The sequence below is a fragment of the Myxocyprinus asiaticus genome, chromosome 13, assembly GCF_019703515.2.
Source record: "Myxocyprinus asiaticus isolate MX2 ecotype Aquarium Trade chromosome 13, UBuf_Myxa_2, whole genome shotgun sequence".
NCBI classification, from domain to species: domain Eukaryota; kingdom Metazoa; phylum Chordata; class Actinopteri; order Cypriniformes; family Catostomidae; genus Myxocyprinus; species Myxocyprinus asiaticus.
In genome coordinates, this window is record NC_059356.1 from 43416779 (window position 1) to 43560957 (window position 144179).

The following is a 144179-nucleotide window of genomic DNA, read 5'->3' on the forward strand; positions in this document are numbered from 1 at the left end:
AACCTGTAACTAAAGTTTAAGCCTTATCACTATCAATTATTTCCCTACTATACATTTAAAAAGCAGAGGATGCAATCGTTCCTTGTCTACAGTAAATTCTTGGTGCAGGTGGTTTTAGATCAATCTTTGCAAGTGACACTAAGAACAAAAAAGGAATAATAGTGCATAAAAATAAATAGAAAAATTATTACGTGTGACTTTAAAGCTCATTACCCTTCTTGCTATGTGGTTTAGTTCAGCAAAGAAAGAAAAAAAGGGCACCTGTTTGAACCATTGAATGAATCATAAAAATGATATTTTCAATATGGTTTTTGTGTTTCTATAACTGATTACAGCATAACTGTGATCAACAAACTTGGGGGGGGGGGAAGAAAAAAAGATTCTTCATGGAATGAAAAACCTCATTAAAATGTGTATTATTGTTTTTTTTTTTTTTTTTTTTTTAAACCAAGCAGGCAGGAAATACAGAAGAAAGACTGATAATGCACTTAAGTTACTACTGGATATAGCTGTTAAATTAAAGGTCATCTCCATCATAATAAGCACATGCTTTGTCATTAGCCGACCCCATATGTGGTTAAAACTAGTTACTTAATTACCAGTCTCACTCTTAACTTTTAAAGTTATTGTGCACCCAAAAATGAAAATTTTCTTAACATAAAAGTGGATGGTGACTTCAGCTGGCAAGCCCCAAAACGTCAAGCACCATAAATGTGGTTCCTGTACGAAAGAAGTCATGTTTTAATTCATAGTTTTATTTAAATTCTCAAAATTGTCAACTTGAGAACTTTTTCTAGATATTTCAACCGAAACAAACTGGTAAGACTCTGTCAGCACACATAATGCAGTATGGACTACTTTTATAGCACTTATTTTGCCCTTGTTGGAGCTTGTCAGAAGTAATCACCATTTCCTCCTCTAATATGGAAAAGAGTGTGTTTCGAACAACAACAGGAGTAGTAGACATAAACCATTTTTGTTTTTGGGTGAACTATCCTTTTAAGATATAACATTCAGTATTTTGTACAGGCACAGCCTTCCTTAGCATCTAGCTGATAAGCCAGGCTTTGCTAAGGCTGGACTAGTAGCTGGCGTTGTTTTATTCACTCCTCAAATAAGCAGCTGGTGAATTTAGCCTGAACGTTCCCTCCCTCCCGATCAAAATCCCTGAGCTTCTGGTTTCATTCCCATTCTTAGCAAGTCAGAAGCCAATCAGAGACAGCAAAAAGGGTGATTTCACATTAACTCCCTTACACAGAGACACAGGAAGTGGAGCCAATCCAGACCACAAACATTCAAGCCTTTTGCCCTCTAACAGCAGGTCGGCCCACGAGTTCCCCAGAAACCCTCCAGTAGATTTGACCTAGAGTAGAAAACATGAAATAAAGGAAAAGATGTGTTAAAAAAGGGCATTTAGAGTCTCTAAAAGTTCCTCTTAAAGGGAAAGTTCACCCAAAAATGACCATTCATCATTTACTCACTCTAAATGCCATCCCAGATGTGTATGACGTTCTTCTGCACAACACAAATGAAGATTTATTGAAGAATATTTCGGCTCTGTTGGTCCTCACAATGGGAGTAAATGGTGACCAGATCTTTGAAGGTCCAAAAGAGACATAAAGGCAGTATAAACATAATCCACAAGACTCCAGTAGTTAATTTCACATCTTCTGAAACAATATGATAGGTGTTGGTGAGAAAGACCAATATTTAAGTATTTGTTTTTACTATAAATCTAGACTTTCACTTCCACATTCTGGAGTGGAAGTGACTTTCACTTTAAGCCACCTACTGGTCGGGGCTGGTCAAAGGGGGAGTTTGATAGTAAAAAAAGGACTTTTTATACTGATCTGTTTCTCACCCACACCTATCATATTGCTTTAAAAGACATGGATTTAACCACTGGAGTCATATGGATTACTGTTATCCTGCAATCATGTGCTTTTTGGAGCTTCAAAATTCTGGCCACCATTCACTTGCATTGTATGGACCAACAGAGTTGAAATACTCTTCTAAAAATCTTTATTTGTGTTCTATAGAAGAAATTAAGTCATACACATCTGGGATGGCATGAGGGTGAGTTAATGATGTGACAACTATCCCTTTAAGTTTTCTTCTTTTAAGCAGTCTTTAAAGAAAGTCAAGCAAGCAACTTAAATGTTAACATGTATGCTGTTAAAGTATAGTGGCCATTCTTTCAAACAGTGTGTATTTTAACATTTATCCTGGTGCAGTGTCATGCCCCCCAGACTTCCACTGTAACGGCATTACTGTAAAAAAAAATATTTGTTTTCTCCAAATTATTTTCTGTGGTCATTAACATGTATTGAACCCAGAACATCTCTTAACAAGCACCTTTTTTTTTTTTTTTTTTTTTTTTTTTAACTTTCTGATGTTTTCCTTTACCAGTGACGTCCTGCTCACCTAATAGTTGCATCCTATGTCAGCAGGTGTGGAATCTACACGCCATAGCAAGCAGTAAGTCTCTCCTTCAGCTGTGGAGGAAACTGTTCTGAGAACTGCTGCCAGTTATCCTCCCCTACCTGATCCTTGAAGCCGTGCAGAATCTACACAGGAAATGGACAAACAGTTGAAATGTGGAGCCAGGTTTTCCCAGTGAATTCGTGTCAACTTAAACACATAACCCAACACTTTAGGCAAATAGGATGTTGCATTTGAAATTCAATATATGCTTGTTTTAGACACCATGCCAGCTTCTATAGCTATTTTCATGGTGAATTCAGGTTAAATATAGTAATAGGTAAAAACTGTTAAAAATGTTTAAAATCAATTAAGAAAAACTCGATTCTGGACTTTGTTAAAAAAAACCTTTTTTTATGGGTGTCAGTAAAATAAAATTTTCCTCAGGAGTAAAAATATCAGTCTAATAAAATGTTTGAAAAATGAAAATTGTACATTGCATGATCTGTTGAAAAAGCTGTACATCTGAGAAATGACACAAGGGGGAACTACCATTACTGATACATTTATAAAGTGGCCAAATATCATCCGATTACTATTTATAAATAATTGGCTACATAATATCAAAGATTACATGCACTGCAACAGTACTGCCAACTAGAGATAGACCCATATATTTTGGTATTACCGATTAATCGGAGCCGATAGTTGCTTTTTGAATCTCTTATCTGCAAAAATCTAGGAGTTTTTTTTATTATTCCTGTGTTACACTGTGGTGAAATTTTAAGTTGGTCATCATTGACAATATTCATCCATACTTTTAGTCTCACTTCAATGCCAACTAGAGGCAGACCGATATATCTGTTTAACCGATTAATCGGTGCCGATAGTTGCTTTTTGGAACTATTGGTTATCTGCAAAAATCTATGAAAACTTTTAAATTAGCCATCATTGACAATTCATCCATATTTTTAGTCTCACTTCAATGCCAACTTGAGGTAGACCGATATATCTGTTTTACCGATTAATCGGTGCTGATAGTTGCTTTTTGGAACTATCGGTTATTGGCAAAAATCTATGAGAATAGTTTTTTTATTATTCCTGTTACACTGGTGAAACTTTTAAATCGGTCATCACTGACAATATTCATCCATATTTTTAGTCTCACTTCAAAAGCATCATTTGATTAATGAAGTGTTCTAAATTGAAGCGAGGGCATGCAAATAAAAATGAGACTATATAGAAATGTGTTCCATCAGCACATACACTACATTGCATCTCCAACTTTACATCTTGTAAATAATAATTAACTTTATTCCTCATTAATAGGCTACATAATATCAAAGACAATCACTTGAACTGCAACAGTACTGCAAGCTAGAGGTAGGCCGATATATCAGTTTTACAGATTAATCGGTGCCAATAGTTGCTTTTTGGAACCATCTGTTATCAGCAAAAATCTGACAATAGTTTAATTTTTTTTATTATTATTATTCCTCTGCATTACACTGTGGTGAAACTTTTAAATCAGTCATCATTGACAATATTCATCAATATTTGTATTCTCACTTCAATGCATAATTAAAATGCAAATAAAAATGAGACTATAGAAATGTGCTCCGTCAGCACATCCAGTACATTGCGTCCCCAACTTAATATCTTGTAAATAATAATTAACTTTATTCCTCATTAAACCTCACCTGGTGAAATATACAGGCAATAAAAGCTTAATTTGGTAAATAGCTTACTTAACCAGAGAGCACTGTAACAGAGGAAAGCCTCCCTAACAGTCCCCAGTGTGTTTCGGGCTGTTTGTAGTATAAAGTTCCACGCTATGAACCAAATCTTACTATTTTTCTGCTTATTATTGGGGTTTGGGTTGCACAAACTGCATCTGGAACTTTATTAATTTTGGACTCTTGCAGTGTCTTTGTCTGTGCCCACCACAGTAACAAATTACTAAAAACATTCTAGAAATCATTTTTAAAAACTATCGGCCGATTAATCGGTTATCGGCCTTTTCCACCAACTTAGTTATCAGTATTGGAAAAATCCACTATCGGTCAACCTCAACTGCAAACAAATCCATGAAATCAAAGTTGATAATTGATAAAAGACTGCTTGTACCTTGTAAAACATGTCTCTTAAATCATCTTTAGGAGTAACCCAGGAGGCCACAGCATCACAGAAAAAGATAAAGTCCTGAATTGAGAACACACACACATAGATACACTAAAACCAAAATGCATAAAACATTTAGTCCAATGGTCTAAATGTATAAAGTATATGGAACACTGGCATTTTAGAATAATATCACGAATGGACATTGCATTATCAGCAGACAGTTCACATTATGAACCTAGGTTGAGTTAATAAAACTCTTCTTAAACAATCAAGAAATATAGAATCAGATTTCGTCCCTTTATAATCTCACCTGCACCACTCCTCCAGGATTTATCCCGATCATCATGCAAATGCCCCTGAAGGCAGAGTCCTTCTCTTCATTGTCTCGAATGTTTCTAAGTGACGTGCACCTATGTCGAAAACAGACCCGTTCAGTTCAGAGATGAGGAACATGCTGTAGTTTTTTCATTTTCATACCAAGAGAACCAGGTCACATATAAGAGGCATTCAACGGTTTAGTAAGTGTCTCACCAAGGACGAATAAATTGCGGCAACATTGGCGCAACTTCCTGTGGACACACATAGCCCAGGCGACCAATCGTAATGGCTGTCCGACAAGCACATAAAAGGGGATTAGTGTCTCTCTCAAATGAAGTTATGAGCTAAAAAGTAGCTGCATTTCAAACCACACAAATCAGAACTAAATATTTCACTGGCATTTCAGATTTTGAATGTCTGTTTTAGAGTTCATTATACATTTAGTGTGGATACAGGAGGAGTACTATATACAATCACTGCATTAACAGCATTTACCTGTGTTCTCCAGCAGGGTCTTGGGTGTATTAGGCCGGTTGATGATCTCTACAAGGTTATTGAGAACCAAGGCCACAAATGGCTGCATGTCCGTACCTGAAAATCACCAGACAAATCAATACAAATGACAGGAGGGAAATCCTTAGCATGCGGTCCACTCCTTCAACATTTATTTCTGCAGGTTGAAGAGTCAAAGTTTAAGACAACTTTGAAAGCAACCTACAAACTTCTTAACCACATGTATCCCAAAATGGTGTACACTTGGTTGTCTAATGCAATGACACCATACATTACATACATTAAATGTCCAAATACCTTTTGGGATCAGAGCTATAAATTGCCCAGAAATAATAGCAATTTATCAACCCAAACCATCTCTGTTTTTTCAATTTAATAACCAATACAATAAGGGTTTGATTAAATTGTGTATATACTGTATAAAAAGCATGTGGTTACTTCATTGAAAATACTGTACACAAGTGGGAATGTGTGTAAACACTCACCCATCTGTATAGCGATCTCTCCAATGGCCCATGTGGCATTGTTGCAAACGGATATAAACTCTGGGTTGAGATTGAGTCCAAGGACAGGCATGAATTCAGCTGGAGAGGGTAAACGGACACCAATGACAAACTGACCAGCACAACACACACACAAGCAACAGCTGGAATCAGAAACAGACTCTCCATGTGTTGGCTTTACTCAGTATGTGAGAGTCAGAAACCATGACTCACAGATGCAGGGCTTCACATGAGGGAAGCAGGCCTTAGTCAGGTCTCCCAGGAGTGCAAAGGAACTCTGTCTCACTTCTGGCATGGTGTCCTTTAATTAGAAAACAACAAAATAAGGCATTACATTTTGATCACACAGTGCACAATTCTAATTTGCTATTCAATCAAATCCAAACTTTAGGACAGGCTGTCCACACCATTCTTTTGCGAGATGATTGTTAGAGAAGGGCAATCCATTTCTGATTTACATCGATTGCTTTAGTAATTACAAGTATCTGTATGACAGTATTTCACGCCAGTAAATTATGATCTGATAGTTGAAAAGACAAAATAAAATAATGTGATTTCATCAATTTTAACTACATATGGATGTGGTTTATATAATTTTTGTAAGAATCATTTTTTTTTTTTGGGCCAGTGCTGGCTCTTTAGACAACAAAAAGCTAAATGAATCTGTCAGATGTGTCCAAAAATGGATTTAGGCCATGTTTGTTTTTAACACCATGTCAGCTATTATCGCTATTTTGATGGTAAAATGGAGTAATTTTTAAGTTGAGTACTCCCTCTCTCTCTCACACACACACACACACACACACACACACAAAACACACGAATAATCGATTCCTTGAAATTAAGAATGTATTCAACCTTCAACCTTTGAACCTGTTTTCCTGCACTATGCATAAAAAAAAAAAAAAAGACATCTAGATTCAGAAATGACAAAAACATGTTTGCACACACATAGAAACATTCATTACAAGTCTTCTGAAACAATCAAATTTAAATCACATTAAACATTGACAGAATTTTCATTTTGATTGAACTATTCCTAACAACATCATGCATCCAAAGTGCCAACCAATGCATTGATTTAGCTGAGAGAAGCAGTTTCACTGTTGCACACAGCAGGCACAAGCACAAAGGAAAATCAAACTGCAATAAACGAGTAGTGTTTTTACTAGTCGAATATATATACAGTTGTGCTCAAAGGTTTGCATACCATGGCAGAAATTGTGAAATTTTGGCATTGATTTTGAAAATATGACTGATCATGCAAAAATACTGTCTTTTAAGGATAGTGATCATATGAAGCCATTTATTATCACATAGTTGTTTGGCTCCTTTTTAAATCATCATAACAGAAATCACCCAAATGGCCCTGATCAAAAGTTTACATACCCTTGAATGTCTGACCTTGTTACAGACACACAAGGTCACACACACAGGTTTAAATGGCAATTAAAGATTAATTTCCCACACCTGTGGCTTTTTAAATTGCAATTAGTGTCTGTGTATAAATAGTCAATGAGTTTGTTAGCTCTCACGTGGATGCACTGAGCAGGCTAGATACTGAGCCATGGGAAGCAGAAAAGAACTGACAAAAGACCTGCATAACAAGGTAATGGAACTTTATAAAGATGGAAAAGGATATAAAAAGATATCCAAAGCCTTGAAAATGCCAGTCAGCACTGTTCAATCACTTAAGAAGTGGAAAATTCGGGGATCTCTTGATACCAAGCCAAGGTCAGGTAGACCAAGAAAGATCTCCGCCACAACTGCCAGAAGAACTGTTCGGGTTACAAAGAAAAACCCACAGGTAACCTCAGGAGAAATACAGGCTGCTCTGGAAAAAGACGGTGTGGTTGTTTCAAGGAGCACAATACGACGATACTTGAACAAAAATGAGCTGCATGGTCGAGTTGCCAGAAAGAAGCCTTTACTGCGCCAATGCCACAAAAAAGCCCGGTCACAATATGCCTGACAACACCTTGACACGCCTCACAGCTTCTGGCACACTGTCATTTGGAGTGACGAGACCAAAATATAGCTTCATGGTCACAACCATAAGCGCTATGTTTGGAGAGGGGTCAACAAGGCCTATAGTGAAAAGAACACCATCCCCACTGTGAAGCACGTTGGTGGCTCACTGATGTTTTGGGGGGGGGGGTGAGCTCTAAAGGCACGGGGAATCTTGTGAAAATTGATGGCAAGATGAATGCAGCATGTTATCAGAAAATACTGGCAGACAATTTGCATTCTTCTGCACAAAAGCTGTGCATGGGACGCTCTTGGACCTTCCAGGATGACAATGACCCTAAGCACAAGGCCAAGTTGACCCTCCAGTGGTTACAGCAGAAAAAGGTGAAGGTTCTGGAGTGGCCATCACAGTCTCCTGACCTTAATATCATCGAGCCACACTGGGGAGATCTCAAATGTGCGGTTCATGCAAGACGACCAAAGACTTTGCATGACCTGGAGGCATTTTGCCAAGACGAATGGGCAGCTATACCACCTGCAAGAATTTGGGGCCTCATAGACAACTATTACAAAAGACTGCACACTGTCATTGATGCTAAAGGGGGCAATACACAGTATTAAGAACCAAGGGTATGCAGACTTTTGAACAGGGGTCATTTCATTTTTTTCTTTGTTGCCATGTTTTGTTTTATGATTGTGCCATTCTGTTATAACCTACAGTTGAATATGAATCCCATAAGAAATAAATGTGTTTTGCCTGCTCACTCATGTTTTCTTAAAAAATGGTACATATATTACCAATTCTCCAAGGGTATGCAAACTTTTAAGCACAACTATATATATGCACACACCGATCAGCCACAACATTAAAACCACCTGCCTAATATTGTGTAGGTCCCCCTCGTGCTACCAAAACAGCACCAACCACATCTCAGAATAGCATTCTGAGACGCTTTTCTCCTCACCACAATTGTACAGAGTGGTTATCCGAGTTACCGTAGTCAGTTCAAACCAGTCTGGCCATTCTCTGTTGACCTCTCTCATCAACAAGGCATTTCCATCCGCAGAACTGCCCCTCACTGGATGTTTTTTGTTTTTGGCACCATTCTGAGTAAATTCTAGAAAATGTTGTGTGTGAAAATCCCAGGAGATCAGCAGTTACAGAAATACTCAAATCAGCCCATCTGGCTCCACGTGAAAAGCGCGACTACATCTCATTCTGCGTTTTGATGATAGTTAAGACTTGACGTGCTTTTGCGGTAAATAATTTGTGTCTTACAGTGGCTTCAAAGTACTTGATTTCTGTCACAAGTCTCATTTTGGCTTGTTTAGAACAACAAATAGCATTAGGAGGTCCTCTCCTCATCACTTGATCATTGACACAGAATCGCTGTTGTTTGTCTGTCCAAGGCAAATTTCTCTTTGGGGATAATAAAGTGTATTTCATTTCATTCATTCATTTCAATAGGTAAAAACTAAAAACTCATGTTTAAAATCAATTTTTATAAAACTCCACAAATGATTCTGCACTGATTTAGTAAAACTTTTCGATTTGGGCTGCATGAACAAAACCATTGACAACCACAAACACACACCTCACCTTCCCAACAAATCTCTTCATACCTGCATACACTGGAAGAGCAGGGTCATGATGTTGCTGCGGGCGACCAGTTGTTCTAAGTGACCCCCGAGACCCTCAGCCAGACCGCTGAGCAGATCAAGAGCCACAATCATGAAGTCTTTATCAGGGGACTCGTACTGGTCAGGCTGCTGGTTATACATCTACAGCAACAAGAAAGCTCAAATTAAGCTTAAAGAGTTATATGATGTTTTACCAATTTATTATACATTAACATATCTGACTGACCATGGCTTGGGCAAGGTTCTTCTGGACCAGAGTGACACAGCGTTGGTATACAGGTTCACAGTAGGGCAAGAAGCCGCTTTGCAGAGCTGTGGCCACTGAAGACAGACACTGCAAAAAGAAAGTGGTAAAAATTAAAAGATATCCTAAAATTAACGCATGTTTTAATGATTTGTTTCCACACAAAACAACAACAACATGCCAGTAATCCAAAATCCATAAGAGCCCAGGTTTTACCTCCAACAAGGGGAATAGATCTTTGTCTTCATCTTTCAAATCATTCCATTTCTGAATAAGTGGGGGCATGAGCTTTTGGATGTATTCCTGTACAGAAAGTAAGACATTTTATTAAAGCTGAAAACATTCAGTATTAGGAACTTTCAGGAAATTTCATTACGATTGTTCGATATTAACAATCAACTAATTGTTTATATGGACTAAAGCATATGATACCACATAGTATCTGCACACAGCATAGTATTAAACATTAATAATAATATTTGAAAAATTTGACTGCCATTTTCCCTTAATTTTAGTCTGCTGCATTTTAATGAATTTGTTTAGTTTTAACAAATGTATTATTAACCTCCTGAGACCTAAGCGTGACTGCTGTGTGCATTTCCCATATTCCTTTTTGATTTGTAACTAGCAGCACCTAATAAAAAAAGCAAAAAAATAATTATTATTATACATTATATATATATAATGTATGTATATGTATATATATATATATGTATATGTATATATATATATATATATATAATGTATGTATGTATGTATATATATATATATATATATATATATATATATATATATATATATATATATATATATATATATATATACATATATATATTATATATATATATATATATATATATATATATATATAAAATAATTTTCTAGAGCAAATAGTTTTCTTAAAAATTGTTGTCCATAAGTTGTGAAATTTTAAATACCAAGCAATAGAAAGTCAGACTTTTTTTTATTTTTTTTTATCTAATTGTTAATGTTTCCTGGAGTGCAGGTTTGGAAGCACTTTTATTGGGTGGATTAAGTTACTTTAACCAACCAGTAGCGGCAGTGCAAACTAATGGATTAATTTCAGATTATTTTTCTCTTGGTAGGGGAACCCTGCAAGGCTGTCCTCTCTCCCCTTTATTGTTCTGTCTTGCCCTGGAACCATTAGCAGCCACAATAAGAAAAAAGGATGATTTGGCATTGTAGCAGGAGGTGTGGTGCATAAACTTCTACTCTACCCAGATGATATATTATTTTTTTGTCTCTGACCCTAAAAGATCTATTCTTGGCCTCCATATAATTATTAATTCTTACTCCAAATTTTCAGGATATAGGGTGTATTTGTCTAAATCAGAAGCTCTTGCTCTGACAGCATATTGCCCTACTACAGCTTTCCAACCTGGTGCCTTTCAATGACCCAAGCAAGGCATTAGGTATTTAGGCATTTTTTTTCCAGCAAATTTGTGAGATTTATTTAGTTAGTTAATTTTGACCATTAATGAAAGTTCTCATGTGATGTGAATAGGTGGGCTTCAATACATTTGTCTATGACAGGGAAAATCAATGTTACAAAAATGAATTGTATCCCTAAATTCAATTATATACTACAGTCTCTCCCTTTGTTTTAAACAATTTGATAGAATATCTAAGTCTTTTATTTGGAATGGTAAAGGACCTCGGTTGCATTTCAGTAAGTAACAGACCAATTGACAAAGGAGGCTTAGGCCTCCCCAGATTTTGTTTTATTACTATGCTTTTAATCTTAGACAACTGACCCATTGTTCTCTTCCACCTGAGAGCCCCCCTCCCTGGTACTACATTGAACAAGCGGTCCTTGCCCCAATCTCACCATTGCAAAGTCTTTCTATTAAATTGCCTAGAGAAGCAAAAATGCATCCTATTATTTCACATTTACCTTCAGTATGGACAAAGGATTCTCACATGTTCAGTTCTGACACTTACCTAAATGTTTCCTCAAGTATATGGCTGAACCCCAAATTGTGCATTAACAAGTCCCGCTTTTGCTGGAAAGAATGGATTGCTACACTTGGTGACCTTTATAAAAACGGAGCTTTGAGATCATTTGAAAATATAACAGCAATTTGGGATATCTAGGTCTCAATATTTCAGGTACTTAGTTGCACCATATACTTTGTACTATTTTTAGTGTTAGTACACAGCCCCATAAAGCTGCAGACATCCTCTGTATGGTGCTCGCAGCCTTTGGAAAGGGGCCTGAAGCATCAGTGTATTATTCTTCATTGATTCAGAGTCCTGGTAATGGGGCCTTAACTGCTCTTAAGAGGTTATGGGAAAGAGATTTGAACTTGGAATTGGAGGATGGGGAGTGGGAAAGTTAATATTTTTTTAAATCCTATGTCTAGGGATGCAAGGGTACGCCTCATTCAGTTTAAGATTTTGCATCGTTTCTACTAGACTCCCTCTAGATTGTTTAGGTTTGGTCTAAAAGACACACCTACCTGCTGGCGATGTCAGTTGGCGGATGGAGACACAGCTCATGCTCTGTGGTTCTGCGCTAAGATTCAAGAGTCCAGAATTTTATTTGTGAGGTTTTAGATAGTCTGGGGCAGACATAAATTTGAGTATGTACATTGAGTGATGGGGCAGTCATTTAAGTAGGAGACAAATATACAAAAAGCTGGGCCCAAACTAGTGTAATGATTGGCAGACAGATAATTCTTAGAGGATGGAAGTCAATTGGCACTGCCTCATTTCAAGAATGGTTCACCAAATTGATTAGGGTGGCGGTATTTGTAAAGATATCATGTAAACAGCTTGGCAAAATAGACATGTATAGTAAGAAACGGGACAGGTATTTGGCCTTTCTGGAGGGCTCTCAGTGAGAATCATGTGGAGAGAAACAGAATTCTGGTGGTAATTGTAAATTCTATTCTTTGAGGAATTCTCTCTTTTCTCAGTTTGTTGATTTATGTATATTTTTTATGTTCTCAAATATTTTCTTTTGTTTGTTTGCTTATATGTGTGTATGGTGTAATTTAAGCTTTGACCACAGGGATATCTGTTGAGGGACAGGGTGGGGTTGGAGAGGGGTATGGGGATATAAAGTTGGAAGTTAAGTTGATTCTGTGTGTACATGTTCTGTTTATTCCATACTTCACATAAGAATCAATAAAAATGTTAATAGCAAAATGTTTCCTGGAGTGTTGGTTATTCATGTTTTTGAGACATTACAGTTGATTTTCTGTAAAGCTACTTTGCAACAATGTGTATTAAGAAAAGCAAAAACAAAAAAAACTGCAAATAATTATTTGACATTGTTACAATGTTTTTGCCAAACATGTTGAGTGGTCCAAATATCATCCGCAGCCTGATACTGAATTTTTGGGTGGACTTTAGGAGTGAATTCAATTCGCTGCATAGGAAAGCTATAGGATGGTCTCTTGCTCCCTATTTATTAAATGACTTAACCTACAATGTGCTGTCTGTCTGCACTGGTCTCAGAACAGTCCAAATACACCTTATTTTCATCCTAACTCCATATAAAGCCTATGAAAGCAACCCTTTTCAGCTTTTGGATGAACCCCTTGATTCTCAATGTGATAATGCTCAGTAAATGCGGGATTTCTAAGTAAAAATAGTGCTAAAGTACAGATTAGTGTACATTGTGTTTAACAGTGTGCCGTTTCTGACTGTAATCTATAATCTTTTGACTCAAACAGGTTTCAATGTAAAATCTTAATTAGTTGAAGTCAGAAGTTTACATACACCTTAGCCAAATACATTTAAACTCAGTTTTTCACAATTCCTGACATTTAATTTTATAAAACATTCCCTCTCTTAGGTCAGTTAGGATCACTACTTTATTTTAAGAATGTGAAATGTCAGAATAATAGTAGAGAGAATTATTTATTTCAGCTTTTATTTCTTTCATCACATTCCCAGTGGGTCAGAAGTTTACATACACTTTGTTAGTATTTGGTAGCATTGCCTTTAAATTGCTTAACTTGGGTCAAATGTTTTGGGTAACCTGACACAAGCTTCTCACAATAAGTTGCTGGAATTTTGGCCCGTTCCTCCAGACAGAACTGGTGTAACCGAGTCAGGTTTGTAGGTCTCCTTGCTCGAAAATGCTTTTTCAGTTCTGCCCACAAATTTTCTATAGGATTGAGGTCAGGGCTTTGTGATGGCCACTCCAATACCTTGACTTTGTTGTCCTTAAGCCATTTTGCCACAACTTTGGAGGTATGCTTGGGGTCATTGTCCATTTGGAAGACTCATTTTCAACTGAGCTTTAACTTCCTGGCTGATGTCTTGAGATGTTGCTTGAATATATCCACATAATTTTCCTTCCTCATGATGCCATCTATTTTGTGAAGTGCACCAGTCCCTCCTGCAGCAAAGCACCCCCACAACATCATGCTGCCACGCTTCACAGTTGGGATGGTGTTTTTGGCTTGCAAGCCTCACCCTTTTTCCTCCAAACATAACAATGGTCATTATGGCCAAACAGTTCAATTTTTGTTTCATTAGACCAGAGGACATTTCTCCAAAAAGTAAGATCTTTGTCCCCATGTGCACTTGCAAACTGTAGTCTGGCCTTTTTATGGTGGTTCTGGAGCAGTGGCTTCTTCCTTGCTGAACAGCCTTTCAGGTTATATTGATATAGGACTCGTTTTACTGTGGATATAGATACTTGTCTACCTGTTTCCTCCAGCATCTTCACAAGGTCCTTTGCTGTTGTTCTGGGATTGATTTGCACTTTTCGCAAAAAACTACGTTCATCTCTACGAAACAGAATGAGTCTCCTTCCTGAGTGGTATGATGGCTGCATGGTCCCATGGAGTTTATATTTGCGTACTATTGTTTGTACAGATGAACATTGTACCTTCAGGCATTTGGAAATTGCTCCCAAGGATGAACCAGATTTGTGGAAGTCCACAATTATTTTTCCGAGGTCTTGGCTGATTTCATTTGATTTTCCCAAGATGTCAAGCAAAGAGGCACTGAGTTTGAAGGTAGGCCTTAAAATACATCCATAGTACACCTCCTATCAGAAGCTAATTGGCTAATTGCCTAAATGCTTGACATAATTTTCTGGAATTTTCCAAGCTGCTTAATGGCACAGTTAACTTACTGTATGTAAACTTCTGACCCACTGGAATTGTGATATAGTCAATTAAAAGTGAAACAATCTGTCTGCACAATGTAGATGGCCTAAATGACTTGCCAAATCTATAGTTTGCTAATATTAAATCTGTGGAGTGGTTAAAAAATGAATTTTAATGACATCAACCTAAGTGTATGTAAACTTCTGATTTCAACTGTAGGTTTCTTACCAGATGTAGTTTTGCTAGCATTTCTCCCAAAGACAAACTCTGCTGTGAACGTTTCCATGTCATTTTGTCACATGACTCCGTACGTTGAAAGTTTAACCCTTTACTGACAGCCCAGTCTTCTGAACTGAATCAGTCAGTTTAAATGAAATGATATTGTGTGTTGTGTATAGCGAAGCCAAAATACAATGTCCACGCATGTGTACGACGAGGCTAATATGAGGTTAATATTACTGTTAACACTTAATTTAATCACCACTAATTATTTGTACATAAAATAAAATGACTAAAATTGTGGATCAATATTTCAGACATTACTTTTGACTTTAAACTTAAGGCAAATAATAGCACATCTTTTGAGAATTGTGCATAACATAGCACTACACTAGGGCAGGGAAAAACCTATATTCTGATTAAAAGCAATCTTCGTTAAGATGATCCCAATATCGATTCTTAAAACCCCAAGATTGATCTTTAACACTTTTAAAATTTTGGTTTAATTTTGGTTGTGTGGATTATCTGTTAAATAAACAGCAATCAAACTGCATAGTTTGGGCCTTCTAGTTAAATTATAAAATTATTATTTCTGTAATGTACCAAGTAAGGAGGTTTCATGTTAATTGACAGTACTAGCTTAGAATTGCTTTCATATGTTAAAAAAAAAAAAAAAGGGACATTTTAACTGAAATATACCCAAATCGAATCAAAATATCGAAATCTGAACGAGAGCTTGTGAATTGAAATCGAATCATATCAGGACATTTGTATCTTATCCAGTCCTACACTACACCGGTAGATTTAATTATTAACAATTCATTGTTTTTCAATTTAACAGTTGTGAATTAATCGACAATCATTTTGTTAAAGTTGGCACTTGTGTCAGAGCCATGTTGCCATCCCTTGGATGGGGGACTTACTGGCTGGTTAAGATGATGCCCAACAGAGTCTGCAAGCGTTCCGATGGCATCATAGAGAATCAACAAGTTCTTGTGCTGGTACTTGCCAAAGGCAAACACCAGTGTGTCCAGAATGAAGCTCAAGTAGGGAACCAGTTCTGTGCAGGCCTCTTCTTCTAGAGTCGCAAATGCACTGAGGGAAAGATTTAAATAGGATTAACATCAAGCATACTTGCGAAACGTCTCTAAATCAAAAATCTATATTTCAAATAAACAAAAGATTTGATTATAGGAACTACACTGGTCAAACATACCTGCAGGCGGCCTCTTGCACCCTCTTATTGCTGTCAAGGATGCGTTTGAGCAGCTCAGTCATCAGGGGTTTGAGGTAGGAGTCAGACGGCTGGCTGACCACCCAGTGTGCATAACGGCTCAGAGTCCAGCAGGCGATGGAGCGCACCAGAGCTTTCTTATCACACAGACCCTGGATAAGGTGAGGAACCAAATCAGGCAGGTACTGCACCATATCCTGCATACAGCCTGTGGAGAAGACAGCACGTGAATTGGGATTCAGCACCTCTACCAGTCCTATATATTATGCCGGTTTAGAATAAGTTGAAATGTTGGAAATGGAATGAGCTTACTGAATACACCATGTACTGCCAACAAGGGATGCACCGATACCACATTTTCTCTCCCGATCTGATAACCTGAACTCTCGGTATCAGCTGATACCAATCCTGATCTGATACCAGTGCTGTTTTTTTTTCTTATTAAGTTCAGAAACATCAATACCTCACTGTGTGGAACTGATTGGGGGTACTTTTATATGAAAAGAAACAAAAACCTCAAACACATCATTTCATAATAAATGTGTAGTCCATTAAAAGGAATACTCCTGGTTCAATACAAGTTAAGCTCAGTCGACAGCATTTGTGGAATATGATTGATTACCACATAAATTATTTCCGACTCGTCCCTCCTTTTCTTTAAAAAAAGCAAAAATCTGGGTTGCAGTGAGGCACTTACAATGGAAGTGAATGGGGGCCAATCTGTAAACATTAAAATGCTCAATGTTTCAAAAGTATAGCCAAAAGACAAACAAAGTGTGTAAAAAATTAGCGATAAAATTACTTACTAACCTTTTCTGTGCAAAGTTACAGCCAATTTTACAACTTGGTTGCTATGATGATTTAATGTCAACAACCCCTAAAGTGACTGTAAAAATTACAGTTTAAATAAATTAACAGCTTAAATAATACATGAGTTTTCACAGAAGAATTAATGTAAAGTGCTTTTAGCAAATTATAAGCTTCTACCTTTAAATCCTCCAAAAATTGACCCCATTCACTTCCATTGTAAGTGCCTCACAGTAACGTCAATTTTTGCTTTAATGAAAGAAAAGGACGAGTCTAAATTAAGTTTTGTGGTAATCAATATAATGCCACAAATGCTGATTGAGTTTAACTTGTATTGAACCCAGAATATCCCTTTCAGAAAAACTAACTAGTCTACTGGATAATTCAGCAGCTGAATTATCCAGTAATTCCAGTGAAAGTCTTCAGTAGAAGAGAAGCCAGTTTTCTTTGCACTTCTTTTTCCAACTTGTATCTGGACTTATATGGTGAACAAAAGAAATCCGAATCCTTTAAAGTTAACTTTTCATTCATACCATTTTTTTTTTTTTTTTGGAACACTCCAGGAATTCTTTTAAAGGAAAAGTTCACCCAAACATGAAAATTCTCTCATCATTTACTCGCCCTCATGCCATCCCAATGTATGAATTTCTGTTTTCTGCTGAACGCAAATGAAGATTTTTAGAAGAATATTTCAGCTCTGTAGGTTCATACAATGCAAGTGAATGGGTGCCAAAATGTTGATGCTCCAAAAAGCACATAAAAGCAGTATAAAAGTAATCCATAAGACTCAAGTGGTTAAATCCATGTTTTCTGAAGTGATATGATAGCTGTGGGTGAGAAACAGATCAATAATTAAGTCCTTTTTTGCTTGAAATTCTTCTCCCTGCCAAGTAGGGGGCGGTATGCATGAAGAATGTGAATCACCAAAAACACAAGAATGTGAAAGTGATCCATTTCTCACCCACATCTATCACATCACTTCTGAAGACATTGATTTAGCCACTGGAGTCTTATGGATTACTTTTATGCTGACTTGTGTGATTTTTGGAGCTTCAATTTTGGCACCCATTCACTTGCATTGTATAGACTAAAAGATGAGAAATTCTTCTAAAAATCTTCATTTGTGTTCAGCAGATGAAAGAAAGTCCTATGCCTCTGGGATGGCATGAGGGTGAGTAAATGATGAGTGTTTTAATTTCTGGGTGAACTATCCCTTCAAGTGTCTGTATGTAGCTTAGTCCATAGTGGTTTAATACATTTCTTATTCAAAATCTGGTGAAATGCTCCACCGCTGAAAACGGATCGGTGCATCCCCACTGTCAACATTTTAATTTTTTTTGGAAAACAGTAGGTGAAACAGCAGCCATTATTTCCCAACTGTAGTATGCTACAAAAGTCAATAGTCATGCTACAAAAATTTGAATCTCTCAAAAAATATGTAAATAAAGCAGCATTAATGACCAATGTGCTCACGAGAAAAAACAAAAAACAAATAGTAACTTCCAGGTAAATTGGGAAAACTGGGGTTCTTTAATAAAAAAGAAAAAAAAGAAAAAAAAAAAAACGATGCACATCTAGAAAAAAAACAAAAAAATGGAAAAAAGTTATTGCAGCTGATATTACCTCTGCTTTCTTCCTTAAAGATCATGCAACAGAAGGTCAAGCCCAGTGCATTGCAAGACAGTATTCCACACAGTAAGCTCTATTCTATACTGTACATTTCAGCAACTGTATTAACACATCCAGGTTTTATATGCCTACAGAATGTTTGCATATGCTGCACAATGTACATACTATATATTGCAGCAATAGTACATTAGTATGGTTGTATACTTTATAATCACCACAGCACAGTACAAACATTTTGTATTTAGTAGAAGTACGCAAATTCAGGTTAACCAAAAAACGTTCAAAATGACAACATTTACAGCCCCATACCTTCAGCAATGGCTCCCAGCACCAAAATGCCAGATTCTTTCACGATCCAGTCCGGGTGGAAGAGCAGATCCTTCAGCAGAGGAAGCAGATGAGGCAACAACTCATCACGAAACACATTGGCCAACACATCAAGGGCAGCAGCTGAACACTTGCCTACAGAGATGCAGCATGAGAAACAGAAGAACTTGAAATGTTAGAGCTTAATTTCTCAGATACCTCCCATTCCTCACAGACACTTGTGCTGTGGATCAGACAGTATGAATATTGAACATCACTGGCATTCATGATATAAGATGTAATCATCTCCACAGACTTCAACAAGGGGTTAATAATGGGGGCCTGGGTAGCTCAGTGGTAAAAGACGCTGGCTACCACCCCTGGAGTTCACTAGTTTGAATCCAGGGCGTGCTGAGTGACTCCAACCAGGTCTCCTAAGCAACCAAATTGGCCCGGTTGCTAGGGAGGGTAGAGTCACATGGGGTAACCTCCTTGTGGTCGCTATAATGTGGTTCGTTCTCGGTGGGGCACATGGTGAGATGAGCGTGGATGCCGCGGTGAATGGCGTGAAGCCTCCACACGCGCTATGTCTCCGTGGCAATGCGCTCGACAAGCCACGTGATAAGATGCGCGGGTTGATGGTCTCAGACGTGGAGGCAACTGTGAATTGTCCTCCGCCACCCGGATTGAGGCGAATCACTACGCAGCCACGAGGACTTAAAAGTACATTGGGAATTGGGCATTCCAAATTGGGAGAAAAAAACAACAACAAGGGGTTAATTAGCAAAAAACTTTGACACCTGGCCCAAGTATCACCAAGATTAGTGGTCGACCGATAAGGGTTTTTCAATGGGCGATGTCAATACCAATATCTAGCGAGAAGGATATCCGACATAAATGCAGATAGCAATAATACGATTTAACTACAGCTAAACGAACACTTATTTTCTACCATTTTTACTCAAATTCACTTAAAGTAGAACTAACAAAAGACTTCTAGTATTAAATAAAAAAAATATATATACTGGTTGATTTTGGACATGACACAAGGGAAAGTTAACACTAGCTGATGCAGACAATTGCAAAATGGTCAAATATCCATGGAGGGGTGACAATCATACCGTCTCACCGCAATTCACTCTGATTCACTGTCAAGTGGAGCTCGCCAAAATACCAACAGGAGTACCTCATGAACAGAAACAATTGTAAAAGAGTGATTTAGGATGCGATTCATGGGTGAACTTTACCTTTTGAAAGTGTGTGACTGCATATTTATCCCCTCAAAGCTTGCCATAGAACACGCGTCCATTTGCAGATTTCAAAAAGTAACAATTTAAACACACTGTCGTGCCTTCACTTTCTGATTTCATTAATCATTTTAGTGTGGTAAAATGCTTAGCGACAGAATCACTATGGACTACAATCAGTGTTTATGATACTGTGCAGCTGAGGGTGATGAAGACATTCAGATATGCTTGACATCTTTCAAGAAGCAGCTCATTGGTGATTTGACGAGAACACGTGAGCACGCCTCTGTGACAGAATGATTTTTTCAAGCAAGTCTGATGAGGTTTTGAAGTTTCTGAAGCCATTAACTCAGCAGGGAGTAGGGTTGCAAAATTCCGGGAATTTTCAAAGTTGGAAACTTTCCATGGGAATTAACAGGAATATATGGGATTAACTGGAAATTTGCAAAATTGCAAGTTATCCTGTAACAGGGAACTTAAATGTAGTTGAAAAAAAAAAAAAACATCTTGCAGCATAATCTTGATTAAAACAACCAGATTTAATGCAAATTCAGTTGAATATCTACCCTGCGCATTCCTCAATCACATGCACACAGCACACTACTTACTGCAGGCTACTTACTACAGCAGGACTGTTGAAGCCACACTACTGCATTTGAGCCCAAGGACTACATCCAGTCAAGTAAGTTTTGATGATATTACTAGGGTAAATATATTTGATCTATGTTATTAAAGTTTAACTAGCAAATACTAAATCAAAATGTGTTTATACAGTAGCTAGCTAGCCAGTAAATCAGATATGCTAAATGTAAGCTAGCTAACACCATTTCATTGACAATTTAAAAGGCTAGTGCTAGCTAGCTCAACTGTGATTCTGTTTCTTCTGCTAGCCAGTTTTCTGTTATCATACAAGAATGTAGGTTATAGTTTGATTTAGCATGCTGATTGAGGGGTGTTCATCTATTCATCTAGCCTATTTCTATTCATTTGTCCAGCATCAATTGTAAAATATTTTTACCATTCCGGAATATTCCAATTGTTTAGCTAACTATTTATATATCTGTGCATGGCATTGCATTAGTGTTTTCTAATCTTATTCTACAGAACAATGCCACGTGCGCCATCTGATGTGTGGATACATTTCACCTCAGCCAATGTAGAAGGAAAGGCTGTGTACATTTGCAAATACTGTGCAAAGACCTATGTTAAGAAAGCCACAAAGATGCATCAGCATATAGCCAAGTGCCCAAAGTTTTTTCCAATATTTCCAAAATTCCCCAGCTTAACTTCCCATGGAAAGTTTCTGGAAATGTTCTGCCCCTTTGCAACCCTAGCAGGGAGTCCCGACGGTCAAAAGTGATCCCGCTGGCAGACGCTAATGCGTAATCTGTCTCTCATCTACTGGCCGGCAATTAAGCTCACACCTGAAAAACACTGGAAAAATCAGCTAGTGTGGCGCCGGGTTAATCAAGATATCTAATGAGGACACACGCCCTCTTAGGTGCTGTTAAGACCGAACATTGCACTGCGTCTCGCAGATTTTTCAGTGTCTTACGCAGTAGCGCAATGTTTTTTTTGACACCATGTCAAGTTAAAAAAATAATGTTAAACTTTAAAATCTTGTCACAACACAGCTGCGTTCTGTTCTATTCGTTGCGCTGCGTCTAGCTTTTAGCACAAGAATGCGTTCCGTTGGCACACCAAATGTTTTTGCATCCACCTACACAGTTTTTCACTGTATTTGTGTAAACATGCATTAGACAGACATCTTTGATCATTGCGCTGCATCTCGCGGCTCACGCGGGAGCAGAGCGTTTTTTCAGATGATGTGTCAAGTTAACGAGAACTTGAACTAAAGGACGACGGATAGTGGATTTTGCCGATACTGATAACTAAGGTGGTGGGGAAAAGGCTGATAATCGATTAATCAGTTTTTTTCAAATAGATCTAAATAATAATTACGAATATAATATTCCTTCCTTAGTATGAACGGCACAGACATTGAAGCTGCACAATGAATAAAATCCCAAAAGCAGTTTATTGTGCAACCAAAATCCCAATAATAACCAGAGAAATGAAGATTTGGTGCATAACGTGTTTTTTTTTTACATTAAACAAGACCGAAATACACTGGGGAATCTTATTCTGAAATTACAGAGATCTGGCTCTGTTACACTGATCTATAAGTGAGTATTTACCAAATGAAGCTTTTTATAGCCTATAGATTCACCAGCTGAAGAGATTTGAATGTACAGTATATATTTCACCAGATGAGGTTTAAAGGAATAAAAAAAATCATAATAAATCGGCAACTTACAGCATATATTTTTTTTCCGATAAACGATATTTCCAAAAAGCAACTATCGGTAAAATCTCAATATTGGTCTACCTCTAACTTGAACTGTACAAGCATGTTTAGAGACACCTGCATCTAGTATTTTATAGCACAAGAATGCATTCTATCTAAACGGCCCGTTTGGCAATATTTTTATCATCAAAATATGTAATAGCACTTACGTAGATTCCAGTCTGACAGACTGTCGTCATCATCATCATCTCCACTGTCCTCTCCTTCCTCCCCTCATCTCCCTCATGATGAAGGGTAACCGTACGAGACTTGTGAAAGCGTGGCTTGATGTCCTGCTCGTTGTCTGGCACAGCCTCGTCCTCCTCCACGTCTCCCTGGATCATGAACAGAAGGTCAAACACAAGGTCAGAGATGGGCTTTTCTGGACAGTATGTACAGTCTGAGCATCAGGCTTTGGGTCAGACAGTATGAATACATGAAAATCATAGAGAAGTCTCAATATTAAAGATATCGTCACCCCCAAAAGTCAGCCTTGTAGAAACAAAAAACATATGAAGTGAAGAAACCATCAATTTACTAACCTTTAGCAAAATGATGTCAATCTCCGAGTATTTCATCCCATTCACCAGAACAGGAACCAGCCTAAGGGAGAAAGAGTCATGTGATCTAGTTTAAAATCTCTTAAAGGAATAGTTCATCCAAAAATGTCTCATTTATTCATTCACTCATATGTATGAATTTCTTTCTTCTGCAAAACACAAAGATTTTTAGAAGAATATCTCAGCTCTGTAGGTTCATACAATGCAAGTGAAAGGTCCAAAAATTACAGTTAGGAGGCAAAAAACTAATCCATACAACTCCATTGGTTAAATCAATTGTCTTCAGAAGCGATATGATAGGTGTGGGTGAGAAAAATATCAAAATTTAAGTCCATTCTTAGCATAAATCTCAACCTTTGTCCAGTTTTTACTATAAATCTCCAATTTAACATTTTTCTTTGTTTTTTGGTGATTCAAATTAATCGTGCATATCACATCCTACTGGTTGAGGCTGGAAAAAGGTTGAGATTTATGGTAAAAAAGGAATTAAATATTGATCTGTTTCTCATCCACACCTATCATATGGATTCTGAAGACATGGATTAAACCACTGGAGTTGTATGTGCTTTTCAGTGCATAGAATACGGATTACGTCTATGTTTTATTCTTTTTTTGTGATTTTTGGTGCTGCAAAGGTCTGATCATCATTCACTTGCATTGTATGGACCTACAGAGCTGAGATATTCTTCTAAAAATCTTAGTCTGAATTCTGTAGAAGAGAGTCATACACATCTGGGATGGCATGAGGGTGAAAAAATGAGAATTTTCACTTTTGGGTGATTTATTCCTTTAAGGGATTGTTCACCCAAGGTAGGTAGTGCTTTTTATGGAGTACCCGAAAAGCTACATGTTGAAAAGCTTCTAAAGTGACAAAGCACTCACTTCCCATTCACACAATTGTTTTTGAGCAACTCAGACGACTAGAATATTATATGAGCTATAATATTATTTATTCATATTTATTAACATTATTATGAATAATTACGGCAAAAGTTGGCTTACTGTGCAAGGTGTCCAGACAGAGCGTCTTTACAGATGGGTTGCTCAGCCAATGTAAGCCAGAACTCACAGGCCTCCAGGGCCACGTTATCATCCGGGTCCTGTGTGCGCTGTAGCATGTACTGCAGAAACAGAACTGACAGCATCAGTGGCTCTGACTAGTCAAGACACAGGCAAGACAAAGTGATCGGGGCGGGTCATCTCACCTCTACGATGCTCTGCATATGTGGGATGAGCCGGTCGATTCGCACCTCCAGCAGCATGACCAGAGCCCTGCAGACGTTCTTCCTCACCTCAGAGTCTTCATCTGTAGCCAGCACAAACAGACTCTGAAAAACAGAGAAGGTTTAGAATGATGATATCAAATGATTGTTAAATTCATTATATTAAGAGTGCAAGACTAAAAGTACCTCAATAAAGAGGTCAATGTTGTCCATCAGGGCTTGGGCTCTTCCAATGATAAACTGGTTCACACAGGCAATAGCATGAGATCTATAGATCCATATGAAGATATTTTAAACAGATTCTCATTTATCAACATTTTGATCAGCTTAAATAAAAAACAAATAAAAAACCTTTTGCAGGATCTCACAAGATATTCATTCCAGTTATTAAAAGACAATATAAAATTACTTTCACAGTGCATTAAACCTCCGTAACGTGCATTTCTGAGTGAAATACAGTAGGGAGGGATTTGATTTGGGCGAATTACGTCAGGCTATGACATTATTGGTTAAAGGGATAGTTCACCAAAAAAATTATAATTATCTCATCATTTACTCACCCTTATGCCGTCCCAAACTCGTATGACTTTTCTTTCTTTTGCAGAACATAAAAGAAGATTTTTGAAGGAAATACTGTATAATGTGTTTCTAAACTATGTAAATCAAATGGGCTCCAAAACTTGAAAGCTCCAAAACAGGACATAAAGGCAGCATAAAAGTAATCCATGTCTTTTGAACCGATACGATCGGTTTTGGGGGAGAAGACAAATGTAACTCCTTTTCCACGGTTCAAATCATGATCACACCAGGGAGATTGTGGATGTCAAGATTTATAGTGAAAAAGGGGTTTTATTTTGACCAGTTTCTCATCCAAAACCAATTGTGTGGCTTCAGAAGTCATGGATTAAACCACTTGAGACGTATGGATTACTTTCATGCTGCCTTCATGTCCTTTTCGGGGCTTTCAAGTTTTGGTCCCCATTAATTTACATTGTATCAATATAAACATCACAGCTCTATGAAAATCTGTTCATTTGTGTTCCTCAGAACAGAGAAAGTCATACGAGTTTGAGACGGCAGAAGGGTGAGTAAATGCTCCCTTTAATATCATGTTTCCCGCCCACACAGACCGTTACATCAGCTAAATGTTGAGGCTGAAAAAAGTTATATACATTTTGGGGAAATGCATTAAGAGAAAGTCACAAGTATATTTTGATGAAAGATGACAAAAAACACCTTTACTTTAGAATACTGAACCACAGCAGAGGTCAATCGATAGTGGATTTTGACGATACCGTTAACTAAGGTGTTGAAAGAGACAGATTAATCGGGCGACAGTTTTTAAAATCGATTTATTGAATGTTAAAAAGATATATTATTCTTTCCTTACTGTGACAGGCATAGACATGGAGGATACGAGAACACATTTGTTGTGCTAATAAAATAATCAGATTTTTTTTATTTTTTGGATTTGGTGGATAACATGGGATTTTTAATTATAAACAAGCCCGAAACACACTTGTCAATTGTCTTTTTTTATAGCCTTTTGCATTAACAATCGGAAATTAGTCCATAAAAAGTAACGGTGAGTCTTGCAATGCTCTATTTGCAAATATTCACCAAATTAGGCTTTTTGTAGCCTATATGTTCAACAGATTAAAGGTGTTTGCCACTGAGGAACATGGAGAAAGAATGAATGAATTTCGGCAACTATCATCAGGTTTTTTGCCAATAACCGATAGTTCCAAAAAGCAACTATCGGCACAGATTAATCAGTGAAACCGATATATACAGTATCAGCCGACCTCTAGTGTGCAGTATAAACAGTAACACTAAAAAACTCTATGGGATACATTATATTTTATTGTCTTTTTAAGGGATAGTTAAACCAAAAATAAAAATTCTCTCATCATTTTCTCACCCTCATGCCATCCCAGATGTGTATATACTTTATTTATTCTGCAGGACACAAAGATTTTTAGAAGAATATTTCAGCTGTGTAGGTCCATACAATGCAAGTGAATGGTGATCAGACCTTTGTTGCTCCAAAAATCACAACAAAAAAAAAAAGAACAAAACATAGAAGTAATCCGTATGACTCCAGTGGTTAAATCCATGTCTTCAGAAGCAAAATAACAGGTGTGGGTGTGAAACAGAACAATATTTAAGTACTTTTTTTTTTTTAACTCTAAATCTCCACTTTCACTTTTACATCTGAAAGTGAAAGTTAAAGTGGAGATTTAGGGTAAAAAAGGACTTACAATTATGTTCTGTTTCTCACCCAAAACTATTATATCTCTTCTGAAGATATGGATTTAATCATATCATATGGATTACTTTTATGTTTCCTTTATGTGAATTTTGGAGCTACAAAAGGTCTGATCACCATTCACTTGCATTGTATGGACCTACACAGCTGAGACATTTTCTAAAAATCTTTGTGTTCTGCTGAAGAAAGTCATACACATCTGGGATAGCATGAGGGTGAGTAAATTATGAGAATTTTCATTTTTGGGTGAACTATACCTTTAACACAAATTAAATATTCATCCTGAGATTCTGACCTGATCTTGGGGCTGCAGTGTTTGAAGAACTGCAGGAATTTGGGAATCATGATGTTGAGGGGTCGATTCAGAGCATCACTGTCCAGCAGCTCAGACGAGTCCTCACAGATCTTCTGCAAAGCTCCAAATGAACCCTGTGTGTGAAAGAAACTGTGAATGAGAGCAACTGAGACACAAACAGGACACTTATCTGCATGTATAGCTTAATTTCTACACAAACGCACTGAGAAATTAGGGAAATGTAAAAGTGAGAGCAGCAGGAGAATAAAGTGGGTTTAAAAAGTAGGCAAGAGACCTCGCAGGTGTTGTAGTCCTCAGAGTTGAGCATGTTGCAGAGCTGAGGCAGTAACTCCGGCCATGTCTGCAGCTCGCCTTTGGTGGAAATCGTTGTGATAAGGATGCCTGAAAAAACACAAAGAAACAGGAAGAATCGCATTTCAGCACACGATAATACGATTACCTTATTCAGATAAAAAGATTGCCACTTTTGCATGGCAAATGCAATACAAGATTGCATATTTCCAGACCTATCAATCAGACTCACCGATAGTAGCTCGGATGAGCGGGGAAGGGTCTCCGATGTTGTTTAAACATTCCTGCTTGATGAAGTGTGCAACAGCGGGAGGGAAGTTCTGATAGTGGACCTTCACATTATTCTTCAGTATCAAACCGCTGAGAGATCGAGTCGGCTCATCTGCACCGAGTGAGGGAAGTAAGCAGTCACATAAGTCATGTATAATGAATATGTTACTGTCTGAAATGGCAAATGGATGAAGAGACGCCAGAGAGGCACAACCTACATTTACGTGTACCCACCTTCAGTTTTCAGCCTTGTCAGGACGAAGATGAGATAGTTGTTGAAGTCAGGAAATTGGTTCAGCTCCTCTAGTTTCTGAAAGTATAAAGAGAATTCAACTAATATACCCAGGCTACACATTAAGATATAATAGTAATAATAGTAACTATACAACAGGGTTCCCCAATTAGTTGTTTTTCTCAGTATTAGTAGCCTGTTTTATTTATTCAAACAATTATGAACATTTTGTTTGTATACAGAAAAACAAAACTACACAACTTTGCCTGTTGAAAAAAAGTAAAATAATAAAAACTGAATGAAATAATGAAAAATGAAAAACTTTAATGAACAATCTGGATCTCCATGAGCCAGTGATTTCTTATTTTTAATATTAGGCCTATGCATCGTATTTTGTACTGTACTATACATGTTATTCTTAATGTGCACTATTGTGCACTACTGTGTATTTGTATCACAGAACCTTGTGTTATATTATCCAGGCATTATAAAAAGAGTAGTTGGGTTCGGGAGTCCGTTTACTTGTAGCAAAATACATGTTCAAATATAAACAGGATGATATTTATGCAACATGCATCAACACCATGGAAAGAACATAATGAAACAGTTATGCCAAAATAGGTAAATAAATGCCTTAACAGCGTTCATCTATAGCATTCACAGCCGGGCAGGGCAGGAGACTGGGAAAATGTTTGTAGAACAGCAACAATGCCGCCTACTGTACGAGGGTGAAATTGTGTTTGGTTTTTATTTTTCACGGACTCTGTGTGTGTTTCGTCGGAGGTTCATCTCGCAAAATTGTCACAGATTTGGTGTGAACAGGCCTTTGGCGCGGGCCAAACAGTTGTCTCTCACGGGCCGGATCTGGCCCGCGGGCCGCCCACTGAGGAACCCTGCTATACAACAACTGACACTAATGAAATAAAACTGATGCCAAAATATAGATTCCTAGCATCTATCAATTCCTTCCCTTTTCCCCACTGACTGTTTCTCTTATCAAGACTACTCCTTTACATATATGATGCTCACATGGTCAAGATTTTTTCTGGATATTTAATCTGTGAAAGTATTAGATATGGGTATATCTTAAACTCTGGAAGTTTTTAATTGTAACTATTTGTCATAAGAATTGTTTATGTTGCTTCGTTGCAAGATCTACAAAACGGTAAACTGGGATGATGAAATTTAGTTGAGTGCATCACCAGTCTGTGTGTGAATTTGTGTCAACAGAGCAGCACCATTCACCAATGCGTTGGCGCTGCGCATACTATATATTTACTTATTAAACACAGCCTTTTGTGATTCACAGAGCTATCACATGTCTTCAAGTGGCTTTGAATAAAATGCACATGGAGTCATATGGACTACTTAAATGGTGTTTTTTTGGTTCTTTTATGTAATTTTTGGAGCTTGACAGTAATCAACATGACTAACACACAATATCGGATTTGGATCGGGCTCGTCGGCCTGATATCCAATCCGTCTACAAGCTTCAGTATCGGAGCCAATACTGATCCAGGTAAAAAAAAAACTGTCACTCCACTGATGCCTTGTGGTGTTTGTTTTGACACGTGAGACTACACTCTGCATGGAGCAGAACGAACACTTCAGATGCGGATTTAAAACATCAACAATGAAAAGGTATGTATACAGTACACGTTGTCATATGATTATAAAGTAATTAATTTGTTGACTAGATGCTGCATTAGTAGAGAACAGCAGTATGTTTGCCGACAAGGCTGAGAGGACGCTAACATTAAAGCTAACCTCAAGCGGTTAGAACAATGTGACAAAAATACACGCAAATCCTACCCAAATGTTTAAATGTCAAGATTGTTACCATCTGTTACCATCTATTTGCATTAGTTTATATCCAGCTGGTCACAATTATACATTTGTTAGCTAAGTTGCAATTTAAAGCTAGTGACGTGAGAAAGCAAATTAATTTCTTCATGCAGCCGAGAGAAATGTATAAACAATTCAGAAACGCATCTGATTTCAAATCAATTTTTTAATCCTCACTGTAATACTATGACTTCAGATCGATCACATTCTTGCACTGAAAAAGGCTAAACACAGCGCAACAAATACAGTTTAACAAAAAACAGGTGTCTCAACATGCGTGTAAAGTTCTTTATAATTAGACACATCATCTAAAAAACATGAGACGCTGAATAAACAAAAACAAAGGGAAACAAAGACGTTCGTCTAGTGCGCGTTTACATAGAAAAACAAATGGATGGTTGAAAAAGTGTTCGGGGTGAACAGCCCCTTACAGTTGGTGGAGGTCTTTGGCTGTTGCATCTTGCTCACTTATAAGCATTTCTCAGATTAAACAATGAGTTGTTTAAATGCTTTGTCAAGAAAATGTTCAACTTGGAAATGTGTCTCTTGAGATCCTCGCTTTCGGTTCCAGTCTGCTGTGTTTTGTTTGTTTGAACAGCCCCTGACCTGTGCTCATGGTCTGAGCCGCTTCGCCACCGAGTTCAGCCGAATACCTCTGCTATCTGTGAATATTGCTACTCTACATACAACTGTACTGAATAAAAAAAACAATGTGGTATTTCACTGTTATTATGAAACTTGAGTCTGGAGTAGGAGTCAGTGCAAGTGTAACACCATGTGAACTGTCTATTGAAGCGTTTCCCCCCCTCATTTTACATTTGACTTTTATGCACATTAGTTGAAAATGAAATGCTCTTTTTTTTTTTTTAACAGCCAGGATATGAATGTTCTATGCAATAATATATAGGTGCTGAATGGTTTATGTATTTATCGCACCCTCTTGTGGATTAAGAAAACATCAATTTAAAAATCGTCTGACTTTAAAATTCAAATATTAGTTCATATACATATATATAATATATTTATTTCATTTAAAAAAGTACAATACATTTTCATGGTTCAGTCAGTACTGCTTATTTTTGTAATAAAGTTCAGCACTATTTTAAATTGAGTGTTATTTTTTCATTCAGAATCAATTTTGAAAACTATTGTTGATTAATTGGTTATCGGCAGGTACTGCCCAACTTAATTATCAGTAAAATCCACTATCGGTCAACCTCTACTTAAAAACTCCCATTAGGTACCTGCTGTACAGCTCTCTGTGTGGCTGTGTTTGGAGACTGTGAGTCTCTCAGAAGCTGAAGCACCTGCTGGAGGCCTTGTTCATCTGGCAGCCACTCCATCCTGCACACAAGTCAACACAAAGACATTTATGTCTTCACACAAACTAGTTCCTCTTATTATACAACTATTGCAACATCTGCAACTGCAAAACAACTTTTCTGCACGTTTGAGGTCTGGGAACTTCTGTTGACCAATTCAGTCCAATACTACCAACATTTCAGATCTTCTTTGTTCTTATGTCTGACTTCATTATTGAGATAAATTGTTGAGATTATGGGACAGCTACCAATATCAACGTGATACCATACTAAGGGCCTTGGCCACATCCTGCACAACTGTATGGTTCATTAAAAAAAAAAAAAAAAAAAACTTTGAATCTCCAAAAAGCACATAAAGGCAGCATAAAAGTAATCCATGACTCCAGTGGTTTAATCCATATCTTCTGAAACAATCCAATAGGTATTGGGTGAGAACAGACCAAAATGAAACTCCTTTTTCACTATAAATCTTCACATCAGCAGTCACCTCAGTGACTGCGATTTCAAGCTCGATAACACTTTCATAGCGCCAACTAGCGCGCCACGTGTGCGTCAAACATTAGGAAGTGTAATCGAGCTTGAAATCATGATCGTGATATATCACTTCAGAAGTCACTGATTTAAACACTGGAGTCTTATGGATTACTTTAATGCTGCCTTTATGTGCTTTTTGGAGCTTCAAAAGTCTGGTCACCATTCACGTGCATTGTATGGACCTACAAAGTTGAGATATTCTTCTAAAAATCTTAATTTGTGTTCTGCAGAAGAAAAAAAGTTCATACACTTCTGGGATTGCATGAGGGTGAGTAAATGATGAAAGAATTTTCATTTTTGGGTGAACTTTTCCTTTATTTTCTCTAATTGCAACACATATCTGCAACCCATGATATTCTGGGTACTACTGTATGCATATACTGTAGGCAACTCAATCCAGTACTGATTGAATGCACAAAAGGTCAAGTCGAAGGGTTTATCTAATGGCTGATCTAACTATTAATCAGTTGTTGGAATCATGCCACATCAAAGCATTGAAAAGCAAGCAATGTACATGGGCATGCATATAGTGGTAAGGCCTTGTCTACCATCCTATCCATCTTACATATAGACACATATTTATAGAAACTTCTTATAGCTATTCATGTTTTATTGATCTCGACATCGAGTCACCTTTACGTTCAAATGTAAATAACTTTGATGAAGCAATTCTAGGTCAGGCAGAATCGTACATACACGACCCACGATCATGTGTAATAAACCCTTAACAGTTATAACAAGAGCAATAATCATTATAATAGCATTTTTATACAATTCAAAATTCTCAAAGCAACAAGTAATGGCCTTATACTCAATGCTAAAAAGTAGTATGCACGTGCAAGAAGCGGCTTAGTACATTTTTGGGACATGGTCTAGCATGCATATCTGTTCTAACACATACTACAAAATAATTATGAACCCACAGTATAGACTATATACAGTAGTCCGATATTAGAGTAGCGCTCGGGCATCTTTACTTACACATGCCGCGTGCAGAGGCCTGTAGATCAGTTCATGCAGCGTGGAGCTCACGCTAATCTCGCGCAATGGCACATTCAAACACTTCCGCAGCACGAGCTCTAGAGAGAGGAAGTGACGGAGGCCTCTTGTTTCACTCAAAGATTGCGAACGTTTTCTTTTCTTTCTTTTCATTAATGAAGAAAGCACCAATACAAGCAAGAGCACTTATACATGCAAACATTTAAATAATATTGATACAAAATAAACACGTCACGTAAAACAGTAATTAAGCAAAATTACATTTGATATAAAAAGATCATGCATAGAAACAGGACAGTGTTCGTATTGCTTTCATGTTTGTACTTTTCGTCTCCAGGTATGTTTTGACCTCAGTCTTCATTTTTTATCGTTTTTATCAATTGAACCGTACTTTAACAAATGTTTTGCCTTTTCATGGTAACAAGAAAGTATAAAAACAGGATGAGGACATAATTCGAATTGTACAGAAAGACCTTAAATTGTTATATATATATATATATATATATATATTAAATCGGTGTCTGTTTTTAGGTTGGCTTCGTGGCTGAATGCACTTTTAAACGGAGTTGCGCATGTGCGCATGCGTCATTTCCTCCGACGATTCCTGATTCTACTGAAGTTACCTATGTTGACTTTAAAGGACTTAAATGCTCCAGAACTCCGCTTAGTTTGGCACTTTATTTATTTACTTATTTATTTATTTTAACATATTATATTGCTCACTAAAGCAGGTCCCATAACTTGACAGATGTGCTTAATGCATGAAGAGCCAAGCTAACTCTATAAAAATGGGCAGAATTTGGTGTGAGCACCTGCACACCTCTGTACTGCTGACATTAGTATTGTTGACATCTGTACTCTTTGTCCTGGTGCATGAAAACCAGGACGTTTTATATGCCTTTTCACCATCAGAGAAAAGCTGGCGTATTCTAAATATGTCATACAGGACTGTACAATCCCAAAAGGATTTTGGCAATATTCTTAAGACTAAAGCTAACCGTGATCAGTGTGGTGTAGCTGTGAAGAGCCGCATTGACTGTGGCCGTGATAGATCTTTGAGTCAAGCTGAATGTTTGGACAGAAGATGCTGCTATGTGCCCCAACCACAGTCTGGATCCAGAGGACCACCGTGGTGCTTCTACCCAGTCCGTTACCCAGGCTACAACATGGGGCCCCTGTTACCCACCGAAAGGGGCCAAAGGGCCACCCTGACCCGTTCCAAACCCTCTTACTTGCCCTGGGACATCTCCACACTACAACTAGATGTAATGGCCGAATCTTCAGGTCGTCTGCACATCACTGTGAGCGAATCTTTCAGTTTTTACAAATAGTAATGGTACAGTAGCCATATTTAGTGCTGGAATGTACAGTACTGTGCAAAAGTCTTAGGCACATAAGATGTTTCACAAAAGCATTTGTCTTAAGATGGTTATTTATATCTTCAGCTTTAGTGTGTCAATAGGAAATATAAATGTTAGACTCCCAAACATTACTTTTGCAAATATAAAAGATTAGAATAGAAGAACAGGGAGCCCTGCAAGAGATGGCATTGCCCCCACAAAGCCCCCCACTGAACATCGTGTCAGTCTGGGATTACATATAGAGACAGAAGCAATTGAGACAACCTAAACAGAACTGTGGTGAAATCTCCAAGAAGCTTGGAACATCCTATCTGCCAACAACCACGACAAACTGTGTCCAGGTGTACCTAGGAGAATTGGGGCTGTTTTAAAGGCAAAGGTGGTCACATCAAATATTGATTTAGCTTTTTTATGTTTACTGGACTTTGTATGACATTAAGTGATAAATGAATGTCATTATTTTTGAAGACATCCTCACTATGCAACATTTTTCACAAGTGCCTAAAATTTTGCATAGTACTGTATATATATATATATATATATATCTTATTCAGGGATAGAAACTAGTATGGGAACTAGTAGATTGATTTATTTTTTGTCTTATTGAATAATTTTTTATCTTATTTATCTTCATGGCATTTTGCGACTGGTCCAGTCCCATTTAGTTTATCTAGTCTTATTTTATCTGACTTAACTTCAATAATTGTACTTTAATACAGCTGAAGGATCCATTATCTTCTCGATATGAGGTCCCCTTCGTGACCTCCTATTCCAGGGGCCACAGCGACAAACAGGAACCCCTCTATGATGTGGAGTTTCAGCCAGATCCTTTTGGGTTTATTGTACGTCGCAAATCCAATGGCTGTGTTCTGTGAGTGTGATTTTATTTGTTTATTTTTTGTAAATTAGGGCACAACTGCCCTGCCTTGTGTTATTACTATTTGCATAAAATGGATCGTTCCAACCCTGAATGCTGATTGGTCAATACAACATTCCAGCCTTGCTAAAATACAACCCCAATTCCGAAAAAGTTGGGACAGTTCAGAAAATGCTAATAAAAACAAAAAGGAGTGATATGTAAATTCTACTCACCCTGTGCTATATTGAACGCAATACAAAAATACATTATTTGATGTTTTACCTTGTGAATTTCATTGTTTTATATATACACATATTTCAAATCAGATGATTGCAACACTCTCCAAAAAAGGTTGAGACAGGGGCAATTTAGGACTAATAACAATCTTACGAGTTGAAATAACAAGGCGATGTGAAACAGGAGAGGTTTTATTGTATAAAAGGGGCCTCCAAGAAATGCTCAGTGCTTCAAGAGCAAGACTTGCCAATTTACCAGCAGATGTGCCAGCAAATAATCCAGCATTTTGAGAACAATGTTCCTTAAAGACAAATTAGAAGGATTTTGGGCATTTCACCCTCTACAGTACACAATATAGTTAAAAGATTCAAGGAATCCGGTCAATTCTCAATGTGTAACGGGTAAGGCCGAAAACCACTTCTGAATGTGCGTGATCTCCGATACCTCAGACGTCACGGTCTTAAAAACTGTCATGCATCTGTTATGGAAATCATAAAATGGGCTTGAGTATACTTCGATAAACCTTTGTCAGTCAACATCATTCGTCACTGCATCCACAGATGTTTTACTGGTTAAGGTTTTACTGTGTAAAGGAGAAGTCATACATCAACACTGTCCAGAAGCGCCGACGACTTCTCTGGGCTCGGTCTCATCTGAGATGGAAAGTAGAACACTGGAATCGTGTTTTGTGGTTCGACGAGTCCACATTTAAAATAGTATGGTGATGTTACACACTTGTAAACACTCGACTGTCTGAACTTTTTTGGAGCATGTTGCAATCATGGGATTTGAAAAGATTGTATATAATAAAAAATTATAATAACATTCACAAAGTAAAACATCAAATAATAGCACTTTTAATATAGTACAGGGTGAATAGAATTTACAAATCTCTCTTTTTGTTTTTATTAGCATTTTCCATACTGTTCCAACTCCTAACTTTTTCGGAATTGGGGTTGTACATGAAGTAGTAACATACTATAGTATATACTGTGTATACTAGTATCACTGCACAGCACTGTTTACATGTCAGGGATCTTGTAGCTGAGGGATGGTGCTTAATTTCATGACGTTTTACTGAAATTTGGTTCCTTTATATACAGTGGTGTGAAAAAGTGTTTGCCCCCTTCCTGATTTCTTATTTTTTTGCATGTTTGTCACACTTAAATGTTTCAGATCATCAAACAAGTTTAAATATTAGTCAAAGATAACACAAGTAAACACAAAATGCAGTTTTTACATGAAAGTTGTTATTATTAAGGGAAAACAAAATCCAAACCTACATGGCCCTGTGTGAAAAAGTGTTTGCCCCACCTGTTAAAACATAACTTAACTGTGGTTTATCACACCTGAGTTCAATTTCTCTAGCCACACCCAGGCCTGATTACTGCCACACCTGTTCTCAATCAAGAAATCACTTAAATAGGACTTGCCTGACAAAGTGAAGTAGACCAAAAGATCTTCAAAAGCTAGACATCATGCTGAGATCCAAAGAAATTCAGGAACAAATGAGAAAGAAAGTAATTGAGATCTATCAGTCTGGAAAAGGTTATAAAGCCATTTCTAAAGCTTTGGGACTCCAGAGAACCACAGTGAGAGCCATTATCCACAAATGGCGAAAACATGGAACAGTGGTGAACCTTCCCAGGAGTGGCCGGCCGACCAAAATTACCCCAAGAGCGCAGCGACGACTCATCCAAGAGGTCACAAAAGACCCCACAACAACATCCAAAGAACTGCAGGCCTCACTTGCCTCAGTTAAGGTCAGTGTTCATGACTCCACCATAAGAAAGAGACTGGGCAAAAATGGCCTGCATGGCAGAGTTCCAAGACGAAAACCACTGCTGAGCAAAAAGAACATTAAGGCTCGTCTCATTTTTGCCAGAAAACATCTTGATGATCCCCAAGACTTTTGGGAAAATACTCTGTGGACTGACGAGACAAAAGTTGAACTTTTTGGAAGGTGTGTGTCCCATTACATCTGGCGTAAAAGTAACACCGCATTTCAGAAAAAGAACATCATACCAACAGTAAAATATGGTGGTGGTAGTGTGATGGTCTGGGGCTGTTTTGCTGCTTCAGGACCTGGAAGACTTGCTGTGATAAATGGAACCATGAATTCTGCTGTCTACCAAAAAATCCTGAAGGAGAATGTCCGGCCATCTGTTCGTGACCTCAAGCTGAAGCAAACTTGGGTTCTGCAGCAGGACAATGATCCAAAACACACCAGCAAGTCCACCTCTGAATGGCTGAAGAAAAACAAAATGAAGACTTTGGAGTGGCCTAGTCAAAGTCCTGACCTGAATCCTATTGAGATGCTGTGGCATGACCTTAAAACGGCAGTTCATGCTCGAAAACCCTCCAGTGTGGCTGAATTACAACAATTCTGCAAAGATGAGTGGGCCAAAATTCCTCCACAGCGCTGTAAAAGACTCATTGCAAGTTATCACAAACGCTTGATTGCAGTTGTTGCTGCTAAGGGTGGCCCAACCAGTTATTAGGTTTAGGGGGCAATCACTTTTTCACACAGGGCCATGTAGGTTTGGATTTTGTTTTCCCTTAATAATAACAACCTTCATTTAAAAACTGCATTTTGTGTTATCTTTGACTAATATTTAAACTTGTTTGATGATCTGAAACATTTAAGTGTGACAAACATGCAAAAAAATAAGAAATCAGGAAGGGGGCAAACACTTTTTCACACCACTGTATTTATCCAGAAATATATATTTTTTTAAAGCAATATATATTGTGAATACTGTCATGGTTCTACTATGCATTCTGCCTTACAGTTCTGTTGAAAAAAAAAAAAGCTTTAACCAGCCTAAGGGGTTTTGATGGTCTTAGATGGTTTTAGAGGGGTTTTGAGCACTTATCAGGTGGTCAGTCTGGGAGACCAGCTTAGCCTGGTTGGCTGACAGGTTTACCAGCTAAGACCAGCAAACCACCTAAGGCTGGTTTAAGCTGTTTTTCTTAGCAGAGAACACCATGTAGATTCACAGTATAGCACTGCCTCTTACCTACCTTTTTGCTTAGATAACAATTTTAATATTGTTATCTAATAATAATTAGAGAACAATAAAATCTAATAAAAATATAACAATAATAATTTTATTGGCTTTTTAGTACACTGTACAAATGCATTGTGTTTGTTTCCTAGTCTCAATACCACAATAGGACCCCTCCTGTTTGCAGATCAGTATCTACAGATTTCGACTTCTCTAGCTTCCTCTATGATATCTGGACTAGGTGAACATTACACCCCCATCACACTGGACTTGAACTGGACCTCTGTTTCATTATGGAACAGAGACATGGCACCACATGTAAGAGAAGCACCACATACTGTATCACATTCTTAAAGGGATAGTTCACCTGGAATTCGCATTTTTGAATGAACTGTCCCTTTAACATCCTCCTTGCTATGATTAATGTTTTATGTGACTGATTGTAGAGAAGTGCCAATCTGTATGGCTCCCACCCCTTCTTCTTGGTCCAAGAAGGTAATGGAAAGGCACATGGGGTCTTCCTTCTCAACAGCAATGCAATGGGTAAACTATCACATAATTTGGGTGTAATGGGTATAATATCACAAGATCTCTATAATTAAAAGGTTCTTTACCTTTGGCAAACGTAGAGGTGGCTTTGCAGCCCGCTCCAGCATTAACATGGGTGACCATTGGAGGAATTCTGGACTTCTACATCTTCTTAGGCCCAAGCCCACAGAGCGTGGTTCAACAGTACCATGAGGTTATAGGTAGAGAGCTAACATTGGACATTCTACAAATGGACATTTTTATCCAGAGTGAAACTTATTTTGTGTCTTATTATTTGAGGTTACCCCATGATGCCACCCTACTGGTCACTGGGCTTCCACCTCTGTCGATGGGGTTATACTTCCACCAACATCACAAGAACAGTGGTACAGCTCATGCGCCAATCCAAGTTCCCTCTAGTATGTAAAGAAAATAAATAATGGCTGTGTTTGGAATGGAATACTAGTATACTCCACAGTATATACTTTGTACTTCCTATTATAAACGTTTCAAACAGTTGTAGGCTACATTGTTGTCACATGACCTCCATCCATGGAGTGTCATTCATTTTCATCTTGGAAATAAATACTGTTATTTTGCATTTTTAATCCAAATCTTTTGGCAGTCCAATCAAACCTAATTGAAGCTGAGTGCATTGCATTGTGTAGACTGCACATTTTGGTTAATGTAGTAAGTCATTCTGGCATTCCAGATTGCACAGCATACATACTGCATAGTTTGAGTTGTATGGTAGTATGCCATTCCAAACATATAGTTCTTTCAGGCTTTTCGACTCTAGCATGATGCTGTGTTTTAGAGCCTTTCCAAAATAATGTTAAATTCGCATTTTTAGGACGTACAATGGAATGATCTTGATTATGCAGACCAAAGAAGAGTCTTTACGTTTGATCCGCACCGGTTTGGAGATTTGCCCCAAATGGTTCAAGAGTTCCATCAGCTGGGCATGAAGTATGTACTCATACTGGTAAGTTGCTGATTTTGTGTCAAACACAGGCTGAGTTATACAGTGCTTGCTTTCTGTTTCTAAATCCATTCATTGCTCAATGTATTTCATATAGTAGATAGATGCAGGGTTGAATAGCATGTAGTCAGTGCTGGGTAGATTACTTCTGATTTGTAATCTGATACTGATTACAAATTGCATGACAAAAATTGTTGTGTGTAACCTCCGTAATCTCTTGGATTACATTTTTGAGGTAATCTAATTAGTTTCCTTTTGGATTACTTGCAGATTACTTCTGTTCTGACCTGTAATTCTTGTTTGTTTGATGTCATATGCATTTGAGTAGGATAAGCTTGTACCATTTTGACATAATGGTACCTATTTTCGTGAGTGTGCTAATTCTAAGTGCAATTTTTGTGCCAGCACAAAGCACAAGTGGTCATGGATGGGAGTGTTTGCGCTATCTATGAGTTTATGCGTGCAAACTGTGAGTGTATTGTATGTAAATGAAGTGGCGCAAAGCTCAATTTGCTATTGTCCTGAGACATTTCAGAACCACGTCAGTTTTCAGTGCAAAGTCTACATTCAGTGCCTACATTTGCAGTTTGGAGATTCCACCAGCAGGTGGGAATAATGTTCATGTCCAAACTCTGAAAATATTGTGGAACATCAAATTATGTTGCTGACAATCAGTTGTAGCCATTTTATGAAACAAAAATGTCTGAGATTTGTGTTAAAATATCTATAGGTCATGTTTTTTTTTTTTTTGAATTATTATTGTTTATATTTATATTTTCAATTTTATTTATAATGTATTTTATATTGGTATTTTTCCACCTGTTGTCATAGAGTGATTTTTAAACCACTGCAAAAGAGGCCAGTGGAAGAAGTTGGAGAGGGTAAAATGTTTGGATTTGGTATGATTTTTGACAACTTCATAATTTTGGTTATATTTTTGTTTCATTTGAAGTGTAATTTGAATTTAGAAATATTTTTTGTTGAAATTGTAAAATTTTCAATAAATTATTTTTTTAAATCAACCGGTAGAAGTGAAGTGTGTGCCGATACAATCACTGTTAATACTAGCCATGATCTGCATTTCAGTAGATGAAAATTATTAATAATACTTTCATTCAGGGGCCTAGGTTGCTCAGCGAGTAAAGACGCTAACTACAACCCCTGGAGTCGCAAGTTCGAATGTGCTGTCTCTGTTTACATCGCTGGTGCTTGACAGGGAACGGACGATATAATACAGGATGCAGACGGTGCAGATGCACTGACTTTGCTCTTATGACTTAAAGCATAGTGCTAGCGCTCTTAAAATAGGGCCCAATGTTGCTTAAATGCTTTAAAGAAAACGTATTTAATGGATCAAAATATGAGATTTGATATGATTTTGTGGGTGTGTGTTTGACTCACTCCTTGTCTAATTCTTAGTGTAATAAAAAAGGCATTTAAAACCTTCTTACTCCAGCAATTTAGCATTACAAACAGTGTGTGTTTTTTTTTTTTTTTTTTTTTTTTTTTTTTTTCCTAACCACTTAAGCGCAAACCACGCCCCGCAGTTCCTAACCCTCAGGAACATTTTCATTGGTCATCTCAATCACAGTGCTGATTGGCCACACAATGCTATGCCAAGTGTGATAACTTTTTGTTACTATTAATAAATACACACACACACGAAAACAACAGAAAAGAGGAGCTTAACATTGAGAAACTTACACTTATGTATTGAAAAAAACGTATGACTTCATAAGTGACTTCAAGCAATATGACCTCATAAAATGCTGTCTTTTCAGAATTGCCTAGAATTCAGAACACAGACTTAATATGTTGAAGATGAAAAAAAAAAAAAAAAATCATATTGAATTCAAAAACCAACAAGTGATTCTGAAAATAAAATGTTATTGAAAACTACCGGCAGGCGTATCTTAATGTTTGTTGACATCTCATCTATTCACAATCTTTCTGAAGTCTGAAATATTCACAGGTGACTGCAAGATTTTATTTATTTTTTCTTCCCTTTTTCTCCCCAATTTGGAATGCCCAATTCCCAATGCGCTCTAAGTCCTCATGGTGGTGTAGTGACTCGCCTCAATCCGGGAGGCGGAGGACGAATCTCAGTTGCCTCCGCGTCTGAGACCGTCAGTCCGCGCATCTTATCACGTGGCTTGTTGAGCACATTACCGTGGAGACAAAGTGTGTGTGGAGGCTTCACGCTATTCTCCGCGGCATCCACGCACCATGTGCCCCACCGAGAGCGAGACCCACATTATAGCGACCACGAGGAGGTTACCCCATGTGACTCTACCCTCCCTAGCAATTTGGTTGCTTAGGAGACCTGGCTGGAGTCACTCAGCATGCCTTGGATTCGAACTCGCGACTCCAGGGGTGGTAGAGGTGACTGCATGATTGAGATGACCAATAAAAACATTCCTGAGGGTTTAGTCACGACTGTGGGGCGTTTTTTGCGCTTAAGTGGTTTGGGGGGAAAAAAATCATGAGTATCATTTTTATTTTATTTTATGAAGAGTATTTAAAAAGAAGAAGAATTAGAGGGATCAATACATTATGAACAATTATACTTTATTCTACTTTAGTATACTTCTGATTCAAATGTAATTATGTAATCCATAAAAATGAGTATTTTAATATTGTTGTTTAATCTAATTAAATGTACTTGAATTTTGTAATCTGATTACATAATCCATACTACATGTAATCCATTACTACCCAGTACTGCATGTGGTCATGTACTGTATTAGGATCCAGGCATCAGCAGTTCAAGTCCTCCTGGTTCATACAAACCCTTTGATGATGGTCTGAAGAGTGGAGTGTTCATCAACAACTCTAGTGGACAGATCCTTATTGGGAAGGTTAGTGTTTTTCCACACATAATTCCATAGAACAGTTATTGTCTATAAAGGTTAAACAGGATCAAGTTATGTATTTTCTACTTGTTTCAACAAATTAGTAGTAGTATTGTAGTCTAGATAAGATATACAGTTGGATACAAGCTCAAATGGCAAGGCTGTGGATCCTTATATCCAACCAGGTATGGCCAGGTCCAACAGCATTCCCAGATTTTACCAATCCTACAACAAAGGACTGGTGGATGGACTGTATCAGAAGCTTTCACTACAAGGTACCAGTGGATGGACTTTGGATAGTAAGTACTTGTAGATTATTTTTCCCACCCTCACTTTAATCATTTACTCACCCTCATGCCATCTCAGATGTCACTTTCTTCTGCTGAACACAAATTAAGATTTTTAAAAGAATATTTCAGCTCTGTAGGTCCATACAATGCAAGTGAACGGGTGCCAAAATTTTGATGCTCCAAAAAGCATAAAGGCAGCATAAAAGTAATCCATATAACTCCAGTGGTTAAATCCATGTCTTCAGAAGTGATATGATAGGTGTGGTGAGAAACAGATCAATATTTAAGTCCTTTTTTGCTAGAAATTCTTCTCCCTGCCCAGTAGGGGATGATATGCATGAAGAATGTAAATCACAAAAAAACACAAGAAGAAGAATGTGAAAGTTAAAGTGGAGATTGAATGAGCAGGGAGGTGAATTTATAGTAAAAAAAAGGTCTTAAATTTTGATCTGTTTCTCACCTACATGTATCAGATTGCTTCTAAAGGCATTGATTTAACCACTGGAGTTGTATGGATTACTTTTATGCTGCCTTAAGTTATTTTTTAGAGCTTCAACATTTTGGCACCCATTCACTTATATTGTATGGACCTACAGAGCTGAGAAATTCTTCTAAAAATCAACATTTGAGTTCAGCAGATGAAAGAAAGTCATATACATCTGGGATGGCATGAGGGTGAGTAAACTAACCTTTTAAGCTCAATCGACAGCATTTGTGGCATAGTGTTGATTGTTCAGTAGTATGAAAAAATATCTTGCACCTTAGTCAAAAATTGTATGATGTGATTGCAAATGCTTCAATTAAAAAGAAATGTGGAAAAAAATATGCAACTCACTTTTATTTATCCACAAAAAGAGGGACTGTCAGCCAAGATATCCAATGTTGTTCTTTTGTTTTTCCATCAGTACAAAAATGTGCAATTAAAGTGCTCCATGCATATTAAAAGATACAAACATTTCTGTCCCACAGGACCTTCTTCAGTGTTTGTCTTACTCCATCTATATACAATGAACACACTTATGTACTTCAGTTATCCAACACACGTGATCAATTAGTCTAATACAAACACATAGCGATCATATGATACAGAAGCATATATCACGTGTCGGCACAGCCACCATCATCTGGAGAACAAAAACAAAATTGAGTTATAGAAAACATGACAGATTCAGTTTTGTTTAATCTGTTTAAAAACCGTATCCAATCAGAAAATCTACTTACACTGGGTTTGTAACAATTTTTGTTCAATAATTGTAATTCGACGCATGGGATGTACCATATCAATTCCACAAAATAACAGCTGATCTACTGAATAACGTAGCTCTACAAATAGTGTTGATTACCACAAAAATTCATTTTGACTTGTCCCTAATTTTCTGTAAAAAAAGAGAAAATCTGGGTTACTGTGAGGCACTTACAATGGAAGTCAATGGGGCCAATCCGTAAACTTTAAAATACTCTACTTTGAAAGTATAGCCTCAAGATGTAAATTTTATGTGTTAACATGATTTTAGTGTGATAAAATCACTTACTAACCTTTTTTGTGTAAAGTTATATCCAATTTTACAACTTCATTGCCATGTTATTGTAATGCCATAAACCGAAGAATTAATACAAGTGCTTTTATCAAATTATAAGCTTCACATTTCTGCCTTTAAGCCCTCCAAAAATTGGCCCCCATTCACACTTCCATTGTAACTTAAGTGACTCACTGTTACCACAGTTTTTGTTCTCTTTAAAGAAAAGAAGGAATGAGTCGAAAATATATTTTGTGGTAGTGAACATAATGCCACAAATGCTGTCAACTGAGCTGAACTTGTATTGAACCTGGAGTATTTTTTTAAGCAGCTGCAACTGTAACTTTAAGACTTCTATATGTAGACATCCTCTGTCATGATTGTCTAAACTCTGCATTGGATCATGAACATAAGTGTATGTCTACATACAGCAGTATTTAAATGTCTAGCAGGAAAATGATGTTTTTTATGATATGTTCAATTTAAACTAATACCCACTGTATGATGTCTTAGTTATTTGAATTGTCTGTGCTTTTTCCAACTAATCCACTTAGCTTCTTTTACACTTTGTTCACAGGACATGAATGAACCATCTAATTTTGTCCAGGGCTCTGTGGAAGGATGTCCTGATACTAAATTGGAGAAACCACCATATACCCCAGGTTAACTCTCTTGTAAACATTCCTAAAGGACCATTCACACTGACTGTTATTTGTGGCGACAAAGCGACTGGAAGTCATTAATTTCAATGAAAAGTGGCGATCTGTCTGGTTTTGTAGGTGTGATTGGAGGCCAGTTAAACTCAGGAACTCTGTGTATGTCCGCTCAGCAGTATCTGTCCAATCACTACAATCTGCACAATCTCTATGGGTTCACCGAGGCCATCGCGACTCACAGGTCAGGTTGTTAAATACTCCTTCAGTTCATTCTAACTGTAATAACATGATATGACCAAATATATAAAGTTTATTGGTAATAAATCAGATCCATAAGTCTGGCTCTTTGACATGATTAAACTGGGTTTTTTTTATCACCATTCTTTCCATTACTGTGTATTTTAGTGCGTTATTGAAAGTGAAGCGTACTCGACCATTTGTCCTGTCCCGGTCGTCTTTCCCCGGACTAGGCCATTTCTCTGCACACTGGACAGGAGATGTGCAGAGTAACTGGGAGCAACTGCGGTTTTCAATACCTGGTGAGAAAAGACACTAATACATATCAATACCCAATAATGCCAATAAAAACAAAGGTCATTTAAATATAGAAATCTTAAATTTATAGTAGCCAAAACAGCCTGTTTAAAGGGATAGTTCATCCAAAAATGAAACATTCTCTCATCATTTACTTACCCTCCTGCCATCGTGGATGTGTATGACTTCTCTCATCTGCAAAACACCAAAAAAGATTTTTAGAAGAATATTTCAGCTCTGTAGGTCCATACAATGCAAGTGAATGGTGTCCAGAAATTTTGAAGCTCAAAAGATCATACAAAGGCAGGATAAAAGTAATCTATATGCCTCCAGTGGTTAAATCTATATCTTCAGAAGTGATATAATAGCTTTGGGTGAGAAATAGATCAATATTTAAATCCTTTTTACCATAAATCTCCACTTTCACTTTCACATTCTGCTTTTTTTTTTTTTTTTTTTTTTTTTGACGATTCGCATTATTCGTGCATATCACCACCTACTGGTCAGAGGTGGAGAAATCTATGACTTCAGAAGCCATATTATAGTTCCGGGTGAGAAATAGATTCATATTTAAGTCCTTTTTTTTTTTTTTTACTATAAATCTCCACTTTCACATTCACATTCTTCTTCTTTTGTTTTTGGTGACTCACATTCTCTGTGCATACAGTACACCTACTGGGCAGGGAGGAGAATTGATAGTAAAAAAAGGTCTTAAATATTGATCCTTTTCTCACCCACACTGATCATATCGCTTCTGAAGTCATAGGTTTAACCGCTGGAGTCATATGAATTACTTTTATGCTGCCTTTATGTGCTTTTTTGGAGCTTCAAAGTTCTGGCCACCATTCACTTGCATTGTATGGACCTACAGATTTGAAATATTCTTCTAAAAATCTACGTTTGTGTTCAGCAGAAGAAAGTCATACACATCTGGGATGACATGAGGGTGAGTAAATGATGAATTTTCATTTATGCTTGACTTATTCCTTTAATTCTAAGGATCAGAGGATGGAAAATGGTCATGAAAGCCTATTTTTGGTACAAGAAATATTGACTAACATTATAAGTGGATAAAATGCTACAAAAGAGTGGAATATAAGTTTTCTTTAAAAGCAAGTCTTATTCAAAAATATTATTTGCATACTGTATATCATTATCTTCATGTTTCTGTTGATTGTTTCAGAATAATACTCTTAAAACAGTTTTAGTATTGTAATTGTAGTTAGTTAAGTGCTGTGTTTGTGTGTCTGTATCAGGTGTGCTACTGTTCGGACTCTATGGCATTCCGTTAGTGGGAGCTGACGTGTGTGGATTTGGTGGGGACACGACTGAAGAGCTGTGTGTGCGCTGGACACAACTTGGAGCCTTTTACCCCTTTATGAGAAATCATAACGACAAACCAAATGCTGTAAGATACACACTACTGGTCAAAAGTTTTCAAACACTTACTCATTTTTTTATTATAATTTTTTTTTTTCTCACATTTTAGAATAATATTAAAGTCATCACAACTATGGAATAATAGAAATGGAAATGGGAATTATGTTGTGACTAAAAATCCAAAATAAATCAAAACTGTGTTATATTTGAGCATCTTCAAAGTAGTCACCCTTTGCCTAGAATTTGCAGACATGTACTCTTGACATTTTCTCAACCAACTTCTTGAGGTATCACCCTGGGATGCTTTTTAAACAGTACTGAAGGAGTTCCCATCTATGTTGGGCACTTAGTGGCTGCTTTTCTTTATTATTTGGTCCAAGTCATCCATTTCAAAAACTTTTTTTTTGTTATTAAATTTTAGATTTATAATGAAATAAATTAATATGGTGGCACAATTATATTTTTGTCTACAAAACTAATTTCAAACATTTAAGCATACGCCATCAGATCAAAAGATTTTTGAGATCATGAGAAACATTTCAGTCAAGTGTTTCAAAACTTTTGACCGGTAGTGTACATCAACACTGTACTGTTAGCTAAAGGGACAAGTCGATTCCATTAAATTGCTCCACACTAAGAACACATAAGGACTGAAACACACTGTACTCTACCCAAGTATGTGTGCAAGTATGAACGCAGACACTATTAGCTACGCAAGCTCGATTTTCATTAGTTTTTGCACTGCGAAATATGTCAGAATGCAGTTCGTAACACAGCCCAAGAACATGACGTATCCTAAGTGTTACCTAAAATAATATAATGTGAACTTTATGTCTTTGTTGTATACATATATATATATATATATATGTGTATATGTTTGTGTAAATAAATATATATATATATATATATAATATTTAAACATATTTCATTTTCCCAGCCCCAAGAGCCATATGTATTCAGCAGACAAGCCCAAGACAGCATGAGGGCTGCTGTAATGCTGCGATACTCTCTCCTGCCTTTCCTCTACACGCAGTTCCACCATGCACACACCTCTGCCCACACTGTGGCTCGTCCCCTCTTCATTGAGTACACATGATCATTCCAAAAATAGTTGTATATTACTTTTTTGAACTCAGTGTTGGCCCATTTCTTAAGAATCTTCGTTTCTTTCAGATTCCCCACTGATCCAAATTGCCAGAGCATTGATAAGCAGTTTCTATGGGGGAGTTCAATACTTATCAGTCCTGTTTTGGAGCAAGGAGCGGTGGAGGTGATAGCCTATCTCCCTCCAGGGACTTGGTACAATCTGCACAATGTAATTCTTCCTCTTATACTGTATTCTACATACTGTACAGAACTAGTTCACCAAAAAAATTTACTCAGCAGCATAAAGGTTTGGAACGACATGAGGGTATGTTTTGTCATGAAACATAGAGACATTTTGAGGAATGTTTGAGCTGCACTTTCCTATTCGACAAAGATATACAGTACAGTGACTGTCAAGCTACAAGAAGGAAAAAAAGTACTATAAAAGTAGTCCAAACTCATGCACTATATTCATTGTGTTCTGAAGTCATACGATAACTTGGTGTGAGGAACGGGCACATTTGTAATCATTATTAATTGAAAATCTTCCCCTCTGCTGTAGCTCTCAAATCTTCCATATATTTAAAGGAACAGTTCACCCAAAAATGAAAATTGTCTCATCATTTACTTACCTTCAGGCCATCTCAGATGTGGATGACTTACTTTCTTCAGCAGAACACAAATGAAGATTTTTGGAAGAATATTTCTTGGAGCTTTGTAGCTCCAAAAATCACACAAAGGAAACATAAAAGTAATCCATATGCCTCCAGTGGTTAAATCTATATCTTCAATAGTGATATAATAGCTTTGTGTAAGAAATAGATAAATATTAAAGTCCTTTTTACCATAAATCTCCACTTTCACTTTCACATTCTGCTTTTTGTTTTTTTGGCGATTCCCATTATTTGTGCGTATCGCCACCTACTGTTCGGGGCTGGTCAGAGGTGGAGATTTATAGTACAGCCCCAATTTAAAAAAAAAAGTTGGAACAGTATGAAAAATGCTAATAAAAACAAAAATGAGTGATCTGTAAATTATATTCACCCTTTGCTATACAAAGCACTACAACTATACATTATATGATGTTTTACCATGTGAATTTTATTATTTGAAAAAAATGTACAGTAATTTCAAATCAGATGATTGCAACACACTCCCAAAAAGTTGAGACAGTCGAGTGTTTACCACTGTGAAACATCACCATTTTTTCTAATAATACTTAAGCATTTGGGCACTGAAGACACAAGTTTGTTAAGTTTAAAAAGTGGTATTTTCCCCCATTCATCCATTATATGCAGGTCTTTAGCTGCACAATTGTACGGGGTCTTCGTTGCCATCTAATGCGCTTCATAATGCGCCACACATTCTCAATTGGAGATGGTCAGGACTGCGGGCAGGCCAATCTAGCACCCACACTCTCTGCTTACACAGCCATGCACTTGAAATCCAGGCAGTGTGTGGTTTGAAATTGTCCTGCTGGAAAATGCAAGGATGTTCCTGAAAAAGACGATGCTGGATGGCAGTATATGTTGCTCCAAAATTTGTACATATCTGTCTGCATTCATGGTGTTCTCACAGATGTGCGAGTTACCCACGCTATGGACACTGACACACCCCTGGCCCATACAGACACTGGCTGTTGGACCTGACGCTAATAACAGCTTGGATGGTCCTTTTCCTTTTTGGCCCGGAGAACACAATGGCTATGTTTTTCAAAAAACTTTTTGAAATGTGGACTCATCAGACCAAAAAACATGGTTCCACTGTTCTACTTTCATCTAAGATGAGACCGAGACCAGAGAAGTCGGCAGCGCTTCTGGACAGTGTTGATGTATGGCTTCTCCTTTGTATAGTAAAGTCTGAACTTGCATCTGTGGATGCAGCGGCGAGTGGTGTTGACTAACAGAGGTTTACTAAAGTTATCCCAAGCCCATGTTCATGATATCCATTACAGATGAATTATGTTTTTTAAGACAGTGACATCTGAGGGATCAGAGATCACGCGCAGAAGTGGTTTTCATCTTGCCCTTTACACACCGAGATTTGACCAGATTCCTTGAATCTTTTAACTATATTGTGCACTGTAGAGGGTGAAATGCCCAAAATCCTTCCTATTAGTCTTTGGGGAACATTGTTCTCAAAGTGTTGGATTATTTGCTGAAGCATCTGTTGGCAAATTGACAAGCCTTGAACGATCCTTGCTCTTGAAGGACTAGGCTGTTTTTGAGGTTCCTTATACAGTATACAGTATTATGACACAATTGCCTCACCTGTTTAACATCTCCCGTTTGACATTGCCTTGTTATTTCAACTCTTCAAATAGTTATTAGTCTTAAATTGTCCCTGTCCCAACTTTTTTGGAGTGTGTTGCAATCATCTGATTTGAAATTACTGTACTGTTTCAAAAAACAATTAAATTCACAAGGAAAAACTTCATATAATGTGTAGTTGTGGTGCTTTCAATATAGCAAAGGGTGAATATAATTTACAAATCACTCCTTTTTGTTTTCATTAGCATTTTTCATACTGTCCCAACTTTTTTGGAATTGGGGTTGTAAAAAAGGACTTCAATATTGATCTGTTTCTCACACACAATTATCATGTCACTTCTGAAGATATGGATTAAACCACTGGAGTTTATGGATTACTTTTATGTTGCCTTTGTGTGATTTTTGAAGATTCAAAGTTCTGGTCACCATTCACTTGCATTGTTAGGACCTACAGAGCTGAAATATTCTTCTAAACATCTTTGTGTTCTGCAGAAGAAAGAAAGTCATACACATCTGGGATTGCATGAGGGTGAGTAAATTATGAGAGAATTTTTTAATTTTTGGGTAAAATATCCCTTTAACATTTCTGCATCACATTTGGTTACGAAAACTAATGGCATTTGGTGTCGTTTACATTAAATCTAGGGTGACTGTCCTGACGCACCAGGTTTGAATGTGCACATGTGCAAATGAGAATTGAGAGCTATTTTGAACATTCTTTAAAATTTTTCCATTTGTTTTCTGCTTAAGAAAGAAAGGGTTAGAAATTAAATGAGTAAATGGGTGAGTAAATGACAGAATTGTAATTTTTGGGTGAACTATCCCTTTAAATGCTCTTCATTTGAAATTGAAGTCTCTGTGTTTTCATATAGGGACAGGCATATCACAGTAATGGGCAATACATTCTGTTTCCTGCCCCACTGGACATCATTAACGTTCATGTGAGAGAGGGAAGCATCATTCCACAACAGGTGGCGTACAATGGAGAGATGGTTTTCATAGATTTTGAGCTGTGCTAGCATGCGATTCTTTGATATTTTTAATGTATTTCTCAGGTTCCTGCATTGACTACTACTGCTTCACGCAGAAACCCTTTTATCCTAATCGTGGCACTCTCTGTAGGGAGTTTGGCCAAAGGGGAGCTCTTCTGGGATGATGGAGAAAGTCTGGACACTTTTGAACGGGGAGATTACTCATACATTCACTTCTGGGCTGAAGAGGTAGAACTGTTTGTTCCTCTGTTCAGAAAGAGATGGTTTGTCTGACAAAGTCAAAGTTAACATGAAATCTAAGTTACAGTAAGATGGCGCCACGGATGTTGTTTTTGTTTGTTTGTCCTGTGTTTAGTATTTTATTTCTGATCAGTTTTCCCAGAGACGAGCTGCTGAATATTTGGCTGCATATGCCTGACAATCTTTTACCGGTTTTTGATTATTCTGATGTTCTGGTTGACATTTTAGTCGGAGGAGAAGCGGTGCTGTACAAGCGAGTTAAAAGACACAAATGTGGGAAGCGAGCCGGCGTGCTGGTCAAGCTCCGACAGAGCGGCTTTCGAGCCGAGCTGCCAAGCATCCATCTAGCCAATCTCCACTGTTTTCCTAACAAAACGGATGAATTACTTCTCCTCAACTGCAAAAATAAGGACTTTGCAAATTCTGCTGCATTGTGCTTCATGGAAACCTGGCTAAGTAAAGCCATTCCGGGCAATGCATTACATCTGCCGGGTGTACAGCTGTTCAGTGCGGATCGCACCGTGGAGTTAACGGGGAAAACGTGTGGTGGTGGAACATGTTTTTATGTCAATGAATGTTGGTGTACAGATGTAACAACGCTGAAGAAGATGTGCTGCCCTAATTTTGAGGCGCTCTTCATAAACTGTAAGCCTTTCTACTCTCCACGGGAGTTTTCCTCATGTATTCATGTGAGTGTTTATATTCCGCCACACGCGTGTGTGAATACAGCGTTGCAACAGCTGGCTGATCAGATCACAGACGCGGAGCAACAACACCCGGACTCACTTATTATTATTCTTGGAGATTTTAACAAGGCAAATCTCACACGTGAACTGCCCAAATACAGACAGCACATTACATGCCCCACCAGAGACAGAAATCACTTGATCACTGCTACACAACAATAAAGGATGCATATCGCTCTGTCCCACGTGCAGCTTTAGGACTTTCTGATCACTGTCTGGTTCATCATCTTCCGACCTACAGGCAGAAACTAAAATCAGCTAAACCTGTAGTAAAGACTGTAAAAAGATGCACCAATGAAGTAGAGCGGGAACTACAAGCCTGCTTTGACTGCTCTGATTGAAGTGTTTTTGAAGGTGCAGCCACAGACCTGGACAAGCTCATAGATACTGTATCATCATATATCCGTTTCTGTGAGGACATGTGCATTCCTGCTAGGACTTATTTAACATACAACAACGATAAACCATGATTTACAGCAAATATCTTGCAGCTTTGTCAGGCCAAAGAGAATGCTTACAGAAGTGGGGATAAAATCTTGTACAATCAGGCCAAATACAGACTGACAAAGGAGATTAGAATGGATAAAAAATCCAGTTTTCAGCTAATGACCCTGCATCAGTGTGGAGAGGCCTGAAAGACTTTACCTACTACTAGACACCATCCCCCAACACTGTAGGGAATCAACAACTGGCTGATGACCTGAATGTGTTTTACTGTAGATTTGAAAAGCCCAGTCACACAACTCACACCCGCTCCGACCTTCACAGCACACAAACATTTACACCTCCTGCCACCACCCTCCTCCCCTCACCTGCTACTCAACATGCACTTAAGATCTGTGAAGAGGATGTGTGCTGGGTCTTTCGGAAGCAGAAGACAAGAAAAGCGTAGGGCCCAGATGGTGTTTCACCCACTTGTCTAAAATCCTGTGCTAACCAGCTGGCCCCCATCTTCACACAGATCTTCAACATCACTGGAACAGTGTGAAGTTTCCTGCTGCTTCAAACACTCCACAATCATCCACGTACCAAAGAAACCCAAGATCAAAGGACTTAATGACTACAGACCTGTGGCTCTGACGTCTGTGGTCATGAAGTCATTTGAGAGACTGGTGTTGACCCACCTGAAGGACATCACTAAACCCTTTCTGGATCCCCTTCAATTTGCTTATAAAGCAAACAGGTCTGTGGATGATGCAGTCAATATGGGACATAGCTCTCTGTTCCTGACTCTACCTGTCAGTGGATCACCAGCTTTCTGACAGACAGGCAGCAGTTAATGAAAATGGGGAAATCACCTACAGCACATGTACAATCAGCACTGGTGCCCCCCATGGATGTGTGCTCTCCCCTCTACTCTTCTCCCAGTACACAAATGACTGCACTGCCAAGGACCCCACTGAAGTTCGCAGACGACACTACAGTCATCGGCCTCATCCAAGATGACGATGAGTCTGCATACAGAAGGGAGGTTGAACAGCTGGCTGTCTGGTGCAGTCAAAACAACCTGGAGCTGAACACGCTCAAAACAGTGGAGATGATAGTGGACTTTAGGAGGAACACCCCAACATTAAAACTGCTCACCATTCTGAAAAGCACTGTGGCAGCAGTGGAGTCATTCAGGTTCCTGGGCACTACCATCTCACTGGACCTGAAGCGGAAGACCCACATTGACTTCATTGTGAAAAAGGCCCAGCAGAGGTTGTACTTCCTTCACGAGCTGAGGAAGTTCAACCTGCCACAGGCGCTGCTGAAACAGTTCTACTCAGCAGTCATTGAGTCTGTCCTCTGCACTTCTGTAACTGTCTGGTTTGGTTCAGCTACCAAGTCAGACATCAGAAGACTTCAAAGGATAGTTTGGACTGCTGAGAGGATTATTGGCACTCCCCTACCAACCCTGCTAGAACTGTACACATCCAGAGTGATGAAAAGGGCTGATAAAATCACTCTTGACCCCTTTTACCCAGCACACTTCCTCTTCTAACTGTTGCCCTCTGGTCGGCACTACACTGAGAACCAGAACAGCCAGGCACAGGAACAGTTAAAACTTTGGTCAATACAACCATGTGCAATATTCAATCCATCCATTCCTACTTATATCCATATCTCATTTATATTCTTTAATATTTCCTACCTCTTCTTCAATACATTACATCACCTGCACATAACTGTATATCTATATATAAAATATTCTAACAACATTATTGCGCTATTGTATATTTCTCTTTCTTTATAAATGATATCTTATTTTTTTATGTAACTATATGTATATATGTTTAAATGTATATGTTTGTATGTATGAACAGTTAAAGTCAGAATTTTACATACACAGGTTGAAGTAATTAAAACTAATTTTTTAACCACTCTACAGATTTAATATTAGCAAACTATAGTTTTGGCAAGTCGTTTAGGACATCTACTTTGTGCATGACATGAGTAATTTTTCCAACAATTGTTTATAGACAGATTGTTTCACTTTTAATTGACTATATCGCAATTCCAGTGGGTCAGAAGTTTACATACACTAAGTTAACTGTGCCTTTAATAGCTTGGAAAATTCCAGAAAATTATGTCAAGCCTTTAGACAATTAGCCAATTAGCTGCTGATTGGAGGTGTACTGAATTGGAGGTGTTCCTGTGGATGCATATTAAGGCCTACATTCAAACTCAGTGCCTCTTTGCTTGTCATATTGGGAAAATCAAAAGAAATCAGCCAAGACCTCAGAAAATAAACTGTGGACCTCCACAAGTCTGGTTCATTCTTGGGAGCAATGTCCAAATGCCTGAAGGTACCACGTTCATCTGTACAAACAATAGTATGCAAGTATAAACACCATGGGACCACGCAGCCATCATAATGCTTAGGAAGATGATGCATTCTGTCTCCTAGAGAGGAACGTAGTTTTGTGCGAAAAGTGCAGATCAATCCCAGAACAACAGCAAAGAACCTTGTGAAGATGCTGGAGGAAACAGGCAGACAAATATCTATCTATATCCACAGTAAAACGAGTCCTATATCGACTTAACTTGAAAGGCTGCTCAGCAAGGAAGATGCCACTGCTCCAAAAATGCCATAAAAAAAAGCCAGACTACAGTTTGCAAGTGCACATGGGGACAAAGATCTTACTTTTTGGAGAAATGTCCTCTGGTCTGATGAAATAAATATTTAACTGTGTGGCCATAATGACCATCATTATGTTTGGAGGAAAAAGGGTGAGACTTGCAAGCTGAAAAACACCATCCCAACCGTAAAGCGTGGGGGTGGCAGTATCATGTTGTGGGGGTGCTTTGCTGCATGAGGGTGTGGTGCACTTCACAAAATAGATGGCATAATGAGTAAGGAAAATTATGTGGCTATATTGTAGCAGCATCTCAAGACATCAGCCAGGAAGTTAAAGCTTGGTCGCAATTGGGTCTTCCAAATGGACAATGACCCCAAGCATACCTCCAGAGTTGTGGCAGAATGGCTTAAGGACAACAAAGTCAAGGTATTGGAGTGGCCATCACAAAGCCCTGACCTCAATCAAATAGAAAATTTGTGTGCAGAACTGAAAAAGCGTGTGTGAGCAAGGAGGCCTACAAACCTGACTCAGTTACACCAGTTCTGTCTGGAGGAATGGGCCAAAATTCCAGCAACTTATTGTAAGAAGCTTGTGGAAGGCTACCCAAAACGTCTGACCCAAGTTAAACAATTTAAAGGCAATGCTACCAAATACTAACAAAGTATATATAAACTTTGACCCACTGGGAATGTGATGAAAGAAATAAAAGCTGAAATAAATAATTCTCTCTACTATTATTCTGACATTTCACATTCTTAAAATAAAGTAGTGATCCTAACTGACCTAAGAGAGGGAATGTTTTCTACTATTAAATGTTAGGAATTGTGAAAAACTGAGTTTAAATGTATTTGGCTTAAGGTGTATGTAAACTTCTGACTTAAACTGTATATACGTTGCATTCTTACACTGGAAGCTTTTGACACCATGACAAATTCCTTGTGTGTGTAAGCATACTTGGCAATAAAGCTAATTCTGATTCTGAAGTTGACTCTACTTGCTTTCTTAATGCATGTTCCCTTGTTGCATCCTTCAATTACTGATGGATAAAATAAGGTGTTTCATGTCTAATATCCTGTTTCATCCCTGTAAAATGAATTGCAAATGGTATTTTATATGGCATATTTTTTTTCCCCCCTTTTTAAGATTGTCTTATCCTGCGTTGGAGTAATCCGTTTCTTACTGATAAGTGAAGCAGACCCTGAGATTTGAAAACAGCTATTGTTCAGTTGTTGCTCTATGTACATTTTATGAAAGATGGTCAACCAGGAAATCAATAGAAACCCAACACTCAAATGCATTGTAGACGAATACTCAAAACCTTTGGTCAATTTGTCCATCAAGTTGAAATGATATCCATCATGAGTGTAATTTTTATGTTCCCCACTCTAGTCTCATTTGGTCGGCAAGCCAGTGAAATTAAATGGATCTCTCGATCATTTGGTCCTCGGGGAAGTGCGTGTTTTTGGGGTTCAGACACTTCCTACGGCTGTGTGGGCCAATGGAGAGAAGGTTCAAGAATTTTTATACAACTCAGACACCAAGGTAAGCACCCTGTGTCTCATCACTGTTGTAGTTTTTCACACATATGAATGGCTTTACATTAAAAAAACAAAACAACAAAAGCTGCTTTCAACCTACAATGTCTGGTTGGTCCTATATATATATATCAAAAAGGGCATTTTACATGTCTAGATACTGTAAAAAAAAAAAAAAAAAAAGCCAAAATGCAAGTTTCGGAGTAAAGATTTTTATTTCAAGGTGTACATATTAAAATACTTTCATAAAGTTGTGTGTGTGTGTGTGTGTGTGTGTGTGTGTACGTGTACGTGTGTGTGTGTGCACGCTCACACGCTGCAGGTTCTTACAGTGCCTGGTCTGGACTTACTCATGACAGCCATGTTCACAATACAGTGGAGTTGATGAGAAGGATGAAAGCTCTGTGTTTGTACTGCTGTGCAAATCTTCTGTGTAAATGCTTGTGCAATTGTTTATATTATTGTGTATGCAGTTATCATCAATAATGCACTGAAAGTTTTTAAACAATGTATGTTTTATTGAATTTAATATTTAATGTTGAATGCTTGATTTAGTGTTTAGAAATGTGAGTCAGTGATAAATTCATGAAACTATGCTTTGTTGTTGTTGTTTTTTTTTTTTGGTTGTTGTTGTTTTTTACTCAGTGACAAAATTAACATAAATAATGATGAAATACAAAGATAACGAAATAATAAACTATCTTTATAAAATAGCTTACAAATATTTTGATTTGAAAATGTTCTAAAGAGCATGTGTGCTTCAGTGCAATGAAAAAAATTCAAGATTTATGCATTTCAGTTTCAAAAATTTAATTGAGTTATCTTTAGCAAAATAAAATAAATAAATAAATAAATATTGAATGTTATTCATTTACTTTTATTAATAATTACACAATTCAAGTTGAAGGAATTTTGTTATGAATCTGAAATGTGTAAATCTTAAAAACATATTCTTTTTAAATGTGGAAGCAAGGAAATGTGACCTTTTGAATGAGTGAACTTGGCCAACACCACAAATTTGCTTACATTTGATAAGTGACCTAGAAAACGATTCCTTCCTCATTTTACACCATATTCTTTCTTTGTTTTAAAATGTTCTAAATCCCAAAACTTTGTTTATTTAAAGGTTTAAATGAAAAATAAATATGAGATTTTCAGTGTGGCCTCTCAGCCCATTGGACCCATCTGTATAGAATGTATATAGGGAATTGAAGACTGGATTGAATCAGCTTAAATAGTGATTCTGTTTATTTATTTGCAAAAAAAATCCACACTTTTTCATGTTTTGGTGCTTTTAGTTTCTTCCAATTGGTAAATTTCTGTTTTAAATTGTGCAAAATGTGCTTTTCCTTTTTGACCACTTTTAAATGATTGTGCATGCAAAATTGTAAACAAGAAACATTTAACCCCTTTGTATATGCTTTTAATAAGTTACACATCATTATTTAATTTATTTATTTATTTTTATTTTTTTTTATTGAAAATAATTAAAATGGTATAAACAAGAGTGAATATAGCAATTTTAAAAAACATTGTTATAAAACAAACATGTCAGGGGTATATGGGGGGAAAAATTACATGAAAGGGAAAAAACAAAAATGATATTAGGCCTAGAGAAAAATGAAAATTTTTAGAAAAATTACTTTGTTTCCAAATATGTTTTAATTTCAATTTTAAATTGTTCAAATACATGTATTTTTTCAGTCCATTTAACTTTATGTATATAATAACGAGGCACAATAATAATTAAATCACATATAAATACTACTAAAATACACTTTAACATTACATCACTTTCTTCAAAATTAACAACAATCTTGGCTTTTTTTATTTTTTTTTTTTATTTTATCTTTATTTTTTTTATTTTTTTTTTTATTTTTTTGGAAACAATTTTTCAAAAGACTTAGGACACTCCAAAATAAATGGTTAATTGTCTCAGGGGTATTTTGACATAAAACAGTTATCTTCTATACAAACTGTAAAACGCTGTACCACATGTGTCATTATTATAAACATGACCAATGTCTTTATCCTCCGTTCAAAGGAAGCGCAAGCGGCGGAATGTCTATGGAGTTAAATATGTGCCACAATTCAGCACGCACAAGATTTTATTTTGAGCACACAAAAATGTTCTGCGCTTGCAAGATTATATTTTGTACGCACGTGAACTCAGTTTTATAAACCAGTGTGTCTTCTTGCAAAGATGAATTCATTTTGAGCAAACAAAAATCAATTTTGCACTTGAATAAAGTTTCTTTGAATGTGAATTTGCACAGATTTCTGAAATTTATGTAACTCTACTGTTTTTTGCGTGTGCAAGATCTCACTCGCTCTCTCCTACTACCCACTCTGCCTGCACTCATAGCTTTGACCACTTGCTTGCTCAACAAGTTTACAGCATTATAATGTGCCAGAATTTCAGCCAATTAGAGATGAGGTGGTAAATTTTGATTGGCTGGCTAGATCACAACTAATCAAAACAGCTGGAAGAGGAGAAGGGGATAGTTTGTTTTCAAGAAAGGAAATGTGTAACACGCTATGACCACACGAAAGCAGATCTTTTGTTGACTTAAATGTTTTTATTTAACCTTAATGAAATACATTTGTTAGTCTGTACACTGCCAAAAGGTTTACTAGCAAGATAACTATCTGTCTAGCTCTCTTAGTGTGGTCTATATTAGTATTTGGTTATCTAGGTTACCAAGTTACACTTACATAGCTACTAGCTTGGCCATGTTGGCTACCACTTTTATCTGAAATTATATTAATATACAGTGCATCCGGAAAGTATTCACAGCGCTTCACTTTTTCCACATTTTGTTGTTACAGCCTTATTCCAAAATGGATTCAATTCATTATTTTCCTCAAAATTCTACAAACAATACTCCATAATGACAATGTGAAAGAAGTTTGTTTGAAATCTTTGCAAATTTATAAAAAAAAAAATCAATAAAAAAAAATCACATGTACATAAGTATTCACAGCCTTTGCTCAATACTTTGTTGAAGCACTTTTGGCACCAATTACAGCCTCAAGTCTTTATGAGTATGATGCTACAAGCTTGGCACACCTATTTTGGGCAGTTTCTCCCATTCTTCTTTGCAGGACCTCTCAAGCTCCATCAGGTTGGATGGGGAGTGTCAGTGCACAGCCATTTTCAGATCTCTCCAGAGATCTTCAATCAGGTTCAAGTCTGGGCTCTGGCTGGGCCACTCAAGTACATTCACAGAGTTGTTCCGTAGCTACTCCTTTGTTATCTTGGCTGTGTGCTTAGGGTCGTTGTCCTGTTGGAAGATGAACCTTCACCCCAGTCTGAGGTCCAGAGCGCTCTGGAGCAGGTTTTCATCAAGGATGTCTCTGTACATTGCTGCATTCATCTTTCCCTCGATCCTGACTAGTCTCCCAGTTCCTGCCGCTGAAAAACATCCCCAAAGCATGATGCTGCCACAACCATGCTTCACTGTAGGGATGGTATTGGCCAGGTGATGAGCGGAGCCTGGTTTCCTCCAGACATGACGCTTGCCATTCAGGCTAAAGAGTTCAATCTTTGTTTCATCAGACCAGAGAATTTTGTTTCTCATGGTCTGAGAGTCCTTCAGGTGCCTTTTGGCAAACTCCAGGTGGGATGTCATGTGCCTTTTACTGAGGAGTGACTTCCGTCTGGCCACTCTACCATACAGGCCTGATTGGTGGAGTGCTGCAGAGATGGTTGTTCTTCTGGAAGGTTCTCCTCTCTCCACAGAGAAACGCTGGAGCTCTGTCAGAGAGTTTTTTTGGACTCAAGATGGCGCCGAGTATGGCTGCTGCATTGCGAGCTCCGACACAACATGGTAGTGTTTTGTTTGTTTTGTTTACAATTCTTATGTTTTTTGTCTTGGATGTTGTCTGCCAACAACTGCTCCACTGATGATGCCATTGCATCTACAATACACACTGCTCTCTCCCACCTGGAAAAAAAGAACACTTATGTGAGAACTGCAACATCCTCACACGGTTCTACACCTGAACTGTAGAGAGCATCCTGACTGGCTGCATCTCCGCCTGGTACGGCAATAGCACCGCCCACAACCGCAAAGCACTGCAAAGGGTGGTGCGAACTGCCAGACACATCATCGGAGGTGAGCTTCCCTCCCTCCAGGACATATATACCAGGCGGTGTGTGAATAAAGCTCAGAGGATCATCAGAGACTCCAGCCACCTGAGCCATGGGCTGTTCTCACTGCTACCATCAGGCAGGCGGTATCGCAGCATCAGGACCCGCACCAGCCGACTTCATGACAGCTTCTTCCCCCAAGCAATCAGACTTTTGAACTCTTGATCTCCCACGATCAAATACATCAGCACTGCACTTTATTACTCTTATATCTCACACTGGACTGTCATAAATTATATTATTATTATATTATATTCTCTCTTAACAGCTTACTATCAACCGACAGCCTGAATGTCAATACAGTACAATACTGTACATTCTATATATATATATATATGCTTTTTTATATATTTTTATTTTTTATTTTTATTGAATAATGTGTATCTATATAGTGCGTATTGTATACTGTACAGTGTATGTTATTATTTGTATATTGTGTTGTGTGTAATTATGTGTATATTAGACTTTAAATTGTGTTGTGTAAATTTGATGTTTATTGTAAACTGGTATATGTCTCATCACTGTCACGACTGCTGTGTTGATCGGAACTGCACCCAAGAATTTCACACACCATTGCACTTGTGTATATAGTTGTGTGACAATAACAGTGATTTCATTTGATTTGAGAGTGACCATTGGGTTCTTGGTCACCTCCCTGACTAAGGCCCTTCTCCCCCGATTGCTCAGTTTGGCCGGGCGGCCAGCTCTAGAAAGAGTCCTGGTGGTTCCAAACTTCTTCCATTTATGGATGATGGAGGCCACTGTGCTCATTGGGACCTTCAATGATGGTTTGTGCTCTGACATGCACTGTTAACTGTGGAATCTTATATAGACAGGTGTGTGCCTTTCCAAATCATGTCCAATCAACTGAATTTACCACAGGTGGACTCCAATCAAGTTGTAGAAACATCTCAAGGATGATCAGTGGAAACAGGATGCACCTGAGCTCAGTTTTGAGTGTCATGGCAAAGGCTGTGAATACTTATGTACGTGATTTTTTTTTTTTTCGTTTTTTATTTTTAATAAATTTGCAAAGATTTCAAACAAACTCCTTTCATGTTGTCATTATGGGATATTGTTTGTAGAATTTTGAGGAAAATAATGAATTTAATCCATTTTGGAATAAGGCTGTAACATAACAAAATGTGGAAAAAGTGAAGTGCTGTGAATACTTTCCGGATGCACTGTAATCTCTCCCATGTGTAAGACTATTTTGTAAAAAAAAAAATAATAGTGTAGTTTTGGGGGAACTTATTTTGACTTCTATCTATCCCAAAGGATATTCTGAGAGATCAGTTTATTAAAATAAATGTGACCAGATTACAGTCTACCATGGGTCTGCAACAACTGAATCTTCTTCTTTTTGTTATTATTACATAAAATATTATCTTCTTTAATAAACATGTTATTTTGTCCACTTTCTTTAATGTGTCCTCTCCTATTTTTTGACAGCCTTGTATATTATAAATATTATGAATATTATAAATATTGCCTAAAATTAACATATTCTATTCTTGATAATAAATTAGAAATGCTGTTTATGTTTGCATTTCAAAGCTGTAGGGTATCTTGAAATGTTCAGTATGCTGTTTTTATGAAGTTAATGCATTCTACCACAACCCTTATGGCAAAAATGATTAATGAGAAGAAACGGAAGAAAAGGAAAAGAGGCTAATTATGTCTCCTGTCATAGTTTGTGGTAAATTAAATGTACAGTATATTGAACATCAATTGTTTGAGACTAGAAAATAGAAAGAACTCCTTAGAATTGCATCATCCCATGAGGATACTATATTTTGAAAAACTTACATTACAGTAAGTTAAGCCTTACAGTATTCCTGGCATGTCTATAATCCGCAGGGATACGGGTGTAAAAGTAAGCGAGCAGTCTAAAGTTCCGAGCGCATGTAGAGTGCATATGAGGAGATCAAGTGAGAATTGCACAAGCAAAACATTTATGCATCTTTCCAAAAAGATACATTACTTTACAAAACTGAGTTCAAGCGCGTCAAACTTTTTGTGCTCTCAAAATATCATTTTGCGTACGCAGAAATTTTTTGTGCACTCAAAATATCATCTTGCGTGTACAAAATTATTTTTTTGCCCTCAAAGTATCAACTTGCACGCTAAAAATATCTTGCGCGCACAGAATATTTTGTGCGCTCAAGATATCAATTTGCACGCTCAAAATACAATTTTGCGCGTGCAGAGTTGTGGCACATATTTAACTCCATAATCGTCAGTGGGCGTGGTTTAGCAGCGGCGTACGGAGTGACGTGTCGCTCATGAACATACGCGTACACTCAGAGAACAGCGACATTTATAGCAGCACATATCTATAATATATTACTCTCCGTTGGACAGCTTCTGATGTGGACGTGTGGCAGAGGTTATAATCGTTTCTGCTACTGAAGGTAAGTGTGTTGACTTTTGTTTTACGATTACTAATTCATTCTTATGGCTGTCAGTATTTGAAGTAGTTCAAGCAGCGTCCCATATGGGAAAAGCAGTGGATGGACCTCTATTATAACAGATATAACGGGACTAAATTTCTCGGCGCGTTTTATGTCTGTTATCTGTTCTCCTATGCGTTACATGATGCTTCAGATACGCAGAGTGGCACGAAAGGGCTTGTGCATTTAAATGCAATATTATTACAGGTCAATCAATCCGATCACATAGCCCACAGGCCCGAACAAGATCAATAAATGAACACTTGGTGTGTTTTATGTAGTCTGTATGCTATATCTTGATGTATTTATTATGATGAGTTATTACTGAAATATTAGTTTTGGCATTGCAGTATCGGGACATGCACACACTTAATTGCTGAAGACTTATAACTTTTCACTTTAACATTGGGATTAATATGCCACTGTCATACTATAAGGTTTTTAGGACATTTAAATGCATTAAGATGTTTAGTATCATGTTTGATAATGTACATTTTAATGCTGTGCATGTGATGAATCATCTATGGATATTCCTAGTAAAAAAGCCAAGGGTTAGGGAATAGGGTTCCTGTGTAATTTCTATCATATTTTAGAAGGTAGAGCTAATTGTACACTGAAAAACCTAATAAATTGTTTCAATCAATAAGTCAGTTGATTTTGTGTAATTTGTGTAGGCCTAATTAAGTTCACTTAACTTGGTGTTCATATAATGAACTTGACTATATAAGTTAAGCTAACGAGATGCAAGTAGACTTGACTCAGATTTGCTATTTAAATATTGTTGTTTCTACGTAATAATTGTAGTTGAATTTACTCAAATTAAGTTCATACAATAACACAGATCAAATATATATATATATATATAATTTATTTATTTATTTTTCTTTTTGGATTTTCCCCCCAATTTGGAATGCCCAATTCCCAATGTGCTTTTAAGTCCTCGTGGTTGCGTAGTGATTTGCCTCAGTACGGGTGGTGGAGGACGAATCCCAGTTGCCTCCGCGTCTGAGATCGTCAACCCGTGCATCTTATCTCGTGGCTTGTTGAGTGCATTGCCACGGAGACACAGCGCATGTGGAGGCTTCACGCCACCCACCGCGGCAACCACGCTCAACTCATCACGCGCCCCACTGAGAACGAACCACATTATAGGGATCAGAAGGAGGTTACCCCATGTGACTGTACCCTTCCTAGCAACTGGGTCAATTTGGTTGCTTAGGAGACCTGGCTGGAGTCACTCAGCACGCCCTGGGATTCGAACTAGCGAACTCCAGGGGTGTTAGCCAGCGTCTTTACCACTGAGCTACCCAGGCCCCCCACAGCTCAAATTATTAAGAATATTACAGTGCATCCGGAAAGTATTCACAGCGCTTCACTTTTTCCACATTTTGTTATGTTACAGCCTTATTCCAAAATGGATTACATTCATTATTTTCCTCAAAATTTTGCAAACAATACCCCATAATGACAATGTGAAAGAAGTTTGTTTGAAATCTTTGCAAATTTATTAAAAATAAAAAACGAAAAAAAAATCACATGTACATAAGTATTCACAGCCTTTGCCATGACACTCAAAATTGAGCTCAGGTGCATCCTGTTTCCACTGATCATCCTTGAGATGTTTCTACAACTTGACTGGAGTCCACCTGTGATAAATTCAGTTGATTGGACATGATTTGGAAAGGCACACACCTGTCTATATAAGGTCCCACAGTTAACAGTGCATGTCAGAGCACAAACCAAGCCATGAAGTCCAAGGAATTGTCTGTAGACCTCCGAGACAGGATTGTATCTAGGCACAGACCTGGGGAAGGGTACAGAAAATTTCTGCAGCATTGAAGGTCCCAATGAGCACAGTGGCCTCCATCATCCATAAATGGAAGAAGTTTGGAACCACCAGGACTCTTCCTAGAGCTGGCCGCCTGGCCAAACTGAGTGATCGGGGGAGAAGGGCCTTAGTCAGGGAGGTGACCAAGAACCCGATGGTCACTCTGACAGAGCTCCAGCATTTCTCTGTGGAGAGAGGAGAACCTTCCAGAAGAACAACCATCTCTGCAGCACTCCACCAATCAGGCCTGTATGGTAGAGTGGCCAGACGGAAGCCACTCCTCAGTAAAAGGCACATGACAGCCCGCCTGGAGTTTGCCAAAAGGCACCTGAAGGACTCTCAGGCCATGAGAAACAAATATTGAACTCTTTGGCCTGAATGGCAAGCGTCATGTCTGGAGGAAACCAGGCACCGCTCGTCACCTGGCCAATACCATCCCTACAGTGAAGCATGGTGGTGGCAGCATCATGCTGTGGGGATGTTTTTCAGTGGCAGGAACTGGGAGACTAGTCAGGATCAAGGGAAAGATGAATGCAGCAATGTACAGAGACATCCTTGATGAAAACCTGCTCCAGAGCGCTCTGGACCTCAGACTGGGGCGAAGGTTCATCTTCCAACAGGACAACGACCCTAAGCACACAGCCAAGATAACAAAGGAGTGGCTCTGGGACAACTCTGTGAATGTCCTTGAGTGGCCCAGCCAGAGCCCAGACTTGAACCCGATTGAACATCTCTGGAGAGATCTGAAAATGGCTGTGCACCGACGCTCCCCATCCAACCTGATGGAGCTTGAGATGTCCTGCAAAGAAGAATGGGAGAAACTGCCCAAAAATAGGTGTGCCAAGCTTGTAGCATCATACTCAAAAAGACTTGAGGCTGTAATTGGTGCCAAAGGTGCTTCAACAAAGTATTGAGCAAAGGCTGTGAATACTTATGTACATGTGATTTTTTTTTTTTTTTTCTTTTTGTTTTCTGTTTTTTATTTTTAATACATTTGCAAAGATTTCAAACAAACTTCTTTCACATTGTCATTATGGGGTATTGTTTGTAGAATTTTGAGGAAAATAATGAATTTAATCCATTTTGGAATAAGGCTGTAACATAACAAAATATGGAAAAAGTAAAGCACTGTGAATACTTTCCGGATGCACTGTATATAGCCTTCGAATCCAGGGCGTGCTGAGTGACTCCAGTCAGGCTTCCTAAGCAACTAAATTGGCCCGTTTGCTAGGGAGGGTAGAGTCACATGGGGTAACCTCCTCGTGGTCGCTATAATGTGGTTCTCGCTCTTGGTGGGGCGCATGGTGAGTTGTGCATGGATGCTGCGTAGATTAGCGTGAAGCCTCCACATGCACTAGGTCTCCGTGGTAATGCGCTCAACATGCCGCGTGATAAGATGCGTGGATTGACGGTCTCGGATGCAGAGGCAACTGAGATTCGTCCTCCGCCACCCGGATTGAGGCGAGTTACTACGCCACCACAAGAACTTTGGGCACATTAGGAATTGTGCATGCCAAATTGGGGAGAAAAAGGGAAGAAAAAAAAAGAATATTATAGCCGAGTCAAGGTCAATCAATAAATAAACATAATTCCCCATATATTTCCCCATGCATACCATCAAAATTGTAAGTTTATAGATTTTAAGAGAAATAAGTTCAAAGAACTTAGATATTTGAGTGATGAGCACAAAACTTGACATTTCAGGTAATGTTTAATTAAGACAACTTGATTTTTGTAGTAATGACAACATTAGGGTTTGCAGTGTAAAGGGCCCTAATAGGATAAGATCCTCCTGGTAATTCGTACAGGATTTTTTATATTTGGTTCTAAGAGTAGCCTACTATTGGATATTATGTCATCTATATCTAATATCAAAATTGTATTCCAATTCAATATGACGGGTAGTTCAAATACATTTTATCAGAACCCATATTGCATTGGAATAATGTCTTGATACTTAACACTATACCAGGGGAGAGGTAGGAGTTTTAAAGTCCTCCTAATCCTTTAAAAGATTTTCTTTAAATTCATTTTCTTCATTCTAGTCTATTGGTAATCATAATAATGTTCCTGTAGCTTAATTGGTAGAGCATGGCAGTGCCAGCAATGCCTAGGTCATGGGTTCAAATCCCAGGGAAAACAGGTAATGATCAAATGTACTGTATATGTTGAATGAATGCACTGTAAGTTGCTTTTGGATAAAAATGCATAAATGTACACAATAGTTACTTTACGTTTATTCCTTAGCAGACCGATTTATTTTAAATAGTCGTATTGGGAACTATGTGTTCCGACATCTAGTTTTTATTTTTTGTTATGTTAAAATCTTATAAGAAAATTCCATTTGGATCCGGATTGCTTCCAAATTATGATAGAAATTCCAAAAGGGATGGTTTTATTTTGTCAGTAAGAACTGAACGGCAAAGATACTTTTTTTTTTTTTTTTTCATTAAACATTTTAATAATTGCAAACCCTTTTATTTCTGTAGTTTTCAAAGTGCATTCTGGTTCAGGTTGTTGTTGTTGTTCTGATGAATGGCTTATGATATCTGTCAGTGCAAGAGTTTCCAGAGGTGTTGACAACACATGCTTCTACTAGTGACACTCTTTTCTCAGTACACAATTTCCCTGATTTGGCCTGCAAGATAATCCAGTGCCATGATGTGGCATGTTTATTCACTGGAATTGTGTTTGCACTATAATCAAATCTTTATGATACATGTGGCCCTCATGCACCTGTGTATATATATCCTATGTAGTTAAAGTGAAGGAAACTTAACTCTCTACTTTTAGAGAAACCATACCGGTAAATGTCTGCTTCCAAATTGCCCAAATACCTGAAATTGTATATGGTTTTTTTTGTTGGTTGGTTTTCATCGAGGTTCTAAAATTCCCAAGGAAGTGCTCAAGGTGTTTTCTCAGGGTGTTTGGGGAAGCTGCTTTGATACTGTATATCTTGTCAAGCTACAGGCTACTCGTAATTTGAAGTAATTCAACTACAGTTCAACTATGCTTTTGAAAAAGTAGTTAGCTACAACAAGCTATAGGCTATTAGCACCATTCTGAGTAAACTCTAGCGACTGTTGTGCATGAAAATCCTGTCTCGCACCAACAATCGTGCCACTGTCGAAATCACTGAGATCACATTTTTTCCCCATTCTGATGGTTGATTTGAGCATTAACTGAAGCTCCTGACCCATATCTGAATGATTTTATGCACTGCACTGCTGCCACACGATTGGCTGATTAGATAATTGCATGAATAAGTAGGTGTACAGGTGTACCTAATAAAGTGGTCACTGAGTGTATATTATAAATATATATATATATGATATTTCTAATTTACGTGATTGCAATCAAAGTAGTTCTAAATTAATAATATTTTCAACAGATTAATTTACCCTAAATGCCACTCAATAAAAATAGAATAGACTGTACTTTATATAATTGAGTCAAAAACAGTGCTGAACAGTAAGATTGGAAATAAATTATTTTGTATATACACACACACATATATATATATATATGTATATGTATATTTGTGTTTCACTACAAGAAAAACGTAAAGTAAACCCTAATGTTGTCCTTACTGGAAAAAATTAAGCATTACTTGAAGTGTCAGGTTTTGGGCTCATAACTCAAATATCTAAGTTCCTTTAACCTATTTTTCTTAAAAAAAATTAATAAAAAAAAAAAAAAAAACCCTAGACGTACGATTTTAAGTAGGGTACAATGGGGCTAAAGGCTCCACTTAAGGAAATGTAGTTTTTCTTTCTGGTCACAAAATGTATCAAGGTCCAAAAAATGTATGTATTTTTATTGAATATTGATGGAGCAACATAATTTGTGTGAAAAGAAATAACGGAAGGTTGTTTCGATTAAAATTCAGTTTAAAAAAGATGTGGTGAGGGAGCAGGGTAAAAGTCTCCTACACTTGGGCTAAAAGGCCCCTATAGGGTTTAAAGTGATATCGTGTAGATACCGGGGCAGTAGTTAATGTTAATTTCAGGGATTATTTAAAAAAAAAAAAATATTAGATCAAATTGCCTCAAAATGAACCTGTAGACACCACACGCAAATATCACATGAAACAGGAAAATTTCCCAGTGTATCATTACAAACAGGTGTTTAGGAAAGTCCTGTGGTAGTTTTTGTTGCTATTTAGTGTTTTGGGAGAAAATGAAATCAATGGAGCCTTTTACCCCATGGAGCCTTTAGCCCATTGTACCCTATTAATAACTTAAACTATTGAGTGCAAAACTGAGGCTATGGGGAATACCCTCAATGCTTTGCACTCAAATTATTAAATTAGGTTTCCTTGGGCAAAGGGTACTTATGGGGGCATTTAATTAGTTGTTATTAAGAATTCATAGAGGTTTTAGCTCTTTTGTAGTGTTATTTATGTTGTTTTATTGCAAAACGTTCTGTGTGATGTCACCATTAGGGTGATCTGTGTCCCCTTTGGTCAAGTTGGTCCCTGTTAACTCTATTTTAGTTCTTTTTGAGCATGTGCAACTGAAGTACAGATATATGCATTTCCATGGAGAATTAAGTTTATTTAATGATTGACCTAAAATCAATTATAATTGTCATTTTTTTAAGCTGTTATTGTATGACCTAAATTTGAGTCAATTCAACTAAAATTATTAAGTAGAAACAACAATTTTTAATTAGCAAATCTGAGTTAAGTCTACTTGTATCTACCTTAACTAGGTAGCCTTACATTAACCTTAACTTAAATAGTTAAGTTCATTCTATATGAACACCAAGTTAAGTGAACTTAATAACACAAGTTTTGGAGACACCATTACTTAATTCAGTTGAGGGAATGTGTTTACTCAATCAATTGAGTAAAGTCAACTTATTAGGGTTTTCAGTGTGCCTGCAAAGGGACTCAAATGAACGAGACTTCCCACGTTATATTAGAGAGAGAGTTTTGTCACGCTACACCGCTACTTGTTGGAAAAAGTAGATGGTTACTGTAAAAGCTACTCAGTTTTGAAAACAGTTGAGCTACGGCCACACTACTGAAATTTGTAGTTTCAGTGTAGCTACTTTAGTTATTCCCCAACACGTTTAAGTTGTTGAATAAGTCTTTTTATTTTTAGAGATCTGGTTCACTATTTGTAATATTGTTTGTGCTTTCTTGCCATTAGGTTTAGTTTTAGCTAGCTGTGGCCTTATGTATGTGTGTGTGTGTGTGTGTGTGTGTGTGTATTCTCTGAGATGTGAAAGGAAATTGACTTCTAATAGGCACAAATTAGATACTGCCACCCTGTAAATTGGTGCCATTTCAGTAGAGGAAGGGCTGGATACATTTAATCAAGAGAGGAAAAAACGAAAGTTTAGTCTAGAGGAAGTTCATTTCACAACTCACAAGCGATTGATGGCATAGAATGTTGCATAATTTGTTTTCGGGTAGCTGCTGACATATTACGTTAAAATTTATAGGCATAGTGAAACGTGAGATATTGATTTTTTTTTTTTCACTCTTTTCTTTCACATCCACTAAAGGAAAATCGCAATCGACTGATTGCTAAGAAAAATACTGTAATCTCTCCTCAAAAAGCTGCATGGCAACATTCATGTCCATAGCATATGGTATGGCACAAGTTACACATATACAGTTGAAGTCAGAAGTTTACATACACTTAGGTTGAAGTCACTGAAACAATTTTTTTTAACCACTCCACAGATTTCATATCAGCAAACTATAGATTTGGCAAGTCGAATCAATCCCAGAACAACAGCAAAGGACATTATGAAGATGCTGGAGGAAACAGGTAGACAAGTATCTATATCCACAGTAAAACAAGTCCTATATCGACATAACCTGAAAGGCTGCTCAGCAAGGAAGAAGCCACTGCTCCAAAACTGCCATAAAAAGCCAGACTACAGTTTGTAAGTGCACATGGGGACAAAGATCTTCTGGTGCACTTCACAAAATAGATGGCATCATTAGGAAGGAAAATTATGTAGATATATTGAAGCAACATTTCAAGACATCAGCCAGGAAGTTAAAGCTCGGTCGCAATTGGGTCTTTCAAATGGACAATGACCATACCTCCAGAGTTGTGGCAAAATGGCTTAAGGACAACAAAGTCAAGGTATTGGAGTGGCCTTCACAAAGCCCTGACCTCAATCCGATAGAAAATTTGTGGGCAGAACTGAAAAAGCGTGTGCGAGCAAGGAGGCCTACAAACCTGACTCAGTTACACCAGTTCTGTCTGGAGGAATGGGCCAAAATTCAAGCAACTTATTGTGAGAAGCTTGTGGAAGGCTACCTAAAAGGTTTGACCCAAGTTAAACAATTTAAAGGCAATGCTACCAAATACTAACAAAGTATATGTAAACTTCTGACCCACTGGGAATGTGAAGAAATAAAAGCTGAAATAAATGATTCTCTCTACTATTATTCTGACTGTGATGTGGAGGAGGGCATGGCCAGGCCGTGAGGACGCATTTCCGGCACTGAATCGTCCTAATCAGCCGGAAGGGGGTTAAGGATGAGCCGGAGATGCCAGTTGAAGAGAGAGAGAGAGAGATGCACGTGTCTGTGTGTGTGCGTGCATCTATGTTTCATTGTACTGTTTAAATTTGAGTTTGAAATTAAGGTTCTGTTGATTGTTCACTCCGGTTCCCGCTTCCTCTTTGGTGGAGAAGGCAGAGTCTGCCACACTGACATTTCACATTCTTAAAATAAAGTAGTGATCCTAACTGACCTAAGACAGGGAAAGTTTTCTACTATTAAATGTTAGGAATTGTGAAAAACTGAGCTTAAATGTATTTGGCTAAGGTGTATGTAAACTTCTGACTTCAACTGTAAAGTTTAATACTTAGGGTTAGGGGTTTGTTCAAATTCACACTTATATGATAATAGCAGTAGTCATTATTATGAGGTCATAAAACTGCATGTACAAATGTTATTTAAAATAGTTTTAGTTTAAGCATGTCATATAGTGCAGGACACAGCTGCCACTTCTTGACATCATCTGCCCTTTTACCTACTTGAATGACTTGTTGGTTTTTGAGCATTATCAAGATTCAAACAGAAATGGCAGTGGCTGATGAAACAAGGAACAAGAAAATGTTCTGTTTTCTTGTAACATTTGGCACAGTTAAGCTTCCGTCTGTTACAAGTGTGTTTGTTTAAGGTGTAACTGTGTATGATTTATTCTCAATTAACCATGCAGTTTGTCAGGGAGGTGAACATGGATTTAACTGACATTTACGTCTCTTACTGTAGAGACCCTAAAGATTAGACTGTATGAGTCATTTTCACTTTTTTTAGGGCTACAGTATTTCAGTAATGATTGAGTTCATATTTAACCAAATCAGTGTTCCCTGTTTTGTTTTTGTTTTGTTTTGTTAACTCAATTCTAATTAGTGATAAAAAAAAATAAATAAAAAAAATGCAGGTGATTTTTGCACGGGCAAGCACCACTCACATTTTCTTAAGAAAAAAAAATAAAAATCTTGATGTATACACAATTTCTGTAAATGTAATTACTATTTCTAATATATTTGTATTTTTTTTTTTTTTTTTTTTTTTTAACATTTATTTATTGCCTAAATTCAGTGTTTCCCTGTTTTGTTTTATGTGTTATTTTGTTCAATGTTTAGAAATTTGGTTAATTTTTGCACAGGCAGTTTGGTAGAATTTTTGCATGGGCAAGCACCTCTTACATTTTATTAAGAAAAAAATTAAATAAAAATAAAATCTAGTTTATATCTGTAATTATTAATGTAGACTCATAATTACTTGTAATTACTATGCTAATTTGTTATTTATAAATGTAAATGTAAATAAGTTCAGTGTTCTTATGGTTTTGTTTTGTTTGGTTTTTGGTTTGGTTTTTGGTTTGGTTTTGGGTTTTGTTGTTTTGGTTTGGTTTGGGTTTTGTTTTGGTTTGGTTTGGGGTTTGGTTTGTTTTTGTTTTGTGTTTTGGATTGGTTTGGGGTTTGGTTTGTTTTTTGTTTTTTTTTTGGATTGGTTTGGTTTGTTTTTGTTTTGGATTGGTTTGGTTTTGTTTTTGTTTTGTGTTTTGGTTTGGTTTGTTTTTTTGTTTTGTGTTTTGGATTGGTTTGGGGTTTGGTTTGTTTTGGTTTGTTTTTTGTTTTGTGTTTTGGTTTGGTTTGGGGTTTGGTTTGTTTTGGTTTGTTTTTTGTTTTGTGTTTTGGTTTGGTTTGGGGTTTGGTTTGTTTTGGTTTGTTTTGGATTGGTTTGGGGTTTGGTTTGTTTTGGTTTGTTTTGTGTTTTGTGTTTGGTTTGGGGTTTGGTTTGTTTTGGTTTGTTTTTTGTTTTGGATTGGTTTGGTTTGTTTTTGTTTTGTGTTTTGGTTTGGTTTGGGGTTTGGTTTGTTTTGTGTTTTGGTTTGGGGTTTGGTTTGTTTTTGTTTTTGTTTTGGATTGGTTTGGTTTGTTTTGTGTTTTGGTTTGGTTTGGGGTTTGGTTTGTTTTGGTTTGTTTTGTTGGTTTGGTTTGGGTTTTGTTTGGTTTGGTTTTTGTTTTGTTGTTTTGGTTTGGCTTGGGTTTTGTTTGGTTTGTTTTTGTTTGGTTATTGGATAACTGGGTTATTTTAATCAAAATATTTGTGGTAATATTTACACAGGCAAGCGCCACTCACATTTTCTCAATAATGTTTTTCAAATTTAGTTTTCATCTGTATAATTACTCATGTGTACTCAATTACAAATTCTAATAATTTTGTATTTAATTACCCAATGTTACGCAATAATTACACAATACTGTGCAAAAGTTTTAGGCACTTGTGAAAAATGTTGCATAGTGAGGATGTCTTCAAAAATAATGCCATAAATAGTTTTCATTTATCAATTAATGTCATACAAAGTCCAGTAAACATAGAAAAAGCTAAATCAATATTTGGTGTGACCACCTTTGCCTTTAAAACACAACCAATTCTCCTAGATACACCTGGACACAGTTTTTCTTGGTTGTTGGCAGATAGGATGTTCCAAGCCTCTTGGAGAATTCACCACAGTTCTTCTGTCTATTTAGGCTGTCTCAATTGCTTCTGTCTCTTCATGAAATCCCAGACTGACTTGGTGTTCAGTGGGGGGCATTGTGGGGGCCATGATATCTGTTGCAAGGCTCCCTTCTTCTATTCTATTTGCAAAAGTAATGTTTGGGAGTCTAAAATTTATATTTCCTAATGACACACTAAAGCTGAAGATATAAATAACTATTTTTAAGACAAATGTTTTTTTTTTTTTTATTAAAACATCTTATGTGTCTAAGACTTTTGCACAGTACTGTATTTATTTATAATTTGTTATTATTTCGGTTACAAATTTACCATACACTGACTACTGCCCCTTGCAGGGTTTGAACCATTCATCGGTCTCTCTCTTTCTTTCAGAGGATGGGCGCAGTGAGCGGTGACTGGAGGAGATGTCATTCGGTCGACTCCTGCGGCGTGCATCGTCCAAAGCCTCTGACCTCTTGACCTTTAACGTGGGCACAGGGGGATCACGAGCTGTGCAGGACGGAGAGATCATCTTCTCTAAGAACAATGTGTGTGTGCACCCAGCCGAGCCCCTGCCTGGTCTGCCTGAACATCACCCAGGTAACGCACACGTGTGCACCATTGAATAGTTGAACAATCTGACTTGTATACACTTCTGACTCTCTGATTGTCTCCTCTTTCAGGTTACCTGTGTGTGCACCTGGAGAAAGACGAGACTCTCGGCTCCACCCTCATCCTCACCTGGGTGCCCAACTCCCGCATCCAGCGCCAGGATGAGGAAGCGCTCCGCTACATCACGCCCGATAGCTCGCCTGTCCGCCACAACTCCCGCCACAGAGCCCACCGTGGCCACTCTCGCCCGCCGCCCACCCCTGAGGAAGAAGAGGATGACGATGGGACAGAGTCAACCCAGCAGAACCAGCAGCTTTCAGAAGAAGGCGACGAAGGCTCCTGCGAGCTCTCCGCAGACGAGGTGAGCCGGGACAGCACCCTCGGCTCCGACTCGGACACCTTCTCCTCACCCTTCTGCCTGTCGCCCGTCAGCGAGGCCCTGGCCGAGAGCTGCAGCTCGGTCTTCCTGGATAATGAGAGCAGGTGAGAAAAAGCTGAAAATGTCGAAATACAGAGACCTTGAACACACTGAGGCAAGAAGCTTTACATTTGTGCAAGATCCTCACATTTATAATGCTTCTCCAATGCATGTTTGAAAGGTTTTGATTAACTTTTGCCTTAAAAAAGTTCAGAAATAGAGATCAGCCTCCTCGGGCAGGCACATATTTAAATACCCCTTCGTTAATGCTAATAGCTATTAGAATGACGATATTTTGTCTAAAGTTTTATGGATTCCAATATACCAAACTTTTGAATTGAAGTTGTGCAAAGCAAATAATTACACCTGTGATTGAAAAGGTTTTCAGTGGGTGTTTGATGTCAGAATGAGTCTATCATTTGGATGCTGTAATGTTTCAGTTTTGTTACCGCAGATCTGCGTAGGGACTGTATGTAGTAAGAGGAGCCGCTTCGAGCTTATTCATAATTCATAGATCAGCTCAGCTTGGCTGCATCCTTCAGTGCAGCAGTAGGTCTCATGTTTTTATCACTCTTTAAAAATACAGAGCATCCTATAATTGCCACAGACCATCTCTCATAAGACTTAGCAAAGATTTAACAATATAAGCTGTGTAGACGAAAACATTTTCATCTTGGAATCTCTTTAAAACCAGCATTTCTTACAGTCACGTACCATTTGTTCTACAGACATGAATGAAACTTCAAATCATATGGCATGTTGAGACGAGGTGTGCTGTTACTTGTCCAAGCCTACTTACAATTGGTACCTAGCGGACAGTAAAACAGGCAAAAAAATTTCAGACTTACATTGAAGGAGGGACACGAGCCATACTGTATATAGAGACCCAAAGATCATAGAGACTTAGAAATGGGCTCGTTTGACATTTACCAGAACACGCTAGTACCCACTAGCAACTACTCAGAACACTTTAGCAATCACATAGCAAAGCTCAAGCTGCCATCCACAACATCTCTTACATTTTCTCTTTCAACAAAGGATGTTGCTCCAGGAACCTGACATAATTGTGTACATGATGTGAAACTAGTTCCATCAGTTGTTTTAAAGGGATAGTTCACCCAGAAATGAAAATTATGTCATTATTTACTCACCCTCATGTCGTTTCAAACCCGTATGCTTTTTTCTTTTCTTTGTGGTACACAAAATAAACCAAAAAGCCAATTGAGAATGGAAACAGCAATGTGATTAAAAGACAGCAATGTCCAATAAACAGTTTTTTTTTTTTAATGTAAAAAGCCACAATTAAAAACCTGGTTGACACTCACGCTCTAGAGATTAGAGCAGATCATCGGCGCAAATAGTTTGGTGATGGCTCACACCACAATCGCTCTGCGCAAGTGCACGCTTTAGATGAGAAGCATATTTAGCGCGTATAAAGCGGTGAAAATTTTTGGATAGAGGAAGAACCCTGTCATTGTTCTTTCCCTGCTGTCCGTAACCCTAATCTGAACAGACCTACGAGCAATTTTTCATCACTTGTTGAGAAACACTAGTCTATACTGCCCTACAAAGGCAAAACTGCAGTATGTTTAAGTTGAGTTATGACCTAAATGGCGCTTTTAAAGGGTTAGTTGACCCAAAAATGAAAATTCTCATCATTTACTCACCCTCATGCCATCCCAGATGTGTATGACTTTCTTTCATCAGCAGAACACAAATGAAGATTTTTAGAAGAATATTTCAAGTGAATGGGTGCCAAAATTTTGAAGCCAAAATCAAGATAAGGGCAGCATAAAAGTAATCCATATGGGTGGGTGGTTAAATCCAGATCTTCTGAAGCGATATGATAGGTGTGGGTGAGAAACAGATCAATATTTAAATCCTGTTTCCTTTACTTTCACTTTCTCCTTCTTCTATTTTTGGTGATTCACTTTCTTCGTGCATATCGCCCCCTACTGGGCAGGGAGGAGAATTTATGATAAAAAAATGACTTAAATATTGATCTGTTTCTCAGCCACACGTATCATATTGTGTTTGAACACATGGATTCTTATGGATTACTTTTATGCTCCCTTTATGTGGATTTTGGAGCTTCACATTTTTTAATCCATTCACTTGCACTGAATGGACCTTCAGAGCTGAAATATTCTTCTAAAAATCTGCATTTGTGTTCTGCAGAAGAAAGAAAGTCATACACATCTGGGATAGCATGAGAGTGAGTAAATGATGAGAGAATTTTCATTTTTGGGTGAACTATCCCTTTAATGGTGACAGATGTGGTCGCTATAAACTGTCGCTATCATTTGAATGGCGGGGGCTGCATGACAATTTTTCAAAGATCCTACTTTTGCATTCCACTGGAAAAATAAATAGCGTATGGGTTTTACACAACATTAAGGTGAGTAAATAATGCAAATTTTTCACCTTGTGTTAACTATTCCTTTTAAAAAAAGTTCAGTCATTTTCAAATAAGAACTGATTTTTATGATTGTAAGAAATACATAAATGTACAGGAATGTTAATAGTCATATTTTAGTATTGAATAGACATTTTTCTCAAATGAAAAATATAAGGTTGACATAGCATGGTGTAATTACAAAGCTTGAAGTTATTTAAGGACTCTATTTGAACTTTATTTCTCCATTTGAATGTTTTTACCTACTAATATTTATTTCAGCGTTTGTAATATTGCAAACCCAACTGAATATATGCTGTTATGCCTGTGTGTTACACTTGTAATGCTGCTCTGCAGCCACATGGGGGAGACATTACAAGCAAATCTACAAGAGAGAGCTTTGCAGAAGTACAGTGTTTTGGCAGGAATAGAGCTCAGTCTGTGAGTTTCTAGAAATGAGGCAACACCAGATTTCCTCCCCCATATGCTTAATCTAACATTCCCTCTTTTCAGCATAGTTTCCTCCTTTTGTTGTTTTGGCCTGAGCTGCAGGGGTGAGGCCGGGACATGAGCTGACCATCATGATGATTAATATTAGTGGTTTGTGTTTGACTCAAACTATGATGGAGTATTCCATTCCTCTGCACTGCTTTGGGTGAAGGAAGTTCTATCTGGCCTGTTTTTTCAATTATTTGTTTTCTGGGTTTCACTTCCTCTGTGGATCCGTAATGTTTATATTTTGTGTCAGCTCTGATTTTGTTCCTGATTTATGACTTCTCTTATATAAAGTTTTTTTTTTTGTTGTTTTACTGTATGTCTCATACTCATGCTATTCACTCTACATTAGATTTTGTTTATCTCTCACCCTCTCTTGCTATCTCAACTTCTTGGCTCAAGTGTTTTGCTAAGTGTAGGATTTAAGAATTTAAGGAATCATGAACGCTCTTCCAGCTAAAATCAGTGGGATCACCTTCTTATTTAAAGGGGGGCAAATTCTGCACTTTGTTGCATAAATTTTTTTTCCCCCTGAAGTCCACTTACAATCATAGTTAAGGTTGCTTGCACCGAAAAAAGTTTCCAAACTTTGGAAACATTGTGACCCTTATAATTAAACGGGTTGTTTTTGCTACTGTACCTTTAGGACTTCTGTATTTAAATGACCTCTGTAATGACTGACTAATCTTATTGCATGTGAAATCAGAAACAACGTCCCGCCAAGTTGCTGAATACTGAATAGGAATTGATGTATGTAAATATTTGTTAATGTGACTATTTCAGACTATTGTTTTATTTATTTACTCTTTGCTGCTTTTTACATCAATGGTCAAGCCAGACTGGGATTGGAGTTTTGCATTGTGAATGTTAGAGTATATTTACTAGTACACTAAGCACCTTAAAAGAGGAAGAAAAAATATGTTTTCCATGAAATATCCACTTTAAGTTATTGTATGTAAGAATTATAAAACACACTGTATATGATATACTATATAAGATGCTATATAAATACATATTATTGAATTAAAGAAAGAAAAGAGTAGAAGACTGAAACAAACGGAAAAAATGCAATAAGTGAAATCAGGCGGTGGTGGGCGGGTAGACAGATGGGTGGATGGATGGAAGGGTGGATGCATGGATGGATAGATTGATGGGTAGGAAGGTAGGTAGGTAGTTGGTAGTTAAGGTGGATGGATGGATGGACAGTTAGTTGAGTAGTTAGTTAGGTAGGTCGTTAGTTGAGTAGGTAGGTGGATGGATGTATAGATTAATGTGTAGTTAGTTGGATGGGTAGATGGATGGATGGATGGATAGATTGATGGGTAGTTAATTGGGTGAGTAGACAGTTGGGTATATAGATGATAGGTAGATGGATGAATGGGTAGTTAGTTGGGTGGGTAGACAGATGGATGGATGGGAAGTTAGTGGGTTGGGCAGATGGATGGATGGATGGGTAGCTAGTGGGGTGGGTAGGCAGATGGGTAAATAGATGGATGGATGGTGGGGTTGGGTGGATGGATGGATAGATAATTAGTTGGGTAGGTAGGATATATGGGTTGGTGGACAGATAGATGGGTAGTTAGTTGAGTAGGTATGGAGTTATTTGGATGGGTAAGTAGGTACGTAATTGGGTAGTTAGGATGGATGGATGATGGATTGATGGATCGATCAGTTTCAAATTATTTAATTTCTTTTTATAATAAATTGTGTCTGTTTATTTTGTCATGATTTTAAAGCCTCTGTAAAACTCAAACATAGCAAGGAAGAGACTGTAATGAACATGATATGTAACATAGCACTGTATACTGTCTAACACTGCCTCAATCTGCCATATGGCCTCGTGTGTGATCCTGCTGTAGTTTGGACCTCTCGAATACCACATAAGCCATAAACACTGCGCTCCCACAGTGGATCTGTGACAGGGGTCGTGTCTGGAGGGGCTGCTGCCCTGTTAGACGTGCTCTGTTAGAGAAAAGACGAGTGTGAGAGAGAGGCATAGGTCCCGCGCTTCAGGTTACATCTCTGGCAGTATAACAGCAAGAGGCCGAGCAACACAGTAACAGAGCGAGGCACACACACACACGGAAAGAGAGAGGAGAGATGTCGGGGGAAATTGGCTGCCAGGCCTCTTGATTTGTGTCTGTGCTCGACTCCTGCCAGCACAATAACCTCCTAGCATTCCTCTCATTCCTGTCCGCTTTCAGTGTCCTCTCACACACACTCTCTCGTACCTACAGCTGTCACAGAGTTTCACTCTAAAAACCCATCGGCAGAACAGATTAACTGTGCAGCTGGTTTACAGTCGAGTGACTTGCTGAATTGAGTTGTCTGGTGAAGCTCATAAAAGTGACTTTGAGCTAGATGTAAAAAGTTCATAAAGTAAAAGCCATAATTTGAAATCTGTAGAAACTATTTTTTTGACTCTGAAAGATGAAGTGGATAGTTTCTGCACTACTAGTGTCATCAAATGGAATTGCAAAAATAAACTAGATAAAAATGGAATAAAATCTGTATTCCTTTTACACTGAATGGAATAACAAAATATAAACTAGATTTACCATTTTTGCCTGTGCAAAACTCATTGCCACTAGTACACTGATGCTAGTATGTTGTGAGTGTTTGCCAGTGCGTCGCTAGGTAGGTGTTGCTTACTGGACCAAGTCAAAAGAGCCCAACCCCAAATCTGATATTCTGGTCTCTATGGATTGGGTCCCTCTTTCAGTGCAAGTCTATGGGACTTTTTCACCTGTTTTATTGTCTGCCAGTCTGCTAGTCTGATTGCCTAAAAAAGGTAAAAGCACACCTCTCCTCAACAAGCCGCACGATTTGAGGTGTTATTCATTTCTGTAGCATGGTATGGGATGAGTTCAAATGCTAGTAATAACCTCGAACCATCATTTCCAGGGAGTGTGATGAACCCATGGCTCACTCTGCAAGCTCCGCCTCCAGTCTGGACAGCCACGCCCCCTTTGAAAGTAGCCAATCATTGGGTGTTCGGTGGGAGGAGCAGCAGAAAGTTATGGCTTTGGAGCATCTTTGTGGGGTTTTCAGAGTTGACCTGGGTCATATGAGGTCACTGCGTCTGTTCTTCAGGTCAGTCAAGATCCTACGACCGTTCATGAGTGATTTTTGACTTTTATCTGCAGTATATATTATATTAATATTATTTCATTATATTTAATATGTTAGTTGTCACAACACAAACGTTTTTCCTCAATGTTTATTTGTGCTTTATTATGCTTATGCCATTAAATTTAACAATCCCTTGCTTTCTTTATATACTTTTATTCTATTTACTCCTACACCCAAAATATATAAATATAATTCACCTGCTTATGTTACATTTACAATTGTAATTTCTGTTCCTCATTTTGGGCAATTTTGTTTAGTATAGTCGCAAGTTATGAATCTATTATTCCTTCATAGAAGAATTATTGTATGCACATAAATCAGTAAAGATGACATTTTATATCATTTATACATAATTCCTCAGCAAACATTTAATCATGGGAAAAGTCTAAACGACGTCAATAAATATGCTAATAATGTACATGTTGTGTATGAATGATGTCAAATGTAATCTTTACTGATTTATGTGCATACAATAATTCTTCCATGAGCTAGAAATATTTCACATATACTGTGTGTACTGGTATTTTGATATAATGTTTTTGATTGGAAACCTGCTTTTTGTGTTTAATTGTTGTCCTCTCTTGATTTTATCTTTTGATATGTATGCATAGATTTAGCATAATATGTGTGAATGCTAGTATACCATAAAAAAGCACAGTGTATGTCTATGACATTTTTTGAACATTTGTATTTTTGAGTATGTTCAACTAATATATGGATTCAGTTGCGCTGCTGTTATTTGGACACTGATGACGATGTACTGTTTGTGCACTGAGCACTTTTTGGCCTCTTAATATATTCCTGAAAGATTTTTTTCTATGGACGTTGTGTGCAAGCCTTCTGTTTCCTCAGAATTATGCTCAGAAATACCAAAACGCATGCTGTTCCTTTAGTTAACTTTTATTTCTCTGCATTTCTCCTGTTATCTCCAGGATGTGGTGTTTACTGAGTCTAGTGTTGTGAAAGTATGTTTGTTTGTCATGGGTGTCTGTTGTAGTGATGAGGCGTGCACGTGTGGACAGCTGGTCATCGCCAGCAGAGAAAGTCAGTACAAGATTCTTCACTTCCACCACGCTGGGCTGGATAAACTGGCCGAGGTGTTTCAGCAGTGGAAATGCTGCAGGGAGACCCAGCTCAAAGACCAGGTTTGGAGAGGCATTTGTTTCACTATATTAGTGAGGACTTCTCATAGACACAATGTTTTTATTCAGAGGTAAACCTAACCCTCACGTAAGCCTGTTAAGATGAGTAGATGTAAAGCAAAACATGATTTGGTAGATTTATTAGCCTTTTTAACTAGCGAGGAACGCTCAAAAAATGAATATTTATTTAAATAGCAAGACATGTGATTAGGTTTTTTTTTCCTCTTCCACTGTCCTCCGGCTTCAGGTGTCAGATGAGAAGTCATGCATGCAGTTCTCCATCCGCAGACCCATGTTACCTTCTGCTGAGATGCACCCAGAGGAGCGGCTGTATCGACGGCTGGATGTCAGCTCTTGGCTCCGTCATCTGAACAACAGTGGTCAGGTGGTGGAGGAGTACAAGCTCAGAAAGGTCAGACTGAGTGACTCTGAAGAGCCTTGCTAAAGATCAACATTAATGGTCACCAGCATGTATTGTATTTTGGATGCAACATGAAAACACATACTTGTTTGAAGAGAGAATTTACTTTATATTTGAATTGCATTCATAATGGTGCTTAACATCATCTCAGTATTTGCACTTTTAGTCACAAATCTTAATTTCAGATTGGAGATTTGAGTAAGAAAGGTTAAATTGTTCTGAATTTGAGTCGCTCAGTATCTTTGTTTTCTCAGGCAATTTTCTTCGGGGGTATTGACCCGTCTATCCGTGGTGAGGTGTGGCCCTTCCTGCTGCACTACTACAGCTATGACTCCACCTCTGAAGAGCGTGAGGCCTGGAGACTGCAGAAGCGTGTGGAGTACCAGGAGATCCAGCAGAGAAGGTTAGACTGGTGTCTTAGTTGGACTAGTGCTGATCTAGATGCACTAAACCTTGCTACTATGAAGTTTGAGGTGCAAAACTTTAAATCAGTGGATTTTTGTTTTAGTTATCATTTTTGTCTTTTGAAAAAAATCTGAATTTCAGTCCATTTTACATGGACTAAAATGTCATTTTAGTGTATACATAATTTTAGATGAAAATATTTTGTATTTGTTTTAAATAACAATTTAAGTGGCAATCAGTACATGTGTGCAAATGTGGCTTAATTTGTTTTAAATTAAACAATTAACTAAGCTCATTAAATCATTGTCAGGCTGTTAGAACACTTATAATGGATGGGAGACCTCCTGGGGAAAACTAAGGTTACTGCTGGAAGAGGTATTAGGGGGTGCTCACCCTGTGGTCTGTGTGGGTCCCAGTGCCCTAGTATAGTGACAGGGACACTATACTGTAAACGTTTAAGATCTCCCCAGAGTGGCTCGATGATATTAAGGTCAGGAGACTGTGATGGCCATTCCAGAACCTTCACCTTTTTCTGCTGTAACAACTGGAGGGTCAACTTGGCCTTGTGCTTAGGGTCATTGTCGTGCTGGAAAGTCCGAGAGCGTCCCATGCGCAGCTTTCGTGTAGAAGAATGCAAATTGTCTGCCAGTATTTTCTGATAACATGATGCATTCATCTTGCCATCAATTTTCACAAGATTCCCCGTGCTTTTAGAGCTCACACCCCCCCAAAACATCAGTGAGCCACCACCATGCTTCACAGTGGGGATGGTATTCTTTTCACTATAGGCCTTGTTGACCCCTCTCCATACATAGCGCTTATGGTTGTGACCATAAAGCTCTATTTTGGTCTCGTCACTCCAAATTACAGTGTGCCAGAAGCTGTGAGGCGTGTCAACGTGTTGTCGGACATATTGTAACCAGGCTTTTTTGTGGCATTGGCATAGTAAAGGCTTCTTTCTGGCAACTCGACCATGCAGCTCATTTGTTCAAGTATCGTCGTATTGTGCTCCTTGAAACAACCACACCGTCTTTTTCCAGAGCAGCCTGTATTTCTCCTGAGGTTACCTGTAGGTTTTTCTTTGTAACCCGAACAATTCTTCTGGCAGTTGTGGCTGAAATCTTTCTTGGTCTACCTGACCTTGGCTTGGTATCAAGAGATCCCCGAATTTTCCACTTCTTAATAAGTGATTGAACAGTACTGACTGGCATTTTCATGGCTTTGGATATCTTTTTATATCCTTTTCCATCTTTATAAAGATCCATTACCTTGTTACGCAGGTCTTTTGACAGTTCTTTTCTGCTCCCCATGGCTCAGTATCTAGCCTGCTCAGTGCATCCACGTGAGAGCTAACAAACTCATTGACTATTTATACACAGACACTAATTGCAATTTTAAAAGCCACATTTGTGGGAAATTAACCTTTAATTGCCATTTAAACATGTGTGTGTCACCTTGTGTGTCTGTAACAAGGCCAAACATTCAAGGGTATGTAAACTTTTGATCAGGGCCATTTGGGTGATTTCTGTTACCATTATGATTTAAAAAGAAGCCAAACAACTATGTGATGATAAATGGCTTCATATGATCACTATCCTTAAATAAAAGACATGATCAGTCATATTTTCAAAATCAATGCCAAAATTTCACAATATCTGCCAGGGTATGCAAACTTTTGAGCACAATTGTATATATATTGTGTGTGTGTGTATATGTATATATATATATATATATATATATAAAACTCTACTCCCTCCTCTCCTCTAATAGTTGGTGTGTGTGGTGAGTGTTCTGGTGCACTATGGCTACTGTTGCATCATTCAGGTGTATGCTGCACACTGGTGGTGTTTGAGGAGAGTCCCCTATTCACTGTGTAAAGCGCTTTGAGTGTAGTGTCAGAAAAGTGCTATATAAATGTAACATTTCATTCATTCATAAATCCTAATGCCTGACTTTGATTTGGTTTTTAAATTTTGTATTAAGTTAACTTTGTAATATACATTTTTTATAATAATTACAAATTATATATTATATTATATTATAATATATTATAATTTTTTATTATATTATATATTAACTTAGCTAATTAAATCATTGTCAGGCTTTTAGAACATTTATAAAGCCTAATGCCTGAGTTTGATTTAGTTTATTATCATATTTTATAAAAATTTTGCACATAATAAATAACTTTGTACGGGTGTTATGTATCGACCAATGGCAATAATAATAATAATATATATATATATATATATATATATATATATATATATATATATATATATATATATATTTGCCTTTGGCCAATACACAACACACTTACAAAGTTATATTATATACAAAAGTATTACAAAAGTATAGAAATTATTTGTAAACTTATTAAAACAAACTGAAATGTCTGTTTTTATGAAACCTAATAATGACAAACCAGATTCTGCTCTGAATCATTCTCTTTCTTTTTGCTGGTTCAAAATTGATGCTTTAAATGCTGAAACCACAGAGCTTGATTAACATAACGTATCAAAAGTATCATGGTAATATCATTGCATTCTTTGAAATGTCGTGCAGTATTATGTAAATACCTTGGTACATTAAGATGGTAGTCATTCATTGCCATGGTATATATCAAATTACGTTGGCACGGCTCTGTAGGTCTTTGTCACATGGCAAATATCTACAGTACATACTTGAATATTAACATACTTCAATTGAGTGACTACATTTTTAATTCTATGTTTTTCTTTTAAATAACTTCAAAAATACTGTTGTCCCTTTGTTGGAATATTTTGGGCAGTTTAATCCAATTTAAAGCATTTCTATAACAAAAAGGTGTGGGGAAAGTAATTTCAAAAATATGTCCACTATTTCAGTGCTGTTACTGAGGCATTGAATAACATGTTTCATTACAATAATGCCAATGCACTTAGTCTCTCGCAGTGATTATTTTTGCTGATGTTTTAATAATGAATAGGTTGATAGTGTGTGTAAAGGGTGTTGCTGTGCAGTCAGCTGTCTAAACCTCAAGGGCCCGAGGGGTAGTCAGTGAGAGAGATGTGGGAATAGTTCACACAAACAGAGGTCTCGAAACACTTACATGAAGTTGCATCAGGTCTGGCATTGATTCGAGCAAAACAAACAATGTTAATGAAATCCCACCTGCTTGCTTTGAGAATGTCTAAAGCCTTAGGGGCCACCATGGGTTAAGGACGAGAATGTTATGATGTTGAACATAGTGTTTTAACACAGCGCAATTTGTTCTGTTCAGTACTGTTTTATTCTGTTTTGTTCTGTTCTGGTTTTGTTTCTATTGTTTTGTTTGTTTTGTTATTTTCTTTTGTTTTTTGTGTTGTTCTGTTTTCTTTGATTTGCTTTGCTTTTGTTTTGTGTTTTTTTTTTTTTTGTATTGTTCTGTTTTCTTTATTTTGCTTTGCGTTTGTTTTTGTTTCTGTTTTCTTTTGATTTTGTGTTTTTTTTTTTTTTTTTTAGTTTTTTATAGTTTTTTTTTTTTTTGCCTTTTTTTTTGTTCTATTTTTTTTCTGCATTTTCTATCAACTCTTCATCATCTATTTACAGATCAGGAAACCCATCTTTTTGGTTGTTGCTGTGGTTCATCTCTTTCATTTTGCAATTCATTCTACAGGTTGTCCATGAGTCCAGAGGAGCATAGTGAGTTCTGGAGGAAGGTCCAGTTCACTGTGGATAAAGACGTTGTGAGAACAGATAGAAGCAACATGTTCTTCAGGGGAGAGAATAACCCTAATGTAGAAATCATGAGGTTAGAGTTTGTCATCTGCCCTCTTTCTTTGGACATCCACTCATCCATCTTCCTATAGCAAATATGTCTTTTCTTGTCATTCCAAACATTTTACAACATACAACAACAAATTTGTCAAGACATAAACTCAGTTATAGCCAAGCAGAGACCTGAATAATAATATCAGCAACAAGTTCAAATAGAGCTGTAAGCAGCAATTAGCAGAATCCTGTGAGTATCGGAAGTTACCGTAAAGTATTTGATAAAATTAGGCTTGGTGAATTCTGCCTAATTGAAAATTTGATTCATTTACAGTATACCACATAATGCTTGATTATGTGGTTCACTTTGTATAGTATTATTCCTTGCACATTGCTCCCTAAGGAAATTTCTGGATTTAGCATGTATGCTCGCTGAACACGTTTCAAACATGTATAACATGTTTCAGACATGTACAAGCTGTTTTCTTAACAGAACAACCATTTGTAAAAAGGATAACCCACATTTAACTTTATAGTCTATGGAGTTGCATTGATTGTCTTACATTTTAATATAAGACTTAACAAATCTATTTACATTTTGCAATATTGCAAAAGCCATGCAACCACCTTTTTTCCACTGTACTGTATGATAAATTACCCATTGCCAGAAAAGGAAATAGTCATTGTTGGAATTAATGAGTCTTCCTCATTCCATGAATAATATACAGTATAATATTAATCAATTGAGTTATTCTAAAAAGAATTTTTTTTTAATTAATCTTGCACAATTAAACTTTCAAATTCTTTTTATTGAGGTTTCGTTTTTCCACTTCCCTCTCAGACGAATCCTGTTGAACTATGCTGTGTTTAATCCAGAGATGGGCTACTGTCAGGGCATGTCAGACCTGGTAGCTCCTCTACTGACAGAGATCCAGGACGAGAGTGACACATTCTGGTGCTTCGTGGGTCTTATGGAGAACACCATCTTCATTAGTTCTCCTAGAGATGAGGATATGGAGAAGCAACTGGTGAGGATGGTCTTCTGTCTCAAAAACTAACAGACACTGGCATAGAATAAAATAGAAGTTTGTTCTTTTTTTCTTTAGGACAGCTTTTCTCTCTTTATAACCATTAATTAAACCAATAATTTCATTGTAATGTAGTTCACACAAAAATGTTGTGTTATGGCAAACATGTCTTAATGTGAATTGAATGGCGAGACTTAGTTTTGACTTTTTTACTGCTGATGCATGGCAGCAGTTTGAAACACCAGCTGTGACATGTTAACAGTAAAATGCACGCCCTTCACCACAAATATTTGCTTACAAATTTAAAAAAGTTGAATTAGCATCAATAAAGTCTGTCGTCATACGTCATTGGAGAGCTCATGAATTACTAAATAAACGTTGCATTAACAACAGATGGTGCTACCAAATTAGGTACCGAGTTACAAATTTACTAAGTAGTTACTAAGCTCTTAGTGTGAACTTAATGGCCCTAGCAGCCTTATTGGACGGCTTATTGAAATGATCTCATTGAGTTTATCAAAGGCTTATTGCGTATTGAACTTGCAATCTGTTGGTGCAACTCTACCAAGGGGCCAGTGGAACTTTGTCAAGACAAATTATAATGAGACTCACTTCACTCTAACTTATAAAAGCTGAAAAAAATGAATGGTATTGTTTTTCATTGACTTCAAGTGGTGTACTTTGGCAGATTTGTGGAATTTTAGGAATGTTTGTTGGTAAAAAAAATTATAAATGCATTTCACATTGCAAACTTTAATTTTAAGCAAAAAGTGTGTAAAAATCGACAAAGGTGCAAGACTTAAGGTCCTCAAGAAGACTTAAAATGAATAATTTAATATGCTATAATATAAAAATCGAGCTTGCCTCTAAACCACTAAAAATCAAGATGTACAACAAAACTGACATCTTGTTTAATACTTTAATTCAATTAATAACTGTTTTTATTTAAAGGGATAGTTCACCCAAAAATAAAATTCTCTTATCATTTACTCACCCTCTTGCCATCCCAGATGTGTATGACTTTCTTGCTTCTGCAGAACACAAATTAAGATTTTTAGAAGAATATTTCATCTCTGCAGGTCCATACAATGTAATTGAATGGGTGCCAACATTTTTATGTTCCAAAATCCACATAAGGGCAACATAAAAGGACTCTAGTGTTTTAATCCATGTCTTCAGAAGCGATATGATGGGGTGGGTAAGAATCAGATCAGTATTTAAGTCCTTTTTTTTTTTTTTTTTTACTATAAATTCTCCTCCCTGCTCAGTCAATCTCCACTTCAGGTTCACTTTCCCATTCTTCTTTTTTTTGGGTGAACACCCTTTAACCCTCCTAGTGTCTTCCGGTCATTTTTGACCCTGGACAGGTAAAGAATGCATTATAAAAACTGCATAGTTTTTGGGGCTGGAACCAAGCGTTGTGACTTGGCCAAGACCATCAAAACACATATAATAAAAAAATAGTTTTTGTATATAATGGTTTAAATGAAATAACAATTTAAAACAAACTGTTCCTTGGTCAAACTGACCCGTATGCGAAGAACCAGTTGTGACATTTCACAATGGGATTTTCTGGATGTTATACAGCTTTAAAAAAAATGGTCTTTTGACATCTATGAATCAAATTTGACCTAAAAATCTTTCATATTTCCTCAAACTTTGCCCCGATATGGTTCTCTAGCTCCTCCACCTGCTCCACTGGGTACTGCATCTTTTCCACAAATTACACACTTTACTCTCAAACGGAGTTTGTACACACATGCACATGTCCAGACACATGTAGAGAGTATTTTTTACAGTTTGAATGGGTAATATATTTGTAAATATGTATATTAACATGGTTATATATGAAAGGGTACAATGGGGCTAAAGGCCTCCCAGTGGTAAAATACTTATTGAATGTTATTTTCTTCTACATACTTACTTTTTACATTTTTACATTTACATTTCTAAAACATTAGATGGCTGAAAGAACTATTACTGCACATTCTTAAAACCCTGTAGCACTGCAACAAATTGTTTGACATTAGTGGGAAGGAATGGATTTGTCATAATGGATGTGTAAAGTGGGCCCATTTTGACTGCTGGAAAAGGCAATAGAGATTCATTTCTGAAATAGGTATGTACTAAAATTGTAACTAAATATTCTCTGTTGATTTAATGCAAGTAGAATAAATCAGAAGTTGTTGTAATATATACTATAAAATATTATAAATATTATAGATATTATAAAATGCCAAAGGTGATTGAAATAAAAGTACATTTAGACATCTTTTGCCAATATTTACCAAGTTTTGAAACTTTTTTTTTTTTTTCTGCTTTAAACATTGTTACTCCATTATTATTCTATATATATTCCATTATCATTACATACTTTGAGACTACAATAAAACAGATTTTGATTAAGGGGGTCTTTTAGTGGCGTTGTACATTAATCAAGAAGTTCTGCATTTTGAATGGTTTTCAATACGGGTCAAAAATGACCCGGAGGACAAAAGGAGGGTGCAGTTTCTTAAAGGGATAGTTCACCCAAAAATTAAAATTATCTCATCATTTACTCACCCTCATGATATCCCAGATGTGTATGACTTTCTTTCTTCAGCAGAACACATTTGAAGAAAAATAGAAAAATATCTTAGCTCTGTAGTTCCTTAAAATGCAAGTGGATGGTGATCAGACTTTTGAAGCTCAAAAAAGAACAGACAGCCAGCATAAACACCATCCATATGACTCCAACAATTAAATGAATGTCTTCTGAAGTGATACGATCGGTTCTGGTGCAAAAAAGGTCAATATTTAAGTACTGTTCAACTATAAACCATCATTTCCGATAAGCTTCATGAGAGGGCGGAGTTCACGCGGTCTCTCATGTGACATATTCGCGTTGGCATGTTACGGACGTAATCTTACGTTCTTTTCTCGGTTGAGACATCCAGGATAAGCACACAAATGAATCATTGTGAGTAAACAAACAGATACAAATACAGATCTAAACCAAAACCAATGAAGCCTCTGTACAGCGTTCCTCCTACTCAGCTGTAAACAGCGCTGCTCTTCCATCTTCCTCTCACGTGTCTCACGTGCCAACGCGATTACATCACGCGCATACTGCTGCTGACCGGAAGTGATGGTTTATAGTTTAAAAAGTACTTAACTATTGTTCTTTTTCGCACCAAAAGCAATCATGTCGCTGTAGAAGATATTAATTTAACCGCTGGAGTCAGTATGGATGACGTTTATGCTGACTGTCTATGATTTTTGGAGCTTCAAATGTCGAATCACCATTCACCTGAATTTTAAGGACCTACTGAGCTGACATATTTTTTCTTCAAATGTGTTCTGCTGAAGAAAGAAAGTCATACACATCTGGGATGGCATGAGTGTGAGTAAATGATGAGAGAATTTTCATTTTGGGGTGATCTAACAATAGGAGGGAGGGATAAAAACATAAATTTCTTGGAACTTCTGTAATCACAAAATTAAATGCTATTAATTATTTTAATGTATTGACATTCCGAGTTTCTGTTAAAGTTTGAAAAAAAGAAGCTTTGTCATTTTTAGAACAAACCCCAAGCAGAATATTTATAAGAAAATCAATACAGTGCAATTAATGTGTTTTTTCATGCCGAGTTCAGATGTACCTGCGAGAGCTTTTGCGATTGATGTTGCCTCGGTTCCACCAGCATCTGACTCGGTTGGGTGAGGATGGACTACAGTTGCTGTTCTGCCACCGCTGGGTTCTTCTGTGTTTCAAACGTGAGTTTCCTGACACTGAAGCCCTGCGCATGTGGGAGGCCTGCTGGGCTCACTATCAGGTAAAACACACACTATGCTGCTCATCTCAGAAATGGTATGAGGTTAGCAGTTGTGGGTAAAGGGTTAGGTTAGGGGTTAGGGTTATTCTCAAAATGTGGCGTAATAAGGTTAAATTCGGAGGTTCTACATTGGCATTTTGTGTAATCAGAGATTGGTTAAGAAGCACTGGAGATGTTTCACATACTGATATTGTTGTCACAATAAGCTAGGGTGTATCGTGAGTGATTCACAGGAAACCGTTGAGAAAATGTCTTGGCCATATTAAACACCAAATTAATACGGAACAAATGTCAAATTATATTTTGCATGCAGAAAATTAAGCCTACAGTTAGGATCATAAAGGTAATTTTCAGGACGCTTAAGCACATTTACCCCCCAATTCTTATTATCGTAACATTTCCGGATGTTTTACTTGTACTATACCCGTTGTTTTTTTTAATGGGAATTCTTATTACCGTAACAGTCATGTTTTTACTGTAATACAAAAAAAAAAAAGATGCTGTATACAATGATTTTTTAAATTAAAATTAGCGAAAATTAAAGGTAATACCAAGGGCGAACTACTATGATGTATAAATACTTTTACAGTTTACAATTTAAATAATATATTACTTTTTTCTAGGACTGGCAAATTTATCACATTCATTTCTGTGATTAATATTTTTTGTTTAATGTGTTAAAAACATTAACCCAATTAATGGAGTATTTATTTATTTTTTTACTGAAACTTTTACTGAAACACAACTTGTTCCTGGCGGGCAGCAGATGCTCTAACCCCGCCCCCACCTTAATCCGAACCATATGAAGCCTGTAAGGCAGAGTTGCCTGCCAGGAACAACATAAGGCACCTTTCTCCCATCGCAGAAGAGTTTGCCCAAATTGTAACTGCAACATGTCCACTGATTTTATGACATGTATACATATACTTGTATCAAAAATTAATACCTGTAAAAACGTGACTAATTAACTCTATCCGCCAAAAAGAAAATATAGTTGCAAGCAGCGATGATGGGCCCAAGCACAACTGGTTCATTTCCACCCGGTGGCTTTTGGAAAACAATGCAAGGTGGACAATTTTGAAACAATTTGGGTAAATATAAGAGGACTATTTTAAAGTCTGTTGTAAGAGCCACACTTCCTGCTGCCAGGTGATGGCGCTATGACTGTGACCCAAAATAGTAAAATCCATGTGATTAGCACCCAAGACTAAACATACATCTCAATTTTGATCTAAATCACACATTGCACACAGAAGATATGAGACACTTCCTGTTTCCCATTTTTCACCATTAATTTAATGCCTCGCCATGGCAACACTGTTCGATATATCAAAATCTGTTCGCAATTTAACATCTTCAATGTCTTGGAATAATGTTGTCTAAATGTGGTGACAGTCTCATGAATGACCTAGGAGTATTTAAAAGTTCAGAGTCTGCAATATTCAAAAAAATTCCTGTTGGGCGGACCTAATGACTATAATTATGAAAGTTGTCTGGCTTGATGAGAACTATATATGTACAAATTTTGGTGACTGTTGGTGAAAATGGGGGGTCTTACACACCCATTTTAAAGGGGGCGCTACAGAGCCCCCCCTACATGCCCATGCGTGAACTTTTGCCCAGAACTAATGGCCAATGACTCTGTGTGTGCAAAATTTCATGAAATGCCAAGTACCTCAAAAACACCCAAATATAGGAAGAAAGGAATAATAACAATTAATGAGTTGCCATGGCAACAATATTTAAGATATCAAATATCCCTTTACAAATTTACATCAGCAGTGTCTTCACATTATTCTAAAGAATTTTGAAGCAATTCATGTAAACACAAGAGGGCTATTTCAAAGTCTGTTAAAAGTGCCATACTTCCTGCTGCTAGTTGGTGGTGCTATGACTGTGACCCATAATAGCTACATCAATGTGATCAGCCCCCATTACCAAACATACTGCTGAATTTTCAACAAAATCACACAATGCACACAGAAAATATAAGGCACTTCCTGTTTTCCACTTTTCGCCATAAATGTATTGCTTCATCATGGCGACAACATTCAAAATATAAAAAATCTACAGTGTCTTGGCATGATGTTGCACAAATTTGGGGCCAGTCACATGAATTTGGCAGTATTTAAAAGTTCAGAGCTTGCAATTTTCCGAAATTTAAAATGGCCAACTTCCTGTTGAGCGGAGCTAATGACTGTGAGTATGAAAGTTGTTTGGCTTGATGAGAACTATAATTCTGGTGACTGTAGGTGAAAATGGGTGTTACAGAGCCCCCCTTACATGCCCATTTTCAAGGGGGCGCTACAGAGCCCCCCCCGCATGACCCCCTGCAACTTTGCCCAGCCCTAATGGTTGATGACTCTAATGTGTGTGCAAAATTTTTTCACACATGTTAAGTACCCCAAAAGTACCGAAAACCTTGAAAAGAATAATAATAAAAATAAATATAGCCATAATCTGTGATTGTCGGGGGCCAAGCGCATATGGTGAGATGATCAAAATAATGAAATTTGACAGAAAAGATCCTGTGGATGCTGTGGACATTTGAACTGCTTTGAGCAGTTGCAAAAATAGGATGTTATAGCGCCCCCTAGCATTAGAAAATGAATGAAACTTGCCATATTACCTCAGTGTTCTCTTTTCCATGTGTACAAAGTTTTGTTAAGTTTGAAAATTGCACTCAAAAGATACAGGCTAATTAGTCATTATAGGCCACACCCCAAAACACATTTGTTTATATCTTTGGAACGATTTGGTATATCAAAATTCTTTGAACAACTTTTTGTCAGGATGGTCTGTAGATAATGTATACAAAGTTTCGTGCGAATATGAAAAATGGCCTAGGACGAGTTCGAAAAAGTAGGTTTTTCAAATAAATCGAAGTCATAGTCGAAGTCGTAGAAAACTTTTGTTGCGGAAATGGAAATTCATGTGACCGTATGACTTGGTGGCACTGAAGGATTCTGAATAAAATAGAATTTTATTCTAGCCTATACGGTTCTAGAGATATTAGCAAAAATGCGAATTAGCTAATTATAGTGCCACCGTGTGGCCGATTGTCACGAAATTTGATATACCACTTCATGTAGACACCCTGCTTGTGTATAGAAAGTTTCATAACCATCAGCTGAAATTTTATTGGCCACTGGCAGCCATATTTGTTGATTTGTCGAATCGTTTTTTTTAATAATATGTTAGCACTTGAACCAAAGAAGATGTATATTTAATTTGAACTTTGTCACTCAAACGACTGCGAAGTTATGCCCCCTAGTAGCAGAACTGTACGAAACTTTGCATACATCTTCAAAATGTAATGCTGACTATGTATACCGAGTTTGGTTACGTTTGGTGTTGGCATTGAGTAGATATTGATAAATTATTCAAATCACGTTAAACCAAAGGAATTGTATTGTTAATATCTTTGGAATGATTTGACGTATCGGAATTTTTGGAACCAGTTTTTGTCAGGAGGGTCTGTAGATGATGTATACCAAATTTCGTGCCAATCGGACAAATGGCCTAAGAGGAGTTCGAAAAAGCATGGTTTTCAAAAAAATGTAAATGCCAGAAAATTTTTAGAGATGGAAACGAAATCGCTGATAAAAAAGAAGGAAAAATCTTTTGATTCTAGCCCTCACAGTTGTGGAGATATGAGCCAAAATGTAAAGGTGCTTATTATAGCGCCACCTAGAGTCGGATGGGTGTGCGTGTATGTGCTTGAGTAGCGGCCGGGATTTGGGACCATCCTGTCAAGTTTGGTGTCTCTAGGACTTACGGTCTTTGCTGCCCATTCGCTTTTAGGGCAGGAAAAAATAAGAAGAAGAAGAAGAAAATCCTAACAGATACAATAGGGTTCCAGCACCTTCGGTGCTTGGCCCCCTAATAATAATAATCCTTAGAAGAACAATAGGGTCTCCGCACTTTCAGTGCTTGGGCCCTTATAATAATCATTAGAAGAACAATAGGGCCTCAGCACTTTCAGTGCATGGGCCCTAAAAACGGGAATTTTTTACACGTACATACAGTATATAAATAAAATAAATGATGACTAGCCAATTTCTTGAAAGTTCTTTGAGACAAAGTATATATGTTTATGATGATTTTTTAATGTTTGTTGTAATGTATTATAATGTATCATAATTTAATCGCGATTAATCACGGAAAACTGTACAATTAATTTGTTACTTTTTTTTTATCTATTCACTGTTTCATGTTACTGTAATGAGAATATCATAATGGTCATCTTTATTTGCATTGGGGGCTAAAATGTACGTAACTGTCATCTAAAATATTAATGATTCTAAAAATAGGTTTCTTTTTCTATAGGTAAAAATATACAGTATATGTGTCATTTGATTTGTTTTTTATTTTAGCATAAAATGATTGATTGAGATCTATAACTGCTATTAAGTATTATATAATGAACAATCATTCATATCATACGCACAAAGAAGTTATGTTTTATATAGTCTGAAATGTCTCGTGGTTATGTGGTATTGGAGGTTTCCCTTGAAAAGAAGTCAAAACTCCCCCTCATGGATTTAGTTTAAATCTGAAATGTCCCTACGTAAACTGCAGATGTTTATTTCCCTTTTTTGACTTCCTCCTTTCTTTCTTTTTTAGGATATTTATTGCAAATGTCAATAAGAAATATGTGAGAGTTCAAAAATTTGTAAAACATCAAGCAGTATGAAGGACTGTTCTGTGTAGAAATGTATATATCTAGAAGCCAAGTCAGATTTTTAACTTACAAATAAGTAAATGATGACAGAATTTTCATTTCTGGGTCAGCTATCCCTTTAACATTTGTTATCATGTTACTTTGTACAATTGCTTACAATGCTTCCTTCTGTCTGTAACTGAAACCTTGGAAACCATTAGTAAATGATCTTGTACACAGCACAGTTCAGTGTTCCTTAAATGCACTACGGTTGGATGAAACAGACAAACATGCTAATTCCTACCCATTAGATAAACGTATGGGTGTCAGTATCGCTTTAAGGATCTCTGCAGAGTGTCTAATGAAGATGAGATGCTAATTATCAGGCTTCCACAGAATACCATTTGCATACATTGGCATGGTAATAACGAGGTGATTTAAGGAGTAAAGTGCTCCCCTCAATTGCATGTCGACATTTACTGCTTCGTAATTGGCTCTATTTGCATTTAGCCTCATCGTGATTGGTCGAGGTTATGCGACCTGGTATTTTATTGGTTGTTTTCAGAAATAACGCTTAATGGATGGTGTTGGTTGTTCAATTATGAGCTCTCTGTAATGTATCTGTATGCTCTTTGGCAGACAGACTACTTCCATCTGTTCCTGTGTGTAGCCATCATTGTGCTTTATGGCGATGATGTTACCGAACAGCAGCTCGCCACCGATCAAATGCTGCTGCACTTTAGTAACCTCTCCATGCACATGAATGGAGAACTGGTGCTGAGGAAGGTATGAACACACACACGCACACTGTGAGCGCTCAGCCTCCCCACAGACCTCCTCATGGTTATGCATGCTGCACTGTTGTCTTGTCAAACAAAAGCGATTTATCTCCGTACTGCTGTATACAAATGATATTTTTCTTATGGCAGCTGTTTGTGTGCCAAATTATTGTTGAACATGGTGTTTTATATAAAGAAATTTGTCTTAAAAGCAACACTTATTATATGTAATTAGCAGCAATTATTCCCCATTAACACTAAATAATGTCACATTACAGTTAGATGCAGTACATTTGTTTAAAGTAATGATATTGGCCAGGCTGATTAATCTGCTGTTATCTGACCAGTTTGAAATGATTGAAATTGACATTTGACTTTTTTCTGTTTTCAAATATTTTTTTGTGAATTGAGGAAAAACTGTGTAAAATAAGTTTTCATTCAAGTTACGTCTTGTACATCTTGCTAATAATGGTATGTGCTATTTACACCCCAGTGCAAATAGTGGCAGATCTTATTTTTACAAAAATAGAAAAAAAAAAACTTGCACACTTACTCACTGCTCCAACGTTTTAATCTAAAAGCATGTGGTTAACGTTTGGACACATACGAGTCTTCCTCAGAACAATGCAACTCTCTTTTTTGACTCGACACCTTGCAAAGTTTGTTTTGGTGTGTGTGTGTGGGTTCTTACGTAGATATTATTTTTACCCCAACCCTGGTACAAATAATGGTAGATACTAATTGCACCCCAGTGCAAATAATGGTAGACACTAATTGCACCCCAGTGCAATTAATGGTAGATACGAATTGCACCCCAGTACAAATAGTGTCAGATACTATCTCAACAAGATAACTTTAAGGCAGTTACTGTGTTCTAACTCTACATTTTAAGTTATGATATTTAAAAGGCAAAATCAGTGATGCATCAACACTGATTTAGAGCTGTTTATTTATGACGTCAATTTGTATGCCAACTTGGAAGGCATGGGTTCCCTCTGAAATTTCCTATGGGTTCTTTGAATAGTGGTTTGAAAAATTATGAATTAAATAAAGACTGTAGAGACTTTCATATTTTGTTCTACAACATGAATTACACATAGACTACATTGATATGGGTTTGGTAAGTGAGGCATTTCTTGATATTGTGGGAAACTAAAGATTCTTTAGGGTTTTACCATGTCAGATAAACCAAATTTTCTTCTGCTTTTGACTTTTTCAAAATCATCCATTTCGAAAATCCATTTTGAATTGCGAATTCGAAATAAATATGAGCATTTTATTTGGGAGCACTGAAAGATTCAGAGAGAGAAAAAAAACTGATTCTAGCCTACACGGTTATTAGCGAAAATGTGCTTATTATAGCACCATCTAGCCACATGTGTTGCTTATTCATAATAATAGAGTATTTTGGACTCGAGAAAATTAATTTTGACCTTACTGTTTTTAAGTAAATAAATAATGGTACATTTCTAGTGTCAACATTATTTCTAATATTGAAACATAATTATTAGCTTCATACCAGTGGTGGAGTCATGCAGGAGTGCTGGTGGCGTAGTGGGCTAAAGCACATAACTGGTAATCAGAAGGTTGCAGGTTCAATCCACACAGCCATCACCATTGTGTCCTTGAGCAAGGCACTTAACTCCAGGTTGCTCCAGGGGGATTGTCCCTATAATAAGTGCACTGTAAGTCGCTTTGGATAAAAGCGTCTGCCAAATGCATAAATGTAAAATGTAAATACCATGTGACCAATTGAAAATGGGCAAAAATTTAACGTTTTTCAGATGGAGCCACATTGAGAGCCTGGATGTTTTTAGCATATATAAATGATAGGAGACCATAATGTAAGTTTGTTCTGAACCAGAATCTAAAAGGATATTAAGATGTCTTCTGGAGTTATATGCACTCCAACTTTGGAAAAACAACACAAAAATAGTGTTTTTTTCTTCTCATTTTTGGACTCGCACCATTGGCATATAATACAACAAGTGGTGCTAAAGACAACTGATTTTAGTAATAGACCAACCTATCTCTGTGTACAAACAAAATGTTGATGCTGCCGCCTTTCTAAGATAATTTTTTTTATCTGCGGTTTTGCTCCAAAATCACAAGTTAAAACTGTCTTTTTGAACCCCCTTGTAACACATCAACGGAAAGGAGGAGGCGAGAACCGGCTTAACAATATAAATAATATTTTAATACTGAACTTAAACCAAAAGACACAAACACACACAGGTGTCGGACAGCTGTCCGTAACTCTCTCTCTGCCGCACTGCCGTCTCCAGTCGGCCCTTATCCCTCTCGGGCTAATCAGCCCAGTTAGGGGTCGAGTGTGCGGAATCACGACCCGGCACCGCCCTCCGCCCTGCCACACCCCTCTATACAAAATAATAATTACTCAGTAAATATTGATCCATGATATTTAAAATTTCGGCTTTCATCATCAGTTATGTTTTTCTTTCACCAGTAAAAAAAAAATATCAAAAAGAAAATTTTGAGCCTGGGACATCTGATTGAGTTGACACGGAATAACCCTTTTATTATGTATTCTCTTTATTTGACCAAATATGCATTATATTTACAGCACTTATAGATTCCCAATCCATCTCTTTCTCTTCTTTTGTCTCTCTAATTGTGTCTAATTCTAGGCACGTAGCCTGCTCTATCAGTTCCGCCTTCTTCCCAGAATTCCCTGCAGCTTACACGACCTGTGTAAACTGTGCGGGCCCGGAATGTGGGATAGTCGCTACAGCCCTGCTGTAGAATGTTCCGGAGAGCATGCCGACTCTCAGAACTGCCCCTATGGAGGCACGCACGAAAGCCCACCCTTATCCAGCCCCAACCAGCCCAGAGAAGGCAAGAGGGGCTCCAAGACACGAGACATTTTCACCTTCCGGAAGCACTCCTGACTCAAACAGGACTCAGAAACTTCACTTTCATTGTGTTCATCAAAGATTTAGGAAGCTGCAATCCACATCTGGTATCAAACACTGCCTGGAAACCAATGCTGACGGCCTCTTTTAGAGGTTAAAGTGATAGTACACCCAAAAATTTAAATTCTGTAATTTACTCACCCTCATGTTGTTTAGAAAAATGAGGGTTAGTAAATGATGGCATCATTTAAATTTTTGGGTGAACTATCACTTATCTGCATGTGTTAACGTTTGTGTGGTATGTTACCACAGTCAAAGGAATTTTGTGTTTTTCAGCTTAGTTTGCATTGATCACATTGCTGGATATTTTTGTTTCTATTGTGTGCGATCTCTAAGCACGAATGAAACTTGTTCATGTTCATTACTGGCCAAACATTTTGGCAGGATGCTAATATATGCAGCAATTAATTTACTTGTTCATCATATCACAGACTTACGTCATACATTTCTGTTTTTTGGCCATTTATGCTTTCATATCTTCACAATAAATATCATTATATGGACGGTGTAAGGTCTTCAAGCTCTTTTATGTATAGCTGGCTCATTAGTGCAATTAAAAAGGGATTATATATCTAATTACAGTACTATTTGGAACTATCCAGTACAACCCAAAAGTGGATTTTGAAAAAATGTTGTTACCATTATTTACTGGAATTAGTCTTTAGTACTTCACAATAAGCTATTTAGTATGAAGGGTAAAAAAGTTATTTCCTTGCTGACATATTCACTTAAAGTAACAGTTCAGCCAGAAAAGACAATTCTCTCATCGTTTACTCACCCTCTTGCTGTCCCAGATGTGTATGACTTTCTTCTGCAGAACACAAATTAAGATTTTTGGAAGAATATCTCAGCTCTGTAGGTCCATACAGTGCAAGTGAATGGTGACCAGAACTTTGAAGCTCCAAAAATCACAAAGGCAGCATAAAAGTAATCCATAAGACTCCAGTTGTTTAAATCCATATCTTCAGAAGTGACCTGATAGTTTTGGGTGAGAAACGGATCAATATTTAAGTCCTTTTTTACTATAAATTCTCCAACCTGCCCAGTAGGTGGCGATATGCACGAAGAATGCTAATTGCAAAAAATACAAGAAGAATGTGGAAACGACAGTGAAAGTGAAAAGAAAAAAAAATGTGGACTTAAATATTCATCTGTTTCTCACCCACACCTATCATATCATGTCTGAACACATGGATTAAACAACTGGAGTCTTATGGATTACTTTTATACTACCTTTATGTGCTTTTTTAAGCTTCAAAGTTCTGGTCACCATTCACTTGCATTGTATGGACCTACAGAGCTGAAATATTCTTCTAAAAATCTTTGTTTCTGTTCAGCAGAAGAAAGAAAGTCATACAAATCTGGGATGGCATGAGGGTGGGTAAATGAGAGAATTTTCATTTTGGGTGAACTATTCCTAAATGTATTAAATGTATTTATTATTATTGCCAAGAAAAGCTCCACAATAACTATTGCCCATACATAGGTTTAAAATCATTTACTCACCCTGAAGTCATTTCTAAACATGTTTTTTAATTCTAAAAAAAGAGATTTCAGTCCATTTGACCATTTATTTATTTATTTATTTATTTTTTGTGTGTGTGTGTTTGTGTGGTTGTTTTCATTTTGCAGTTTTGTGTTTGTACTCAGTGTTCCCATGTTAAAATCATTGCTATAGCAGAAGGTCTTCTTCAAAACAGAATGATCCTAAATCCAAACCCAAGAGGGAGACTGACTTTAATTAGTTTATCTGGTGATGGTGGTTGAATGGGAACATGACGCTCTTAAAGATTATGCTCTGCAGTTGAGTGCAGTGTTTCAGCGAGACTGAACAATGAACATGAAGGTGGCTGGTGTCTTTAAGTTTCCCCCAGAGACTGTTTTAAGGCAGATATCGGCAAATTGCTGTCAGAAGGTTACATTAGTCTCTTAAAGATGAGATTTGCCTCTCAACATGCAGTCTCCATCAGTGTTGTGCATTAGGGTTTTTTTTTTTAAGCCATTAGGCGACTGGGCTGCTCTCTCAAATACCCCAAGAGCATTGAGGCATGGGTGACACTTCTGAAAAGGGTTAAGGGATGATGACACGCTTGTGAAATAATTAGAGGATGAGCAAAAGGGTGCCGAGCGTGGCCGAATGCCACTTTCCATTTTATTTAGCATCCTGCAGTTCTACAGTTTGTGTTTACGCATTAAAGCAGTTTCTGATTATGTATAAGTTTCATATTCACTCTTTAACTGTTCATGGTTTCACATCAGGGAGAGTATTTTTCTCTCAATTTATTACGTTTGTAAATTAGTTTATGGATTTCTTTTGTTTCTTGATCTATCAGGGTTAATCTCACAAAGCCTATCATGAACATGTGTTTTACCAAAATACAAAAAAAATATGTTTGCTTAAAAAAACCCAATGAGGCCTATTTTGTACCTTTTTAAGATTATTATTATTATTATTATTATTATTATTATTAATAATAATATTATTATTTTGCATTGTGACATTTAAATTACAAGTAGGCACGTTTCATTACCGCAATGCAAAAAAATCATATATTTTTATCATTAAGATATTTGCTATGATGTTAATAAATCAGTAATTAATATTATTTATTATTTAAAAATAACTAATATAAATTATAATTATTAATAATATTAAATGCAATTACATGCTATGTAAATTTGTATTATTATTAATAGTTATGATAGTGATAATATTTGTTTTGATTATATACATATATTATTACATTTATTAAATTGTAAATTATTAATGCACCATATTATGTTGTACTGCCTTATCATTACAGTCATTTTTAAAATACCATATTACAGTAATGATAGTCTATATATCATCACTGAATAATGACAATGAGAATAAGAAAAAACTCAAAAACCGATACATTATGCTAATAAGAATCTGGTCCTAAAAATAGGCTTCATTTTCTTAAAGCATGACATAAGTTCTTATTTTTGCCTTTTGATTTTGTGTTGAAATTTAACCCAGACATTTTTTTTTCATGAGATTTTCCAGACAATATAAAATAATAGATTAGTGTAAATGTCATTTTATTAACATTTTATTGTTTATGTGGGAGATTATTCTCCTTGAAGCTGTGCGTTTGTTATTTGTTTGTCTTAGCAGAGAAAAGATGTGCTTTTCATATCCTGTAAGACCATGAAATTCGTTATTCACGCATGCAGAGATTTTCCTCCAGAAGTACTGCTTATTGAACCATATGGATTTTCTATATAGCAGGTTTGCAAAACCAACTAATTAGCTTGCATTATCTGTTTTGTATATTGACTTACAAAGATGTCAGGAACATGATAGCACCCTCAAGAGGGATCGCTCTTTCTGTTTGTTAGAAACTAGAACATACACCACTGTATGCTTTAAAGGAATGTTCTGGGTTCAGTAAAAGTTAAGCTCAGTCGACATCATTTGTGGCATAATAATTGCCACGAAAATATTTTTATTTTATTTAAAAAAAGGCAAAAATTGTGGTTGCAGTGCAGCACTTACAATACAAGTGAATAGGGCCAGCCCATAAACATTAAAACACACACATTTTCAAAAGTATAGACACATGACATAAACATCATGTTAGATAGCATGAATTCAGTGTGATCAAAGTGCTTATTAACCATATCAGTGTAAAGATATATCCATATTTCACCTTTGTTGCCATGATAATGTAACGCCGGTAAACCGTTTGCTTAATGGAAGTCAAAGTTTTCAGTTTCCTGCAAGTAAGGCATTTCAGGAAAGGAAAATGATAAAATCATGATCCAGGTAACAACATCCGTCCTTCATTGCATCCCTAGAATTATCAGGTTGCTTTTTTTTTTTTTTTTTTACATATAATTTTCAACCTGTGTACTTTCTTTACATTATAGCTTCACACTATAGCAATTATCATAAAGTTCAGATTATGGATTTTTCTATATCACAAAAAGCCTTTTGAAAGTGGGTATCTTCCCAACATTAATGTGTGTGTGTGTGCCTTTTCTACTCTGAACTACATTTTATGTTTTTGGTTTTCCCACTATGGGTCCCCTCGTCGGACCTGTCTCTGTATGCATCTCCTCCTCTCTCTTTGAATGGCAGTGCTAGTTGCAGCTGAACCCCCTACAGTGAAACTGCATTGACTGCTGTGTTATAGCCCCTAATTATCAATTATCGGTGCCTGGCAGTCCCACCTGGAGCAGGCTGCTGTGCTAATGAACCCGGGCCTGGGGTGGCTGTCAGCAAGGGTCTTTCAGTTGGGTTTCTACATGAACAGAACCTCTAATCATCGACACTAGAACAGGCCATGTCTTCCTTATTTCAAGAAAATCGCTTGTTATTATCTTCAGTCTGTAATAATCAGATTCTATGATTTTCTGTTACATTATTTGTAAATGTGTTCCAGTTAAGTTAGAAACAAAGAGCAAAATAGATTTACATTTAAAAACTGGGATAAATCACACACTCAAAAATAGTTTTCAATTTCATTTCAAATTTCCACCATATTGAATTGAGTAATCTTTAATGAAATAAAATGTAAAAACTATTTTAAGTTTTATTAAGTACATTTTGTTAAACATTACACAACATTAAAAATTCAAATTGTTGTTATGAATGTGAAATGCATAAATCTTAAAAACAGGCTAAATTGCTTTTTTGAGTGCATCTCAATATATGATATAGAAAATCTAGAATCAAACCAATGTGGTAAGCAATCATAAAAACAAATGTTTAAGTCATTTACACTTGAATGTTCATTGAACATTGAAGTCTGTTTGACAATATAGCAACGTTTTATAGAGATCTTGAAGAGGCAAGTTATGTTTCCATCTTATTGTCTTTCATGCCTGTAATTTAAATTCCGAGTTTAACTGTTCAGTGCAATGATTATTCCTTTTAAGTTATAAAATTTTCATTTCATACTTACATTATTTTTTTCATTGATGATTTGAGCAATGGAGTTTAAGCTCCAAAAATGTGCTCTAAAACAAAAAGTTTAATCTTTCAAGTATATGTATGAATTGTTGTATGTCGTCTGGTTTTCACTGACTTTGAAAGCTATTTTAACCCCTATTTCCCATGTGGAAGTCTGATATATGGCACTATATATACAACCCCAATTCTGAAAAAGTTGGGACAGGATGGAAAATGCTAATAACCACAAAACACGATTCCAGTGTTCTACTTTCCATCACAGATGAGACCAGAGAATTCGGCAGCGCTTCTGAACAGTGTTGATGTATGGCTTCTCCTTTGCACAGTAAAGCCTTAACTTGCATCTGTGGATGCAGCGGCGAATGATGTTGACTGACAAAGGTTTACTGAAGTATTCTCAAGCCCATTTTATGATTTCCATAACAAATGCATGACAGTTTTTAAGACCGTGACGTCTGAGGTATCGAAGATCACGCACATTCAGAAGTGGTTTTTGGCCTTACCCTTTACGCATTGAGAATTGACCGGATTCCTTGAATCTTTTAACTAAACTGTGTACTGTAGAGGGAGAAATGCCCAAAATCCTTCCAATTTGTCTTTGGGGAGCGTTGTTCTCAAAGTGCTGGATTATTTGCTGATGCATTGTTATTAGTCCTAAACTGCCCCTGTCTCAACTTTTTGGAGTGTGTCGCAATCATCTGATTTGAAAATGCAATTTACCAGGTAAAAAATGAAATCAGAGTGTTGTTGTAGTGCTTTCAATATAGCACTGAGTTAACAGACTTCACAAATCAATTCTTTTTGGATTTTTTCACCATTTTCCAAACTTTCCAATCTTTTTTTTGAATTGGGGTTGTAAAACACACACTGTATGTATGTTCATATATGGCTTTCACAGTATAGGAAAAACTTATACATGTGTGCAACAGATATATTTCAAAATACTACAGAAATGTCTGTTTTCATAAATGTGACATATATTTCCCCAAATCACAGTGGAATATGTTCACATATGCCTACATATACTGTATGTACTGTGATTTTATATGTTAAATTATGGCCATATGTCAGATTTCTGTATGGTCCTCTCTTGCATACTATTTTTATACTGTTTTGTAGTGATTGGAATTAGAGACATTTCATAAACAAAACGCTGAAACCAAAGTAAGAGATTGATGGTCCATATTTTCGACCATAGAATTTCAGTTTGGCCCGATTGGTTTGAGTAATACACAACAAAACTTCTACATTAATGCCATTAGCCACTTGAAGCAGGCACTACTATATATTTGTGCATTATCTGACACAATAAATGTTTTCGTGTGTTTGTAAGAGCACAATTGAAATTCCACAGCAGGGCGTGGGACTGCATGACACAAGATGATATATTTATTTTTCTAAGCTTTATCAAAACAGCCTCATGCAGCATATTGAACGTTGGAGTAGATAGGACAATGCTTTGTTATTCTCAGTATGATTTCGGAGGCATGTTTCTTTCAGTCCCACTGCCTTATTATCAGATACAGTGAAAACTACTCTCTTGTGTTACTGTATCTGCTGTGTGAATATTGATTAGTGATGCATGCATGACAGCTGTAGTTTGTGTGTACTGTGACGTTGTCTGTGTCACCCTGAAGGCCTATATAACACTGTGTGTGCAGTGTGTTGAAATATTACACAGTGTTTAAATGAAACACAAATGATTGTCGAAAGCTTTTTATTTGTCTGTTTGAGTCAATTAAAGAAATACTACGTTGAATTTGATGACTTCAGTTTAAAAAAAATAAAACATTATGGAATAACGACCTGCGATTTGCTTTAGAAAGACTTCCTAAATGATCAGAATGGGTATTAATCTAAAGTACAGATGCAATCTATCAAATTATATCAATATTTCAACTTACAGATAGACAGTTAGTTAGTTATAAAAATGTGAGATATTTCACAAGCTGTTTACTTGATTAACCTATAATTCAGCTGACACATACTGTAAAAACAATCACAAAGGATATGACGAAGAAACTGTAATGTACAATGCAAAACAAATGCAAGTAAATGGATAAGTACAAACGTATTTAGATTTAATAATTGCACAATAGGGAAACTTGTTATTTAAAAGCACATAAATAGATATTGCACAGGTAAAAGTTGTGTTTTCTGTTCATAAATACTCATAGCAAAGGATAAAAGGCATTCATACCACAAACTGGGTTCAGCTATTGTGCATTTAAGGGGATTGGGGAAAAAATATATTTAATTATTAAAATGAACAGACCTTGAAATCCTGAGCATTCATGAATTTCAATAAAGGAAGACTTAACCTCAACAGCAGACAGAGGTAAGAAATGTTTATGAGATTTTAAGCTGTAGAATTTTCCCTGTGGTCCTGCTATTCCCCTGCCAGCAGGAAATTTCCTTGGCGATGGTTTCCAGGGAGCTGCTTTGGAACTCCCAAATCAACTCTTACATCAGGTCATGCAAACAAGAGCACTTGAGCAGGTAAAATGCTTCGCAAATACTGAGACCCATACTGCATATCTTTACAATTAAAAATGTTCTGATTATGTAGCAATCAATTGCAGAATATAAATACCAAAGCTTGACATTTTTTATGTAGCCGGCAGTGGGTTGTAAATAAACAACACAGAATACAAGCTCTTTTTTGGGGGGGGTTTATCTGATGGCTGTTTAATAAAAATAAAAAAAGAAGAAAAGGAAAACAGTGGTTGATGGGGCCGTATTGTATTAAAAGGAATAAAGGAAATACAAACTATGAAATACAAAAATGAAATACGGTAAAGAAATATGAAAATTAAATACAAAAATGAAATATGAAATATGGTAGAGGCTAATGTCAAAAGAAAATACAAATAGCATTAGCCTACTCATATGCTTCAGCACACATCATCTTAATTATATCATCCACAGCATTGCATGCATTTAACACATGCTTAAACACACAGTAGTTTATGCATTTAACACGTTTAAATGCTCACATTATTTTATGCATTTAACACATGCTTAAACGCTCACATTATTTTATGCATTTAACACATGCTTAAACACACATTATTTTATGCATTTAACACATGCTTAAACACACATTATTTTATGCATTTAACACATGCTTAAACACTCACAGTATTTTATGCATTTAACACATGCTTAAACGCTCACATTATTTTATGCATTTAACACATGCTTAAACGCTCACATTATTTTATGCATTTAACACATGCTTAAACACACATTATTTTATGCATTTAACACATGCTTAAACACACATTATTTTATGCATTTAACACATGCTTAAACACAGTATTTTATGCATTTAACACGTTTAAACGCTCACATTATGCATTTAACACGTTTAAACGCTCACATTATTTTATGCATTTAACACATGCTTAAATGCTCACATTATTTTATGCATTTAACACATGCTTAAACACTCACATTATTTTATGCATTTAACACATGCTTAAACACTCACAGTATTTTATGCATTTAACACATGCTTAAACGCTCACATTATTTTATGCATTTAACACATGCTTAAACACTCACATTATTTTATGCATTTAACACATGCTTAAACACTAACATTATTTTATGCATTTAACACATGCTTAAACACACATTATTTTATGCATTTAACACATGCTTAAACACAGTATTTTATGCATTTAACACACGCTTAAACACTCACAGTATTTTATGCATTTAACACATGCTTAAACACTCACAGTATTTTATGCATTTAACACATGCTTAAACACTCACAGTATTTTATGCATTTTTAACCAGGCTTTAAGGACATGTATAACAGTTTAAACAATAAATTTCTCATTACACATATTTTCACATATAACACATATTACATTTACATTACATTTATTCACTAAACACTGGGCTATAAATCATTAAATGAGATATGATTAATACTAAATTTACATACTCAGCCCTTGCATGTGTAGAAAACGTGGTCAAACTCCACACATGCAGTCCATATGCATCCTTCAAACTGATCCATAACAAACACTCAGTTTTAACTTATGACTCTTCTGAACACATATTTAATGCAATTTATAAGTAGTTTGTGTACAATTTGTTATTTACCCAAAGAATTCTCAAAACTGGGAGCTCTCTTGTGCAGTACATGTTCTCACGTCTCTAACCAGCACACATGCGTAACACGAGAGAGTGCCGGAAAGCGGGTGTCGCAAAACTCTGGTTTAAAGAGTTAAATTACATGAAATTTCTCCACTTGGCTACCTTTATTACCACTTAATTAATTAAACAGCCTTCAAACATCTCTAAATATCACAATGTTTCTGTGAAATGTGTTGTAATCTTTTTCTGTCACCTGCAGCGCTAAATATTTCCTAACCCTTCTTTCTCAATTCTTCCTCAATGAATTAGCATCGATTAAATCTTGATCAGCTGACAGATAGCAAGATTCACAAAAAAGGTCACCTTGTTTATTCAATAATTTAATTATCATAATTGGAACTGAATCGTGTAATAGCTTTCCAAAAGTGGATTTGTGCAGTTTATTTCATTCATTTTGGCAGAATTATTATCAGATTTGATGGTGAACATCTGTGAGTGGTGGTCTTTGGGTCTTTCTACAGATTCAAGAGTCGTTTTGTCTATGCAGTCTGTGGAACACAAACTATCTTAAGACAGGCAGGATTCTTATTTTTGCAAGTCCCTTATTTTGAGCTTGTTTTTTCCGAAACAGGTGCCTTGTTTCTCTTGTCAGATCTGGAAACACTGCAACTGATAAATCACCAGAGTACTGTCATTTTAAAATGTACATTATTAAGCGTTCTTTTATTTAATTCTAACCGGTTACCATTTGGAAACTGCTCAGATTCAGAATGAACCGAAATATAAAACATTAAATTTTTAGCCCCTGCAGGAATTAATTTTATTTTATTTTTTTCCTTTGGTTTTCTCTATGGCAGTCCACTGTGAACAGAACTTTTATTATGGCAGTCATGAACTCTGATGTTATCAAGTGCTGGATGATTTTACAGTGAACTCTTGCACAGATATTTGTAGGGAACACTCTCATCTCACACAAAGGAAAAAGGAACAATGTTGAGTTTTGTCCGTCTGCAATCTGCCTGATTCTGGATTGACAGAAATTATTGAAGTCTTTTGAGATCATTTTGTACCCTTTCCAATATAATGGCTTTGAAGAACTTTTCCTTTAATGTCCCCTTAAAAATCAACTTAGATTGGCCAGTAGGTCAAACCCAAATTTGAAACCCTATTTATTTATTGTTTGATCCCAGTTAAAAAGCTGTGCAGTAATACAGATAATTAGAGTTTACAAAAATAGTTAATGTAAGGATTACTTTGTAAATAGGGGAGATAATATCAAGAATACATTTATTGAAAAGACACAGGTAAGTGTGACAACTATATAGCTGTATCTCAGTAACAATAAGATTTGGAGTCAAACTGTGCAAATCTGTGTTTTCTCTAGCAGAGGTTGCATTTTTTGGTTTCAGACACCTAGATCAATCCCCTTCTAAATTAGAAAGTAAATGCATATTTTTGTTCCAGCTCTTGGGTAAACAAGTAAACATTATTAAATCACTCTGGCATACATTAAGGCAAGAGACAACTTCATTGTTAAGGCAGATTTTTACAGAAAGATTACATTTGTTCTTAGGAAAAAGGTATTTTTATTGAAAGTCAGAATGGGACAGGTTGTCACGTTTTATTTATTTATTTTTTTATTTTTTTAATGTCATAAATGTACACATTTTATCAATTGCAATATTTGTTTGTAAAAACCATGTGGTGATATTATTACATTTTACATTTCTATTGTTTCTTGAATCATTTTGTGTCTCGTAATTGTTTGACTTTTAAAACTTTGCTGAAAAGGCTATAATAGGCTATTGAATGCAGGTGTTAGTTTAAAGAGAGGTCGTTATTGGGGCAAGTTGTGTTCATCGAACTGTATCTTTTTCCTGGGCAATATCGGTGAAAACTTTCAAAAATCGGTGAAAGCTATTTTGTAGCCAAGACTTTAGGGTAAGTGGCTATGCAGAGACTGACTTTCAAAAATAAATCTACCCTGGAAAATATTTACTGGATTAAAGTGTGACAGCTAGCCCCGGTCTACCCTATAGTTTTTTGTGGAAGCACGTTTGGTAATAGAATTGATCTTTTGGCTCCTGCATTTATGTGTAGAAAGCACTGATGTGCTTCTGTGACTCTGTACTCGTGACAGGGGGTTTCCACCGTAATTAGAGCCTCTCACAGGGAATCCTTCCTGTCGGGATAAAATACCACCACTCTTACAGTCATGTTCTTGGGAACAGGCTCTGAAATCCCTCTATGACACACATAAGTGCCCAAATCGCTCATGGTTATGATGCCTCTCTGTGCGTCTGTGAGAGCAGAGCAGTTGTGCACCACAGACAACAATCTTAAGAAGTCAGCGTCACTAATGGTGTTTATGGGAACGGAGTGGTACAGCGAGATCTTGATGTAGCCTAACTGACTTAATGGGACATTTGTAACATGGGGGATCTGGCACACACTGCCTGGCACACATAGTATTATTAAAGGTTTGTGTGTGCACTTGATATATAGCACCGCCTCACTGACTGATTCATCTTGGTGTTCACTTTGCATTTCTGCTCTATTTTGGGTGAGTTCTTTGGAGATGAATGCGATGATCTTGGCAGAGAGTACATGTTTTGATTGTTTCACTTTGTGATTCAGCTTACTCAAACTAATTGTAACATCTCTCCAAAAAGCACAGATTTGTCTTTAATCCTTCCAGTGCTGATCAAAGTTATTGCACACGTGGTCTCTCCAGGGATCCAGAGCCTGCAGTGAAACCCTCAAATGGGACTCCATGACAAAAAAATGTCTTTCTTTCCATGATGAAGCAAACTGAATAATACATGTAAGAAAATAAGCACTTCACGTCCTAATACTCAGAATTAATTTGTTTCTATGGTAACGCTCATAACACCTTAACGGATCCATGTGTGGCTTTGTTGTTGATGACAGCAAAATGTTTAAGAACAAAGAAAGCACACCAGGTAACACTGACAATAATAAAATGGCATATCAAACAGAAATAGGCAATGTGTCATCGTGTTCATGATGTCACAACAGAGCCGTTTCTGAGTGCATGGGGGCCCTAAGCGAAATCCTACCTGGAATCCTACTTGGAAGCAAATGAACAAACACCATCTAGCAAGGTAGCTGGCTTTCATTCATTTCTTACCAGTGGTCTGGCTGCTTTTCTCCTCCTATTCCTTTTTCTATTTTATTTTTTCCGCTCCTGACTTGTTGGTGTGCTTCACGATGATAAAAAACCTGTTGTCACATCCAGCTACAACTCTCTCCTTGCAGTAATACTCTCCCTTCTCTCTTGCGCCACAAGGGGGCGCCCTATAACTGTCTAATTGATCCATAACAGTAACCTGAGTATTACTCACAGCTTTCCTTTATCTTTAGAAATACAAAAATTAATAAATTAATAAAACAACCTTACTTTGCAGGGCCCCCTGGTGGCTTGGGGGCCCTAAGCGGCCACTTATACTGCCTATAGCTATAAATGGCCCTGCGTCACAACTGTCAAGTCAGAGCTTTCACAGAATTCCAAGTTTACAACTTGTAACCCATCTGGCACCAACAATCATGTCACGGTCCAAATCATTGAGATCACATCATTCTGATGGTTGATGTGAACATGAACTGAAGATCCTGACCCGTATCTGCATGATTTTATGCACTGCACTGCTGCCACACAATTGGCTGATTAGATAATCGCATGTATGATTGTTGGTGCCAGATGGGCTGGTTTGAGTATTTCTGTAACTGCTGATCTCCTGGGATTTTCACGCACAACAGTCTCTAGGATTAACTCAGAGTGGTGCCAAAAACAAAAAACATCCAGTGAGCAGCAGTTCTGTGGATGGAAATGCCTTGTTGATGAGAGAGGTCAACAGAGAATTGCCAGACTGTTTCGAACTGATAAAGTCTACGGTAACTCAGATAACTGCTCTGTACAATTGTGGTGAGAAGAATATCATCTCAGAATGCTATTCTGAGATGTGGGTGGCGCTGTTTTGGCAGCACAAAGGGGACTTACACAATATTAGGCAGGTGGTTTTAATATTGTGGCTGATCGGTGTTTAAATATTTTGTTTAGTTTTTTTTTTTTTTTTTTTATACAAGAATCAGTAAAAACTATTAATAACAAAGATGACACGTGAGTCATAGAAGCAGCACGAAATGAGGTGGTTGCTTCAGAAAATGTGCTTTTTCATTTCTCTTCTGCATTTTAAAACACTATCGGTTAGATTTAGGCACTGATAAGGTAAGGATGTCTTTTTTAACTTCTCATATATATTTAAAAACACTAAGGGTTAAATTTAGGCTTTGATTTGGTAAGGATGTCTTTTTTTAAACGTCTCATTTATATTTTAAAACACTATTGGTGTGGTTCAGGCAAAAGTTTTAGGTTAGGCAGGTGTTTTAAAAAAAATTTAAAATTCACCTTAAAAATGCGTCTGGATACGACACCATTTTACTTGCTTTTGGTGCCCCCAGCTGGATATTTCACTGAAAACCTGCATCCAAATGTGATATGCAGTACATAAATTTTGAATTGCAAAAAATTTTGTCATGTTCACGTAAATTTAATGAGACCAGGCTGGTTATGTTGTTTGTAAACATAATCATAATCCATTTAATACTTATTGAGTAAATAGTTTAAAGTAATAAACAACTGACTATTTTTTATTCAAAATACTGTATGTGTGATATGTATGTGAATGCTCATATGATTGTTGCGTCGTCCATTTCGCGTCACCTGTATTGAAATAAATTGTGAGTCGAGTCTCCAGTGTGCTGCCTAAAGGCCTGGGTATACTTCATTTTTTTTTTGTGCATTTCTGGATTGGAAATCTGGTCAATCATGTTGCCTTTGAAATTATACTTTTTTGACCGTGAGCGAATACGAAAAAGTGTTTGACGCATGCGCACTGCTACTGCTTTGTAATATTCTTTTAGTACAGTCAACGGCGGGCACATGCGCCGGCGATGCACACAGAAGAGGACTGTCTACCTGTCGGGAAAATCTGGGAATCACGCTGACAGTCCGCACAGACTGTGCCGATGACAAAATATGCGTCATGCACACTGTGCGCAGAGCGTTCAGCAATGCGGACAACCGAAGTATACTTTGGCCTTCAAGGCCTGGGTATACTTCATGAATGGTTGGCTCATGCGCCAAGGATGCGCACAGATGAGGGCCGCCTGGCTGAGAAAATCTGGGCCGTGTACAGTCAGTCCGTGCAGACTGTGTTGATGACGAAATTTGCGTCATGCATACTGTGCACGGAGCACTCAGTAACGTGTACAACCGGAGTATAGTTTGGCCTTAAGGTCAATTTACACTTCTGTGTCGAACCTACACCATAGGCTACACCTAGCTATGGCGGTTACAGCATGCCGTAAGAAGAGCATGCCAAATTATGAGGCTCCATTTCAGTTAGTATGCTGCCATAGAAGGCAGCTGCCTAGGCAGGAAGCAGCAAGACAGCTCACTAGGTTTTGGAACACACCTATTGTGTGGCCAATTGACAGCACTGTTCCTTTCTTGTTATTTGTTTCACTTCCATCAGCGAGGTACTGTATATTTATTGGATTAGTGTGCTATGTAGAGTTCGGGGTTTAGACTTGTGCATTCTGTAGTTAGCTACATTCCACAAACAGGTTTGGCATACTTGTTTCAGATCAGTATGAAGTGAAGAACAATACTGTTTTTGGTGAACTGTGGATTATAGACAGCAAAAACAACTGAGAACGGTTTCCTGTTGTTAAAAAACAACAACAACTTGATTCGATGTGAGGAATGGCAATCAATTACTTTATGTTGTGAAAACCAGCTTAGAAGAACAGACTATACAAAGCCCAGAGAATGATTTGTGGTTTGTGAAATGAAGTTGTGGGTAGCAATTGTTGCCAGATAACAAACAGCTGAGCACACATGGCCACCCTCCCCAGCTCGTGTTCCATTGTTTTCTAGTTCGGGCATCTCCAGAGACCTGTTTCGGTTGGATTAGTCAGCTTCACTTTCAACATTTTAATCAGCTAATAGACACTGTTATGCAGATATTTTCCTAGAAGTGTTTGGAATATACTGCATGTATGATTTTGCAAATAAAAAGTGTTATAACCATAGAAATATAAGTATTTTGTTGATGTTGTAATCATATTGTATGGAATGACAGTTTTCAATTCAAAATAATTCCAAAACAGGTTCTCTACACTGTAAATCGTAAACAATCCTGATTTGTTCCTAAAATTAACGTTGGTGTAACCTTATTTAGTCAGGTTGATTTAGTGATGTTAAATCATTTTTTTATTTAATGAAACAATTAATTTATTTGTTACCACATGAAGCACATTTAAATTTCATGTTAAAGAGGTCATGAAATGCTGTTTTTTTTTATATATCATTTTATTATCTTCCCTGAGGTCCACTGATAATGTCAGTAAAGTGTTTTGCACCAAAACTGTCATAGTTTAGTAATAAATGATCATTTTCCACCCTGTCTCTGGCCCTCTGTCTCAAACGCTTGGGTTTGGCCTCAGCGTCTCCTTTAAGCTTCAATGTAAACACCCACTTTTCTGATTGGCTAACATCGTGCAGCCCTGAATACAGCCATATCTGTAACTCAACTGGGAGAGAATAGACAAGCGCGCCACAACATTATAAAACTACATTTCAGGGATTACAGATAACGCACATCACATCCGAATATATTCAAATGTTCACTCAAGCAGCTACATAAACTGTCAAACAGTCATGACATTTGAAATATTCATGAATGAAACTGTTTACTAACGGTTTTGCGGTCAAGTCCAAGTGTTTTTAACTGCCCCATTCTTCAAAAACAGTTCCTCTCCAAAGCTTGAATCGTATTATGACTGGTTCACAAGCAATCCATGCTGATATTCACACATTCACAGTCCATAGCACGGTGAACATGATGCACACACATAGGCGCACTGAGGCGCAGATTGCCAGAAATTTATCCAAACTAGGGGTGTGCAGCGAAGCCATTATCTTTATTTGTATCTGTTCATATGACAAAATTATCTGTCTCTGTATTCGGATAGAACCGGGTGTGGGCGGGGCTTAAACCGGAAGTGTGTCAACACTAAATAAAAATGGCCATTTTTAAATGTTACTCTTACATTTATAGTTTCTATTAATAAAAAAGGCCTTGTATATGCCTTTTCATAATAATAGCCTATTTATTATTATTATTATTATTATTATTATTTTGCAACAATTATTTAAAAAAAATGATTTTATTTTATTTTTTCTTACCAGATGAAGCTGAATTTGTAGGCTACATTAACTGTGGAATATGTTGTGGTTTCTCCTGGTATTTCAGATATTAATATCTGCATGAAACAGAATTTTTCGTTTGTTTGTGCATGTATAACAACATTATTCTGAAGGCAGGTGGTGTCAAGCAAAATGTGAAATGTCCAGCACACATTTTGCAGTGAATAATAAATACAAATTCAAAATTAAAAGAAATGAAAATAAAATCAATATAGCCTACAAACAGGTTAAAGTCCTGTAAATCTATCAGGAATTTTTACAATAAGACACCATTATTTAGTTACATTTATACAGCGCCTTACCAGAGGTAGCACAGTTTAAAGAAGAAGAAAGAAAAGACGGAGCATGTTTCAGTTTCTTCGTTTTACATAAGGAGGAATATTCCTAATAGATGAATACTCTATGGAGCATTTTAACTTTTTTTCGGAATAAAGTCTTAACCAGATAATTTTCTTAATCGCTGATGATCCACATATCACAAATGTGGTCAACTTTAAAAAACAGATAGATGGGCTCCGGTGTTAAATCACTTCAGGTCAGGAATTTAACATCGTGCTCAGGTTCAGGCTATAAATGAATACATGGGAATCATGTGTGAATCGTGTGATACATTAACAAAGACATTTCAAGAAGTGGAAAGTGAATATGATGTCGTATCTTAGTAAATGTTACACTTGATAAGCTCCAGAGGTGCACAATTAACAGAGACCGCAAACGGAGTCGAGACCACGCCTATAAAAAATATTGGCTGCACAGTTCATAAATTCTTTGTAATTTTGTATATGTTTATTTAAAATGTTGCTCTATCCTTGTGCTTTTTAGATAATTAGACAAACGAATATTTTTTATATTATTCGGATGAATCAGTTTTTGAAGTTCTTATTCGTGCCTTTCCGAATAAGGTATTCGGCTTCCATAATCCAGACAGTCAAAGACATCCAGCTAGTGCTTGTTTACATACACCAACAATTGAAAATAGTTCAAATGGGCACAAGAACAGCAAGACGCAGAGCAGTTGAATGAAACTGAATGGTATCTCCTTTTCTGAGTTGTAACTTGACACCCTGAGTAACTTGACACCCTGTCTTTTAAAAGCGGTGTGATAAACATGACAACGGTCAACGATGTCTGTCTAATGCATGTTATAAACAAAAAAATTGTTGGTCACACTAGGCCTGTCTCCCTCTCTGTTTATGACACATGTTGTGTGGCGTGTAAATAAAACTGAGCAATGTCTTGTGACATCACAAACACACAGTTTTCTAAATGAGAAAAGTGGGAACTATAAATTCTCTTTTTAGACTGGGGAGGAAGTTTTGAGTTCTGAAATGTACTTATGTTTTTATAGTACAGTTACCTCTTATATGTCTAAATATCAAGGAAAAACTGATTTTCCATTTCAATACCCCTTTAACATTTTTTTTTTTCAGTGCAGGTAACTAAGTTGAAAAAATGTACTCATAACTTCACAATTTTCATGATTATTCATTGTATGAGAGGGATATAGAAAAGTACAGGGTATACAGGATTGGTAAATGTTGTGCAGAAACGATGCTGGAAGGAGTTTTTGGACAGAGGTGTGCAGAGATACAGTATGTACCATTAGCTGTGACTGGCAGGATTGTATGAACTTGCAACATACACCTGGATTTACTAAATACAGTATGTTTAAATAAACAGAATATTTATTGGAATTGAAATTTACTGGAAGATAAAGGTGTTTTATTTGGTCATATGTACTTAAGGCAATCACATAATGACATTATAAATCATTCAAAAAATTCATTTTGAAACAATCTCCCATTGGATTCAGACAAAATAACATTTTAATCTAGTTTTAAAACTCCCTGGACCTCATTCATGAGCAGAACACGAGCATAAAGTATTTCTGTATAAATCGTTCATAAAAATCATTCTTAAACAAATTAAATAATGATAGTTTAAAATAAATATTCTAAAAGAGCTGACATATTCTTCTAAAAATCTTCATTTGTGTTCAGCAGAAGAAAGAAAGTCAGACTGGGATCTGGGATGGCATGGGAGGAGTAAATGATGAGAGAATTTTAATTTTTGGGTGAACCATTCCTTTAATGCTTGTATGTTAATGATTTCCCTATTATTAATCAATATCATTTTAGGTGCCATTCATTCCAAATGGGTCACAAATATTTTTTTATTTTTTTATGGAAGTACTGTATGTAATAAGGGGTTTGCTTTCTGTTCATCCATTCATTCATGGTTTTCCTCTTTCATCTCTATGTGATGTTTAGCCCTCGAAGCACATGCCAGCGTTGCCATGGGCAACCTTAACAAAACAGATGCAGCAAGTGGGGCAGCAACACCTGGAACTCATTTCCCATCATCAAAAGAGGATGCGAAGGGACGCTGGCATCCCAGTATGGTGAGCCATGACGTCTGCAACACTATTATCACAGGAAGTGACTGAACTGAGATTGGAAAAAACACAGTCAAATACTAGGACACCTCACCCTTAATCATTCCATGCTTCAAAGCCCATCTCATCATCACCACTTATGTTATTCTACCTTTTTGGATTGTAAAATACCAAAAATATATTGATAGACACTTTCCACGAATAAGTACAATATAGAGGTATTTTATTCATTTTATGAGGTCTGCAATTGTTTTCAGTGCTGTTACCAAAATTCAGGATATGTGTAACTATTTTAGCTAAAATGTGTAATTGTGTTGTTTAGTAGCAATGAACATGAAATAAACATTAAAATTAAATCAACATTTAAACAGGGTTGCTAATTTAGCCTAAAATGAGCTATAACTCAGTAGGGTCCATAGCCAGGTCTAAGGGGTGCTAAGGGGGTGCATTGCCCCCTAGATTTGCCTCAGGCCTCCCCAGAAATTTCTGATGCCCCCTGGCTGATAGCAAAAGAGTCAAGGGGTAATCCACCACCCGGACTGTCTGCGGAACGATCAATGTTGCTCCAAAATGGTTGGTCAAGATTACGATCAAAGAACATATTTCAAATCAGCAGTTCCTGGCTTGTCTAGCTAATGCGTATGCATGTTCTTGAGCTGATTGACAGGCAATGTCTGTATCTAAAAGGTGATTGGCTCTTCTTTTCTATAAGGCGGGACTTCCTTTTCTACATCTGTTGACCGTTGGGAGTTCCAATTTCTCCCATTAAGTTTAATAAAAGTGACCCGTCTCTGCTAAATAGTCTCTGGTTTTACGTGCCATGTTCTACGTTTCACATTTCCTGGTGAAATTAACACTAGAAGTGCTACAACAAACCTTTTGTGTTTTATTTACCTTCACACAAATCATGAGTTCAACAGCTGATTATGACTTTATAAACATTTATTATTCGCACCAAGCCAAGTCCAGTCAAACACGCAAGCGGACACGTGAGACAAGAGTGTCAAGCAACACGAAATGACGTGGTTGCTTTAGAAAATGTGCTTTTCATGTCGCATTCGGTTAAGTTAAGGTGTGGTTTAGGGTAAGGATGTCTGTTTGTTTACCTCTCATTTGATTTTAGGACTCTGTTGGTTGGAATTAGGTTAAAGTTTAGGTTAGGGAGGTACGCTTGACTCATTAAAACCTCTTTATGACATTCACCTTAAAAAGCCTGTCTGATTATGGCACCATTTCACTCACTTTTAGCTCCTCCCACTGGACATTTCACTGGGCAACGAAACGTGAAATGAAGCATGTAATTTGGTTTTGCAAAAATGTTTCTGGGGTAACGTAATTTTCATGAGATCAGGCTGCCAAAATCACCACAAACTGACATTTAATGCGTTTAAATCTAGCTACTTGTCATGCTACGTTCATTTTATGTTAGATAATAGTTTATATAACATATCTAATATTTTAATAACAAAACCCTTCTTCTGTTATGAGAAATGTATCCTTCTAATGCTTTATAAAAGTAATGGGACACCAAGTGTATTCATGGGAAGTGCTGATATCAATGGATTTGGGCCTTTGTTTGTTTTCAGAACAGCTTCAGTCCTTCCTGCAACGCCGTCATATGATTTCTGAACTGAACGTTGCAGGATATCTTACGAGAACAGTTTTGTAGCACAGGGTGCACCTGGTTTTGTGAGACGTCTCAGATTCTTTGACCATTATTTGACCTTGAAAACCAATTACTGGGAGTAATGATTCCCACAAGGTGGCTACCCATTTCATTACAAAAAGAAGGCATCTGGAGGCTTCTTCTTTTTCCACCAAACATTAACACAGCTGAAGGGTTGGAAATTAGATTATAATAGGGTTTTTTTTCCTTTGGAAGTGTATCTTTGACAGATATTTGTCTTGGATTTAGCTGCCCTACTACAAATTCCACCAGTGTAAAGCTCATGATATATTAATTTCTCATAGGAAAGAAAACGCATCACAAATGAGATCTCTTCAATATCTCAAATGTTTCCCCTGGACAGCAATAGGATTAAATGGAAAGCAAATGGAGACTTTTGGCTGCAAAGAGAGACTCCAAAGAGAAAAACCTCAGTGATCTCACATGTGTCTCTAGAGCTTCTAGAGATCTCAACAATCCTTCACATTGAGCCCAGATTTGCCAAGATACCAAAGTCTGCAATTAAAAGTCAACATCAAACACTCCCAAAACCAAATTATCTTGTCTATGCTGTCCATGTTAATCTTATGGTTCTATACTCTTACAGTATTTCAACAACTGTCTCATTTGTTTTGATTATTATTAGAGCTGTCAAAATTAACTCGTCAATACATGCAATAAATTTAAAACGTTTAACGCATTAATTTTTCTTAATCATGATTAATGCATTTACCGATTTGACATTAGATTCGGACATTTTATTCAGCTCCGTGTGAGTTCTAAACACTGGTTGGAATAGGGCAGAACCTTTGCAATGTGTCCGGGGTCATTACATTGATGCACACACCACACACAAAAAAAACACACACACACAACAGTGATTCCATGTTTATGATAAAGTGATGGAGAAAGGACCTCTTAACCATATTTTTTGTACAAAACAAACCCATCCGCATTTACATGACCTGCTAGAGTGAAGCATCTTTGTTTCCCCAACACCTTGTTGGCTTCTGTCTTACTTACGTGTGCAATGCAGGGGCAGGGCAGCTGCCACCCTAAAAATGACCTTCAGAAAGCCAACATACTATTATTCTACAAACTTGGTTAGTAGAAATGTATGGCACAATTTTGGCACAGACCTTCAGACTGTTCTGACTTACAGTTGTGCTCAAAAGTTTGCATACCCTGGCAGAAATTGTGAAATTTTGGCATTGATTTTGAAAATATGACTGATCATGCAAAAAAACTGTCTTTTATTTAAGGATAGTGATCATATGAAGCCATTTATTATCACATAGTTGTTTGGCTCCTTTTTAAATCATAATGATAACAGAAATGACCCAAATGGCCCTGATCAAAAGTTTACATACCCTTGAATGTTTGGCCTTGTTACAGACACACAAGGTGACACACACAGGTTTAAATGTCAATTAAAGGTTAATTTCCCACACCTGTGGCTTTTTAAATTGCAATTAGTGTCTGTGTATAAATAGTCAATGAGTTTGTTAGCTCTCACGTGGATGCACTGAGCAGGCTAGATACTGAGCCATGGGGTGCAGAAAAAAACTGTCAAAAGACCTGCGTAACAAGGTAATGGAACTTTATAAAGATGGAAAAGGATATAAAAAGATATCCAAAGCCTTGAAAATGCCAGTCAGTACTGTTCAATCACTTATTTAGAAGTGGAAAATTCGGGGATCTCTTGATACCAAGCCAAGGTCAGGTAGACCAAGAAAGATTTCAGCCACAGCTGCCAGAAGAATTGTTCGGGATACAAAAAAACCCCCACAGGTAATCTCAGGAGAAATCCAGGCTGCTCTGGAAAAAGACGGTGTGGTTGTTTCAAGGGGCACAATACGACGATACTTGAACAAAAATGAGCTGCATGGTCAAGTTGCCAGAAAGAAGACTTTACTGCACCAATGCCACAAAAAAGCCCGGTCACAATATGCCCGACAACACCTTGACATGCCTCATAGCTTCTAGCACACTGTAATTTGGAGTGATGAGACCAAAATACAGCTTTATGGTCACAACCATAAGCGCTATGTTTAGAGAGGGGTCAACAAGGCCTATAGTGAAAAGAATACCATCCCCACTGTGAAGCATGGTGGTGGCTCACTGATGTTTTGGGGGGTGTGAGCTCTAAAGGCACGGGGAATCTTGTGAAAATTGATGGCAAGATCACCGCAGGAAGCAGACGCCACCCGTGAAAGGTTTCAAAGCACCCTTGAGACGGGCGACCCAGGGACAACGAAACCTGCTGCTCTGGAGCTGGTAAGCAGATTTACATTTACATTTATGCATTTGGCAGACGCTTTTATCCAAAGCGACTTACAGTGCCCTTATTACAGGGACAATCCCCCTGGAGCAACCTGGAGTTAAGTGCCTTTCTCAAGGACACAATGGTGGTGGCTGTGGGGATTGAACCAACAAGCTTCCGCTTACCAGTTCAGTGCTTTAGTCCACTACGCCACCATCACTCCATGTGATCTCCATCTTTTTGTTACCTTCTTGCATTTAATTGCGCTGCATGCCCAAGTGGCTGCAGTACTCAAGAGCTCAGCAAGAGCGGTTTCCTTGTTCCCTGGTTCACGTCTCCGGTGTGTATGGCCGTCATCACGACCACCGTCCACCACTCTATTTGGCAGGTTTGGCGCTCCAGCGGCGGTCTCCCGCCCCTGAGCACCCAGCCGTGGCACAAATCCGCCCCCGATGTGACAGTCTCCACGGGTCACGAGGACAGGCCTCTTCCTCCCCCGTCCCAGGCTGTTCCGGGGGTGGTCACAAGGAGCCAGGTAAGTGCTTCGATGTCCTTAGACTCAGCATGGCCATGACGTGGTGTGGCACCTCGAGCTCTGCCCCACAGCGAGGCCCCACCTGCTGGTACGTCCAATGATGTTGTCCCTTTGGTCCCCCTTGCACGGAACTTGGACGCATGGCTTGCGCTTTCCAATCCGTCACGAGGGCTGGTCCGGACCGTCCGACTCGGCTGCGCGATTCACTTCGCCGGGCATCCACCCAGGTTCAGCGGTGTCCACTTCACCTTGGTGAAAGACGAAAACGCTGCTACCTTGCGCAGAGATCGCTACCCTCCTACGGAAGGGCGCGATAGAACCTGTCCCTCCAGCCGAGATGAAGAAGGGGTTTTTCAGCCCCTACTTCATCGTACTGAAAAAAGGCGGTGGGTTGAGGCCAATCTTGGACCTGTGAGTTCTGAACTAGGCTTTACACAGACTCCCGTTCAAGATGCTGACGCAAAAACGCATTCTGGCGAGCATCCGGCATCAAGATTGGTTCAAGGCGGTAGACCTGAAGGATGCGTACTTCCACGCCTCGATCCTTCCTCGACACAGACCATTCCTGCGGTTCGTGTTCGAGGGTCAGGCGTATCAGTACAAAGTCCTCCCTTTCGGCCTGTCCCTGTCTCCTCGCGTCTTTACGAAGGTCGCAGAGGCTGCCCTTGCCCCGTTAAGGGAGGTGGGCATTCGCGTTCTCAACTATCTCGACGACTGGCTAATCCTAGCTCACTCTCGAGATGTGTTGTGCGCACACAGGGACCTGGTGCTCTCACACCTCAGCCGACTAGGGCTTCGGGTCAACTGGGAAAAGAGCAAGCTCCTCCCAGTTCAGAGCATCTCTATTCTTGATTTGGAGTTGGACTCAGTCTCCTTGACGGCGTGCCTTACGAACGAGCATGCCCAGTCGGTGCTGGCCTGTTTGAAGGCGTTCAAACAGGGAGCAGCGGTTCCACTGAAACTTTTTCAGAGGCTCCTGGGGCATATGGCATCCTCGGCGGTGGCCACCCCGCTCGGGTTGATGCATATGAGGCCGCTTCAGCACTGGCTCCAGACTCGAGTCCCGAGAAGGGCATGGCGCCACGGGACACGCTGCGTGGCCATTACGTCGGTCTGTCACCATCTTTTCAGCCCTTGGACCGACCTCTCATTCCTACGGGCAGGTATTATTCTAGAACTGGTCCCCAGGCATGTCGTGGTCACAACAGACGCCTCCAAAACGGGCTGGGGCGCTGTTTGCAACGGGTACGCAGCCGCCGGCCTCTGGACGGGTCCGCGACTACATTGGCACATCAACTGCCTCAAGTTGTTGGCAATTCTGCTCGCCCTGTGGAGGTTTCGGCCGTTGATCCAGGGCAAGCACATGTTAGTTCAGACAGACAACAAGACAACGGTAGCATATGTCAACCGCCAAGGTGGTTTGCACTCTCATTGTATGTCACAACTCGCCCGCCGTCTCCTCCTCTGGAGTCAGCAGCACTTCAAGTCGCTGCAAGCCACTCACATCCCGGGCAACCTCAACACTACAGCGGACGCGCTGTCACAACAGGTTACCCTCAGGGGAGAGTGGAGACTCCACCTTCAGGTGGTCCAGCTGATTTGGAGTCGATTCGACAGGCACAGATGCACCTGTTCACCTCCCAAGAATCCTCCCCACTGCCCGCTCTGGTACGCCCTGACCGAGGCCCCCCTCGGCATAGACGTTCTCGCACACAGCTGGCCACCTGGCATGCGCAAATATGCGTTTCCCCCAGTGAGCCTGTTTGCACAGACCCTGTGCAAGGTCAGGGCGGACAAGGAGCAGGTCGTCCTGGTAGCATCCTACTGGCCCGCCCAGACGTGGTGCTCGGACCTCACGCTCCTCGCGACAGCTCCCCCCTGGCGAATTCCCCTGAGGAAGGACCTTCTTTCTCAGGGAAGGGGCACCATCTGGCACACGCACCCAGACCTCTGGAATCTCCATGTCTGGCACCTGGACGAGATGTGGAAGACCTAAGCTGCCTCCCACCTGCGGTGGTTGACACGATCACTCAGGCTAGGGCCCCCTCTACGAGGCGCCTGTATGCCTTTAAGTGGTGTCTGTTCGCTAAGTGGTGTTCTTCCCATCGGAAGACCCCCAGAGATGCGCAGTCGGATCAGTGCTTTCCTTCCTGCAAGAGAGGTTGGAAGAGAGGCTGTCCCCTTCCACCTTGAAGGTGTACGTTGCTGCCATAGCAGCACACCACAACGCAGTCGACGGTAAGTCCTTAGGAAAGCACGACCTGATCATCAGGTTCCTAAGAGGCACCAGGAGGCTGAATCCCTCCAGACCACGCCTTGTTCCCTCATCAGACCTCTGTAGTTCTTCAGGGTCTACAGAGAGCCCCCTTTGAGCCTTTGCAGTCAGCCGAGCTTAAGGCACTCTCCTTGAAGACTGCCCTCCTGACTGCGCTCACTTCCATCAAGAGGGTAGGTGAACTGCTAGCGTTCTCTGTCAGCGAAACGTGCCTGGAGTTCGGTCCAGGTTACTCTCACGTGATCCTGAGACCCTGACCAGGCTATGTGCCCAAGGTTCCCACCACCCCTTTAGGGACCAGGTGGTGAACCTGCAAGTGCTGCCCCAGGAGGAGGCAGACCCAGCCCTGTCGTCGCTGTGTCTGGTGCACGCTTTACGCATCTATTTGGATCGCATGCAGAGCTTTAGAATCTCTGAGCAGCTCTTTGTCTGCTTTGGTGCACAGCAGAAAGGAAGCGCTGTCTCCAAGCAGAGGATCACCCACTGGTTCATTGACGCCATAACTATGGTATATGTCGCCTAGGACATGCCGCCCCCGGTAGGGCTACCAGCCCATTCTACCAGGGGTGTAATGGCTCCCTGGGCCCTGGCCAGGGGTGCCTCTCTAACAGACATTTGCAGAGCAGTGGGCTGGGCAACACCCAACACTTGTGCAAGTTCTACAACCTCCGGGTGGAACCAGTTTCGTCCCAGGTAGTGGCACGCAACACAAGTGGATAAGCCCGGGATAGCTGGCCGGGTGTATCGCTTGCACATAGCGTCTTCCACCTCCCTTGGAGCTGAAGACTTGCGCCATTAATTCCCAGTAGTGTTCACAGACTTTGTTCCCTGGTTGACTTCCTCCGAGCCCTGTGGCAGTCGGGTTTTCGGAGAGACTGCCGGCCCAGTACACGCACTAACTAAGAGCCCTGTTCTGGGGTAGGTGCTCCGCATGTGGCGGTTCCCTGTAAGGCTAACCCCATGCGATCTATATCTTCCGCTAGTTTGTTTCCCTGCTGGCAAACTGTGTCTTCCTTGGGCAGAGCCCCTCTGCCCCAGTCTCCATGTTTGTAGTAACTCCTCCCCCATTGGGAAGGATCTATCTTGAAGGCTCTCCACATGGTTGTAAAGACCATGTGACGTATTCTTCCACTTAAATATCCCCCCCTCTCTTTGGGCGAGGTGTGGTTTCCGCGGTGTCTTCCCCTTGGGTTGGGACACCCCCCGACTAGACCTGGCAGCCCAGTCGGATAATCCCCCTTCTTTTTTAGGGAGTGGAAAAAGAGAAGGGGAAAAGAGGCCACGACTGGGTTAAGCCTGTCTCTATCTTTGGGTAGTCGACTTGTCCCCAAAAAGGGCCGTTCGACACTCATAACTATGTTGGGGGAGGTTACGTGTCGACCTGGTGTGCTGGCTATGAGGCACACAGCAAGTCTGCCCACCACACACCGCCAGTTCACGTAACACAGTTCAGCCTTGTGGTGTTTCGTATAGGGACCCCTAGTGTCACTACATCGACACCAACATCGAGTGAGTGACAGATAGGGAACGTCATGGTTACTGGTGTAACCTCCGTTCCCTGATGGAGGGAACGAGATGTTGTGTCCCTCCTGCCACAACGCTGAACTACCCGCTGAAATGGCCGGACCTTATATCGGCTCCTCAGCATAAAACCTGAATGAGTGGTTGCATACCAGCTCCTTTTATACCTGTATGTCCGGGGGAGTGGCATGCAAATACCACTCGCCAGTTTTCATTGGCCTTTTATCAAAGACCAGAGGTGTCTCGGGCTCCCAAGAGTAACCCCTAGTGTCACTACATCGACACCAACGTCTCGTTCCCTCCATCAGGGAACGGAGGTTACACCAGTAACCATGACGTTTGCCTGCTCACTCATGTTTTCTTTAAAAATGGTACATATATTACCAATTCTCCAACTATCTATATACAGTTGTGCAAACTTTTGAGCACAACTGTATATAGATAGGTAGACAGACAGACAGACAGACATGATAGATAGATAGATAGACAGACAGACATGATAGATAGATAGATAGATAGATAGATAGACATGATAGATAGACAGACAGATAGATAGACAGACAGACAGACATGATAGATAGATAGATAGATAGACAGATAGACAGACAGACAGTCAGACATGATAGATAGATAGATAGATTGATAGACAGACAGACAGACAATCAGACATGATAGATAGATAGATAGATAGATAGACATGATAGATAGATAGATAGATAGATAGACAGACAGACATGATAGATAGATAGATAGATAGATAGACAGACAGACAGTCAGACATGATAGATAGATAGATTGATAGACAGACAGACAGTCAGACATGATAGATAGATTGACAGACAGACAGACATGATAGATAGATAGATAGATAGATAGATAGATAGACAGACAGACAGACAGACAGACAGACAGACAGACAGGCAGGCAGGCATGATAAATAGACAGACAGACAGACAGACAGACATGATAAATAGATAGACAGGCAGGCAGACAGATAGATGGACATGATAAATAGATAGACAGACAGACAGACAGATAGACAGACAGACATACAGACAGGTTTCAAACATGTTTACAAGCAATGCAATAGTACTCATTTTTCCTGAATTGTGCCAGTATTTCTAACTGCATTTATTTTGTTTACTACAGCACAGATTTCCATTATCCCAGGGCATGTAAGCCTCAGCAGAGCAGCCTTGATTGTTTTTGTGAGGCAGATATTTCTGAAACCCCAGGAGCCGGGGAGCATGGAGGAAAAGAGAGAGCACTCGCACAGCACAGAGGGATGCTGTGCAGGCTTGGGGATATAGAGGTCAGAATAATGCCTTTGTTTCAGTGTTCTGCGTCGTACCTGCGTCAGTGATGTTTGTGAGCATGTGCCCTCTCCCAGGCTCCAGGAAGAGTAAGAAAAGCTCAAGAGGTTTTGTAAACATTGGCTTATTGTGCTTCTTTATGTGCATCTTATACAAAAGCAGGGAGTTCACGTGGCTCGGAGGCAACGAGGTGCATAACACGCATTGTGCTGACATTGAAAGATGTGTCATAGGAGGATGAAACAGTGTCAAAGGGGGAGAACCTGAAAATGGATTGAAAAAAGAAAATGGACTTGGAAAATGGATTTTTCAAAATATTATGGTTGCCAGGTGGTTGCTTACTGGCCCAAGTCAAACGTTTCTATGATATTTCGGTCTCTATATTTGGCTTGAGTTCTATGGAATTTTTACTATGTGCTATAATATACACCAGAATCCACGTTTGATTCACAGCTCTGTCAGAGAAATGGAAGTCTCACATCCGGAATCTGATGTCAAATGACGACCGGCAGAAGGAATTGTGGGACCAAACTGAGCAAACACAGCCAACCAAAACAGCCATCCATGTTACACAGAGATACTGTAGACATTAATTCTGTAATTGAGCTGTGCCTGTGAACTTCTTCAGTCCTGTATTGATTTTTTGCAGACAACTACCGTGAGCCCACTACAGTTTAGCAAGAACTCACAAAAGCTGAAATGAATGCTGGAAAAAAATAAATGAAACATCACAACACATACATTCTTCTTCTATAATTCTGTTTGCTTTTATAATCTTCTGAGGTTCTGAAAAGGTTCTGAAAATGTTACAAGAGTTACAAGAGAAGACAGGCTTATTGATTTACCATTAACTTCAATAGGAAGGAAACATCTATGGCTTTCTCTTTAAATAACCATCAAATGTGCTCAGGCCAATGTGCGAGATGTGCAGTGGGAATTACAGCTGTGTAATACAATAAGTGATACTGTTATCAAATGTGGTTTGTTTGAAACAAAAACAAGACTACATAATGGCTATCATGTGACATGTGCAAATATATTTCATTAACTTCCGTTTACATTCTCTGTTAGGTCATTTTCCATTTCACTAATGTAAAAGGCACAGACAGATTTTCATAGCATAGGCTTTAACCCAACAAACAAGTTTTGGTTCCCAGAACGTTCTGGAAATGTTAGTTTATGGTTATAAAAAAATAAAAGTGAAAATGAATGCTCCAAGAACTTTACTGTACTGTATGTATTGGTTTAAGATTTAGATGTTTAATGTAAATATTCCATGGTTTATGCACAGAAATGCTTATTATAAAAATAAAGCTATACAGAATGTACCTAGAAGGTTATATAAATTATTTGGTCCCACAATTAACCACACTATAGTTAAGGGAACATTCTTCTTTGTCTGCTGGGTAAGATTTAGGTGTTTAATGTAAACATTCCATGTTTTACACAAAGAAATGCATAATTTATATATATACACACACTGGCGGCCAAAAGTTTGGAATAATATACAGATTTTGCAATATATGGAAAGAAATTGGTACTTTTATTCACCAAAGTGGCATTCAACTGGTCATAATGTATAGCCAGGACATTAATAACGTGAAAAATAACTATTACAATTTGAAATAAATGTTCAGAACTTCTTAAACTACTTCAAAGATTTCTCATCAAAAAATCCTCCACGTGCAGCAATGACAGCTTTGCAGATCCTTGGCATTCTAGCTGTCAGTTTGTCCAGATACTCAGGTGACATTTCACCCCACACTTCCTGTAGCACTTGTCATAGATGTGGCAGTCTTGTCGGGCAATTCTCACGCACCTTACAGTCTAGCTGATCCCACAAAAGCTCAATGGGGTTAAGATCCATAACACTCTTTTCCAATTATCTGTTGTCCAATGTCTGTGTTTCTTTGCCCACTCTAACCTTTTCTTTTTGTTTTTCTGTTTCAAAAGTGGCTTTTTCTTTGCAGTTCTTCCCATGAGTCCTGCACCCCTGAGTCTTCTCTTTACTGTTGTACATGAAACTGGTGTTGAGCGGGTAGAATTCAATGAAGCTGTCAGCTGAGGACATGTGAGGCGTCTATTTCTCAAACTAGAGACTCTGATGTACTTATCCTCTTGTTTAGTTGTACATCTGGTCTTCCACATCTCTTTCTGTCCTTGTTAGAGCCAGTTGTCCTTTGTCTTTGAAGACTGTAGTGTACACCTTTGTATGAAATCTTCAGTTTTTTGGCAGTTTCTAGCATTGTATAGCCTTCTTTCCTCAAAACAATGATTGACTGATGAGTTTCTAGAGAAAGCTGTTTCTTTTTTTGACATTTTTGACCTAATATTGACCTTAAGACATGCCAGTCTATTGCATAATGTGGCAACTCAAAAACAAACACAAAGACAATGTTAAGCTTCATTTAATGAACCAAATAGCTTTCAGCAGTGTTTGATATAATGGCAAGTGATTTTCTAGTACAAAATTAGTAATTTAGCATGATTACTCAAGGATAAGGTGTTGGAGTGATGGCTGCTGGAAATGGGGTCTGTCTAGATTTGATCAAAAATTACATTTTTCAAATAGTGATGGTGCGGTTTTTTTACATCAGTAATGTCCTGACTATAATTTGTGATCAGTTGAATGCCACTTTGGTGAATTAAAGTACCAATTTCCTTCCAAAACAGCAAAATCTGTACATTATTCCAAACTTTTGGCCGCCAGTGTATATATATATATATATATATATATATATATATATATATGTATGTATGTATGTATGTATGTATAACTAAAAATAATGTTCCTAGAACATTATTAATTGGTTTCCAAAAATAACCAAATGGGAATCATACACTTTAGTTAGGGGAATGTTCATCTGTGTCTGCTGGGTAAGATTTAGATGTTTTATTTAAATATTCCATGGTTTACGCTCTGAAATTCTTAATATAAAAAATAAAAACTAAAGAACTAAGATGTTTAACGTAAATGGTGCTATCCCATTATCAAATCAAAAAACGCATTATAGTATTTTATATATTATTATTATACAGTATATATAATAAAACCTAAAAAGAACATTCTTAGAATGTTATTAATTGGTTTCCAAAAATGAATAAATTAGAGCCATACAGTAAAGTTAGGGGACTTAAATTTTAGTCGGTTCCTCAAACAAATGCATTGACACATGAACTGTCATTGAATGAAAAAGAGCTGTGTGTACATTACTCTAAATATGTCCTTATGTGTTCCACAGCAAAAATAACAGCAAGTAGGTTTGGAACGACATGTGGGTAAATTATATCACTGTAAAAAGTGGTAACCTGCAGTATACCAAGGAGCTATTTCTACCTAATCTAACCCTTAAAATGAATTTTGTTTTTGTTTGTTAAATCATTCAAGTTGATTCAGTGATGTTAGAACACATTTTTAGGTAAAAAAGAAAAAAAAATCAGTTTTACAGTAAATAATTATTTTGGGCAAACTGTTCCTTTAAGTGTGCACTGTATGTGAGCAATAAATGCCTTTTGATTTATAAATAAACAATTTTTCATTTGTTTTTTAAAAGGAAAACATTATATTACAGCTTGACAATTCAAAATACCCCCCCCCCACCAATCACCACACAGGCTACTCGACATTCCCTGGCAGCGGTGAGAAGGATTCCAACACTCCTGCATTTCCATATAGATAGAGCACCACATTAAAGTGCATTGCATTGTCCATTTATCCTATCAACGTTTGTTCGAGATATTCTTTTTTAATATGTTTCATCTTCCTCACCCATGCAGGCCCCTTCCCTGGCATTTCCACGACCGTCTTTTTATTATGTGTGTGATTGGTTTCATCTGCCCAAATGAATACACTATGCTGTAACATCAGCTTGTGATATGGTTATAGGGCACCAGGAACTCAAGGTTGCTGTGTGAAATAGCTTCATTGACCCTGAGACCAGACAGTCTATTGTCAAGGCTGTGGCAGAAGAAGGGTACCTTAAGCTTCGCTGCCAGGTAAATGAGAATTAAAATAAAAGGAAAACAGTCAAATAGACTTTCCCAAGAGATGCTACAGAGGAAGGCAAAGCCAACTCGTTAAAAAAAAAAAAAAAAAAAAAAGCATATGCCAATCTTGATTTGCATGGCATTGCCCAGAGGAACTTTTCATTACTCAAAGGTTGCTCTTTCGAAGCTTAGGAGACTAAATGAAGATCTCATATGTGTATCCATTTTTATACTTATCCAAACATTCCTTGGGACAAATAAAAATGGAAGCAAATGAGACAATCAGTAAGACTATATAGGCACACAATTACTCTGGCTAGCAAAGCAGAGATAATTTGATCTTGGATGAGTTTGAGATTGTATTGAATCTCTGACTTTTGACTGCAGACTTTAGTGTCTTGGCAAATCTGAGCACACTTCAGAAACGCTTGAGGTGAAACACGAAATTACTGGGGTCAAACAGATTTAGAGTCTCCAATGCTGACTTGGAGAAACAACTGAGATGTCAGTTGTGATCTGTATAAAATATTGTAATGTAATTTTAATGGAAACAGAATGTAAATATGCTACAGTTCATGTTAACTGGTTACCATGTACAGTGAAAAATTATTTTATTTCAGAACAAATATAATAATAAAGAAAATAAGAATAAAATGTTGACAAAACAAATATGTAAAAAGTATCATTTACCTTAGCTGTTGGTGAAAATGTGTATTATGATTAACAAGACTATTTATTTTACAGTAAAATCTTGTTAAAATTATGGTGAAAAATTGGTAAAACATGTTTGTGATTTTAACAGAAAAAAATGTAAATATATGCTACTACAGTAAAGTACGGTAAAATACTGCAAAACTAAATATTTAGAAGTAAAAAGTATGATTTACCACGTAGTTAATGGTGAAAATGTAAATTATGTTTAACAAGACAATACATTTGTTTGTTTTTTACAGTAAACTATTGTTTAAATTACAGTGAAAAATTGTGTGCTCCCACACTTTAAAACTTGATTGTAATTTTAACAGAAAAATCATTTTAAAATACTAGAGTAAAAAACTGTTTACTGGTTAAGTGATAGTTTACCTTACCATGTATGGTGAAAAATAATATTTTATTTAACAAGACAATACATGTGATTTTATGGTAAAATATTGTAAAAAAAAATAATAATAAATAAATACAAATTATATATATATATATATATATATATATATATATATATATATATATATATAAGTATGATTTACCATATAGTTCATGGTGAAATTGTTTATTATGTCTAACATGACAATACATATACTTTTACTGTAAACTATTTTTTTAAATTACATTGAAAAAAATGGCTGTTCCCAGAAGTCGATGCGTGACCCATACTATTTTATTAAAATATTTATGTTTCTTATTATTTTTGATATCAGTTATGTTCTTTGGGTTGTTTTATGTTACATTTTATGTTGTTTAGTTATTGTTTATTGTATTATTTTAGTGTCACATGTGTTACCCTGATGATGTTTTGTGTTTGTGTATGGGACACTTTGCTCTTTCTAAAAATATTAATTGACCATTGCCAATAAATTTGTCATCATGTGGCCTTTTGTTTTTCAACCTGTGTTATATAGTGATTAACATTACATTTAAAATGCAAAGCTGATTTTTGTAGTTCCAGTAGGTTGGTATATTAACATTATATCATTTAATTATACATACAGTATTGAACTGTAAAACATACAGGCACCAAAGTTACCAAAGTAATGCCTAAAAACAAGGTCACTGTATTTTTTACAGTTAACTTCTCACAACCACAGCTGCCAGTTTATTTACCGTAAATTCAACCAGGTTTTTTTTTTTATATATATACAGTGGATGGGTAGAATTACCAGCAGAGCATGTAGGAAAATAATTTTCCATACAAAACTTTATGCAGAATTAAAATGACCTTCATCGCCCAGCACATATGCTGCTGTCTCGGCTCTTTGTATGTGTTTAATACAGAATAAAGCATTTCAGAGCAAAGATGGATGTGGAGAGCATGCTTCAGTGCTTAATATAGTATTGACAGGTCAGCTACTCCAGTACTGGATCCCTTTTGCACCCTGGGGAACTCCGCTGTCTGTTTTCGGACCCCCTCCCCCTCAACCGACAATCCCAACCCCCTTCGTCTGCTCTGGGGGTAGAGGCATCGCGCCATGGGTACTTTCTGATGATGAGCAGACACTCCTACCAGCAATGTGCATGGCAATGATGTACAGAGAGTCTACATACATTTCATTAAAGACTGGATTAAAATGCAACCAGAAAATTAACAGAGGCATTCTGGTTTATTGCAACAATTATGCAATAATTGAAAAATAATTGTGAACTTGAAACTTGCAATGCTGCAAGAAAATGAAGTGGGACTCGTTGTGGATGCATGCAAAATCTGAATGTTTTGCGCAGCTAAGAATACATTTAAAAAAAATAAATTAATCACATTCCTTCTGACTGGCAAAATGTTTAAAATGAAAATTTTTCTGACTCACCCTTATGTTGTTCCAAACCCATAAGACTTTCTTTCTTCAGTGGAGATTTTAGACAATATTAGGGACTGACAGCCTCAGTCACCATTCACTTTTACTGCATCTTGTCCATACCATGAAAGTGAATGGTGACTGAGGCTGTTATTCTACCTAACACCCTTTTGTATTTCACAGAAGACAGAAAGTCGTGGATTTGGAATGGCATGAGGGTGAGTAAATGATTGAATCTTAATTTTTGTGGCGTGCCGGACTGCACAAAATGTTCACAGTGTGCTATGCAACATTTTAAAAAGCACTTGTAAAGAAAGCTTATAACAACTTTTTCGAAATGTATCTTTCCGTCATGTTGCGTGCAGTTTTGATATTAGCTAATTTGGATACTGGGACTTAATGAGCTCCCACTGAGCTGAATTAAAATGCCTGTAGGCCCCTCTTTACATTTTCTATTACCTTCCAGCCAATCCAATCCTCTTGCAGGACCCTTTATAATGGGATAAATGCAACGCTTGATTGGGCAATGGATGCTACACTTATAGTCTGGCACACATAGCTCTCTCTCTCTTTCAAACCCTTTCTTTCTTTGGTGCTTGGCACTGAATAAGTGGGACCCCTATTTTGGGTTTCCTGTGAATGAGTTTCCATACATGGAAATGCTCTGAAGATGTCTTTGGAAAGGATTGCCATCCAGTCAACTGCCTTTTGCTGCCAATCTGAGCCCATTACCAGTGCTCTAAATGGTTAAGGTCACTGTCATTATCATGCATTACCCAAGCCACTACTTATCTTATGAACATGAAGCATTCTGGTCTGTAATGAAGATCTTGGATGGAGTTTAGTTGCTTTAACTGATTGAATATACTTGCAGATTGAGTCACACTCAAAATTGTAATCTCGTACAGTTAAACTGCATTGAACTAGATAAAGATTGGCTTGTGTGATGAAGCTGAGCAGCCCTTAATAATTGTTTTGGATTCCAGTTTGGTGCTTTGTAAATCAGACACTGCCAATTACTGTTATTGCTAATGCTCAGTGCTGTTGAATGTTGCATGTGGAGTTATTATTTGTTGAACTATATAAAGACATTTGAACGGCGCCGCGTTTTTATGAATTAAACTGCAAATAGACGTCATAGAGATTGAGCAGGTGTAGAGATATCAGTCTCCGTCGTTAATATAAAGTCTATTTCAACCGGTTTTCTTGTCTCTCCGTTTCACGGCAGCAGGGCGTATTCCCGTCAATATTAATGCAGCACAAAACGACGATCAATTTTGCTTCATCCACAAACACTTTCCGTCCATATATGGCGTATTATACTACTTTTTGCATAACTATTTCGGTTTGCACGTAAGAAATGTAATCAAAACGCAGGAACCCGATATATTTTGCCATTTCTCTTTCATTCCCATATATGGAGATTAGTCGGCTGTTGACGCCTCAACCTCGTTTTAACCCTTTAGTTGCTGTATTTTATTCGCTGGCAATATTTAATGTGAAGATAACGATCTGATCATTGATGTACCTCACTTATTGCGTTTTAGGGACGCGATTTAAAATCCACCGCGATAGCATTTGTTTTTGTCGCTCTTAGTTAAACGTCGCGAATTCGTTACGCGAAACCGAGCAGTTTTTTTGTGCTTTTTTTTTTTTTTTTTTGCATAAATGTGCAGTTTAAAAGGCTGTACATATACATTGAAATAACATTAGCCTATAACGACGTTAAGATGAGCGATTAATTTACTTACTGCCGCTAAACTGAACCGAGCGCGAACAATCGAAACGACCGATTAATTTCCCGCTAATTTGAACATGCCTTTAGCGAATAGAAAAGCTCATTTGATGAACAGATTTAGAGGGGTACAGGTGTGTGTTTTGTTGCTATGTGGTACATTTATGGGGAAATAACGTGAGACCAAATACTAGTAATCTGGGAACTGCATTGTTTTTTTTTTTTTTTTTTTTTGTTTCAGTTCAGGTTATAAGCACAATTCTGCATGCAAGTGTACTGTGGATGCAGAGATAACATTATTGATTGTAAATATGCAACTCTTTGGTCATAAAATGCATGATTTTTCGGTGGCCGAAATTTCGGTGCATCCCTAATAGACGGACTGATGGATGGATAGATAGATAGATAGATAGATAGATAGATACACACAGACAGACAGACAAATTGATAGATAGATAGATACACACAGACAGACAGACAGATACACACAGACAGATAGATAGATATACAGACAGACAGACAGATAGACAGACAGATAGATAGATACACACACAGACAGACAGACAGATACACACACAGATAGATACACACACAGACAGATAGACAGACAGATAGATAGCTAGATAGATAGCTAGATAGATAGATAGATAGATAGATAGATAGATAGATACACACACACAGACAGACAGATAGATACACACACAGACAGATAGACACACACAGACAGATAGATAGATAGACAGACAGGCAGACAGACAAATAGATAGATAGACAGATAGATTGATAGATAGATAGATAGATAGATAGATAGATAGATAGATAGATAGATAGATAGATAGATAGATAGATACACACGCAGACAGATAGATAGACAGACAGACAGATAGCTACACACACAGATAGACAGACAGGCAGGCAGGCAGACAGACAGACAGACAGGCAGGCAGACAGACAGATAGACAGATAGATAGATAGATAGATAGATAGATAGATACACACACAGACAGATAGATAGATAGACAGATAGATAGATAGATAGATGGATAGCTTTATAACCCGAAGCAATCCGTTCAATATTCATGCACATTTCCAAATTCTAGTTACTGCAACAAAACACTGTTTACGCACACTACAGCTTTACATTCAGCATTTGCCATAGTTCTCCACCTCCTCCTCCTCGCGCGCTGACGTCACGCGCCTGCCTTTGCTTATTATTGCATGAACTATTTTCTGTAGTAGCACCACCAGTAAGTTTTTCTCGTGCCCACTGCTTAACGTGAGCAATAGTCAGAGGGAGAGAGAGAGAGGCAGGAGGAGGAGGGGTGAGGGACAAATTAATCTTTGGCGACAGCGGTGGCAGAACACGAAGCGATATAGAGACAGTAAACCACTGCACCATAGATTTGACGTGTAAAATCGCTTCAAACGCGAAGCGGAGAGAGAATGGATCTACCTGCCGTCGGGGAGCATGTCTTCGCGGTGGAGGGCATCGAGAAGAAGCGGCTAAGGAAGGTAAAACTGGCGCAAACTAGAACTACCGTAAATGGTGAGGAGGGTATTGGTGTTGTTCTCATGCCCGTTTTCATTGTTTTTCAGGGCAGAATCGAATATCTGGTGAAGTGGCGAGGATGGTCAGCCAAGTAAGTCTTTATATTCTCTTTTTGTAGACACATTAACGCTGATTAACGAGCAGTGTTGGTTTTTGAACGTCTGGTTGCATACCCTACATGGCACTGGGCGCGAGCTGAGGTGGAGAGAGGCGCGCGCGTGTTTTTACGGATTCCATCACGAATTTCGGCGGGTGAAGATCGTTTTGCCACGTCGTGGCATTTTATTTTATTTATGCATTGCTGTATTTATATGGGGTTTGGCATGAAAAGAAATATAGTAATAGTGCATGATGGCCACCGTTCAGTCAGTTTAAGTAAGTGCAAAATATAACCTTTCCAAAATTGGTTTCCCGAATTTCGACGTTAAGCGTTTCGCTTATGTATGCCTATAGGCTATATATTTATTTGTTTTAATAATCAGAACGCCACCAATGCTATGAACGCTTTCATAGCAAACTGCTTTACATGTTTACGATACAGTTTGCACAATAAGGGTTGTTTTGCATGATTAACTATACCCTCCCTAATATTACAGATATAACACATGGGAACCCGAGGAGAACATTTTGGACCCGCGGCTTCTTGTCGCTTTCCAAAACAGGTGAGATGGAGGACGAATAACTGAACTTGTGGTGATGACCATATATGGTCACGGGAGGCGGGGCTAACTCCCTGCACAGTCACCGCTTGTCCTCTTGCGCTGCAGCTGAAGATTAATTGTTGCCCCATGGGTCAGGTCTGAGTACAAAGCCTCTCTTGATGCTTGCCTTTTATCCATTTTGGAAACACCCCATTGCTGTTACTACTGCAAATCATATTAAATGGATGTAGCATTGTATAGACACATGATTGTTTACTTCAACTCTGATGACAGTTCTAGGGAAGTAGGTATACTCAGAGGAACAAGCTATAGAAATTAGGCACACACACTTTGGACAAATTTCGATCATAAAGCATTGTTTTTGTAGATATGGATACTTACGTACGACATACAGCATTAGCAGTGCTCACAAGTGGAAATAGCCTCTAAACTCTTGTTTATGATCTAATCTACTCTTTCAGTGGTCTTGTGATAGTAACACACTCCTCTGAGCTCACTGTTCCATTCAGAAGTTAGAAGTAGAAAAAAAGATCAAAGCATTCTAGAATCTCTTGGAAAACAATTAGATTGCCGATTTCGCAAGATGTCTGTTGGGTTGTGCTTAAAGGTTTTGTTGCTCTGGACGTTGCAGGCTAGATATGTGTCATGTTACACATTGTGCTCTTGTTTTGTGTTGTAACTTGGTGATCAAAGAGATCAGGGTTATCTAGGGTTACAGTGAGGCCATTACAATGGAGGTGAATGGGGCCAATTTTTGGAGGTTAGTAAGTGATTTTACAAAGTAAGTGATTAATACAAATATTGTTTACATCTTGTGGCTGTAATTTTGAAACAGTGAGTATTTTGGGGGCCTGGGTAGCTCAGCAAGTAAAGACACTGACTACCACACCTGGAGTCACAAGTTCAAATCCCAGGGCATGCTGAGTGACTCTAGTCAGGCTTCCTAAGCAACCAATTAGCCCGGTTGCTAGGGTGGGTAGAGTCATGTTGGGTCAACCTCCTCGTGGTCACAATAACGTGGTTCACTCTCAGTGGGGCACATGGTGAGTTGTGCATGGATGCCACAGATAGCGTGAATAGCGTGAAGCCTCCACACACGCTACGTCTCCACAGTAACACACTCAACAAGCCACCTGATAAGATGCACAGATTGACTGTCTCAGATGCAGAGGCAATTGAGATTCATCCTTGGCCACCCAGATTGAGGCAAGTCACTACGCCACCACGAGGACTTAGAGTGCATTGGGAATTGGGCTTTCCAAATTGGGGAGAAAAGGGGAGAAAGAAAAGAAACAGTGAGTATTTTAACATTTAGAGATTGGCCCCATTCACTTCCATTGTAAGTGCCTCACTATAACCCAGATTTTTTTTTTATTTTTTTTTTTTATGAAAAGAACAAAAATCGAAATAAAAAATTAAAATCAAAATACTTTTTTGTGGTAATCAACATTATGCCACAAATGCTGTCAATTGAGCTTAACTTGTATTGAACCCGGAATATTCCTTTCATGAAATTTCCTTATAACATTTTAGTTCTTCACTTGTGACTTTGATCAATTGTTATTATAAACCAAGAGCTCTGAGAATGACAAATATCTATAGCAATTTCAATTGTATATTGAACATTATGTGTTCAGTATACACAATATATAGAAAATGCATTGTGTCAAATTTAATGTCTAACCATTAGTACTGAAACCTGTAGATTTTTTTATACTTTTTTTGCATTGTTTTCAGAGAGAGACAAGAGCAGTTGGTGGGATATCGCAAAAGAGGGCCCAAACCCAAGCACACCCTGGTCCAGGTACATCATGTATTGAGCCCGTTTACATGCACAGCAATATGCTGATAACTCCCAAAGAATCAGCTTATTGAAAAAAATCAGACAAAGCAAGAAAATCGCATTTACATGAGATTTGAAATAATTGAGTCGTTTTCTGCTTTTGATGTCAAACGTGAAGAGGCATGCACACAACACATGCACACATTGGATAAGCCAGTAAAGGTGTTTACATGCTACGCAAAATGGGAGTAATGGGCAAAAATCTACCCATGTTGATTGGTTTTTTCTTAAGCCATTTATGACCTTACACCGATAAAGGAAAGCTGTTTAATGCATTCACATGACCACATACATTGTTGGCTTATTAAGCATAATCGGTGTAAGAACATGCATGGAAATTGCGCTGATAGCTTTTATACTGCTGTGTTTTTAGCCTAGCAGCCAGTGTCTACGTTGGTAATATTTTGCAAAAGCATATTCTTTTTTTATGACAGAGGTTATTCTTGTGCACTATTTGTGCACGGGAGTAATTCCACTTTATTATGAATCAATAATTATGTTTGCCGGAGGCTCCTTTCTGTCTGCACGTCGCTTAATGTACTGAGGTTACTAATGCTTGTGCCGTAGACAAATCATTCATGATGACTGTTATGGATTTCTATTGTTTATTTTTACCATTTTTACCATTTTCAAAAATGTATGACAAACCCTATCTGTAGTTTCAAACATAAAGTTACATAGTTAGAGTACCTCTGACAAACCGTTTTTATCTCTAGAGTAAAGTTAGGGTGTTGTAAAATAATTAACACATGATGAACTTTCAGTTCATTTGAGATGTTCATAGAAATACTTTTTTTGTTGTTCCAGCTACCTGCCTTTGCTCGCACATCCAGCATCCTAGGTGGTCTTCAGGACACATCATTGGACGAAGAGAACCAGCCCAAAGTGGACTCACTTCAGATCCACCGACCACGGCCGCAACATTACCAGATGAACAGTAAAAAACACCATCAGTACCTGCCCAGCTGCAAGGAAATACCGGCAGAAGCGCACATCCGCGGGAAAAAGAAACACTTCTACCAGCTAAATAGCAAAAAGCATCATCATTACCAGCCAGACCCTAAGATGTATGACCCACAGCTCACAGGACCCAAAGAGGCCAAGGGTCAAGATCCTTCCAACAAAGGGTGGAACCTCCCTCCAGCCCTGCAACAGAAGTGGATACGGAACAAAGACACAGGCTGCCTGAGCAAAGTGAAGGATCAGTCTGTTGAGCCTAAAGGACTGCCGGATAATGCTAACAAAGCAGAGCGGGCACTTAAGACAAGTTCGAAAGAGTTTATGCTTCCGAACAGCCTCCGCAGTAAGATGAAAATCATCAAGAATAAAAACAAAAACGGCCGAATCGTCATTGTGATGAGCAAATACATGGACAATGGTGTGCATTCATCTAGAGTTAAAAACAGGGACGCTTCTGGAGTGGAAAAAGCACAACACAAAGAGGAATCTGTGAAGAATCATGCAGACAATCAGTCTGATGGTGACACATCAGATCAAGCAGAGGGCCATAAGAATGGTTCTATTGAGAACAACTGTAAAGTTTCTCCTGCTAGTGAGTGTTTTCATAAAGAGGTCCACGAAACGTTTGAACTTCCAAAGGCTAAGCCTATGCAGACAGAACAAAAATTGGACATGGTAACCGATCAGATGGAAATATGTAAATATCAACGGATCTCCTCATCCATGATAGTGGAGAAGGCTTCGCTATCCCACATAGACACCAATCTCAGTCACCGTAAGCGCACCCTTTCGGAACCCAGTGAGGAAGAAAGAGATTGTAAGCAGTTCTTCAGTCAGAGGAGCATCAGTGCACCAAGTACAGTTATCTCGTCCCCTCAGACAGAACCTATAAACTTGCATTACAGAGGCTGGCAAACCAGCAGAAGTTGTAGTTATGACTTCAACGACACAATTCTCGAAGAGCCCATTGACTTAAGCTGTGGTCCAACAAGAACTCTGAAACAGTTTCAGACAGATGTTCCTTCTGCAATGGACAAGGTTTCAGAAAGCCCTAAGAAGGCTCAGAACACAGACAACCATTTTAAACCATTTGTGGGAAACGTTATAATCACGGACATCACTACGAATTGCTTAACCGTGACCTTTAAGGAATACGTTCCAGGACAATGAAAGTTCATTGGATGAACCTGCTCAAAATGGATGCATATCAAATGCACTGATTATAGCCATTCCTGAAGACATATTTACATGTTTATTAAAGCAAATAAACCAGTTATATATATAATTGTCAAATAAGAAAACTATATATGTAGGGTTTATTTGTTTAGACTGAATGTGTTTTGTAATGCATAATGGTCGGTAGTTTCAGGGTAATTCAAAGGAAGGTGAATTTGAAGCCACATACCTGTACAGTGTTCAATATCTTGTATAAAGCTTTGGATTGTTATGAATTTTTACCGATCTGAGGAAATAGCTGCCTAATGGAGAGAGCACCAGGGGCGGACTGGCCATAGGGAGAACCGGGACTGTTCCCAGTGGGCTGGCCACGAAACGGCTGAACACCCCAAATCACCCCCCCCCCCCCCCCCAAAGGGCAACATCTTTTGGGCTGGTTTTTAGTTAAATTTCAGGGATGATTTCTCTTCCCAGTCCGCCCATGGAGAGCACACTGGTGAAATTGAAGAATTCACTGAATCTTAAAGGAATATTTCAAGTACAATACAAGTTAAGCTCAATCGACAGAATTTGATCCATGAAAAAATAATTTCGGTTCATCCTTCCTTTTCTTCAAAAAAAAAAAAGCAAAAATTGAGGTTACAGAGAGGCACTTACAATGGAAGTGAATAGGGCCACATGGAGGGTTTAAAGGCAGAAATGTGAAGCTTATTCATTTTTAAAAGTCCTTATATTAATTCTTTTGTGAAAAATTTGAGCTGTAAAGTTGTTTAAATTGTCGTTTTTACAGTTGTTTTAAGTATTATTTAGGATTAATGGCATTATGTCGTCATGGCAACGAAGTTGTAAAATTGGATATAACTTTAAACTAAAAAGGTTTGTAAGCGATTTTATCACACTACAGTCATGTTAACATGCATATTGTTTACATCTTGTGGCTATACTTTTGAAACTTGTGAGTATTTTAACATTTGCAGATTGGCCCCCATTCACTTTCATTGTAAGTGCCTCCCTGTTACCCAGCGTTATGCTTTTTAAAAAAAATAAAAAATAAAGGGAGGCAAAAGTCGAAATAAATTGTTTTGGTAATCAATATTATGCCACAAATTATGTCGATTAAGCTTAACTTGTATTGAACCTGAAATATTTCTTTAATGTTGAATACACTTACCCACAACTTTTAATGCCCATGACAATTGGATAGTTTGATTTAAAAGGACATTGTGAATCAACATACCTTAAATCATCTTTTACAAATGTAAGGACAGAATTATTCTCCGATTGTTTTGGATTTAAGACATTTTCAGCACATATAATCTATTAATCTTGAGATGCTAAGAAAGGTGTCATCAGAAAAGTACAGTATATGAATGTAGCCCCCCCCCCCCCCAAAAAAGTATTTTTGGATATTAGCATAACAGATTTTTGGGGCTGTTTTTGGATAATGAC

At 37.8% G+C, this 144179-nt stretch overlaps 3 protein-coding genes, 1 non-coding gene and 1 pseudogene across 12 annotated transcripts in view; 3 read left to right on the forward strand and 2 right to left on the reverse strand.

The window, feature by feature from the left end:
* Positions 1–416: 416 nt before the first annotated feature.
* On the reverse strand, positions 417–32575 carry LOC127450014 (transportin-2-like; annotated as a pseudogene).
* On the reverse strand, positions 23026–23095 carry LOC127451037 (small nucleolar RNA SNORD41). The gene has a single exon (XR_007899047.1). It is a non-coding gene; the product is annotated as a small nucleolar RNA SNORD41 (small nucleolar RNA).
* Positions 32570–58249, forward strand: gaa (alpha glucosidase). Of its 3 annotated transcripts, none has more exons than XM_051713706.1 (20): positions 32570–32809; positions 33004–33773; positions 34553–34704; positions 38090–38255; positions 38384–38480; positions 38567–38686; positions 38766–38884; positions 39319–39450; positions 42195–42305; positions 42485–42598; positions 44684–44768; positions 44886–45003; positions 45168–45301; positions 46553–46704; positions 47614–47762; positions 47850–47991; positions 50905–51003; positions 51088–51252; positions 56462–56614; positions 56930–58249. In XM_051713706.1, the coding sequence occupies exons 2-20, from the start codon at positions 33234–33236 to the stop codon at positions 56990–56992; spliced, it is 2811 nt and encodes a 936-aa protein (XP_051569666.1). In that variant the 5' UTR covers positions 32570–32809; positions 33004–33233; the 3' UTR covers positions 56993–58249. The 3 variants fall into 3 exon arrangements, with proteins under 3 accessions (XP_051569666.1, XP_051569667.1, XP_051569668.1); XM_051713707.1 differs by having other exon boundaries at positions 38766–38851; XM_051713708.1 differs by lacking the exons at positions 50905–51003; positions 51088–51252; positions 56462–56614; positions 56930–58249 and adding an exon at positions 50525–50873.
* A 4790-nt stretch (positions 58250–63039) lies between these two features.
* On the forward strand, positions 63040–100526 carry LOC127450224 (TBC1 domain family member 16-like). 6 transcript variants are annotated; one of them, XM_051714133.1, is made up of 14 exons: positions 63060–63174; positions 70556–70642; positions 70737–71332; positions 74421–74627; positions 74711–75122; positions 80852–81040; positions 82077–82224; positions 82469–82633; positions 82897–83045; positions 86685–86819; positions 87621–87807; positions 91443–91622; positions 96925–97071; positions 99713–100525. In XM_051714133.1, the coding sequence occupies exons 4-14, from the start codon at positions 74453–74455 to the stop codon at positions 99971–99973; spliced, it is 2148 nt and encodes a 715-aa protein (XP_051570093.1). In that variant the 5' UTR covers positions 63060–63174; positions 70556–70642; positions 70737–71332; positions 74421–74452; the 3' UTR covers positions 99974–100525. The 6 variants fall into 6 exon arrangements, 5 of the variants coding, with proteins under 5 accessions (XP_051570092.1, XP_051570095.1, XP_051570093.1 ...); XM_051714134.1 differs by lacking the exon at positions 70556–70642 and having other exon boundaries at positions 63071–63174; XR_007898934.1 differs by lacking the exons at positions 70556–70642; positions 70737–71332 and having other exon boundaries at positions 63040–63174; positions 96929–97071; positions 99713–99856.
* A 37259-nt stretch (positions 100527–137785) lies between these two features.
* LOC127450242 (E3 SUMO-protein ligase CBX4-like) overlaps positions 137786–144179 on the forward strand; it is a 7736-nt gene continuing 1342 nt past the window's right edge. Inside the window, exons 1-5 of one of the 2 annotated variants that reach the window (XM_051714183.1) lie at positions 137786–138052; positions 138137–138180; positions 138686–138751; positions 140489–140555; positions 141402–144179. The exon at positions 141402–144179 is cut by the window's right edge and continues 1342 nt beyond it. In XM_051714183.1, coding sequence (XP_051570143.1) covers positions 137984–138052; positions 138137–138180; positions 138686–138751; positions 140489–140555; positions 141402–142724 — 1569 coding nt within the window. In that variant the 5' untranslated portion in view covers positions 137786–137983 and the 3' untranslated portion in view covers positions 142725–144179. The remainder of the gene's footprint in view (positions 138053–138136; positions 138181–138685; positions 138752–140488; positions 140556–141401) is intronic. The other variant, XM_051714184.1, reaches the window with a different exon arrangement.

Coding starts and splice junctions, on each gene's coding strand:
- gaa (XM_051713706.1), top strand. CDS start 33,234: ATGAAGAGCCAAGCTAACTCTATAAAAATGGGCAGAATTTGGTGTGAG. Junction 42,599..44,683: donor CAGTGGATGGACTTTGGATA/GTAAGTACTTGT, acceptor CTTTGTTCACAG/GACATGAATGAACCATCTAA. Junction 56,615..56,929: donor TATACAACTCAGACACCAAG/GTAAGCACCCTG, acceptor CACACGCTGCAG/GTTCTTACAGTGCCTGGTCT.
- LOC127450224 (XM_051714132.1), top strand. CDS start 74,453: ATGTCATTCGGTCGACTCCTGCGGCGTGCATCGTCCAAAGCCTCTGAC. Junction 75,123..80,851: donor TTCCTGGATAATGAGAGCAG/GTGAGAAAAAGC, acceptor CATCATTTCCAG/GGAGTGTGATGAACCCATGG. Junction 97,072..99,712: donor GAGAACTGGTGCTGAGGAAG/GTATGAACACAC, acceptor GTCTAATTCTAG/GCACGTAGCCTGCTCTATCA.